Source organism: Leptodactylus fuscus, chromosome 2 (genome assembly GCF_031893055.1).
Source record: "Leptodactylus fuscus isolate aLepFus1 chromosome 2, aLepFus1.hap2, whole genome shotgun sequence".
Classification (NCBI taxonomy): Eukaryota; Metazoa; Chordata; class Amphibia; order Anura; family Leptodactylidae; genus Leptodactylus; species Leptodactylus fuscus.
Window position 1 is genome coordinate 115,420,297 of NC_134266.1, and position 144,179 is coordinate 115,564,475.

Genomic DNA, 144,179 nt, shown 5'->3' on the forward strand with positions numbered 1-144,179 from the left:
GGCAGTCCACTATGGTACATAATACTGTGTGGAGGGGACTTCATGGGACAATATACTGTGTGAAGGAGCCACTATAGAACATTATACTGTGTGGAGGGGAAGCTATGGGACATCACACTATCTGGAGGCCACTTTGGGGTATTACATAGTGTGGGGTTCAGGAAAGGGGTAGCTATACCGTGGAGGGGCCAATACAAAAGTTTGTTATGGGGCCTAGTCTTTTCTAGTTTCACTTCTGGCTTCAATGATCACTTCTCCCTCAGGTGTTGCTAAGGACATACACAGAGGTCTAGTCTCAATTCCAGCACACACCCAAATTACTCGGAATAATGGTGCTCTGGAGAATTAGCCTCCACCCCCAGCCCACTGGTCTTTGATGATAGGCCAGGGCTATACAAAGCTCTCTAACACGGAGGGATAGCATAGTCTACCAATAGGATAAAGCAAAGGATTCATAACACATAAGATACAAGCTGTGGTAAAACATAAAATAACATATTTATAGCCGATAGCACAGGAAGACAATACAATAAAGACAGTATAAGCAGTGTCTACTGGAATACTGCATCAGTTATACTCACATTCCGTTACCTCTTCTGAAGAGAACCCAGAGTATAAACCGGCGACCATTTTAATTAGTCTAAGACAAATTACAAATTGTTTGGTTTCGCTAAAAACGGAACAATTTCTTATATTCAGGTCAAACCCAAGTTAGTATGGATTGATTTGCCCTCCTATATAAATTATATATTATATATATTCATACTTTCTATCATCAACTGGATAGTAGAAAGTCTTCTGCCTAATACAAATTCATAAAAGGAACAGTCACCAAAGGGGAAAGACACCACTCGGTGATCTTAGCCAGTTATTATCTTTTTGGGGACTTGTATATTGACTGTGCTATGCATAAGTATATCTTTAGTCCTGCCTCTTCAATATGTGATACTAGGTGGTAAATTTTGAAGCTCATTTAGGATCGGGTCAGAAGCAGGTGCAATGACATGCCATAATCCTATAGATGTGTTGGTGGCAGACATCATCATCAAGTTGTCTCCAACATAGACAAAAAAATATCCCCAAAATCCAGCAAGCCAGGAAAGACTTTAAGCCATAAAACTGGAGGTATAATAATACAAAATTAGTGGAAAAGGACCTAAAAACGCTCATGTGTTTCGGGATCTAAGATCCCTTAGTGATAGCAAGTGAGTTGGACTGTACTTTGCTATGTTTGTTTTTCCTTCATCATCAAGTGTTAATGCACCAAATTTTCTCCTTGTCTGCAAATGCTGGTATATTGGGATGCTTTTTTTGAGAGGAACTGGGGGTCAACTGCACCAATGAATAAAATTATTAGTCGCAGAACTCTTACAGAACACCTCTGTCCGGATATTACCACAGACAAGAACCAGCAAGATAAATTGCTGAAAACAAGCCATTATTTTTATGTTACTTTTTATATGGTGTTATTTTTGTATGCCAAGGCCAACAGTCCCTGAACCCCATGATTTAGACCAACAGATCAAACAAGTGGCAAGAAAAGACCCAGCCTCAAATTTTTCTTCAAATATTGTAGTTATTAGTCACTCCTTCAAGGCCATCTTGGGGTATCTGCTCCAATAAAGGAACAATATATTAAAATATTGTACTTGTGCTGCAAAAACACTACAAAACTGCAGTATACAAAGCGCTCCACATACACAGATGTATGCAGGAGCCTGCTGTCTGCAAAACTCCTTTTCCTGTTTGTCTTGTGGAATTTTGCAGAACTCATGTGATAACATGAACAAAAAGGCTCAAACCCACAGATCACTTTTTAGTGATCTATATCATTTGGCTCAGCTTTCTGACAAGAGTAGAGATGAGCAAACACCGTTCGATCGAGTAGATATTCTATCGAATATCAGGCCATTCGAGGTATTCGATTGTAATAGAATACCACGAGGCAAACGTACTAAAAATTTGTATCCCCTCCCACCTTCCCTGGCGCTTTTTTTGCACCAATAACTGCGCAGGGGAGGTGGGACAGGAACTACGGCAACGGAGGCAGTTAAAAAAATTGAAAAAACCCATTGGCTGCCGAAAACATGCGACCTCCCATTTATAAGAACGGCCGCCGCCGTATTTTCCATTTTTGTGGTCAGAGATAGGGAAAGAGACATAGCTGCTGAGGGCTAGATAGGCATTAGCTTCAGATAGGCAGGGAAAAACCAAAGGAAAACAACAGCTCTTTTCAGAGCTATATACTATAGCTATATACTATATACAGTATAAGGGAGAGGAGTATAGAGTTCTTGTGCTATATACGTTCCAACCAGCTTTTATTAGGGGTGTCCGCACACAAAATAGAAGGCATCCACAGCAGTTACTTCTTGCTTATACACCTGTCAAACAGCTTTTATTAGGGGTGTCCGTACACAAAATAGCAGGCATCCACAGCAGCTACTTCTTGCTATATACATTCCAACCAGCTTTTATTAGGGGTGTCCGCACACAAAATAGCAGGCATCCACAGCAGTTACTTCTTGCTTATACACCTGTCAAACAGCTTTTATTAGGGGTGTCCGTACACAAAATAGCAGGCATCCACAGCAGCTACTTCTTGCTATATACATTCCAACCAGCTTTTATTAGGGGTGTCCGCACACAAAATAACAGGCATCCACAGCAGCTACTTCTTGTTATATACATTCCAACCAGCTTTTATTAGGGGTGTCCGCACACAAAATAGCAGGCATCCACAGCAGTTACTTCTTGCTTATACACCTGTCAAACAGCTTTTATTAGGGGTGTCCGTACACAAAATAGCAGGCATCCACAGCAGCTACTTCTTGCTATATACATTCCAACCAGCTTTTAGGGGTGTCCGCACACAAAATAGCCTGATTCCACAGCAGTTACTTCTTGCTTATACACCTGTCAAACAGCTTTTATTAGGGGTGTCCACACACAAAATAGCCCGAATCCACAGCAGTTACTTCTTGCTATATACCAGACAAACAGCTTTTATTTGGGGTCCCCCCCACAACATAGCAGCAATGTACAGCAGTTACTTCTTGCTATATACGTGACAAACAGCTTTTATTTTGGAGGGCCACAACAAAATGGCAGCAATCCACAGCAGTTACTTCTTGCTATATACGTGACAAACAGTTTTTATTTTGGGTTCCCCCCCCCCCCACAAATTAGCAGGAATACAGAGCAGTTACTTCTTGCTATATACGTGACAAACAACTTTTATTTTGGGGGTCACAACAAAATACCAGCAATCCACAGCAGTTACTTCTTGCTATATACATGACAAACAGTTTTTTATTTTGGGGTTTCCCCCCCACAAATTAGCAGGAATACAGAGCAGTTACTTCTTGCTATATACCAGACAAACAGCTTTTATTTTGGGGGGCCACAACAAAATAGCAGCAATCCACAGCAGTTACTTCTTGCTATATACGTGACAAACAGCTTTTATTTTGGGGGGCCACAACAAAATAGCAGCAATCCACAGCAGTTACTTCTTGTTATATACGTGACAAACAGTTTTTTGGGGGGTTCCCCCCGTTCCCCCCCCCCAAATTAGCAGGAATACAGAGCAGTTACTTCTTGCTATATACGTGCAAACCAGCTTTTCAGGCTGTGTAACCCCGAAACAGGGATACAGAGCAATTAGGTCAGGCTATGTATGTTCAATTCAGATATCCAGGGTGTGTACCCCCAAAACCTAGGTGGGAGCCACCGAAATTCAGTCTGGCTATGTCCGCTCTTTTCAGTTGTTCACGGTGTGTAACCCCAAAACCTAGGTGGAAGAGACAGAAATTCAGTCAGGCTATGTCCGCTCAATCCAGTTTTTCACGGTGTATAACTCCAAAACCTAGGTGGGAGAGACAGAAATTCAGTCAGGCTATGTCCGCTCTTTTCAGTTTTTCTCGGTGTGTAACCCCAAAACCTAGGTGGGAGACCCAGAAATTCATTCAGGCTATATCAGCTCAATCCAATTTTTAAGGGTCTACCCTCTAAAGCTAAGTGGGAGACCCAGAAATTCAGTCAGGCTATATCAGCTCAATCCAATTTTTAAGGTTCTACCCTCTAAAGCTAAGTGGGAGACCCAGAAATTCATTCAGGCTATATCAGCTCAATCCAATTTTTGGTCAATCCAGATCTGCTAACAGGTTCCGGCCATTATCACATAGGCAAACATGCCTGGGGCCTGGTGCAGCGGGGAAAACCATATTACCATATCATCCAGGATGGCATCCCTGACCTCGGAGGCAGTGTACTGTCTGTCCCCCAAGCTGATGAGCTTCAGCACGGCCTGCTGACATCTCCCCACGCCAGTGTTACAGCCTTTCCAGCTTGTAGCTGGGGTGGAGGTTGCAGCGCAGTAGGCTTTCAGATAACTCCTGCCATAAATTTTGGGCTGGGAGAGGAGATAGGCCACCCCAGTTTGCACTCCGGGCCCGGACTCCACTACATTCACCCGGCCTGTTATTAAAGATAAGCAGCATCCCTGACCGCAGGTGCTTGTCGATGCGTCGGTGATCAAGTGGACCTTGCAGCAAAGCATGGAAATCTGACCCGACTGATGTTATGGGACACGTGTAGGCGCAAGGTGGGGACAGCACACCAAGAGAAGTAGTAACGGCTAGGCCCAGCATAGGGAGGTGCCCCAGCTGCCATCTGGTGATGGAAGGCTTGAGTATCCAGAAGCATAAACCCCAACATCTCCAGGGCCAGCAGTTTTTAGATGAGGCTGTTAAAGGCTTGGGCATGTGGGTGGCTTGCACTGTACTTCTGCCTGCAATGAAACGCCTGGGAGATGGGGAGTGGCTGGGAAGAGGCGCATGATGATGCAGGCCAAAAGGGCAGATGAGGGTGAACTCCCCAATGTGTCAGAGACAGATGTGTAGGTGTCCAGGCTGGTGAAGCAGTGTCGGCAACACTGGGCGACGTTTGTCCTGCGTTTGCTCTCTCCCACTGAGCCCAGGGCTTGTCTTCCAAATGACAGCACACGCAAAAGGTGGTAAGGTTGCTCTTTTCAGAGTCCCTACTCAGTTTAGACTTGCAAAGTGTGCAAACCTCACTAAATTTGTCATGTAACTGGTGAAACTAGGCACCTCAGTGGTGGTAGTTTGGCCACGGGGTGCCGCTAGCCTCCTGTGTGACAATGAAATCATCTGCCACTTCGTCATCCTCCTCTTCTTCCATCAATATATGCTGTGAAGCGGACAGAAGTGTGTACTTACTATCCTGCTGGAATGGTTCTGCTCCTATGCCCGACTCCTCAGCGTACAATGCGTTATCCCTGATGGTGATGAGGGATTCTTGCATCACACACAGGAGCGGGATTGTTAAAATCAGTAGTGCGTCGTCAAAGCTGACCCTCTTGGTGGACTCCTGAAAGACACGGAGAGATCTCACATAAGTCTGACAACATGGGCGAGTTTTGTATGAGTGGCTAGTACACGGAAAATCTTTGGCCTTGCTGCCTCTGGACATGCCTTTGTCTCTAGCCAATTTTTTAGCTTGCCTCCACATCTACACTGCTTTTGCCTCTAGACATCACCCCAGTCCATGCCTCTAGCTACCTTTTTTCCTGCTTAGCTTGCCTCCACATCTACACTGCTTTCACCCCTAGACATCATCCCAGTCCATGCCTCTGCCTCTAGCCATCTTTTTTCCTTCTTAGCTTGCCTGCACATCTACACTGCACTCCCCGCTATACATCACCCCTGTACAATTAGGGTCGGTGGGCTTGTCATCCACCAACTCCTCTTCCAATTGCTCACTCTCCTCTTACTGCAAACTGCACATGACAACAGCATGCCCTGATGGCAACTGTGTATCATCATCATCATCACTGAGGACAGAAAGTGCTGGTTGCCGGTCCACAACCACAAAATTGCCAGGTGATGGGGCTAAGAATTTTAAAGGGGCTAACAATCTGCTGGTGCTAGGCTCAAATCACCAAAAGGGCCTAAAACTCTGCAGATAGAAGTCTGAAGTCACCTGAAGGGCCTCAATCTCTGCTGGTAGCTCAGCTTAAGGGCCTGTAACTTAATTTGGAAGGGCTCACGTTAAGGGCCATAAAAGTGAATTTTGAAGGTCTTACCACATCACACACACACACATCCACCATGACAGTTCAGGGTGGGTACTGTTGGATTTCCCATTGCCTATTCCATCTGTGGTTGTCATGGGCAACGTGATTTAAAGGGGTGCTTGTTAATGTTTATTTAGCGTCAAATTTGGGTTTCTGTCCATCCAATGGGGAAGAAAGAAGGTTTCCAGGTATTTTCCCACTTTGATAGAGGTTTTTTTGAGTGTGGAAAGTGTTTAGTTGATAGGCTGTGATGGCGGGGTAAAACTGTGACTTGGGCTTGTTAGATGCCCCCAGGCATGCTTCCCCTGCTGTCCCAGTTGCATTGCAGAGGTGTTGGCATCATTTGCTGAGGTGTGATAGTGGACTTGGTGACCCTCCTGAGTCGAATGGTGGGTTCCCCTGAAACGAAGCATTTTCTCCTATAGACTATAATGGGGTTTGATATTCGATCGAATAGTTGAATATTGAGCGGCTATTCGAAACGAATAACGAATATCGAATATTTTACTGTTCGCTCATCTCTAATAATAAGTTAAAAGAATCCTACCAACCAAATGGCACAACAGTAAAAACCAGTAACCAATGAAGAGACTGCACCTGTTGTAAGGTCATTTTTCATGACCGAACAAAGACACCAATCTCCCCAGGAAGCCCCTGCAGAAGACCCTGGAGACCCAATCAATCTTTACACCAAGGAATGACAGTGTCTGAACTGAGAATACTTTAAGCAACAGGGACCAGTATTGGAGACAGCCACCCAGGCCACCAAACAAATTGTTGAGGTAATGGTTGAGGCTCAAACCTCCAGATTATTATGCAAATTATATATTTTCTCTTATTTTCCTAATTGGCCAATATAAATGACAGTATAATGTTCAAATCTTCAGAGTATAAATGACATTTTTTAGGGCAAACCTCAGTGATAATAATAACAACAATACATTTTATTTATATAGAGCCAACATATTCCATAGCCCTGTACAATTTGTAGGCTATTTTTTTTTTTCATAAATTCAAAAAATCTGAATCAATTGTTCGAAATTATTATGCACAACAGAGTATCTAAACATTTTATAAGTTATAAATAACTAAAATGGTCAATTGTTGAATATGCAGCATTATTAAAATTAAAATCTATCCCAAACAAAAACATCTTAACAAGCCAAGTTACATATTAACAAAGGACCCCTTCTTTTATACCGGTATCATCTTCACAGTTCTTGCTTCCATTGAACTTGTGAGTTTTTGGATAGTTTCTGTTTGAATTTCTTCACAGGATGTCTGAATAGCCTCCCAGAAATGCTGTTTTGATGAACTGTCCCACCTTCATAGATCTTTTGCTTGAGGATACTTCACAAGTTCTCAATAAGATTGAGGTCAGAGGAGGATGGTGGCCACACCACGAGTCTCTCTCCTTTTATGCCCAGAGCAGCCAATGACAATGGTTTTCTTTGCTACATGACTGGCCATTTATCAACCATCTACTACGCAATCCATCTGGACTATCCAGGGTTGCATGACAATTGCAGATTTCAAAGGAACCTCAACTTTGACAATGGCAATGTCTTCCAAGGGACATGCCAGTGTAGCATCACAGAGTGCTCCTGCTTTTATTGCCTTTGTTCCTCTGAATTATGTTTGTACATCTTATGTATACTGTATGTTCTGTGTCACTGTAATGCAGCTCTCCCTTCTGCATTTCCTTGTTCTGGTCCATTCACATTAAGTTTTTTGGCGCTGATTTTGACGCTCAATCCACGTCAGAATCCACGAGGAAAAAAAGCCTCCCGCTTTTTTCCACGTGGAGTCAGCATCAAAATCAGCACCAAAAAACTCAGTGTGAATGGACCCTTAGTTTCCCCATTGTTCACCCCCTACACTTAGTACAGCCCTAACCTGTTACAGGCCACTGGGAGGGGGACGTCTGAGGAGACTTTGGTCATTAGAGCTCAGTCGAGTGTGGAGTTTGAGTTCTGGCAGTCAGTAGCAGAGGAGACAGTGCAAGTATTGGGAGTAGGACCAGAGCCTCCACAACACTGTGCGGAGGCTATGGCCCTTTCCTTGCTGTGCTCCCGAGTCTCGCAGTGATGTGCGGGGGTTGCTGGTCTCCTCCTGAGCTGGATGAGGGACTTCCGATTTTGGTCTAGTGGCGGGCCGGAGCCTATATAGGATGGCTCTGGCTCTGGACCGCTGCTGGCTATTCAGTGTTTCCTCTAGTGTTCCTGATAGTAAACTTTCTCCTGTTACTGACTGCCTGTGCTTTGACTCCTTGCCTTGATCTCTGACCTTGCCTTTGCCTCCTGATTTTTGTACTGTGCCTGCCCCTGTTTATGACCCCAGCTTGCCTTTATACCTCTGCTTCCTGAACACCGATCTTGAACCCGGACTGTACAACTACGCTTTACTCTCTGCAGCATTCTGGTTCCTTAGACCTGCTACCCAAGACATCTGCTGGTAACAGATCTCAGTGTCTGGTTCTACTGTGATTTGTGTTGCGCTGTGTGTTTGGCGTTTCCTGACCTATAACGCTCTGCCCAGCAGTGCCATCAAGTCTATCCCCACCATCTAGGGCTCTGATGAACACCACTGTGGGGTTGGTGCAGTGGGGGGTGTTGGACACACAGCACCGTATTAACCATTTTGATCAGTGTATCTAGTACTGGTTTTCACTGTTGGCACAGAACTGCATCTGTTATTCTAACAGCATGCCAGCACTGTGGACTGAGGCCTAATCTTTGATGTGGATGCATACCTCCCAAGTGTCCCACATTTGGTGGGAGAGTCCCACTTTCATACCCCTGTCCCGCGGTCCCGCACAGCTCCCTGCATGTCCCACTATGTCCCTTTAATGTTTTACTGAACAATCATTCCAGATAAAAGGCTCTGGTGATCGGAGGAACGCTTCACTATGGTTCAAGGACCTTGTGTGACATCAAGAGAGCCGCGTGTAAGGCAGCGTTTCCCAAACTTTATGAGTGGAGGAGCACTATTCAGGACAGAAATTCTTTAGGGAGCACATAACATATCTTACCTAAAACCTACGTAGGTGTCAAAGATAACAAGCGATATTAACAACGGGGGGGAATTTCTAACGAATTGACATTAGATTTTACATTTTCTATTAACTTTATTAAAGTTTGTTTTCTTTTTCAGTCACAATTAAAAAAATAAGGAACTTAACTGCGTATAACAAAAAACAAAAATCCTGAAAACACAGATCCTATTTCTTGATTATTAAAAATCATAGTGTCTTCATTTTAATGTGAAGAATGAGGCTGCTTTGATTTGCACAGTTTGAACACTTCTAGCGCATTTGGCGTCACTAACTCTTTCACAAACTCTTCAGCCTGACGAATTACTTCAATATCAGTAATCTCTTCAACACTGCAATTGAATAATTGTATCACCCAAATCTGGTTCTGGATAATCACAACTTCCATATTTTAACCTTTTAACATAATATTTGAACATACCTGTTGGATGTTGAAGCCGCTAGTCCTACTGGAGGGTCTGTGTCAGTGGTATTATCTGCTTTTCTGATGGATCCAGTCTTCAACCAGCGATCCATTGCTGAACAACCAAATTAGGAATATTTTTCAAATAACACATGGCGAATAACTGCAAATACTGCGCAAACTAAATTGACATGGCAAGGATTGAGTGACTGCACAATACGAGCGTGAGAGTTTGCTTAAACACTTCCGTCCGTATGTAAAGTTTGCTCAGTGACTATACAAGACTGGCGTATTAAGCCAAAAAGGGTGGACTGAGACTAGTTTGGAAGTGCCACCTGACCGTGAATTGTTAATCCATCGGCCTCGTATATTCGCCGAACAGACCGTAGTGTTACAACGGTAGAATATTAGGAGTGCATGTGAACCAGTATTTTAATTTTGAAACCCTTCACATTTATTATTGCCATATTGTGGAGCACCTGTAGATGGTTCGTGGAGCACTTGGTGCTCCATGGAGCACAGTTTAGAAAATGCTGGTGTAAGGTACTGAGAAGGGAGGGGTGTGTGTGAGATGCAGGATGGAGAGAGAAAGAGTGTGTGTGTGTGTGTGTGTGTGTGTGCCTGTCTGTCTGTGTGTGTCTGTTTGTGTCTGTGTGTTTGTCATTATACTGGGGGGCAGAGATGAAGGGGGGGCATGAAACTGGGGGCTGAGATGGAGGGGGACATGAAACTGGGGGCAGATGAAAGGGAATATGATACTGGGGGCAGATGAAAGGGGATATGAAACTGAGGGAGAAATGGAGGGGGAGGAGATGAAACGAGGCAGAGATGGAGGAGGGGACATGAAATGGGGCAGATGAAGGGGGCACTTAAACTGGGGGACATTAAACTGGGGACAACTGGAGGGGGCATTAAACCGTGGGAGTAGCTGGAGGGGGATCTGTCTGCCTCTAGTTACCCCCAGTGTAATGTCCCCCTCCAGCTACACCTACGGTTTAATGTTTGCTGCTAGCTGCCCGAGTTTAATGTCCCCCTCTAGTTGCCCCCCATTTAATGTCCCACTTCATCTTCCATTAATTTATTGTCTCCCTCCAACTACCCCCATTGCTAATGTCCCCCTCCAGCTGCTCCAGTTTCATGTTTAAACTGGGGCACCAGGAGAGGGAATTAATACTGTGGGGCAGTTGGAAGGGAACATTACAACGTGGGGGCATATAATGTACAGGTGACTGTAAGAGGATTATACTTTGTGGGGGAACATGAAAAATGAATGAGAATGGGCAGAGTCAACATAAAAGTGGGCTGAGATTAATTTGCCGGGCATGCTATGCGCGCCGCACATTTTATCTCTCTTTCTGTTGTTCAAAAGTTGGGAGGTATGTGGATGCACCTGTGAATGAAGTAGAGTCAGAGCAGGCAGGGATGTGGTGCCAGCCACAATGTCTACAGTGCTCTCCTGCCATCCATGGCTTGTAGTATGGTGCTCACATGAATGTAAGCATGGGTGGAAGGGGCCACACGGTGGCTCAGTGGTTAGCACTGCAGCCTTGCAGCGCTGGAGTCCTGGTGTTCAAATCCCACCAAGGGCAAAAAACCATCTGCAAGGAGTTTGTATGTTCTCCCCGTGTTTGCATGGATTTCCATCCCATATTCCAAAAAAGACATACGGATAGGGATAAAAATGTACATTGTGAGCTCTATGTGGGGCTCACAATCTACATAAAAAAAAAAAAAAAAAAAAGCATGGGCGGAAAAGGACCAGACATATTTGGAGTTTTCCCAAGATGTATGGGCCCCTTCTGCAAGGACCAGATGGCTCTCTAGTAGGAGGCTTGAGGACAAGCCCTCAGAAGATGGGCTATGAGAGAAGCTGAATATGCTGTAGCAGCAAGGGAATAGCTGGATGGAGTGGGGGAAGGGGTGCAAAAGGAAGGGGCAAGATAGGGAGAGAGGTGAAGCTATCCACTCCATGGCATCATAAAAATGGAAGCTCATCCTCACCATTAGGATCTGCTGCAGGTGACGTATTGCCACTGGTAGTAGAGGGCACAGCAGCAACAGAGAAGAGGTCAGAGGGAGGGGTCGGGAGTGCCAGTGTTGCAACTAAAACTTTAGCTACCAATGCTGGGGAAAACAGGTATCTGTTCTCACCAGAGCTTGGGCTGTTGGATGAAAAAGGCTGATGGCAGTCTGAAGCATGTCTACCTCAGCTCCAACGGGAGTAAATGTGGCCTGCAGATCTTTCAGTTTCCACACTGTGGTAAGGATGGGAGCTGATGATTGTCAGGATGCTATCCCTATAAGGCATGTGTCTAAATCTAGGAGGTAGAGGTGGAGCTGTATTCTACTGCCTGGAGAGGTCACATGCCTTCCCCAGCATCATAGTGCTTTTATAACCCCCAGCCCCTTATTCTCTTTCGGCACCAATAGGAGCCCCCTTGTTACTTTGTCCACCTCATTAGTATATGCTACCTCATATTTATATTACCGTTATAAAATTTGTACAATTGAGTATATTTTATATTTTGGAATAGTGTGGTGTTTTGATACAGATGTCACAGCTGGAGTGGATGGATTTTGTCCCCCTATGATTACAACAACATGATTCGGATGACCTGAAAGACCATCTATGACATGCCCACTGTGTCCTCCACTTTCGATCATAAATTACTGTCTGGTCTTTTATTGAGTGCAAGTTGTAGCAAATAAGATTGAGCCCACAAAAGGGGTGATGTGTGTTTTGGACTGTCAAAGAGATAGGTCGGAGGCATTGGTGTCTCTGCCGTCTAACTACTGAATAGATGGATGGAAGGGGCCAAGACTGGGGAAAATAAAGCTGGATACAGATCAGAGAGCAAGGACGTTAGCCAACCAGGCAGTGGCGTAACTACCGCCATAGCAGCAGAGGCAGCTGCTACAGGGCCCGGGACATTAGGGGCCGCTGCTATTATTATACTTGGGGGTCTTTTTGGACCCCCGAGCAGGGGCGTAACTACCGTGGTAGCATTGGTAGCGGCTGCCACAGGGCCCGGGACATTAGGGGGCCCGGCGACAGCTGCTACCCCTGCTGCCCCTGCTCTTATAACAGATAAACTGTTGTAACTGCGATAAGAGTGGGGAAAGCTTGTGCTGAAGGACCTTGTGTGACGTCAGCCGTCACATGACTAGATGTGATGCTAAGTCCTGAAGAGGAGGGGGGATGTGAGATGCAGGATGGAGAGTGTGAGTCTGTGTGTGACTGTGTATGTATGTGTGGTGTGGAGGAGGGGAGAGGACAGTGTCCTGATATCTGTGTATTAGGAGGAGAGGACAGTGTCCTGATATCTGTGTATTAGGAGGAGGGGGAGGTGAGTGTCAGTAGATGGATCAGTACTCTACACATTGTTTGTATTCAGACTTGCCTGCAATTGCTGTTACTAATGACTGTCTAATAGTAGTCAGGAGGCGCTATGTGTATTGTATTGTATTGTATTGTACTGAAGGGGAGGGGGTATGTGAGATGCAGGATGGAGAGTGTGTGTCTGTGTGTGAGTGTGTATGTATGTGTGGTGTTGAGCAATTGAGGAGCAACAGTAACCTAGGGGCAGAGATGGAGGCGAGGACATGAAAATGGGGGTAGAGATGAGGGGTGCATAAAACTGGGGGCAGATGGAGGGAGGACATGAAACTGGGGGCAGATGGAGGGATGGCATGAAATGTCATGTGACATCCGTGCGTTATTAAAGATGGCCAACACCACCAAAGACTGCTGTGGAGCCGGAGACAGGTAACATAAGCCCAGGGAAAGATATGTGGGGAGATGTGCATTAAGGCAAAAGTGACCAGATAATGCCATGAATTTATTTATCAAGACAATTAGAATGCCATCCTTTGTTTAGGCAAATCCCATTGAATGAAATCTCATGTGCTCTGCTTTTCTGCATCTGCAAAGCATGCACAGTACAACAGGATCTACTTACTCCAGCATGTGCTGGAGGCTGAGAAGTGGCTGAGTCTCCACTAGTTTGGCTCCAGGCACCTAATTTGCATAAGGATTCAATGGAATTTTTATTATATAGAATGAAACATTACTGGTCCATAAGAAGGGCACAATTACAAACCATGTCTACAGCAATATCAATGTACTAGGGGTGATTTGGGGAGTTATTTTATTTTACTTATTTTAACAGTATAATATTTAACAGCGCTTTACAGATATTATTAACACTGTCCCAAGTTGGGCTCACACTGCAACTCCAGTGCTGCAAGGCAACCGTGCTAAACACTTAACCTAGCAGCTGAAAGGTTTCCTATACGCACTGGGTGAATCAAACCTGTTGCTTGTTGGGTGTGAATGTATATGGTGGTCAAGTAGGTGTGCAAGTGTATCAACCTCTCGTCGAGATCCGTCATATTATTAACTTTTAAGGCAGATTTCGTCATGCCATGACACTCATATATTGAGACTCGTGGTAATATTGGTGCCCACACATCAGGGTGTTTGGGAACTGCAGTTTTAACTCCATATTTTGAACTAACTACAGTAATGTATCGCCACTCTAATCTGCTAATATGCCTCACTAGTGATCTATGAAAGTGAAATACACAGAGAGAAGGATATGTTAATAGATAGCAATTATTCAGATCTGTGGACTGGATTTTATGATTGAGAGATAACTCTATTAGATACAGTTAGGTTCAAGGGATATCGACATTGGTAAATCCCTGGATATACCCATTCATATGGACTTGGACGTGTGTTTTAATGTAATTTATATATTCCAAACTTTGCAGGGAATAGACAATCTGGTCTACTGAAGGAATTGCACAGAAGTAAGTATATATATATATATATATATATGAAGAGCTCAACGGAAAAATGGCCTAAGTCCAAAAATCAATATTGTGAGAAAAACGAAGTTTAAAGTTTTAGCCTAAAGCAAACGGGCATTATTGTGGAATATATCTATCCAATGTAATCAGCTAATGAACACCGTTAATCCTAATCATAAATTGTATTATTTATTAAAAAAATTGCAGCTTCATGTATAAATATTATTTATTTAATATTGTTAATTAATTACTACTATTATTAAACGATGAACAATAATAATTACCTGCCTCCCTTTTCGGTGCTAAATATGTGCAAAAGTCGATTTAGAGCCTTTTAAACAATAAGACAAAGTTTTTACACTAATATAAACAACAGACCGGAAGTCACGATTTCAATGAAAAAAATGACCAACAAGAGTGAAGTAAGTAAGTTTGTATTGGACTTAGGCCATTATTCCATTGAATGTAAATTCTTCTGCATTGAAATATATGGACTTAGGTCATTAATCCTAGGTACCTTGTAAACCCAATGCATAGAACGAGGTACAAAGAAGCTTTCTAGGTAATCATTTGAAATATGACAAAATGTGGACTTAGGCCATTTTTCCGTTGAGCTCTTCATATATATATATATATATATATATATATATATATATTAGCAACACGGTGGCTCAGCGATTACCATTGCAGCCTTGCATTGCTGGAGTTCCGGTTACTGGGTTGGATTTTTAGGAATGGCAGGTAGGTTGGTAGTGGGACCTGTCATTCCACCCCCCCTCCAGTCCACACTTTGGGGATGTTCCAGCAGCGACTCAGCTGCAGAGATTCTGTTCATCAAGGGAGGCTTAAGAAGTCAGCTCCAGCAGCAGACTGTGGGCAGAGCTTGGCTGGAGAGTCAAAGAAAGAGGTCATATTTTTGAAGCTGTGTCATGAGTGATTCAACTGGATTTTTGATCTCTCTTTTTCTAGATGAGGAAACCTATTCTAAGTTTAGTTAGAGCCTAGCCGGGCAGGTATTTATTTTTGTATTGTTTCCTTTTGTTGCTGCACTACCTTTTTGAGTGAAAATAAAACTCTACCTTTTTTTTTTTTGACTAAAGAATCTGGACTTGTGTGTCTATGCCACTCCACCTAGCAACCCCAGACTCTGACAATACACACACGTGGACAAAATTGTTGGTAGCCCTCATTTAATGAAAGAAAAGCTCACAATGGTCACAAAAATAACTTGAATCTGACAAAAGTAATAATAAATAAATATTCTATGAGAATGAATAAATGAAAGTCAGACATTGCTTTTCGCTTCAACAGAATTAAAAAAAAAAATAAAACTCATGAAACAGGCCTGGACAGAAATGATGGTTCCCGTAACTTAATACTTTGTTGCACAACCTTTTGAGGCAGTCACTGCAATCGAACGATTCCTGTAAATGTCAATGAGGCTTCTGCACCTCTCAACAGGTATTTTAGCCCCCTCCTCATGAGCAAACTTCTCCAGTCGTCTCAGGATTGAAGGGTGCCTTTTCCAGACATCATGTTTCAGCTCTTTCCAAAGTGCTCAATAGGATTTAGGTCAAGGCTCATAGAAGGCCACTTCAGAATAGTCCAGTATTTTCCTCTTAGCCATTTTTGGGTGTTTTTGCTGTGTATTTTTAGTCATTTTCCTGTTGCAAGACCCATGACCTGCAACTGAGACCAAGCTTTCTGACACTAGGCAGCACATTTCTCTCTAGAATCCCTTGATAGTCTTGAGATTTCATTGTACCCTGTACAGATTCAACACACCCTATGGCAGATGCAGCAAAGCAGCCTCAGAACATAACAGAGACTCCACCATGTTTCAAAGTAGGGACAGGACAGTGTTCTTTTCAAGATACAGAGCTGATGTACCTTTCCAAAAATGTACCATTCAGGTGAACATACCTTATATATCTGTGGGGTTGGGTTAATATGCTGGGTCCTGGTACAGACTTCCGTTAAGGAACAAAGCACTCCACCCTAGATGTTCGAGAAATCCTGAGCATATCCACTCAGCCTGTACACCCAGCTTTTATAGGTGTGCAGTTAGTACAGCTGGCACGTCCAACAGTGGTTTTTGCCCCTCTCTTTATATATGGTCACAACCCAATACACAGATTGAACAGTGAAGCTTATAGAAATATTAAAGGGGCTCTATCAGCAAAATCATGGTGATAGAGCCCCACATATGCATGAATAGCCTTTAAAAAGGCTATTCAGGCACCGTACATGTTATATTAAACTGCCCCCCAGTTTTAAAATAATATACCCTAAAAAAGAATGTGATCTACTTACGCATCGTGCACGCTGGGCGGGCATTCAGGGTGCGCCATCTTCTTCATCCACGCCTCCTCTTCCTCCGATGTCCTCGGGTCCCGTCCTCCTTCGGTGCTCGCGAACTGACATTGATAAAAAAAAAAATGGCCTGGGCGCATGCGCAGTAGCCGCAGTAGAAGCCGCATTCTACTGCGCATGCGCCCAGGCCATTTTTTTTTTATCAATGTCAGTTCGCGAGCGCCGGAGAAGGACGGGACCCGAGGACATCGGAGGAAGAGGAGGCGTGGATGAAGAAGACGGTGCACCCTGAATGCCCGCCCAGCGTGCACGATGGGTAAGTAGAGCACATTCTTTTTTAGGGTATTATTTTAAAACTGGGGGGTAGTTTAATATAACATTTACGGTACCTGAATAGCCTTTTTAAAGGCTATTCACGCATATATGGGGATCTATCAGCATGATTTTGCTGATAGAGCCCCTTTAAGTACCTCCATTATGACACAGAATGCAGGGCTGCAATATATGCCCCCCATTGAAAACAATGGGAGGCACAATTTGAGCAAAATCTACTGCTAATTCAGGAGCACAATCTTCCTCGAAATCCGCAGAAAACTGCTCTGATCTTACTCTTATCGTGCAAACAAGATGTGTGGCCATAAACAAAATCCCATGTTTGTAAAGATTAAAGATCAACCTAATAGCTGCACAATATAAATATGTGGAAAATGGAAAAGATGAATATACTTTAGCTATAGATCGACAATTATAAATTTGTTCATAGAAGCCCAGAAAATGATAAGCCTGCCCCCTGTCTTGCCTCTTTCTCATATCTATGGACGTGCTTTCTCTGCTTACGAAATTCAACTGCAAATTAGCTAGAAGGGAGGCACCTAGTGGCAGGAACTTTGCCAGGCAGAAAGCTGCCACATTTTTAAAATGCATACATTTTGGTTTGGAGTCACATGCTCTATAAAATGAGACTAATTAGACTGAAGACTTAGTGACTATTTAAATGTAGACCACCAGGAGACCTAGTTCCTATGTAAGGATCCAGATCGCTTCTTGGGTAAGTAGGAGGCACCTCTGGAGTGGTATTTGAACTTGTTTCATATCTGTGTCCCCCTTGGAGGGTAATAAGTCCCTTGATATACAGGGCTGCACCATTTATGAAGTGAGGTGAGCCTTTGGTCTCAGATGGGGTTTCCCTGGGATTGCAGGGGGTGTCAAATGAGCCTTCTGCGTTCTGATAGAGCCCTGCACACATCTATGTATGTGGTGGAGATTGGACATACTGTGACCTATTGCAATCCTCACATATACACTGATGGATGTAAGAGCCTCTTGTCTACAGTCTTTCTTTTCTTTTGACTGCGGGACTTTTGAAGAGCACATCATGTGATCACATCACATCACCAAAAGCTCTTTGAGTCAATGGAAGAAGATGACTCTGTATAGGAGAGAAGAAGGTTGAGCCTAGAATAAAGTGGTTTAAATCAGTGTGTGGAGGATCTAGTAGGTTCCTTGGCTCTAACAGTGTTATCTGTGTGGACTGGTAGGCCTCAGCATTTGTGGGTGTTGCATTGTGGAAGTAGAGGCTAACTATGTCTCTCCTATATGCAACCCTAAACATGCCTGGTGTGACATGGATGCATCAGGTGATGCCTCATACTAACACAGTAATAGCGACTACTGGATCCACAGCATAATAGGCAGCACCTGATTTTTCCCACTCTATTCTACCAAGAAAAGAAGGGTCTGTATAAGTGTTTGTGTGCTGTGGGATGTATTTAAGTGTGTGTGAGGTATATGCAGATGCATCAGAGATAAGCTTATTTTCTTCAATTGGTTAAACTGCTGCCGCATAACATCTTATCACAGGAGACAACAAAAAACAATGAAAGGTAATAGGGAAAATGTCAATGCCATCTGTACTAAGAAATCATGCTGCAGCAGTGTAACCAATAGCAGAAGTTCGGGTTACCTCTGCTACATCTGTATATGTGTACTGTGCGTGTGTGTATATATATATATATATATATATATATATATATATATATATATATATATATATATATATAGCATTTAGTTTGATCTAAAAAAATTTCCAACCTGCTAGACTTGTGGCTTCACAGAAAAGGGGGGAGCTTAAAATGCAAGTGAATATGCCAATAATGCACCAAAATTGTGTTGTAAAATTCTGACTCAAAGTAAGCCATCAAAAACCTGGTATAAACTTAACCTTGACAGTCTAGAGATATGTAAGATTTAGCATCTATCATCAGTCACAGTGACATGGCTGGTGCATTTTCAGACGGTCTGTCTAACTATTGGTACATCTGCGCCATTGTTATCAGTCACTGTCCTAAGGATGGCTCAATGTCTATATTCCCTAATATTTTAGCTTTGGAGGAAATCCATTCAAACACTGACCTTGGTCAGAATTAAGCCTAGAATTTATATAAAAAATTATATATTAATATAATAAACCAGACAGATAAATAATGTAATAATCTATCAGTGTGATTTTCAATATGGACAGATTATACGCAATGCATGAATTGTGATTTCTATATAAACAGTCTATATACAATGTATCAGTTGTGATTTCTATATAGACAGTATATGCAATGTATCAGTAGTGATTTACATATAGACAGTATATACAATGTATCAGTAGTGATTTCTATATAGACAGTATATACAATGTATCAGTAGTGATTTCTATATAGACAGTATATACAATGTATCAGTAGTGATTTCTATATAGACAGTATATACAATGTATCAGTAGTGATTTCTATATACACAGTATATGCAATGTATCAGTAGTGATTTATATATAGACAGTATATACAATGTATCAGTAGTGATTTCTATATACACAGTATATACAATGTATCAGTAGTGATTTATATATAGACAGTATATACAATGTATCAGTAGTGATTTCTATATAGACAGTATATACAATGTATCAGTAGTGATTTCTATATACACAGTATATGCAATGTATCAGTAGTGATTTATATATAGACAGTATATACAATGTATCAGTAGTGATTTCTATATACACAGTATATACAATGTATCAGTAGTGATTTATATATAGACAGTATATACAATGTATCAGTAGTGATTTCTATATACACAGTATATACAATGTATCAGTAGTGATTTACATATAGACAGTATATACAATGTATCAGTAGTGATTTCTATATACACAGTATATGCAATGTATCAGTAGTGATTTCTATATACACAGTATATACAATGTATCAGTAGTGATTTATATATATATATATAGACAGTATATACAATGTATCAGTAGTGATTTCTATATACACAGTATATGCAATGTATCAGTAGTGATTTATATATAGACAGTATATACAATGTATCAGTAGTGATTTCTATATACACAGTATATGCAATGTATCAGTAGTGATTTCTATATAGACACTATATAAAATGTATCAGTGATTTCTATATAGACAGTATATACAATGTATCAGTAGTGATTTCTATATAGACAGTATATACAATGTATCAGTAGTGATTTCTATATAGACAGTATATACAATGTATCAGTGATTTCTATATAGACAGTATATACAATGTATCAGTGATTTCTATATAGACAGCATATACAATGTATCAGTAGTGATTTCTATATAGACAGTATATATACACTGTATCAGTAGTGCTTTCTATATAGACAGTATATACACTGTATCAGTAGTGCTTTCTATATAGACAGTATATACAATGTATCAGTAGTGATTTCTATATAGACAGTATATACAATGTATCAGTAGTGATTTCTATATACACCGTATATACAATGTATCAGTAGTGATCTCTATATAGACAGTATATACAATGTATCAGTAGTGATCTCTATATGGACAGTATATACAATGTATCAGTAGTGATCTCTATATAGACAGTATATACAATGTATCAGTAGTGATTTCTATATGGACAGTATATACAATGTATCAGTAGTGATCTCTATATACACAGTATATACAATGTATCAGTAGTGATTTATATATAGACAGTATATACAATGTATCAGTAGTGATTTCTATATACACAGTATATGCAATGTATCAGTAGTGATTTCTATATGGACAGTATATACAATGTATCAGTAGTGATCTCTATATACACAGTATATACAATGTATCAGTAGTGATTTATATATAGACAGTATATACAATGTATCAATAGTGATTTCTATATACACAGTATATGCAATGTATCAGTAGTGATTTCTATATAGACAGTATATACAATGTATCAGTAGTGATCTCTATATGGACAGTATATACAATGTATCAGTAGTGATCTCTATATAGACAGTATATACAATGTATCAGTAGTGATTTATATATAGACAGTATATACAATGTATCAGTAGTGATTTCTATATAGACAGTATATACAATGTATCAGTAGTGATTTCTATATACACAGTATATACAATGTATCAGTAGTGATCTCTATATAGACAGTATATACAATGTATCAGTAGTGATCTCTATATGGACAGTATATACAATGTATCAGTAGTGATCTCTATATAGACAGTATATACAATGTATCAGTAGTGATTTCTATATAGACAGTATATACAATGTATCAGTAGTGATTTCTATATACACAGTATATACAATGTATCAGTAGTGATTTCTATATACACAGTATATACAATGTATCAGTAGTGATCTCTATATAGACAGTATATACAATGTATCAGTGGTGATTTCTATATAGACAGTATATACAATGTATCAGTAGTGATCTCTATATACACAGTATATACATTGTATCAGTAGGCATTTCTATATAGACAGTATATACAATGTATCAGTAGTGATTTCTATATACACAGCGTATACAATGTATCAGTAGTGATTTCTATGTAGACAGTATATTTTTTTATTCTGTTTCTGCATACTCTCCATGTATGCACAGGAGTGTCCCATATAATCTGTAATGGCTACAAAGTTTTTGCGTGAAATGTATATGTGCCTTTTTCTGTGCACCTATAGATGACACATTTCTCAGCCTTGTACAAATCCTAGCCAGTCTCTCATGTAAAATCAGCAAGAGGAGGAGGAGGAGGAGACAGGATAGGAGGAGCAAAGGCTGCATCTTATTTATTTATTTCTCTCTGTCTCGCTCCCTCTCTCTAAATGCTTAAGGTGAAGAGTGCAGAGCAAGCCGATCCCAACACATGGTTTAATCCTTCTCTGTCCCAGGAGGAGAAAGACCCGGAGAGCGAGGGAGCAAGAGAGAGACTCCCAAAGAGAGAGAAGAGAGGAACGTCTTCCTTTACCAGCACAGGCAAGCAGGTGTGAACCCCCCCTCCTCTCACACCCAGCCTGCTACTATTCCTCCTTTACCAGTGAGGGATTCCCTGCAGATCCCCCTGCATTTTCTCTGGACTCCTATCTCAAGAATTGGGGGGACGTATCCCATTAATTCCTCACTGGCTATTTCTACAATGACAATGTGTCTTTCAGCGCCTTTTTCCGAAACCGCAGCATGTCCCCACGTGTGGCTCCGGATTGTAGTAGGGGGGCACAAGTGAGCATTTGGAGAAGGGGACTGTGCATTACTAGCTGACTAGGGCAAGTAATACCCAATATCACAAAGGTATCATCTGGAACCACCCCGGAATCAAGAATTGTGGAGAGGAGGGGAGAGGAGAGGAGAAATGATATTTTTATTAAAGGGTGAATTGTAAATTAAAAAGGGGAGACTTTGTGCTCCCCTCTCTTCCCAGCCTCCACCCATCAAATTTTGGGGTTGGAGGAATTGTTCGCTTTGAATTTTAATAGGATTTTCTTTTTTTCCCTTCATCTATAGAACATCTGTTGCTGCAAAAGACACCTCTTTGGACAGATTTCAAACACACCTCCCTTCCTTTTAAATGCACAGAAATCTCGTTATAGATCATATCTGGAATTTACATTTTTGGCAAAATCACTGCTGTATTTAACCCCAAATCTCCACACTAGGGAATGAATTGCTCCTGGTATCTCTAGAAGAAATCACATCATTAATGCACAATAGAGCATAATGTTGTAACCTGCTGACAGCTAAAATATGTATTTTTCTCAAGTTCACCTTAATTTGTGTGCAGCTGTTTATCAGAGGATTACTATTAGCCTCTTGCTACCTGCTTATGTAGTCTGCCATCCTATTGAAATTAGTTTTCTGTAATTATTACAATTGGCTAAGCATTTGGCAGACAATATAGGTTCTGACTTTCAAGTTCTTATTGATATGTCAGCCCTTTTTGCAAACACTTGACTGAATTTCTGTGCAGCTATTCTTTGTCAGATCATTCTCGAGACTTAAATACTACAATATCATTTTTATTGCAGATTATAAGCCTGTTGTTCCGTCTCATTAGAATTTTTGCCAATAATCGGAAACGAGAGAACGGCCCCTTTTATATGAGCACTGCTTTTGATTTTTGCCAGATTCAGACCGATTTTCAAATCTACATGCAAATTTATTTTTTAATAATTCAGTGGCTTGTCTGCAGGTGATCTTAGAGACCGTTTCCCATAGTCCTATAGTTCTCCCTAAACTTACATATTTTTTGCTTAATAATTAACACTCCTTTGTCCTCAAGACTTTTTGCTGGATGACGGTTTTCAAATGCGGATTTAAGGACTATTTTTGTTGAAGACAGAAGGATTTTTTTGAGAGCCAGTGATGGAGAAGTTGGAAGCGGAATCAGATGTGGAGCCTCAGGGTCGCCCTCGTTCTTGCACCTGGCCACCCCTTCCTGAATCCTCCTCGGATTTGCCCTTGCCTCCCCCTGGCCTGGACCCAGGGCATATGCGAAAAGCCAAGAGTTCACGCAGGAATGCCTGGGGTAACTTGTCTTATGCTGATCTTATCACCAAGGCCATAGAGAGCTCACCAGAGAGACGTCTAACCCTTTCTCAAATCTACGACTGGATGGTGCGATTTGTACCTTACTTCAAAGATAAGGGCGATAGCAACAGCTCTGCAGGTTGGAAGGTGAGAATTTTTGCATTGGGTTTATAATGGTGGTTGGCAGGGCTTGGAAATAGTAGTAACTATAGATGTCAAATAATAGTATGACCTGATATGAAGTTGGTGAGGTAAGTGGATAAAGAATGGGAATTTTTATATGGTAACATACATGTACCTGATGTTTGACTGAATTCCATGAGGTCTTTTTGAGTGGACAATGGGAAAAGAGTAACCAGTATTGGGCAAGAGTGTCAAAGAAGAGTATAGAGTTGAGTCATCCTTATTTGCAGTTACTATTGAACCTGTGAATACAATAAGTTATATATTTTGCTTCTGCAAAGCAATACATTTAGAAGCATTGTATGATAGCAATCAGCAATAAAGATATGATGGATGAGATCTTGTCAAAAATATACCTAAATATACCTAAATAACATAAAATAGTGCTTTTTATACGTTATGATTGGTCTTTATGATATGTTAATTTATTAATTCATAGATTGACATGTATGTATAAATACAGTATTTCAAGGTCAGCTTCTATTCCAGTAAGTGAGTAGCATTGAATCATATATAGGAAGCATAATCGAATCACATAATACCCCAAGGGGCAAGTGATTGCTCAATATTAGGACTATTTCATTTTTGGAAGTCATATGATGATGCTATATAACTTCAGAAAAAGCAATAAAGTGAAGTAGTGGCTGGCACATTGATAGAGAGTGGTGTCTTTGTATTCTACTATCTTTTCCCAGTATACTGTATGCAACTTAAGGTAAAAAGGATTGTTTCCGCTGAGTAGATCTTTTGGAATGTCATGTTTAACTGATATCTCAACAATACTGTCGCTTTTTTATTGAGTAGAAGGAAAGAGGATGTGCAATGAGTTTGGACTAAATGCACTGTGACATACCTTAGACAGCTTTGGCCGCTCAATACCTCCTTCAGTGTAGGGTGACATGGACACATGGGTAGAAAACTTTTTGCGTTACTGTTATGGTAGGAAACAAAGAAGGATTTTATTCTAGAATTTTAAGCAATAAAGAAGCTTCATCTATAGGAAATCTTTGTCTATCGTGTGAATGAATGTCGGCACATTGCTATACTTGTAGTGTCATCCCAAGCTGGTTGTGGTGTCCTGTCCATACCACCAGTTGAGATGAAGAGCAGTGGATGAATGTCCTCAGAGATTGTTTAGGATTAAAATTTCTTAATTTCAATGTTTTTTCAACAAGTATCAAGGAACAGTTAAGGGTAATGCAAGGAAGAGTTAAGGATAATGCTTATGACCAATTATTTATATATTTGCCATAGAAAAGCATTTGTAGAATAAACTTCTTTTACTTAAATTGTAGCTAAATCAGTTTCAACCAACTAGTAGTATCCAGCCGTTGAAGGTCTCAATGGGCTACCAAGGACGGTTTTCATAAAAAAGGGCCAAAGAATTGGTTAAGATCACAGCAATAGTGCATAAGGCATGGAATCCTCATGTTAGTTGATTTTTTCTGAAACAACAGCCTTTTTTGTCTGATAACTTATTTTTAATAGAATTAGCGGAGGATATGGCTTCTAAATGTAATTCATATTAGAATATGGAAACTAGTGTTTTGTAGTAGAGCATTTCATAGATTCTAGTATCTAAGGCGAAAGATTAGGATGGAGAAATCATTGGGCAGAAATTGAATAATATATTTATGGATCGAAAATGGATACTGCAAAAATTTGGGCTTAAAGGTGAATGACGTTTAGTTACTACAAGTACAGTTAGCTATTTGCACCTTATGGGAAGCCGGGACATAAATTCTTGTTAAAAGTTTTATAAAGTTTTTTTAAAAAAATCTAAGCCTCTGAAATCCACATTGTTTTTCTTTACTAAACGTATTATTGGAGACTGGAGAGTGTAAATGACCATTGACATTTTGTTGCTCTTTATGAGAATATATAGGATTATACTGAATTTGATAGGACCATGACTTCCCAGTACCAATGTTACCTGGGCAATCCATATGTGGGTATATTACAACATACTCATATATACCTTATATATACCTTTATAAACTATATTACAATCTGGTGATGACTTGTCAGACCATAGACAGTTAGCATCATCTTTACTTGTATATTTCTGTATTTCACACTTTGTAGGGCTCTTGACTTTTTCACAGATCTTAGCTGTGTCCCTGGTGTTTTATCAGCATCATGCTCAGCAGCCCCTTGTGTATGGCAGGTTCTTGGATTTACTGTACATGCTGGACTATTCCTGGATTTGGTATTTATATCACAAGTCCGCAGTTGTTTTACTTATTTCTATGGGGAGTTTTACGTTTATGATTATTAACCCATTTCATTGATTTCATTTATTTTATGTTTATTGATCAGAATTTTTGCCATATATGCCAGGGAAACTGAGGTACCACAAGTACATAGTAGGTAGCCAATATGCTATGCAATCATCAAATATGCATATATTGTAGTTTTCTTCCAGTTTTGAATGCCAAAGTCATATTTCCCTTTAAAAGTTGGAGGCCATACCTTTAAGCAATAGTATATAACACTTTACTGAAGTGACAACTATGGTTTGAAAATGACTCTATATTCACAAGGTAACCACCTATACTATGTCTTTTGTGTCACAGAAGAATACCTATTCATTTGTAGAGATTGTCTTTTCTCCGTAGGGTGACAGAGTGCACAAGAGTTTGTCACTCCTAAGTAGATCAGTCTTGTAAGGATTTAGTGTTGCTTAATATTCCTTAACCAGCTTATTAAAGGCAGATCCTAGGCAGAGAGAATTAGTGACAGTCATTCCATTAAATGACAGATGGATGTATAGAAATACTGATCATCCCAAAGAGCCTACATAATAGACATACCCTAATTATAAAGAGCAGTAGGTACTGAAGTAAATGTTCAGTAGACCAACCATACTATCAAAAGCCTTGCAGCGCTGGAGTCCTGGTGTTCAAATCCCACCAAGGGCAAAAAACCATCTGCAAGGAGTTTGTATGTTCTCCCTGTGTTTGCATGGATTTCCATCCCATATTCCAAAGATGTACTGATAGGTAAAAATGTACATTGTGAGCTCTATGTGGGGCTCACAATCTACATTTAAGAAAAAAAAAACTTTAAGAACTGACCATTCACTTGCCGCCATATACAATATATCCCAGGCCTTGGTAGATGCCAATGTCACATGATTATGGTATTCATTCAATCATCCAGTGATTTTTTTTAAAGTTATGGCTGATCTGTGTATATGAAAGTCTATATATATTCAGTATATATATATATATATATATATATATATATATATATACAGTCCTATGAAAAAGTTTGGGCACCCCTATTAATCTTAATCATTTTTAGTTCTAAATATTTTGGTGTTTGCAACAGCCATTTCAGTTTGATATATCTAATAACTGATGGACACAGTAATATTTCAGGATTGAAATGAGGTTTATTGTACTAACAGAAAATGTGCAATATGCATTAAACCAAAATTTGACCGGTGCAAAAGTATGGGCACCTCAACAGAAAAGTGACATTAATATTTAGTAGATCCTCCTTTTGCAAAGATAACAGCCTCTAGTCGCTTCCTGTAGCTTTTAATCAGTTCCTGGATCCTGGATAAAGGTATTTTGGACAAACAATTCAAGTTCAGTTAAGTTAGATGGTCGCCGAGCATGGACAGCCCGCTTCAAATCATCCCACAGATGTTCAATGATATTCAGGTCTGGGGACTGGGATGGCCATTCCAGAACATTGTAATTGTTCCTCTGCATGAATGCCTGAGGATTTGGAGCGGTGTTTTGGATCATTGTCTTGCTGAAATATCCATCCCCGGCGTAACTTCAACTTCGTCACTGATTCTTGAACATTATTCTCAAGAATCTGCTGATACTGAGTGGAATCCATGCGACTCTCAACTTTAACAAGATTCCCGATGCCGGCATTGGCCACACAGCCCCAAAGCATGATGGAACCTCCACCAAATTTTACAGTGGGTAGCATGTGTTTTTCTTGGAATGCTGTTTCTTTTTGGACGCCATGCATAATGCCTTTTTTTATAACCAAACAACTCAATTTTTGTTTCCAAAATGAAGCTGCCTTGTCCAAATGTGCTTTTTCATACCTCAGGCAACTCTATTTGTGGCGTACGTGCAGAAACGGCTTCTTTCTCATCACTCTCCCATACAGCTTCTATTTGTGCAAAGTGCGCTGTATAGTTGACCGATGCACAGTGACACCATCTGCAGCAAGATGATGCTGCAGCTCTTTGGAGGTGGTCTGTGGATTGTCCTTGACTGTTCTCACCATTCTTCTTCTCTGTCTTTCTGATATTTTTCTTGGCCTGCCACTTCTGGGCTTAACAAGAACTGTCCCTGTGGTCTTCCATTTCCTTACTATGTTCCTCACAGTGGAAACTGACAGGTTAAATCTCTGAGACAACTTTTTGTATCCTTCCCCTGAACAACTATGTTGAACAATCTTTGTTTTCAGATCATTTGAGAGTTGTTTTGAGTAGCCCATGATGCCACTCTTCAGAGGAGATTCAAATAGGAGATCAACTTGCAATTGGCCACCTTAAATACCTTTTCTTATGATTGGATACATCTGGCTATGAAGTTCAAAGCTCACTGAGGTTACAAAACCAATTTTGTGCTTCAGTAAGTCAGTAAAAAGTAGTTAGGGGAATTCAAATCAATAAAATGATAAGGGTGCCCATACTTTGCACCGGTCAAATTTTGGTTTAATGCATATTGCACATTTTCTGTTAGTACAATAAACCTCATTTCAATCCTGAAATATTACTGTGTCCATCAGTTATTAGATATATCAAACTGAAATGGCTGTTGCAAACACCAAAATATTTAGAACAAAAAATGATTAAGATTAATAGGGGTGCCCAAACTTTTTCATAGGACTGTATGTGTGTGTGTGTGTGTGTGTGTGTGTGTGTATGTATGTGTGGTGAGAGAGAGAGCGCATATGTCCTTCCCAGGGCTCTAGAAGAAAAGAACAATGACAATGCCTATGACACTGTGGGACATGTGACAGTTGCTTATTGGTTATCATCACCCAGCTCTCCCAGGTTTGGATTGCCTGTGAACATACAAGTCAGATGCAAGGAAGCCTTTAGAGTTAATTCACTTAGCCTTCTAGAGAATAGACTTCCGCCTCTTACATTATAGTTATTTAGGCTTTAATAGAACAATAAGGGCACTTTCTGGAATATGCCATAATAAATGCCATAGGTTTACGTGTGACAATATTTCACTCATTTTGAAAGAAAAGAGGGTAGTGGTTTCCAAAATCCACAGAAACATCTTGGGATCACGCAACAGGGAAAATATTATGCATTTTGGGGTAACTTCTAAGTTTGTTTTTTTTCTGTATCCACAGTTAAAGCTGCTTTCCAGGATAAGTCCATGGTTAAATAATATTTGACAGATAAGAGAAATTCTTTAAATCCACCAATGTGCTAATTTTTGTTATCAAGAATGAGTATTTTCCATGTGGAACTGTGTATTGCAGGATGATGTGCACATATGTCACACTATATAAAGAAAATGCTGGGCCCTATAATGGAAACCTGATGGACTCCAATATAATCAATGGGGTTTGTCAGTCGGTATCAGTCATGTCAGGGATCCAACACTTCAATTATTTTCTTAGTTGTGCTCCTATGATGAAATGATTTTTTTATGGCATTACATATAGAGCATTGAGGCATACTGATCATTTTGTAAATTATTTCTTTATGTCAACAATTGTTTTTTTTCATTCCATCACTTCATGTTGGAATCTGGTTAGATCTACTAAACCATTAGACCCCATGCCCCCACAAGTCTAAGTGTGCATCCGATGTGGTCCCAAATATGCAGCAGAATCCTCACGGAAGACACTCAGTGATATCCAAGTGTCATCAAAGTGCATTTTGTTATGCACTTACATCAATTGGGGCTTCCACTCCATTCTGTTCTGAAGACACAGAGCAGGATAAGATCTTCCCTATTTTCATTAGAAAGGAGTGGACCAATGGACACCCCTTGGATGGCACACTCAGATGTGTGCATGGAGTCTAAGAATGGTTGTAAATTCTGTTTTTGTTACTTTCCTTGTATAAGTTCAGGTAACGGAAGCTGATAATAGATAATCAGTGTGGGGTTCATGTTTTGGACCCTCAAAATTTCATACCAATAGCATAGGTTATAAGTATAGAAAAATGGTCCACTGTTTGGAGAACCCCTTTAATAGCATCTCACAAGTAGAAGTTCTATTTAAAAGGTCTCAGTATTAATATACACACTTCACAATTTTTAATGTGACTTTTCATGGATTTGCAGGTAAGAAGAGGCTCTCGCATTGTTCATTGTCACATTTTGTATTTGCTGTATCGTTCTGGGCTAAGCCTTTAGAGCTTCTCATGTAGGACAGAATACAACGTCATAGGGAGCCCAAATACTGCAGAAACCACTTTATATAGTATATATTGTCTGTCCTTTGATTAGAGGTTACAGGTAGATGACTATGTTACCTTCATGGTTCCAATATGTTATAGCTCAAAGGACATCATCATCTGAACAAAAATGTAGGTGATTATAATAAAGCATTTAAGAGGTTAGCTTATATCTTGCTTTATGGTGGACGTCCAACAACTGGGGCCCCTACTGATAATGGCTTGCCAATCCAAAAAGAAAACCCTTTTCTTGGAACTGGTAGAGGTCAAACCACTGGGATAGTTATAATTTGCTATGAACCTTTGTAAAAGTGTTTCTACACCCAATTCCCTTCTTCTCCCGGGACAACGTCTTTATTGTATCCACTAATAGAGTGTTTCCAATAATAACATTATTATAAGGAATGTATAATCTGTAACATGGTCCCAAACCAGGCTTTCACTTTAACCAGAAAAAGATAAAAACATATACAAATTGTTTAATCCAACTATGAAAAAAAAATTATCTTTATATATTTATTCTGCACATCAAACATTATCTACTAATAACTTGTCTAAGGCTCAGTTCACATCATTTTTGATGATTTTTGGGCGTTACCCAGGTGTAATACACTATACCTACACAATCACATACTATATATCTACCATTGATTTCCTCTCTGATTTCCTCGCTGTACAAATACAACCCATAATAAAGTAGTACAAACACCATTCTCATCCCATTCTAATATTTTTACCAGTACATTGAGTAGTATGGATTATTAAATGATACCACTACGAACTACAATTTGTCCAACAAAAATGAAGGCCTCATATAGTTTTGTGGATAGAAAAGTAAAAAAAGTTATGAATTTTGAAAGGAGGGAGTAAAAAACAAAACAGAAAAATGGCTGCAACAAGAGCTTGATTGTGGCCCTATGATACTACGGTACACCACTGTCCTCACTGTAAAAATAATCTATGTAGTTGTATGGAGTAAAGTACTGTACCTCATTGTGTAAATGTCCAATGCACATTACAGATGTTAGGTGAACTAGCCTTTCTCCATAGAAGTCAGTCTAGAGTTTTTGATTTAGCTTATTCTATTTATTACCATATGCTATAATCGTAAATCCGCTTTTAGCATTCAGTTCAGCTTGCTAAAGGAAAGAAAGGATGCGATTACATACAAAAGGTACCAGCTCATTTTTTGTGTACACAAATTGTTACATTTCAAGTCCATTGGTTTCTTATTATATTTACAATTGAAGTATTTTACTGGTTTCACAGATATCAAACTATAACATATCAAAATATGTTAAAATAATGGCCGGGGGTTAGGAAAATGGTGCTGTAATGGCCCCATACTAGACTACCGGAATTAAATAGTGCTGTACACACGTCCTTTTTCTTACAAGTCATTGCCTTATTGATTCAGCATTTTGTAGCTGCTGCAAAGTCTGCATATGTCTAATAACTAGTTATACATACATGTTATATATAACCTACAAAAGAGCAAATCTCAACCAAGATGCATTTTATTGTCATGAACCGATGAAAAGTAATATAAATTCCTGGCCACAAACTAGATATTGTGACATTGTCACTACAGAAGATGTCTTGAGATTTTATTATGGAAATTAGAATGTTATTTTCTCATTTTAAAGTCAATAGATATTGTCAAGTAAGCTTTGCATCCCTGAGACCACAAAGACCTGTGCCATTTACAGCTTACAGGAGCTGCCTCACCATGCTCTCCTGCTATACTACTATGGCTGGCTAATGCCTCCCCAGAGGTATCAGCAGGGGTTGGGGTGAACCCACAATGGTCAGCTGATTACAAGAGCAGGCTTCAGTGGAAGAAGTGGTTGTCTTGATGCGACTGTCTCTTTATTAAAATATACAATATATTGTATATTTGGGGAAAAAACTGTTCCAAACACTTTCTAATAGTTTGTAGAGTTGATTTACATAAAGTTGAGTGACTGCAAATACTGATTGAGTTATGTGCATTATATGGCCATACAGGTTGTGTAACCTAGAGGCACATGGAGCAAGCAATAGCAGCATCAGACCCACTTACATAGTGGGGCCCACCCAAGGCCATAATTTTCCACCAGTTAATTTCCCATTTTATTTCCATCTGGCTACATTGGCCACAGGAACAGTAATAGCAAGACAGTGGTGACCAGGACCAGCAGAGTGGCCATCCCAAGTGCAAGTACCAAATCACTTACAGGTTACTGGGGTAAAGAGAGAAAGCAGTGGAGGTGAATTTTAAAGAAGTGAGCCCGGGGATCTGGGGGAGTGATTGAGGAATAGGAGAATGAATCAGCATCAAGGTAGGGACAGGTGAGGAGGACAGGACACCCCATAGTACACTATGCATACATAGAGCATCTTAATACACAGTCCAGTCACATTAATGTGACCACCTGTCAAAATCCAGAATAACCACCTTTCGCAGAGCGGACCGCTGTGAGACGTACAGGAAGAGAGGGGATATTGTGGTGATGTTCACTGGGATATTGAGCCATGCCGACTCCAGTGCCATGTCCAGCTGCGCTAGGTTACGCGGTTGAGCATCCATGGCGCGAATAACCCGATCGAGGTGGTCCCACAGATTCTCAATTGGGTTCAAGTCTGGGGAATTAGCTGGCCAAGGGAGTACGGTAAACTCATCCTGGTGCTCCTCAAACCATGCACGTACACTGCGAGCTTTATGACATGTCACATTGTCCTGCTGGTAGATGCCATCATCCTAAGGAAAAACAATTCGCATGTAGGAGTGAACATGGTCCGCAAGGATAGATGCATGCTTGTGTTGATCCATCGTGTCTTCCACAATGATGAGTGTACCCAGATGGCTGATGACACGTGCCTTCTGCGATTGGTTATTTAACGTTGACGTCAAAAGTAGGTGGTGATCACATTAATATGATTGGACTGTGTCTATAGGAGTGTTGGAAACTTCCCAGCTGAGCAGTCACTTTGTATCTTTACTATTGGTTTGCCAGGCTGGGGGTGCACGATGTATTGCATATGATGATCTCAAAGATATTTCTGATGGCTTATGAATGCAGAGAGAACGTGTATAAGAAGGCTACAGTGTTTTCATTTACATATCAGAACTGAGTGAGCTGTCTTCTAGGGTTGATACACTTCAATTTAAACATTTTACTTTCCTACATTTTATGGTTTTCAAGCTGTGTTATCACATGCAAAAGAAATGAGGAAATAACATGAATATGAAAAAACCTATACAGTGAAAATAATAACAGATTCTTCATGCTATAGGCATCTAGAGCGCATGGGCGATATTATACATTGTGGGATCCCACAAGATTATGCACATGCTTCTGACATAATTAGCAAGAATTTGCGTTATATGCACATCTGTCCAAATGTATTATTGCTGGGTTTTTCTCCGCGTGACTCTGACTAATTGAATTCTTCCTGTTTTTGGTGACTGTAAACCTTTCCTATGAGAAGACAAATTGGCTTCTCTCCCATTCTCCTCGGCTTACTTCTCTTCTTTCTCTTGCTTTTTTTTTTTTTTTCAATTCTCCGTTCTCAGCCTTGTCTGTAAGGGTAGTAACTGGGTTTGGTTTTTGGCTCTGGATGTGTAGCCCAGATCCGGCTTCTCTGGTTTCACCTGTTCAGTGGGTGGGTCAGACACCTTTCTTTATGATTTGAGAATGTTGTGGGGCCCTTAAGACACCACTTACTGTAAACTTCTTAGGAAGTGAAAGCCAAATCTGTCTTCTAAAATGATTAGGCTCTATTATCCTACTGACAGTCAGAATGGAGAATCCTACTATTTTATGGAAGTCCTTCATGGTGGTGAGCTTTATTTAGTATAGCTAAACAGTTCTTCCATAGTACAAGCTTTGCCTAGCATTGTAGGTAATAAAGTCATTTATATCAATATACAAATTACAATACGTATGGAATATTTAGACCGTGATTTCTTTCTTAGAAAGTCACATCTTCTATAACCAGTTGTAGACATATATCAGCTGGCAATATAGTCATCCCCTAGACACAAGTGCATCATCTACCTTGGTCTTGGAATAATAGGAACAAGTGTCAGAAATGGTGACATCAAAATCAACATCCTTGATCATGTGCTGACAACTCTGACAGACTAGTACTGTTTCCAATATATATGTCTTTGAAGGCATTGGATTTGATAAACCCCTGACCTGTACATCCCAGGTGTGAGTCCTCTTGCAACAGGAGACAACCCTTATATATGTGGAGGAATCATCTAATCTCCCATTTGGGGTCCATTATGTCCCCGCTACTGCAGGCTGATTTAGGCACTCGGGAATTTACATCTATTTAGTAACTGGGTTTAATAATACGATTTTTTATATGTTTGTTCAGACATTTTGTCTAATATATAGTTTTTATTAATATTTATTAAAGGTTAAGTTTTAATTACTATCAGACTTGTCTTCACATTCACTAAAACCCAATAGTTCCTCTATATTCTTTGATAATTAATTTGGGTTAAATATTGACTGACCATCTCGTTGATTTCATTTCTGGGTCAATATATATTTGACTATCCTTATCCAAACAATATTCTTTCAAGTGCTGCTACCATTTGAGGGGACTTTGAGCCTTCTCAGGCACCATTGTTCAAGTGTGGCTACAACTTGCTCTTAGTGTTTGGTGCAATAAAGATACAGGAGACCTGTGACATTGCTTGCAGTTCACTTTACTTCTAATGAACTTCCAGTTACATAACATGGGGACATAGACACTTGAAAATGCAACATCTACTGTTTACAACATGAACGGGGTAGCATCTGCTCATCATTCTCTCCTATAGTCCTCTGTCCATTTCCAGCATGACACATTTAGGGCAACCCCAGATACAAGTCCTCTTTACTGGACACTAACTTGATCCATGCTTTCAGTCACTATTGGGGAATGCCAGGATTGTTTGAACCCTGGTTACCAGATTCCTCCTTGAGTAGCAGTGGAGATCTAATAGCATCAAAGGTTAATTTCTTGAGTCTCCTTGAAGCCAGTGGTATGCGAAAGCCTTTGTCAGGGTTCCTCTCTCTGTTTTGCATGGAGTCTTTGGGTTTTGAAGGCCTTCAACCAGTCACCCGTTTTTTATTACATTTCTCACCTGGGATCTTGGAACGTTATAACTTAGATAAGAGTAGGGATAGTCCATAACACTCTGTATGTGTCTATAAAGAATACTCGCCAACATTTGCTGGCAGTTGTTTTGGATGGACAACGTGTTGGGGTGGCCAGTCCCCGTCCTGCGAGACCGTGCCCACTTTTAGGAGGGGGGGACACGTCATGCCACCCTTTGTGACGTGAGCGTGAAAATGTGCTTGCCACCTTTTTTGAGTTGTGCCCATTATATATCATGGCCTTATCACACACAGCATAATCGAGAGCTGTCCAGGTTTGTGAGGTTTGCCAGCTGTTCCTGGGGTCTGGGAGGTCTCATGTACAACAGTGACATGATTGTAAAGCAATCCTTGTCCTCCAATTCTGCAGGAGTTTCTTGGAGATGATCCGTTAAGAAATACATTATCTATATTTGAACTATGAGACTACAGTCACAGGAGAAGTGAGGACAAATGTAGTAACAGAAGACAGGAATTTTACATAGAAGTAGTTAAGGGGATATCATCCCTCCATAGGGAGAGACCACCATTTAGGTGTGTGGAGACTTATTAAGCCATTTGCACTCCACTTGTGCAAAGGAACATGGGAAGAATATGCAAATCTGTCTTCCATGATGTAGTTAGGAAGACAGTGCCTCAGTCAGGCAACCCAATAGAAGGCGCTCTCTGAGGATATGCAAATCTGTCTTCCATGATGTAATTAGGAAGACAGTGCCTCAGTCATGCAGCCCAATAGAGGGTGCTCCCTTTAACATATAATCAAAGCAGGCACTCATCCCAGAGCAGCTACTCAGTTCCTGAGTTTCCACCCCGTTTGAATATCCAACATACGTTGCACTATTACAATACATGTTGGTAAAGGGTTAAATACGCAAAAGAGTTTAATAGTCATCTGTGGCATTCAGGGGTTGATATAATGTATAGAAAGTGTGCTTTGCTATTATTTAAACCATTGGTGGGGGTTCAAGAGTTAATATAATACACAGAAATCTTATACTGAAGTTACCAGAACCAGGTGTAGCCATGTATAGAAGACAGATTTGAAAATTGGTGACACGGGGATTAATATAATGTATAGTGGGGCCACACGGTGGCTCAGTGGTTAGCACTGCAGCCTTGCAGCGCTGGAGTCCTGGTGTTCAAATCCCACCAAGGACATAAAACCATCTGCAAGGAGTTTGTATGTTCTCCCTGTGTTTGCATGGATTTCCATCCCGTATTCCAAAGACATACTGATAGGGAAAAATGTACATTGTGAACTCTATGTGGGGCTCACAATCTACATAAAAAAAAAATAATAATATAATGTATAGGTAGACACAGTGTTTACAACACACTATAGTGCAGAAGATTTTTTGTTCTGGTCTGAATTTATGTAGATGTATTATCTACACCAGGGGTCCTCAAACTACGGCCCGCGGGCCACATACGGCTCACCGAAGACATTTTTCCGCCCCGCCGGCAGGGACGCGTCTTCACTCGGATCGCTCGCTAACAGGGAATCTGGTACAGAATGCCCCATTAGTGAGTGATGCACATACAACGGAAAGCTGTCAGTGTAGGCTGTGGCCCACGTGACCATGGCCTACACTGACTGCAGAGTGTGACCTCTGCCCCGACACAGGCGCGATGACGTAAGTCATCAGCTCCTGCTGTCAGAAGGAGGACGGCTGGCGGCTTTTCATGGTTAAGTATAATACTGTGGGGGGGAGGGGAGGGGAGATGTGTACTGAAGAGCATATAATACTGTGTGTGTGGAGGGGGGGCGCACTGAGGAGATATAATACAGTGTGGGGGGGATGTACTGAGTACCAAATAATACTGTGTGGAGGGGTAATGAGGAGCATATAACACAGTGTGTGGGGGGGCGTACTGTGGAGCATATAATACTGTGTCTGGGGCGTACTAAGGAGCATATAAGACAGTGTGGGGGTGTACTGAGGAGCATATAATACTGTGTGTGGTGGCGTACAATGGAGCATATAATCCTGTTGGGGGAGGATCTACTGTGCAGCATATAATCTTAATTTATTTTTTTTTAAACTATATTTCGACCCTCCAATGGTCTGAGGGACAGTGAAATGGCCACCTGTTTAAAAAGTTTGCGGACCCCTGATCTACACCATACCCTTTTATATTAACCACATCCATTATAAAGGCCAATCCCCATTTTCCCATCACCTGCTGCTAAGGTATCACCCTGTAAGGCCGGGGACCCACGGGACGTAAACGCTGCGATTTGCCCGCAGCTGAGAAGCTGCGGGAAAAATCGCGACGTTGTACAGTGCAGGCAAAGTGGATGGGATTCATGCGAATCCCATCCCCACTTTGCGAAAAAGATCGCAGCGCGGACACGCTGCAATTTGCAAAGCCGTGTCAATTATATCTACAGGAAATGCCAGAGGTTTTCCCATAGATATAATGTTAAGAGAAAGTCTGCAGAGGAAAACTCCGTGAACTTTCTCTTAAAAGCGCTGCGGAAAAAAACGCAATGCGGTTCTTCCTGCAGCGCTTTAGTGCTGCGGATATGGCACTAAAAAGGGTTTTCCAGGCTGATCATTGTCTCTGGATCATGGTCTTAAAGGGGTTTTGTCATGTACATATTTAACTTTGTAAAAAACAATTAATAGTAAACATTTTGGTAAATATAATAAAGTTTGCATAATTTTAATGTATGTAGTATCTCTGCTTGAATGGGAAGCATAGGAAGTTCTTATAATTCTCCCTTCTGCTCAACCCACTCCTGGCTTTGTTTAAGAAAAAACGCAACAAAAAAAGCTGTGTTTCCACAATGTGGGGCTTTAACCTCAGGTTAAGGCCCACTTTGAAAATCGCTGCAAAAAACGCTGCAGTGCTTTTTACACAAAGTCCATAGAGTTTTCCTCTTTTGTTCTTGAAAATCGCAGCATATCAATTATACCTGTGGAAACACTGGTGTTTTCTGTATAGGTACACGGTACAGTCATATTAATGTGACTACCGCCTACTTTTGACGTCAACGTTAAATAACCAACCGCAGAAGGCACATGTCATCAGCCATCTGGATACAGTCATCATTGTGGAAGACACGATGGATCAACGCAAGCATGCATCTATCTATGTTCACCCCTACATGCAAATAGTTTTTCCTCAGGATAATGGCATCTACCAGCAGGACAATGCGACGTGTCATAAAGCTCGCAGTGTATGTGCGTGGTTCAAGGAGCACCAGGATGAGTTTACTGTACTCCCTTGGCCAGCAAATTTCCTGGACTTGAACCCAATCGAAAATCTGTGGGCCCACCTCGATCGGGTTTTTTGCGCCATGGATTCTCAACCGTGTAACCTAGTACAGCTAACCACGGCACTGGAGTCGGCATGGCTCAACATCCCAGTGAACATGATCACAACATCCCCTCTCTTCCTGCACGTCTCACAGCGGTCTGCTCTGCCAAAGGTGGTTATTCTGGATTTTGACAGGTGGTCACATTAATGTCACTAGACTGTGTATAATAAGGACAGAAAGTCCGCAGAGTAAAAATGCAATAAATAATGCTGTGGAAAAAACCACAATGCGTTTCCTCTGGTTTTTTCCAGCAGCGCTTTTTTGCTGGGTTTCTCTATGTAGAGCCTTAGCTGAAGGAAGGATAGAATAACTTCTGCAGAGATTCCAATAAATGGACCATACTCTAAGAAGATCATATGATTATGTACAAGACTGTTCATAACGTGAACCATTTCCAGACTGGCAATTTCAAAGGAGTGGATATGGCTTTTTGGTTGTCTTTTCATTATTTGTTGTATCTGTATGCTAAAGTGCAGAGTTATTGAACAAAAAGAAAATTCAAAAGAGCAATTTATAATAAAATTAAAAACCGAAAAAAATAAATAAAAAAATAGAGCGCGGAAATGTAATTGGTCTGTTGGCTGTGAATGACATCCATGTAATGATCTGACAAACTTACCTTTCACATACACATTGCATTGAAGTATATTATTTTGACCTTCAAATGTGAATTGGTTGTAATGTCAGACTGTGATGGAATCTGTGGGCCGGGGAGTTAATTCTAGACGCTTATGTACATCTTTCAGTGTCTCAATGTTTGATTCTGTGTATATTGTTAGGTATTCTACAACTACCAGGTTGGGGACAAGTATATTTTTGCTACATTAGGTGTATTGTATGACATATTTGCTAAAAGTTATTCCTTCAACTTTTGGGTAGTTGTCTGCTCCTCACCCATACACACATAGTCAGTCAGTGGTGTAACTAGGAATGGCGGGGCACCGTGGTGAACTTTTTACATGGCCCCCCTCCCCTTCCCCCAAAGATCCCGAGTATAATGATACTGTCTGAAAAGACACCCGAAATATAATGATAGTGTTTGTGGGGTTTGCAGGCCTGTGGCCTCAATTACCGGTCTCGGCTTCTGCTCAGAACCTCCGCAAAAGAAGCAGCGCCGGTGGCCGTGAGTAGGAGCCAGGATCGTTAAGTAAATAGGGCCCGTTACTGGCTGGAGTAACTCCAGCAGGTAACAGTCTATTAAAAAAAAATCTGCAGCGGTAGTGACTGCCACAGGGCCCCCTAATGTCTCGGGCCCTGTGGCAGCCGCTACTGCTACTAACCTGGTAGTTATGCCCCTGCTCATAGTATACATGTTCCTATTTATTATTATTATTATTAATGTTAGAATATGTCAAGAGAAAATGTCCTACTGCTTAAAGGGATTCTACCACTAAAACACATTTTTTTCTAGTTAATACGTCGGAATAGCCTTTAAAAAGGCTATTCGTCTCCTTCCTGTGGAAGTGCTCTCCGCCGCGCCGTTCGTACCGGTATGCTAATTAGTTCTCTCGCAGCGATGGGGGCGTCCCCATCGCAAGAGCAGCGATGGGGGCGTCCCCATTGCAGCTCGAAAACCAACCGCAGCACCGCCTCTCTGGTCTTCGGTGTCCTCCCCTTGCTTCTTCAGCGTCTGTCGGACGCCTGCGCAGTACGCTCCTGTTCGGCGAAGATTGCCGAACGTACTGCACATGCGCGAAATTGCGGTCCCAGCCATAGTTCGGGCACCGCAATTTCACGCATGCGCAGTACGTTCGGCAATCTTCGCCAAACAGAGCGTACTGCGCAAGCGTCCGACAGACGCTGAAGAAGCAAGGGGAGGACACCGAAGACCAGAGAGGCGGCGCTGTGGTCGGTTTTCGAGCTGCAATGGGGACGCCCTCATCGCTGCTCCTGCGATGGGGACGCCCCCATCGCTGCGAGAGAACTAATTAGCATACCGGTACAAACCGGTATTTTGAACGAACGGCGCGGCGGAGAGCACTTCCACGGGTAGGAGACAAAAAGCCTTTTTAAAGGCTATTCCGACGTGTTAACTAGAAAAAAATGTGTTTTAGTGGTAGAATCCCTTTGAATTAAGTTTTTATGATATTTTTAAGGATTTTTGGTGATTTGTTTTAATCTTCCATTATATTTATGTCTAAAAGCAGTCTGTCACAAGGGTGAATCATATTAACCAAGCGACAAAGATAAATAGGTCAGTCTCACCTGAATGTAATGCCCTTTATCCCATGAAGATTCATGTCTCCTCTGCTTTATTGCATTTATTTCACAATATGCAAATGAGGAGTCTAGAGCACCAAGCGTGGATCCGCTCCAAACTGCTGCACTCCGCATTACTCTAATAAGGGCCCATTCACACGGAGTAAACGCGCGTGTGTTTTGTATAAATTCACGTGTAAAAAATACACATGTAAAAATAAGACTCCCATTGACTTCAATGATATTTTACATGTGTGAATTGACGTGTAATTTGATGTGTATTTTGACGTGTTTTTTTTACACGTGTAAAAAATGTCATTGAAGTCAATGGGAGTCTTATTTTTTACACGTGTATTTTTTACATGTATATTTTTTCAAAATACACGCGCTTACTCCGTGTGAACGGGCCCTAATACGTCTACATTCCCTCCTCCCTTCTTTTGAGTGACAGGGCCGGGTTATTCTGAAATCCCACCTGGCCCTGCATTCTTGCATTCACCCTATCATATTACAGCAATGTGGAGCATTGCAGTTTGGAGTGACAGAGCCACACCTCAGTGCATCAGACTCAGACTGCTCCTTGCATGTTGTGAAATAAATCAATATCTCGGCATCTGAGGCACGGATTTTAATGGGGAAGAAGGTGTATTCAGACATATCTGAACTATCTTGCTGTTGCTGGTTAATATGCTTTACTCTGGTGGATGACTCCCTTTAAACATAAATATAATAATAGCAAGTTACAACCACCAAAAATGCTTAAAACTATAATAAAAACTTAATTTACGTAGCTGGTGATTTTATTTTGTCACATTCTCTTTAATGGTAATGTGAGCTGAACTACTGTACTCAAGCATTACCACTACAAAGTGGTTGAAGCCTTCTGCTTGGGGTTCCTTCCACTGTATAGTAGTGGCACCGCACAGCAGCAGCTGATCAGTAGAGTTGCTGAGTGTTGAATCTCCACCCATCAAATATTGATAGTCCTCAATATAAAATACCCAATACTGATATTGGTCATTTACAGTAAGGTCCCATGCAATTTCATTGGTAATGGTGAAGTGTGATCTTATCACTCAAAATAAAAGATTTTACTGCCCTTAATTGCTGTAAGAGTGCACTTTAACACCCAGGGCCTCTGCTGATCAACTCTTTAAAGGGGCCATAGTGCTTTTGTGAGCACTGTGACCCCTTCACTATTTACAATCTGTTTAATAGTAACCATACAATGTAATTATAGCCTGTAATAATATCACACAGCTGCTATAAAAGAGATGGCATGTGATATGAATACAGAGAACACATACAGTGTAAACTGCTCCCCAGAGACCCCTACAGTATAATATGCTCCACAGTAGCCCCCCACAGAGTAAAATATGTTAAACAGTGGCCTCAACACAGTATAATATGGTCCTTAGTGGCCCCCACACTGTATAATATGCTACACAGTGGCTCCCACACAATATAATATGTTTCACAGTGGCCCCACACACAATATAAAATACTCCACAGTGTCTCACACACAGTATAATGTGCTCCACAGTGGCCCCTACACAGTACAATATGCTCCATGATGGCCCCCACAGACCCCAGAGTATAATATTCAAAGGCCCTGGGGAAGTTATGGAAAATAACAAGCACTTATACCCACCTTACCTCACCTGTCCTGGGCATCCTTGCTCCTTTAGATTCTCTGCAGCATCATCCTCGGTCCTCTTCTACCTGCGACTGTGGTCACTCACCTCAGAGGTCACTGCTCGGGCCTATGGTTGGACTTCAGTGGTCTTGTGGGGTGCACTGGTACACCCCCCATGACTGCTGAGACCCAATCACAGGTCTCATCAGTGACCCCTGGGGCACGTGACCTCAGTCACAGACCTGAAGAGAATGCTGTAACTGTCAGAAGCCCAGAAGAGGTGAGTATAAGTATTTGCTATTTTTAATTACCTCCCCTATGTAGGCTACTATTGTAAAGGAGCTTGACGACATGCTGGCCCCCGTTCAATAAACAGTTGTATAGTGGTCACATAACTACGATTGTTATGCTCCTGCATGGTGTTAACATTTGAATATGAATGGGGGAGGTGGTACACTCCTTTAAATACTAACTGGCTCCATCACTACAAAGAACTGATTTATTCTGAAACACTGTTCTGAAAAATCATTGTTTTAAAATAAAGCCTGACCTGGTGGGAAGTGTCCACTGGGCGGGTCCTCCATTGCCTCTCCTGGACCGGCTAGGCTTGATTAAAAGTTATTTTGCTATAGACAAGTAGGGAGAGAAAAGAGGAAAAGCTGGACAGGAACCATCCAGTGGACACTTATCACTGAGTCTTGCTCATCTTACAACATAGGGAAATCTAGTAAGTAAATGTACCAGATTTCTTGTGTAATTTGCATAAAAAATGACATACATGCCTTGCATACATTTCATTTTGGATGTTTGGATTATGTTTTGGGACACTTGTGCTTCATTTGACAAGGATGTGGGGCTTCTATTGAACGGGATGTGACATTACTATCCTATATGATTGCACAATTTTGGTACAAAGGAAGCTTAACAATAAATGGTTTAAGTTAAGCAAAAATGCACCAAATGTATCATCCAGCACGAGACTCTGTAATAAACATTCTCAGACTGTCTAGTGTAAGTTTACGCTGTCGAGATATTAGACTAAGCTTTTAATATGGGATCTATGGAAGCTGGGCCGCAGAAAACTGCTACTAGGGTCCATTTATTAGATGATCTTCTGTTGGTGGTTCCAGAAGGAGTTTGGAATCATTTTATGTACTTTGTTGTTGCACACAGCAAACTTGTTGTGTGGGCTTTAGTGGCCTATGTGGCTGAGCTGTCGCTGCCATATCCTTTTCACAAGAATGACACTTCCAGTTGACCAGGGTTATACAGAAATGTGACAGATTAACATGTTGGAAAGGTGGCATGCCTGACAGTGCCAAGTCCCTGAGCTCTTTAGTGCGAGCAGTTCTATCGCTGTTTGCTTGCTTGGCTTTGTCTGACTTTGTGCATACATTAGGAAAGGTCTATCAGTATACATAAACAACAATTTTGGTCTGAAAAATAAATATTAATCCAGATCAGTGTAGCCCACTGCCCATATGCCTTTGTTACTACATCAGACTGAACTCTTTCTGTAGGGTAATGACATATGAAATCCCCGACAAATTTCCTGTGGGACCGTGAGTCCCTAAGGAGGGAGGCAGCATGAATGCTTGTCTTCCCAAGGGCATAGATGCTGTAACATTGCATCATTAACAACGGAGGGGTGTGCTCACGGAAACAGGTCTCTCGGTAGTATCTCGGATTAACCCTGTACATCAAGGAGAAATTGTCACCTGCCCTCTGTAACTCTTTCAGTGCTGAAGAAAATTCTTGATTCATTTGCTTATTGGGTATGTTCTGGAATATTAGGATTTTTTTTTTTTCAGCCAGCAACAGTACAAGTAACTGATGATACTGAATACTTATCCTTTGAATAGGTCATCAATGTCAGATTGGTGCGGTCCAAAACCTGACACCCCTATAAACTGCTAAAAAGACTGCAGAGCACAGAAGATTGCTTTAGGTTCTCCATTACTCCGTTACCAAGCATAGCGCCATACATTATATAGTGGCTGTGTTTAGTATTGCGGCTCAGCCTCATTCACTTGAGCTAAAAACAGGCCAAGTGACTAATGACTGTGACATAACATGGCCGTGAAGGTGAAATTGTGCTCACTGGAGTGCTGCTGTCTCTTTGGTCAGTTGACCTGGGGAGCGCTACTTCCTCTTTACAGGCCTTATGATGTCATGTTCATTGGCCAGATTGATCATTGTGATCAGCTGAACTTCTCTTCTCTGTTAAGGGCTTGTGATTTCATGTTCATTGGCCACATTGATCGTTTTGATCAGCTGACGCTAGGTTCACACTAGCGTTCGGGTCTCCGTTCTCAGCTTTCCGTCTTCTGCATGCAGAAGACGAAAAGCTGTCAGAACGGGTCCGGCCGTGAGCGGCGGTGAGCGTTTTATGCTCTCTGCCGCAAAACCATTTTTTTAAAATCAGACACAGAGTACTGCATGTCCGACTCTGTGTCCGATTTTAAAAAAAATTGTTTCGTGGCGGAGAGCATAAAACGCTCACCGGCGCTCACGGCCGGACATCTTTCAAACCCATTCAAATGAATGGGTATGAAAGAGTCCTGCAGGTTTCCGTCTCCTGCCTCTGTTTTGCGCATGAAACTGAAACCTGCAGAACGGAGACCGGGCGCAGATGTGAATGAGCCCTGACCTGATCTTCTCTGGGCTTCACAGGGCTAGTGATGTCATGCTCATCAGTCACATGGCTTGGAACTCAGTCCCATTCAAGTGAATGTAGCTGAGCTGCAATGTGAAGCACATCTGTTGTGCATTGTGAAGTGCTGTGTATGTTAAATAGTGAAGCGGCTGCTGCTGAAACAATGTAACGTGCAGGTGCTGGGTGTCAGACCAACTCTCATATAATACTGATAATCGAGCCTAAGAATAGGTTTTCAATATTTTAACCCTTGTAATCCTAAACTTCAAACTTCTGAGCAGATTCACAAAAAATAGAAACGGTGCACAAGCACCATTTTATCAGTTGTATGAGCACCATTTTATGAAATGTAATGCATTGATACATGTTCCCAAGTGTACAATTTGCCTATTTCTTTAGCAGTATCGCTGCAAGTCTGTAAAAGGTAATTATTGTGAATTTAGTCTTGTGGGACCTTATGGTATTAAGTATTCTGTTTCTGGTTTCAGTTAAAACCTGGAAATACAATCAGTAACTGAAAAAGTGAGGGTGGGGGAAAATGTGAGATGATAAAGACAAGGGTCACACATATGCAGGTAAGCCGGCATCGCTGTAATTGGTCCCTGTGTGTGAATGCTGTAATGTACAGCGGAGTTGCAAGCTGCATATGCAACACATGGGTGTATTACATTCAGTAGAACTCCCCCTTGAATTTCTTTGTGTTGCTTCTACCTTAGCTCACCTTTATACATGGTACAATATAAAAATATCAGCACATTATATGCAAGAATTTCAGGACAAGACTATGCAGAACACGTGTGAATTCCAGAGATGCAAGTGCTTAGTTTTGCATGTTGTTTCGTCACTCTTTCTTGTATTATTTCTCTGCTGTTTATATGTTTTATGTTACTCTTTTCATTCTTTTTTGCTGCTTTCTCATTACAATTTACTATTGTTTCTCCCTCCATTTTGCTCTCTAGCCTCTGTCACATTTGCTCTGCTTTTCTTTCCCTCTTCGTGTTCTCTCTGTGTTTCCTTCTTGGTGTCCCTATATGACCCTGTACTTCCTCTATATATGCAGTAAAACTACAGGGATTTCATCCCCTCCACATGCCTTGCATCAGGAAGTCAGGTCTTATCCTCAGATGAACCCCATAAAACCCCACTCCCACTCACTCCCAAGAAATAGCGTAACTGGCTGCCTGCTAGATAAAGTATAGGAGACTTTGTATGGAGGAATTTATTGGACAGCAGAGCTGAGAATGTCTGTGCAGAGTCGTGCAGAGTAGTGGGAAAATCTAGCAGTATAATTTACAAACTCTTGAGTTTATCCTAAAATATACTGCATGGAAAATGTCACTGGAGTAGATATATGGAGGGATTAATTATAAGAAGCCATTATATCCTGTAATAGGATTCGGGAATATGCCAGCTATAGTCTTAGGAACCAGTTACAATTGAATAGTGAGAAGGAGTAAAAGGCTATGGCCATCTTCACAACCATTTGTCCATTGGTATATTACAGCTAATAGGAAACTAAAGCAACTTTGCAGAAAGTCTTAATTAAAAATTGTGTTTTTTTTCTACAGCTCCGGTGCAGTCTATACATCTCCATGGTAACAGCAAGCATATTCCGTATCGTATCATTCTGCAGTCTTGCAGTCTCATACTTTCTAGCTTCGGTTCCCTACAGTGTGCTGACATATATTGGGTGGTGAGCCAGAAATAAAGGCTAAATAGACGGGAATATGACTGCAGGATTGGGCTTCACTGAGTTTGTTGTCTGTTACTGTGGGGATGCATAGTCTGCATAGGAGCTGTAGCCCCAATCTATATGAAATTGTAACTAAGACCTATTGCTAAATTTGGTAAGATTCCCAACCACCATAGCAAGCTCTCAACTGCTGCAATCTCGTGACGGGAGAGCCGTTCTGACACCGGAAGCAGCCCCCTCCAGTAAAATAACATCTGAGATGGCGTATTCACAATTAAAGCATCTGAAAGGTTAAATGCCTGTGGCCAGAGTTGCCTCCGATCACAGACACTGCCAACAGATGTATGATGTGTAAAACAGCAGGCATACACTTGCTATGTTGCTGGGTTAACTCCAGAGCTAGTGTCATGTTTAAAGACCCGAAATTCATGTGCGGCAGATGTTGGGAAGGGTTAAAGAAGCACTTCAGTAAATAGTTTTTAGGACATTTAATGCTATCTCACGCATAATATTCTAGCTGTTTGTTTCATACCAGTTCTGCTGGACCTATACTTTTGGGTACCTGGATCTTATAATCACCAATCTGACAATAAGACGCCATGCATCCAACCAAGTGTGCATCCTATGCAGGGTAAAGATTGCAGCAGAATGCAGACTGATGACATTGACATGTAATTGTCAACTGAGTACATTCCATGATACATTTACGCCTATTGGGGCTACCGGTCTGGTCCAATGACATAGAGCAGGATAAAGCAGGTGCTATTGGAATTGAACGGATCAGAAGCCCCCATAGACATGAAAGCATAACGTAGTCCACTCAGATGTCACTCCGAGTGCATTCTGCTGCAAACTCAGCCCTACATCGGATGCCCACTCGGTCATGTGCATGGGGTCTAAGTCCAGCGCTGGCTGTCGTGTAGGTTTAGGGATTTGTATGATTTGTACAGGGGCTTGGATGCAGAGAGCAACACAAGGTAGCAGGGGCACTGTAAGTATTAGAAGAAGGAAAGAAAGTAGTTAAAGCTCTGTAGAGGGAGACCCTATGTGGTAGGGATTTTGTGTGACAGCATTGAGTAAGTGTTAGGGGGTTCGTGGAGAACAATATGGCAATAACATTGAATGTACTTTAGTTGCTGCCTATGGGACATACAGCCAGGCAGCAGCTACACAAGCTTTCTGACCTCTTCTGCTCCTCCCTACTGAGAAGAAACCGTTCAGGCTCACTTGCAGTGTAACTTCATCACTTGATGCTTATGTGAAATTCTGCAGCTTGCTCCTTGGCAAACTTACTGTAGATTTCTGGGGCTGTATCTTCATGTCCTGTGTTGTTTGTGTTCGGGCACCCCTTAAGGCTTGTGATTAACTGCAGCAGTCCCCTCGCACAAATAAGACAACACTAGTGATGTTGGTCAGGGGTCCTGTATACAGAACAGAGCTCCCGCTGCTGGAAATGGAGGCTCGGGGAGTGAGGGCTGATTGATATACTTGTTGGCCTAACAGAAGTTTTAAATACTATAAAAAGGCTCGGAACACCCCTCATGGCAGTACTGGTTGTACTCATGATGCTTGGCCTTAGAATATTGGAAACTGGCACTGATGAATCAGTATAGGCATTTTATGCTGAACTATATCTCTCACTCACTTTTTTCAGAATAGAGTTAGAAAACTTACTATTTTCTGCAGCAGCATTTCTGTGACTCTCCTGCTTATTTATTCAGCTCCTCTCTTCCTTATAAACTTTTATAGGCAGCATCTGTTCATGGGCATATCTATAGGGGTCACAGAGCCCCACAAGTTACTCTCAACACACTTTATCTCCTTACTGGTTTTCTTTGATAGCTGAAAGTCTGTACATGTTAAATTTTTTTATCCCTTCCATTTGGTGCCCTGGAGTGAGACACATGAAGATTTATGATACACAGACTTGCACGGTCACAAAGAAGAAAATCAACTACAGTATGTCAGAGCAAAAATAGCAGTTGGTCAGCAACATATAGTAAGTGAATCTGTAGATATGGCTACGTGGAGTTTACTGATGGGATGGGAACAGTCTTGGACTGGCCCACAAGTGAACAAGTTAATTGCCTGGTGGGCCCCTGAGTCAGGTGGGCCCCCATCTCTTCCATTAGTCATTGTACTTCATTCATATACTCATACACTTTTCAGCCAGACTATGCAATAGTATAATATGCTGGATAGATTATTTTAGAAACTAGTCTGATTTTACATAGTGTAGACATACTGGGTTGCTGAGCTGACCCCTAGCTGCAGAGTCAGGCCATACAGTATCCTTCCTCCTTATGGCCATATTTTCTAAATCACCCTGCAGGGGCTACAATCATCTTGTCTGCTGCTGTGTGGACACACATCCCTGGCTCACAGAGCTAAGAGGGCTCTAGTTCAAGGCACCCAGGACAGAAACAATCATTGACAAGGGATAGGCAGCAAGTTACTCCTGAATAATAATTTATGTTGGTGACAATTTGTGAGAGTGTCATGTAATATTTGCATGTAGCTTAATGTGGGCCCCCAGAATTAATTTCACTGGTGGACCAGTTGTTGTGAATGTGTCTTCACAGTGGTCTGAGCCCAGATAGAGTAGGCAAGGGAAATCTAACTGTAAATGTACAGATTGATGATGCTTGTGAGAAGTTGCACAGAAAGGCCAAAGTTGAGCATTTGCACACTTAGAGGAATCCGATTCAAGGGTGAATCTAAGCTCATGCCTTTAGATGCGCCCTTGAATCTGATTCCTCTAACTGTTCACAAAAGTGAACAATTTAACAATGAATCAGGAAAAGATCCAGATAAGTGGGGAAAGGTGCATTTTTCTCTGATATAAAGATAAATGACATTGTATTATATAAAGTTGTAAAAAGGTTAGTAACCATTCAAGCTTTTATAAAGTATATGTGAAAGTTACCTTTACATATTGCAGATCATTGAGACACCGTAAGACTGAGAAAGTTCATGCATTAAAGTAAGGCTTGGTTGACATCTGCGTTCGGGCCATTTCGTTCCCCTCTCCGCATGAAACAATTGGGAGAAAAAAGTCCTGCAAGCATCACTTTTCTCTCTGCATTTTTCATGCGGAAACCACACAGACTCCATTATAGTTTATGGGGTCCACAAGTTTCCTCAGGTAACCACTTTTTTTATGCGGATTAGGTTTCTGTTCGGGGGTCCCCAAGCGGACTCCCCAAATGGAAACCCATGGGCAGATGTGAACCAGGCCTAAGTCATTCTGCGTTCAGTAAAAAAAATATTGGATTTTTTGCACAAATTGTTATTGGTAGTACTAGGCTAGAAATGCATATGCTATTTATATATTATGTAATGGAAAATGTAAGTGTACGGGATTCTCATAGTAATTTCAGCATTCTGATGGCCATGGACTTACTTGTACTATCTCCAATATGCACAAATGACATTTTTTTACTGGATTTATTTTCTAATTTTTATACTATTTTCTGTAAATGATTATGAGGGCTGTGGGAGAGTTTTCTAGACCTGCTTTGTGCGGGGAGGAGAAGTAGATACAAAATTACATAATCTATTGTTAATAGGGGATGTAATGATGGGTGCTATATGGTGTTATCTATAGAGGTATTATCTTCTATTTTAATACTATCTATTGTAATGTAAAGAAACCCCCCTAAAGAACTGGCAAATGTCAGTCTATAGTTGCCAGAGTGCAAATTGCATATCGTACTTAAAAAAGAAAACAAAAAAATACTACAGGTTGTGACATAGAAAATTAGAAAAATATTAAAAAAAAATTCTATTAAAAAATATATTTAACATACAATCCTAAAGGGAATTTGTCACCATGGAGTGTAATCTGGAGGAAGTATCTTATAAAGCAGGAGAAGCTGACCAGATTGATGTAGTTTTGTGTGAAAAGATTCAGTATAACTTGTTATTTATACTCTTATTTCCCTGTTATTTCTATGCTTAGAAGGAGTGATTGGGGGTTATTTATCATCGGCCCCTTTTTTGGCCATACTTTTTGCAGGTGTGCCTTTTTTTAGACTAGTTTTGACTGTGGTGCTTATTTATGATGTTGGCGTACCTCCTTGTTAAATGTTGTGCACGTTAGTTGGTGTAGATGCAACTTTAGGTCATGTTGCAATAAGAGGCCATGAATCAAACTTGTTGTTCCAGTACATCCTACAATTGCAAGATCAGACTGAGATCCGGGAAAATTTATGACAAAATCAATACTTCGGACTCTTCATCATCTTCATCCATCAAACCGATGCTGAACACTTTTTGTATATAAACAGGGGTCTATAACCGTCTTATCAAAAGGGCTCTGCAGATTACGGTATTTGTAGTATTACAGGGTGCCTTATCCTGTTGAAATAGGCCACGGCCATCAGGGACTTGGTTTGCGCAACGCTTTAGTAGTTGGTATGTGTCAAACTAGTATGTACATATAAGTGAGCAGCCGGAAATTCCAGAAAGACATTGCCTAGCCAGATGTGTAGATATAGGAGGTGCAGAGAAAGCAGTTCCTACAACGCCCTGGACCTTAGGGGCCCAGATTACATATTTTACACTGGTAGCTCGTACTATATGCCTAGTTTAGCCATTGGATGTATAAGAAAATGTGATTCATCAGACCGGGCCACCTTCTTCCCTTAATTCATAGTCAAGTCTGATGCTCATGTGCCCATTTTAGACAATTTCAGCGCTGGACAGGGGTAAGCACTTTTTATAATAGCCAGTGTGAACTTTTTTTTAGCAACTACAGCTGCCATAGTTCTGGAATGGGTTCAGGCTGGACAGGCCAGTCTTCACTTCCATTGGGTATAAATAAGCTTCAGGCACCCAGGACCCTTTTTCACGTTGTTTGTCCATTCTTGTACCATGTTTGGTAGGTACTAACCACTTCATAACTGTCAGTCTTCATGAGACCTGTTGTGTTAGACATGCTTTGACCCAGTTGCCTAGCCTAGCTAATATATATATGGGCACCCTTATCATTTTATTGATTTGAATACTCCTAACTACTTTTTACTGACTTACTGAAGCACAAAATTGGTTTTGTAACCTCAGTGAGCTTTGAACTTCATAGCCAGGTGTATCCAATCATGAGAAAAGGTATTTAAGGTGGCCAATTGCAAGTTGTTCTACTATTTGAATCTCCTCTGAAGAGTGGCATCATGGGCTACTCAAAACAACTCTCAAATGATCTGAAAACAAAGATTGTTCAACATAGTTGTTCAGCGGAAGGATACAAAAAGCTGTCTCAGAGATTTAACCTGTCAGTTTCCACTGTGAGGAACATAGTAAGGAAATGGAAGACCACAGGGACAGTTCTTGTTAAGCCCAGAAGTGGCAGGCCAAGAAAAATATCAGAAAGGCAGAGAAGAAGAATGGTGAGAACAGTCAAGGACAATCCACAGACCACCTCCAAAGAGCTGCAGCATCATCTTGCTGCAGATGGTGTCACTGTGCATCGGTCAACTATACAGCGCACTTTGCACAAATAGAAGCTGTATGGGAGAGTGATGAGAAAGAAGCCGTTTCTGCACGTACGCCACAAATAGAGTTGCCTGAGGTATGAAAAAGCACATTTGGACAAGGCAGCTTCATTTTGGAAACAAAAATTGAGTTGTTTGGTTATAAAAAAAAGGCGTTATGCATGGCGTCCAAAAAGAAACAGCATTCCAAGAAAAACACATGCTACCCACTGTAAAATTTGGTGGAGGTTCCATCATGCTTTGGGGCTGTGTGGCCAATGCCGGCATCGGGAATCTTGTTAAAGTTGAGGGTCGCATGGATTCCACTCAGTATCAGCAGATTCTTGAGAATAATGTTCAAGAATCAGTGACGAAGTTGAAGTTACGCCGGGGATGGATATTTCAGCAAGACAATGATCCAAAACACCGCTCCAAATCCTCAGGCATTCATGCAGAGGAACAATTACAATGTTCTGGAATGGCCATCCCAGTCCCCAGACCTGAATATCATTAAACATCTGTGGGATGATTTGAAGCAGGCTGTCCATGCTCGGCGACCATCTAACTTAACTGAACTTGAATTGTTTGTCCAAAATACCTTTATCCAGGATCCAGGAACTGATTAAAAGCTACAGGAAGCGACTAGAGGCTGTTATCTTTGCAAAAGGAGGATGTACTAAATATTAATGTCACTTTTCTGTTGAGGTGCCCATACTTTTGCACCGGTCAAATTTTGGTTTAATGCATATTGCGCATTTTCTGTTAGTACAATAAACCTCATTTCAATCCTGAAATATTACTGTGTCCATCAGTTATTAGATATATCAAACTGAAATGGCTGTTATAAACACCAAAATATTTAGAACTAAAAATGATTAAGATTAATAGGGGTGCCCAAACTTTTTCATAGGACTGTAAGTAAAAGAAGTAATTGATTATGGGATTTCCCTTATTATGGGCTGTGCAGTAACCTGCTGTAAACGAATGGCTAGTGATAAGAAAAAAGTCGCTAATTAATTAGTACTTTCACTTACTTAAAGGGGTTTCCCATAACCAATTAAAAGCTTAACATTTTTCCAAATATAAATAATTGAAAATGTTGCACAGTTTTAGGCTAAGGCCTCACATAGGAAGCCACAGACAAAAAAAAAGCATTGTGGGGTAAAAAAAACCCCACAGCTTTGTTTTCTTTCTGCAATATGTGGATGGGATTAATATGAATCCCATCCACTTTGCAGCGACTGTATAATACTGCGGTTTTTGCCGCTGCACTTCCACCACAACAAAATTTACAATACATGGAGTTTGTTACATGGTACCACGGCCTTAGAGAGTTTTCTTGAAATATACCTTTAAATCTGATTATGTCTATGCGTATACCCCCTTAAGTGAAAGCAGTGGCAGCCCTGTCCTGGAGTGCCGCTACAGCGCACATTGAATGGCAGCACACTTACACAATCAGTTTCTGCATGAGGTTTTCTGATGCCATTTTAAACCCATCACTAGTGTGGGTCATAAATGGAGAGACAGTACTGAGGACAGGTGATCCTCCTAAACGTTTTGAATCCACTCCTGGTTTTTGGTTCAAAACTATATCAGAAACTGATTGTGTAAGGGCAGCCTAAAGATATATTCACACGACAGCGAATAAAGGCTGTGTGATATCCGTTTTTTGTTTTTAAAATGGACGTTACACGGTAGTATTAAATTCAGTGCAAGTGAATCGGGGGGGGGGGGGGGTAGTGTTATTTTAGATCCATGTTAGCCTACATTCCCACATCTGTGTTGCAATTTCACTGTCATTTTGCACGGCCTTATAATAGCCTACAGCCGTCTCATTCCATGACCATTAACATAGGCACCCCTGAAGGTGTTGAGTACCCGGGTAATAAATAAAGCAAACACGCAACAATTTTTTTTCTTATTCTTAATAAAAAAGAAACGCCCTGTTATCCACCCTCTTTGACTAATTTATTGCTATTTTTGTTTTTATTAATGTTTTTTTTTTTATATGATTTAGCTACTACTGTTCAATTGGTATACAAGATAGGCCAATGAACTGTAGTGAAATCACTGCTTGTTGCAAGTAACCCAGGGATGCACAAAACATACAGTACATCTCTGATAGAATGCACCAAACATTATAAATTATACAAATATTTCATTAAAAAATGGCCTTTTAACAAAGTGAGGTTCTCTGTCTGTTTTTGGGAAAGCTGGGTCAAATAAATCAGCCTTTAATTCTGCTATTTAGTGAAATGTGGCACCCAGCTTTCTCAGAAACAGATAAAATATATAGATAAATACTAGTAGAGATGAGTGAGTACTATTCGAAATGGCCGTTTCGAATAGCACGCACCCATAGGAATGAATGGAAGCGGCCGGCTCACAGACTTTGCCGGCAGCCGGCCGCATAACCCCCTGCGTACCGGCTGCGTCCATTCATTCCTATGGGTGCGTGCTATTCGAAACGGGAGTTTCGAATAGTACTCGCTCATCTATATCTAAGTACCTAGCCCACCCCTATTGTTAATATAATTAATCTAAATCCCTACAAACTCCTTTGAGGCTAAGTCCCCATGTAGCAAAACTCAGGTAAAAAATGCTGCAAAATAAAAGCACTGCAAATACATAACATTATTTTCCCCAGCATTTTTTCTATGTGTTTTTGCTGAGTTTTTCTCTGTGAATTTTCTTCCTTTATTAAAAGTATAAGTAAAACGCAAGCGTTTCTACATGCTGCGATATCCAAAAACATGGTCGTTGTTGAAAACGCAGCTTTTATGCAGAGTTTTACTTCTGCAATGGTTGATGTGATTAGCCAGAATCTTATTTACTTTACTGTAAACACTATGCATTTTGTTCCGCAGCGGCAAAGATGCTGCACTTCCACAACGTGGGGCTTTAGCCTAAATCTTATCGATCCCCTCCCCAAATACTATAAATATACACACTATGCCGTACATATATAAAACTAAAGATAACCCACCCCTAAATACATTTACAAATCACCCCATAGCTACAACTATATAAATCCCACCCTTAAAATACTAAAAAAAACTGACCACAAACACCCCCCCAAAAGAAAAAAAACACACCAGGGGTTACATGTCCAGCTTCTGGTGCTCTTCCCAGCAAAATGGCACTTTTCTCCTTCCTCTTCCTGTCCAAAGAGGGAGCACCTCAGGATGGGTTCAAACCTGCGCCCCGGTCTCCACTTTTAGGTTTCCGTCTTCTGCCCAAGAAACTGGACAGGAGACGGAAACCAGCCGTTAATTTTTTGGAGACCACAAAACACAGGCGCTCACGGGTGGACACTGTCTGCTGGGTTTCCATCTCTTGTTAGCAGAAGACAGAAACCTAAAAGTGGAGACCAGGGCGCAGATGTGAACCTGCCCTCATCTGTACTCTTCAGAAGAATTTAAAAAAAGGAAAGAAAAATTTGCAAAACCGACACAAACTACAGTCCATTTGTGTCTGCCTTCCATAGACCTCAATGTTAAAAAAGACGGATACCTATGTGTTTGCCGTGTATCATTATTTTTTGGACTGGGTGCTGCAAGTCTGACTTGGAGCAGAAGCACGGTGGAAATGTTTCAAATGCAAACCTTAAGACCCCGTTGAAATCAATGGGTTTTATAAAATACCAGGTTGTGTGCATAATGTCTTAGTCATTTTCATTGGTGTAGAAATCCTTACACAAACTTCTACGCACAGAGCAGCCATGGGGTACAGACATAAGAGGTATAAAGGGGGTCCTCTGGGGCAGTTAACAGTAGAGGTGGGAGGAGTATTGCAGTAGTTATGAAGTAAAATGGGATTATAGAGAGAACATTAGAAAGGTAAGGTGCATTAACAAGGGAACCTTGAGTCAAAGGAAAGTCCCTTCTCCTTATCTCTGTCTCTCCCTCCTGTCTGCTCAGTATTGATTCTTTCTCCCTCCAGTGGCTCCAGGAACTTGAGGTCACCCGAGGAGAGCAGACGTTCCCTGCACATATTTCTCTTTACTGCCGACATTATTTTTATGGGCACACCATAAAAGGACTGAGTAGTTAAGCGTAAAGGGGATCATACAGATGAACACACTGTTCTGTATAGTGATGGTGTACATTGATGAACAGATAAAACAGTACATTTCAGAATGATGGTATCTAGAATAAATGATAAATATGCATCCAACATCCACAGGGATGCAAACTCAAAATAAACACTCCAAAATGATAAGTAGAATTTTGCCTAACAGGATCCTTCCAAATATAGCCTGTCTTGTCAGATCACTAATCACTGCGAGAAAACAATATGTTGTCATAATGATAAGCCTTGTACCTTCCAGAAGAAGGAAGGATTCTGTGGCAGAATTCAAGGAATATTTCAAGAACCAGCCCTTCTAAAATAAAAAGGTTTCTTGGCCACTGAGTTATACTAACCTAGAGTCCTTTCTGACTGAGACCCATAGTGGTTTTCCATAGAGGGCTACTGCTTCTACACTCCATGTCCCTCAAATAGGGACTAAACATATCTTTAGTATATCTTTATCAAGCAGTGGTTGCAGGGAGTCACTTATCAGCACTACCTGTCACCACCTCCTAAGGGGACAAAATGGTGACAAAGATTGTGTACAGGGGTGACGTATGTTGTAATGATGCACCGCAGCAGCATCCCTCCTCATACTAACAAAGCAGGTGGTGTAGATCAGGCCTCAACTACCCTAAGTCCTTCCAAGTGAGACGTATCTGACTAAGCACTCAGACACTTTCAGAATTTTAGGGTCACCAGGTACTGCGCTTGTTAACACCAATTCTAGTGGACTGCCTCAATGGCAGAGTCAAAATCACAAAGCCCACAACGATGCCAGCCACATTGCTTTTTGCATCACATGGACTCTGCTATTCAGAGCTATCACCAGGTGTCGCACCGCTGGCTTTTGGAATGAGGTTCTGAAGCTCTGAACTGAACCTAAAAAAATGAAACAGTCAGCCCCTTTATGATGCCCCTTCCATTCACTTGAATAGGAGCTGGCTACTACACAGTTTATGGAGCCATGTTTTTCGTTTTGGTGTTGGCATCTGGGGATATCAGCTGATCCATGGGGGGTGTTGGAACCCCTCTAATCATCAATATCCCATTATCCCATGATACAGCTTCTGAAACCCTATGACCAGGAACAATAAAGTAGTACCACATGCTATGCTTGTCCTTTCTGGTGTTACAATGTTAATGTTGAGGAGTGCGTGTGTCTGAAATCTCCTTTGTTAAAGTCTAGAAGACATACTGTAAGATTGATATCAATCATATCCATCCATTGGGGAGCATGCACAAGGCAATATTCTGATACTGTTGACCACTTACACTAACTACTGTTATTTATGAAAGGGTATCTTTGTAGTGTGAATATCCGATGTCCTGGAACCAGGATATAGCCTACAACAGAAGGCCATTGACTAGCACAATGGCTCAGTGGTTAGCACTATGGCTTTGTAGTACTTGGTTTGGATCTGACCATGGACATCAGTGTAGATTTTTTATGTTTTTCCCATGTTTGGGTTTTCTCCATGCTCCAAAGACACACTGATAGGAAATTTAGCCAGTGAACCATACTTCAGACAGTGAGTAATAACAATGTTTGTAAAGCACTATGTAATAGGTTGGTGCTATATAAGCAAGAGGAATAAATAAATAACAGACATACTATTAATAGCCAAAAATGATATCTAGTAAAAGGTCTTTGGCTCTTGGTCTGGCTACAAGTGTCCTAATCCTCCAGGTTTTTAATCCTAACTATGTATGTGGAGGAATTAATTATTCCTATGTTATTCTTGGTTACCAAGTTCACACATGGATGAGCATTGTCGATTTAATGCCAGGTGAATACTCCCTGTGTACACACTGCCAACACTGAGCCAAATGAATCAGCACAACAGAATCCTCCAATTATTACAATGTACATCTTAGACTGGATTCACACACAGCAGGAAAAATTCCAAAACAGAAATAACTTGTAAATCTGCAATCCCTTACAAAGGGACGATATGTGTGAACTTAGCCTAAAAGTAGTCATACTTGCAGGTTTTTTTCATCCGTGAAGAAAGAAGTAGGTTGTGTATGGAAAATTGTAAGACCAGGTAGGATTGTGGTCATAATAGGGTTATGAGAACTGAAGATTTTGCCTGACCATAGGTGTCTTCACCCAATGTATAGCTGGATTCAAAGTCTCCCGCTGTTGTATGTTTGGTGTAGTGGTCCGCCTGCCCAAAATATTCATTTTGCATTGTGATCTGAGTGTTATGAGCTGTTCTCCAGTTAAGGATGGTGGACAGAAGCCGGCAGAGACGTTGCAAGAGTTCAAGCACCCTTTACTTAGAAAAGGCACACATCTTCTGTCTGTGAGGGAAAAGGTCTTGATAGTTAAAGTAATCGCACTAGGAGACATGTTCTTTGCCAGGAACAATTGTCATCAGCTGAACAAAGCAGACAGTGAGACACATTGCTGTTTAATGTCTCAGCACAAACTAGAGTTCTGTGGTCTAATGTCCAAAGTAGAGTATATTCAGTCCATCGGCTTATGGTTTAACAAATACATATATTATATATTCTGTATATAAGTACACAGTACTAGAATGTGATAGAGGAACTTAGAGCTTATGTAAGAGAAAAGATAAGTAAAAATCGTGAAAAAATAAATGTGGATTTAATGTGAAAGTGCATTATTCAGAGAGACCATTCTAACTGTAAACTGTTTCTGATATCACCCTTCTAATATGAATGGGGCATAAATACAATAGTAGACATAGCACGCTGAAAGAGAGAGGCTGTTTCTGTGAAAAGAAAAACCTATTCCTTTCTAATGTTAAACTTCTCCTTGAAGACAGAAAGAACACGTCTAATTGGAAACAGAAGAGGAAGATGAATTAAAATATTAGCATTTTCAATAAATATATTCATTTCGTAAAGGGGTTTCCCACAAAAGACAATTATGGCATATCTATAGGATATGCCATAAATGTCTGATAGGTGCAGGGTGCACCTCTGGGACTTTGACTTATCTTCAAAATGAGCCCTTCAGCCTCTGCGCCCCTCTACTTACCCAGCTGCAACCTCCATGAGAAGACTTTTAGCTATAGTCAGGCTTTGCGGAAACGGAATATCTCTGAGTGAATGGTTTATAAAAATAATGTAGAACCGTGAGCTACGTTATTTCTGTATTTCACATACAAGTGAATAGTAGTTACAACCAAGCTCACTGTTCTACACTGCTCAGAGCTACGCTGTTTCCATTAAGCCCAACCATAGCTGGAAAGTCTTAACACATGGTCGCGTCCTGTTAAGCAGTAGGGCAAATGTGGATATGCCATAAATGTCTTTAGTTGGAAAACGCCTTTAATATGATAAGAGGATCATCTATGGAGTAGAACTTACTGTGTATATACTATTATATGCTATACTGTCTCCTGCTATCTATCATCATACAGACATTTTATGTGTAGTACATATTTACAGAGAGTGTTTCGAGTTCCTTATGAAATAAGTCATGTACTAATAAAGTTGTATGCTTGACGTGCTTTGTTAAAAGTTTAACTTTTATTGGCTTCTATGAAAAGACTGTCCTAAGGACAGGTCATAAGATTAGTGACACCCGGCAACCCCACCATTCAGTTGGCAGTAGCTGATATTGATAACTTTTCCCTAGGATAGGTCCTTAAAGGGAGTCTGTCACCAGAAACTGATGAATCAACCTAAGAATGCAGACGCTCTTTGGCGCAATGAGGGCATTGCCATTGTTCCAAAGAGATAAGCAGCAAGCCCCATTGTTCCAAAGAGCTCGTAAAGGCTATATCTCAGGAACAACAGCCCTAACTTAACCTAGAGCCCAACCTAGAACCTATCTATCTGGAATGATATTCTGGGTTCTGTTGACAGACTGTCTTTAGAAGAGTAAAAATGCGCTGTAAAAATGCGCTGCAGGATAAACCACAGCAGAAATATATTGTGTTTTTTCACAGAAAGTCAGAAGAGGTTTCCTCTGCAGACTTTCTGCTTCCATTATACCTATAGGGAACCCTCCAGTGTTTCAATAGTTATAATTGACATGCAATGGTTTTGGAAATCACAGCATTTTTGCATGCACATATTTTTCTGCAATGTGTGGGTGGATTTGCTCGCAACTTTCCAGTGACTGTAAATTTTTTGCAGTGGCGTTTCCACCAGGTGGGGCCCCGGCCTAAGGCCTCATTCACACGGGCACAGAGGGGGTGGATTATGGCGCAGAATCCACGTCATAATCTGCCCCCTCACAATGGTGGTTTATGGAGACTGCTAGCGTTCGTTTTACCACTAGCAATTTTTTCCGCAAGCGGAAAAAAGAAGCGACTTGACCTTTGTTGAGGTGGACTCCGCCTCAGGAAGTCAATACAAGTGAATGGGAGGCGGAAACCGCAACATGGTTTTTTAAGGTCCATTAACTGTCCGGGAGGGAAAAACAAAAAAAATACGCTCCAAAAAACGGTACAAAAAACGCCGCAGTGTCCAAAAACAGCTTCCTAATTCCTGAAGCTTTTTTTCGGGACCAAATTATGCCACACGGTATTCACATGTGAACTAACCCTAAGTCAAGATTTTTATGTTTATAGTCTATCCTTACAAATAACTTGATGCCCTGTAAATTGGCTTCTCACAGTTACAGCAGCTCAGCTCCCATTGACTTAAAAATTAGTCAATAAATAAATAAAAATATCCTAGAAGCCTTTTTAATAGTTTTGAATACGAAACTCCTTAAACTATGTGCATAATATCCTCCCCTTAAGTTAATATCCAAAATGTAACGAATAGATATGGTCTTTGGGTCAGTGACAATCCCAAAAGCAGTTTTTAGGTCTCAAAGCTTTAACTTGATGGAGCATTTTTGCTTTCTGCTATTGTATACTTGCCAAATTTTGATTAGGGACAGACAGATTCCACAGATAGGAATAAAAAGCAAGTGCAGCGTGACACAACAAATATGTTACTTATGCTCTACTTTTTTATATAGGACTCACCTTCATTGTACGGCATTTGATCTGTAACAGTACATACTTTATGACCCCTGAAATACAGACATCAGGCCCCTTACAAAGCCCTGTATGCAGACCCAATAAAGAGATTGCTTATATGGTAATTTCCCAGACTTTTAGACTACCTTAGTCTTTTTCTAGTGGTGCGTCACCACCAGTAATACCTAACCTCCATCATTGCCCATAGTCCATGCCAAATCTTTTAAACATCTCAGTTGATCTGAAGTCACTAGAACATTACAATAGGCACAAATGGTGTCAATAGTGTTGTGTTGGTGCCACCATTGTAAATCCTGTACAGCATATGATCTCTTCTTGTCACAACTTGGGAGATCCTCACCAATGAGGCCTCACTCTTTGAGAAGCAGACTCCGCTTTGCAGTTGCTATCATCTACCTGCTGGGAGCTGGGCTGCCTATACAAACCTATACACACCCAGTCTCAGTGGCCTTCCCTGCATGAACCCCTGGGCTTGAGTGCTCCGCATCTATTTGATCTGTTTCCATAGCTTCCTGGTCATGGCTGATAGGAAGGACTTATCAGATCTAATATTTGGATCCGATAAGTCCTCCGACGAATCTACCTTCCAGGATTTCCGAATTTTGTCGAAAAACTACGCCAACTCATAAATGGCGTAAACTTAGATCAGACAGTCTAACATTATTATCCAGCATCGACCAGTGTTATAAATCTGGACCATCCATTTCACATTTTTACAGCCATTTAGAATATCTCTGTAACGGATGCAAAAAAACAGATGCAAACCCATGGCCATCCAATTACATAGGGAAGTTAGAATGCAGCCTTAAAGGGACCATTTAAATATTCTGACTTTTTTAGTAATCATTTTATTTTTCATGCAATATTTATACTAATATATTTGCTGTAATTAATCATATTGAACTTTAGCATGAAAAAAGATGTATTGCAATACTAGAAGATCTTTAGATTTGATGCCGTTATTCAGCACTTTGGCATCCTATGTTGTATCTTATATATAGTAAATCAATGTATTAGGCTGTGCATTGTTTCTTTAATTTCCTGAATTTATAATGCCTAAATGAAGGACAAACAAGCCGTACTTGGGGATCCTCAAATTAATGAGAGTGAAATCCCTACATGATTATAGTCAGTGCTTTGATCTTAATGGTTTGATTCACTTGTGCAATTTATTCAACCTTGACTATCACCAGTACCGGATTTACATCTTAAGAGCCTCAAGGCAAAAATGTCTAGTGCTTTAGCACCCTCTTGTTAGTAAATTCCCCCTGAAAACCACATCTCCTATTGAAAGAAATATGTATATTTCATCTAAAGTATATTTAGAATCATAACCAATAATCTATAAAAGAACTCTAAGAGCTAAATCACATGTATAAAAGTCAAAAGAAATCTTCTTCTGAATCATCTATAATATGGCATTGCGCCACGAGATTCTCAGCAGGTCTTTTAGTCACGATGTACGTAAAATAAGAATCCCGCTAGATAACTAACCCGTTTACCTAAAATTGCCCACTACACACTATATGAATAGTAAATGGGGAAAATCTTAATACTATAGCACTTTTTCTATTAATTCGCCCCTGTTAACTATTCCAGTGATATTCTATTCTTTTGTCCGAACAGATTGATATATCTATGTATAGATAGAAAATGTCACAAATGCATGACGGTTCGAAATAATGCAAAGGGTTAATATCGGATTTAATTTTTTCGCTCATTAAATTAAAATTGATAGTAAATAATGTATTTCAGAATGAGATAAATGGATTAAGTTATTATTTCCCTCTATCACTAACTAGCTTTTCATTAAAGTCATTAGTATACGGTTTATTCATTCCGAGTGTTACTTATACATCCTTTTTTAGAAGCAATATGAGGTGATACACAGTATCAGTATATATCACAGAAGCACTCGCTCTCTCTCTCTCTCTCTCTCTCTCTCTCTCTCTCGCTCTCTCGCTCTCTCTCTCTCTCTTTCTCTCTCTCTCTCTCTGTCCCCACAAACACCCAGTCACGTTTCTATGGTAACACTCCTGTCGCCGGCCGTCATGGCAACCGTCTGGGGCTCCCGTAACCACGGCGACGAGTGTGCTCCCCCTCCCACCCCCACCCGCACTCTTAGAGGGAATTCCCTGCCTTTCCACTTGATTTAAAGGAACAGTAGATTGATTTCATAGCAAAAAGTATGGGATTAATATTTGGTGCTTTCTTCATTCTAAACCACGAGAGCGCTCTCTTCCTATACAGTCTGTTCACAAACCCTTCATTATTGTCTCTAGCTTCTTTTATCATTTCTCTTTTTCCTTTATTTCACATCATTCATGTCTTTACAACCTTTTCCCTTTCCACCTTTTTCTTACGTCTTCTTTACTCTTTTGAACATTTCTTATATACTTAGCTTATTGTATTCTCTATATGGCTGCAGAATTTTTGATATTTGTAATATGTATTATTTACCATTATTATGCTTTATTGCTTTATTCTTCAACCTATCCAGAAGTCTCCAGAGAGAAAAGTCTGCACTATAGTCTATGGGGTCTGCAGGTAACCACCATTTTAGTGGACAAGTTCAATGTTGTTCGGGCCCCTGGAGGGCCTAAATGATGAAGAGGCCACAGCTATTGTGAACCTCGCCTGATATTTTACACATTTTAAGGAAGTCTATCAATTCCCCCAAGCACTTCTCCTAGGAACGTTGCGCTTGTAGTAGAAATCGGATGGGTGATATCATGGATGTGGGAAAGTCATCTCTCACTACACAGGGTGGTGTAGGAAGTAGATGGTAGGTGTCTGAGCTCCAGGTAACTGCAGGCCCTCCTCTAGTGCAAAAACTGCCTATTTATAGAAGGATTCAGTTATTTTTCTTTAAATCTACAAAACTAAGATACTTAATAAAGGTATGGGGTTTATGACTGTAATACGCTTGGTAATGCGGTGTTAGTGGTCGAATCATCTTAGTAAAGGTGATAGATTCTCTTTAATAGTTCACATTCTTCTTTGCTTTGCATACTGTAAAAGGTTTGCCTATGTCCCCACATGGAGAAACTCCTTTCCATGTACCATGTATTTAATCTGCTCTAATACACAGTGAACTCTGGTGCTGATCGATCTGGCAGAGCCAGGGAGCATAGGGATCTATCTATCTATCTATCTATCTATCTATCTATCTATCTATCTCCAAAAAAGCTGGCGGCACAACAAAAAGTATGTGGTTAAAAAAAAGTGAAGGAGGTTTATTGATTCATGCTGTGACGTTTCGGCTCCAAGAGCATGCTCTTGGAACCGAAACGTCGCAGCATGAGGCAATAAACCTCCTTCACTTTTTTTTAACCACATACTTTTTGTTGTGCCGCCAGCTTTTTTGGAGATAGATAGATAGATAGATAGATAGATAGATAGATTGAACAGAATAGATCCTTTTCCCATTATTGAGCACTCTATGCTTTTACTGGTGCGGTCATATATATATATATATATATATATATATATATATATATATATATATATTTTGTCTAGTCTATCTATCTATCTATCTATCTATCTATCTATCTATCTATCTATTTGTCTATTCATCCATCCATCCATGTACCTATATCTATAGTATCTCTTTGTTGATCTATATATATCTATGCATCTCTGTCTCTATATCTGTTGTTCCCTATCTATCTATCTATCTATCTATCTATCTATCTATCTATCTATCTATCTCCTATCTATCTATCTATCTATCTCCTATCTATCTATCTATCTATCTATCTATCTATCTATCTATCTATCTATCTCTCTCTCTCTCTCTCCTATCTCTCTCTCTCTCTCATCTATCTATCTATCTATCTATCTATCTATCTATCTATCTATCTTTTAATTAAACATAAATATAATATAAATATGTCTATCTATCTATCTATCTATCTATCTATCTATCTATCTATCTATCTATCTATGTACCTATAGCTATAGTATCTTTCTGTTGATCTACATTTCTCTATATATCATGTAAAAAAAGGTTGGGTGCACAATCCAGAGCCAATGACTGTATAGTAAAATCCAAAAAATAAGCAGCACTCTACAGAGTGATAGACAAATAAAGATATGTAGACAGCTATAGAATGACAAATAGAAAAATAGACAGATAGATAAAGGTATGTAGATGCATAGATAAATTCACAAAGTAGGCAGCACTCCATATCAAAAGTAAGAGTACTTCTGATTAGTCTATTACTCTATGAGGCAAATTTATTAAGGCTGGCACATCGTACAAAATTCTTAATGAATGACCAGACTGGCGCAGAGATTGAAAAATTTATGAAGAGGTTGTGGCCTTTGTGATATACCAACTTTGATCGAATAAATAAAAAGCTATTTGATCACCCAAAGCAAGCCTCTGTGGTGCTGTAACCTCCTGAATAACATTTGGATTTTGGATTGGCATCCTGTGTGGCCTTTGACACAATCTTGGTGCTGGTCCTCTCCACATACATTCCTCAACATCGAGATTGCAACACCAAGATGGACAAGCTGTAAGGTTATGCAAATGGAAGAGGTAGCAGGTGTCACTATGATTCTCAAGCACCTGGCTCCAATCTGTTGCATGTGGGAGGGCAACGTTTGAAACCAAAGTTTTTTAGGCAATTCTCAAAAATTGGATCAAGTGATGTGGGATGATCGTGTGATACCTCCTGTTTGTCGGTGTACCAGTTATTGCCACTTTGTTGCAGACTGAGAGAGACAGAATACTTGAACTGAGAGACCTTGGTTTTCCACTCTGGCAGATCACTATGCGCTTGGGCTGTCAGTTGAGATGTCAGCACTGTTCAACATTGCGTGTCCAGGTGACTGGGAGAGCAACAACAAACTGGAATGACAGAAAGAGGTGCGAGGAGGCAAACCTCTGCATAGACTGAACATCTAATTGGAAGCATGGCGCATAATGATCCATCATATACTAGAATTGAAATTGCATATCTCATTCTAAGCCTAGGGCATCAAATAATGTTGCCAAAAACCATCAGAAGGCATCTGCACGACTTTGGGCTACAAGCCCAATGTCCAGTTATAGATGTTCCATTGAGCTCACACCACTGCTCTCAAAAGCTATCATGATGCACAGCAACATGGCAATAAAGTCTGTTCCCAGAGGCAAAGATACCTGGAAGTTTGTCTGGAGACCAAGTCATGGGCTCTGCTATGAAGAGGCCTTCACAAGGGAGTATCAGTTTGGTACTATTCCAGGGATTATGGTGTGGGGTGGCATAATGTATTGTTGCAAGGCTCTTCTAGTCTTCATTCCAGGTGCACTCAGCTCGGCTTTTCATTAATTTGGTTTTCTCCAAAGTCTCCCATGAGCTACTTTTCAACAGGACAACGCCAAGCTGCATGTTACTCGTGCTACTGTAAGTAGCTTGTATGGCCTATATGTGCTGCTATGGCCTTCAGCACATTCAGACTTGTCTCTGAATGTTGGGACATATTCGGGGACATCATTGGTTGGCAATTGCAGAAGGAGCTGCCAGCGGCCAATCATGATGATTTGAGTGTCCAAGTGCATTCAGCAAGGCGATACATTTTTCAGACAACCATTAATATCCTCATTAATAACATGTCAAGGTGTGTAAGTGCACAGTACGGAAAAATCTAGATGCTTTTAATCTTTTTTCATTATTTTATCATTTGCACATTAATAGAGATGCGTGAATATCTCAAGATTTGTTTAGTTTCAGGTGATTCGGGGCCAATATTAGCTTTAGGTTGAGTAAGTTTAGTACAAACCACTTAAATTGGCTTCAAACATAATGTATAGCACTGTTGGGGCTCATAAGAACCTCTCTTAGGCTAAGTTCACACAGCGCATTTTGGTCCGGAATTTGAGGCAGGATGCCGCCTCAGATTCTGGACCAAAAAATGGCTATCCTAGACTGGATGCATCGGCATCCATTTGCGGAATTTAGCTCCGGATTAGTTCAAAATGAATGGGCCTAGTCTGGAGAGAGTGACACGCCATGAAAGCCGCGGAAGATAGGGCACGTTGCTTCTTCTTTGCGCGAGCGGAACAAACCCACTGGTGGAAAAAACGAAATGGCCGGCTCCCATTGAGTTCAATGAGAGGCGGTATTGTAATCCGAAACACACGAGGAAAATAGAATGGCGAAGTACTCAAAGTACAAGGAAATAGGTAAAATCCCAAAACTTTATTAATAAATAAAAATACGAGAGGACACATACAAGTTTACAAAAGAAGGCCATAAACAGAGATGGAGACACAGAACAGAGTACAAAATAGTACAAAGTATTATAACAACTTGAAAGGGGTAGTTGTAACATCTCTGCCTGTTCGGGCCTCTGCGCCACCCTCTGCTTGCGTGCTGTGGTGCAGGAGGCGTGTGCAGTTTGATAATCTGCTTAAGGTTTTTGGTTGCACTGTGTGAACGCGGCTCTAGTGTTGTAATTGGATTTGCACCACACCCGTCTTCTGCTCTTGTTCCCTCTGTCCATTCAGTGATTGACAGCTTTCCTTCCTATCAGGTTCAGGGCGGGTTCTTCCTCCCCTATTTAGTCTTGGCTCACAGTCACACTGGTGCCGGTTATTGCCTCTAGCTTTCTGGTTTTTCTTGCTGTTATATTACTTGTACTCTAATCCTTGACCTCTGGCTTCCCTACTGACAATTCTTTTGGACTCCGTTTTGGCACTGCATCGCTCTCCTGTTACCGAACCCTGGCTAGCTGACCTCCCTTTGTTGTTGTTCGTCTTGTCTGCGTTTTGTGTTTCACGTATTCAGGAAGGAATTGTCTTCGTGGTTGTCGCCTATTACCTAGAATAGGATCTGGCAATAGGAAGGGAAAGCGGGGGGCTTCAGTTTAGGGCTCACTGTCCCTTGTGCCCCTCCCTCCAGGGTTCACCAGCAGCTTCTGGGGAATTATCGTCTGCCATTCCCTAACAGTAGTATATAGAGATGAGCGAGTATATTCAATCGAATACCTCCCCTCCATAGACACTGGTGTTAAAAAAAAAAGGCGCCAGGGGAGGTTGGAGGGGAAACTAATATTTCCCGCCTTTCTGCGTGGTATTCGACTGAGTACACCAATAACTATGCAAATGGAGGTTTTTGATCGAATACTACTATTCGATCGAATAGTAGTATTCGATCGAATGCTATTTGCTCATCTCTAGTTACAATAACACAAAGAGGTGTAATATAAATAGGTAAGTATATGTACCGATACTATAGCCTAACAACCCCAGATAAACATACCCATATACAAAGTCATAGGTGATCACTTGCAACTGCAAGAGATGAACTAAGGAGACCTAAGTCCATAAAGTAAGTCTAGGATATGTAACATAGAAATAGGATGTATAACCAAGAAATTGGTAGTTTAATGCAGAAAGACTTGCCTATAATGTACACAGTGTCCACCTCCGTCAGATGGCCCACCCCATCCGCGCCAAATTCCGGACCAAAATCTGCCGTGTGAAATTAGCCTAAAGCAAACAGAGCCGAAGTTCTGTCAAAATTAAGTGATATATATATGTCTATGCAAAAATGGATGGGAAGCAGTGGATATGAACTCCAAGTTTAACCATACACTGCGCCGATACTCACTTTTATGGATTTTAACATTTAAAATGCCCCCAAATTACCCTTTTTTAGGGAAAGGTGCTTGCACATGGTTTTTATACACATGGCAGTTATATTGCAAAAACCAATGGTTTTATTGAAAAATTAGCCTGTTTTCATGACTTGTGGCCGTGTTTTCATGGCTGTGTGATAAGAATGAAGAATTGGCATTTCAAAAAAAAAAAAAAAGGCATTAAAAATTATCCCTTTATGGGAGCAGATGTAAAATCTAAATGGTTTAGGGTTTTTTGATGCCAACATAGAGGCATCAGAAGTGTGGTATCTGTCATGTCTGGCTGAATGGTGGCAGTGGTGGTAGCTGTGGCAACATGAATGTCAGTATAGCATGAAATAATACAGTGGATCAGGCAGATTGCAGGATACGTCTGGCTAAGTGGTGGTAGCTGTGGCAGCATGAATAGCAGTATAGCATGGAATAATATGGTGGATCAAGCAGGTCGCAGGATATGTCTGGCTAAGTGGTGGTAGCTGTAGCAGCATGAATAGCAGTATAGCATGGAATAATATGATGAACTAGGCCACATGATATGTTTGGTTGAATGGTGGCAGTGGCGGTAGCTGTGGCAGCATGAATAACAGTATGACCCTTCCTTAAATAATGGGATTTTTTCAGATTACCTTTGACTCCAAGACTATGTATTGGGTGAGCAGCATATAACACATTAAGAACTTTAGATTTTTTCAGTTTAGCAGGCTCTGTGACACTGTATAGAGCCATCTCTAATCATTAGCATGTGTTACAATTTCTGTATTGAGGAGTATATATCTGTTTATCTCTCACTATCTGTATTAACTAGAGAACTATCTTTATTTTGACATTAAAGTCTTTTGTTGTTGATCAGTGTTATAAATCCTTCAGCATTCGATCATTCTGTGAGCTTGTGTGGAGTACTGCTTCATGGCAAAGCCATTGTTGATCCTAGACTATAGCAATTTACAATAATAGCACTTACATTTGACCAAGACAGCTTTAGCAGGGCAGAAATTTGACAAACTGATTTCTTGGAAAGGTGCCATTGTATGACAGTGCCAAGTTGAAAGTCACTGAGCTCTTCACTACGACCCATTGCACGAATAACATTTGCCTCTGTGTAGCTGTATGCTCTATTTTATGCATCCACTAGCAATGAGTATTGCTGAAATTACCAATGTCTACCTAATTTTGTGTATATATTGTATATATAACTTTGTTTCTGTGCAGAAAAAACTGAATTTTCTGTTGGCGACACCTTAAGATTTATAATTATCAAATCTTAACTCTTCACATGAGATCTTGGAATAACTTATCATTTCAAGTCATGTATTTTCCATTGTAAAAATTTCAGTAGAATATTTACCTGAAAGGCACTTTTACAAAAAATAGCCAAAATAGGATTACTTTTACATATGTGCTGAAATCCCTCTGCATTCATCCTCTGAATTGCAAAGCCACTGGGAAAACCGTCAGCATAGATTGATATCCTATGACAGTGATGGTGAACCTTTTGGAGACCAAGTGCCCAAACTGCAACCCAAAACTCTTTATATAAACAACCTTGTACTGCATTCGGCATAATTTTGAACAATTAATGTGCACTATTTACATTGCACAAATCTGTTTTATCGTGACTGCACAGTGTTATTATGATCTGTCCTAATATCATATATCTGCAATAAAACAGATACTGTGTGATATAAATAGTGAAGGGCCCACACGCAGTCTAATCTGCTCCACAGTGGCCCCCACACAGTATAATCTGTTCCACAGTGGCTCCCACACAGTACAATTTTGCTCCACAGTGGCCCCCACACAGTATAATCTGTTCCACAGATGGGTGCCCACAGAGAGGGCTCTGAGTGCCACTTCCGGCACCCGTTCCATAGGTTCGCCATCATTGTCCTATGAGATAACTCTGCACTATAGGCGTTGTGTCATTGGCTTACTCAATGCATGTACAGCCTAAAAGGGTATTTTGGAATATAGCACTGATTGTCTATTTTTAGAATAGGCTATTGATATATGCTGGACTGACCCTAGTATCCCCATGGGGCTTGCTGAAGTACCTGACAAACTTAGGGCTTTTGTACATGCAATTGCACTTAGAACTTCAGCTTAGCCCTGTATTTGCACATTGTAATACATGGTATCTATTCTGGCTCCAAGGCTGGCAATACACTGGATAGTATGCTTGGATGTATCTGAAGTTCATGCACCCCTTCTTTGTATACAGATTTAACCATATCATTCAATACCTGATTCTAAACACCGCACAGATACAGTATGTTTCAGAAATGACCGTACCAGACAATAGCCAAAACACTTCCAAGCAATTTATAAAGTATCGGCATCACTATAGACTGCAAACGGTATTCTTTACGGTGTAATACCATACAGTGTTCAGATACTACCGCCATACTGTGCATTGACCAAATAACAGTGCTATATGATATCAGAATAATACTGCTATGCAGTTATTGTAGGGATGACAAACTTTAGATACCAGTCATTTGTGGTGCCCCTTCAGCACATAGATAAGGCCAGCCTTGTTTGGCATACAAGGTACCTATGTGCTTTCATATATAGCATGTAGTTATCATTTTCTTGAATTTTACATTTTCAGTATTTCAAGACATGATATGAACAAAGTAACAATGAAATCCGAAGGTTTCTGCTCATAAGAGCTTCTTTTGTCAGGAAAGAATATTCTTAAAGATACACTGCGTTGTGTTCTCGATATCTTATTCATAGCAGGTTACAACTGGTCTTCAATTTATGAAGTCTATGTAGAAATGCAAAGAGGGTTTTTCTTTGTGGTTGTATACTATATAGTGTTATTATTTTCCTTTGTAAGGCGGATTGTCGCTTTGCACTTACTTTAGTAGAAGATATTCCATATTGTAGCTTTAATGTAGCCGCCACCGCAGTCAGCACTCATTGTTTCTCCCAATGGCAGATGCCCAGAAACAGTCGGGGTTTTCCTCTAGACATGAAACTTTGCCCTTGACTTCAGGATGCAGTTTTCCATAGAAGCAATTTAAGGACACTTAAAGGGAATAGGTCACCAGAAAAAAAATGTTTGTAAAAAGTTTATATGTGAGTTTTTAAAGAATTTTTGATAATTTTTTTAAATTCTCCATGTCACTATCTATACTTATCCTGTTTACCATTATGTAGCAACCCCTCCCCCACTTTTTTTTTTTTTAACTAAACGTCTAAACACCAGGTAGAAGTGAGGATACCAAATGCTACATTTTTGGGAGAGGCATGTCTAATGTAGGATTCTAGCTGCTAGTGCAAGGTCTTCTTTGCCAGATTTTTAATGTAGTGGATATGGTACATTTCAATCAGTTTGGTTTTAAATTATCTCCCTTCCCCCAATCAAAATAACATGCCTTTTTGGCTATGTTCATACATCATAGCAGCAGAAGGTTCATTGAGATATAACAATTGCTGTATCTTATATCTATGAACAGTTTTACTCTTTATTCATCCTTTATTCTAAGTGTAAGTTCACACATGGTTTTTTGGTCCGGAACGGTTCCAGACCAAAATATGGGTAGCCATGACTGAATGCCGGTGCACTGCACCGGCATCCAGTCACCCACTACACTCCGGATTAGGCCCAGTGAATGAGCCTAGTCAGGAGGAGGGAGTGTCTGCAGGCTAAATCGCGAGACAAAATGGCCTGAAGTATGAGCATCTCGCTTCTTTTTCCGGGAGCTGGAACAAAACAGCTCCCGGAAATAAGAACTGACCAGCTCCTATTGAAATCAATAGGAGTCGTCTTTTTGGTCAGGATTTTGAGGCGGATATGGCAAAATACAGCTTTAACTTGCATTTGTAGATTGCATAGCAAACCATGTTCATAGACAATGACTTCTGGAAGCATTCCTGAGCCAATGCAGTGAATTGCATTACTGAACCATATCTTTTTTTAATGTGGTACCATCTGAAGGCCTATAGAACATGAGTAACCAATGCTGACATGGATTTCTCCACATTCTCTGAATCTTTTGATGCTATTATATGCTGTAGATGATGGGATATCCAAAGGAATATGTTTCTGAAGTTGCCACACAATTTTTGGATACAGTTTTTCACAACCTGATAAACCTGACCGTCTTTGGTTCTGAGAGACTTTGCCTCTCTTACATCCTCTTCACACAGCCATGTGACTTAGTTGAAAACTGGCTCTCCCATTGTTTTTCTTTAGTATCACTTACTTTTACAGCCTTTTGTTAATTCTGCCGCAACTTTTTTCAAATTTCTAAATTTAAGTTTCTAAATGAATTCATTTTCTTAAATGAAACGAACAATGTCTAACCTTCAACTTCTGATGTGTTGTAGGTTCTCTTGTGAGTAAAATATGGTTTGAGAGAGATTTCCAAGTTTTCTTTACGTTACACAGCATCCCAACTTTTTTGGAATTAAGATTGTATCATGGATAACACAATTGTTGTGCAGAGTGAAATATTTTACATACTACATTAGAATATGACTTTAAAATGTTGCATTATTCATTGTTTATTTCAGAACAATGATTTTGTAGGGTAAAGGTAATTTATGACTATATTAAAAAATACCTGGAATACATTCATTATTTATAGATTGCACATTTAACACAACCCACTATAGGTACATCGGGTAATCTGTTTATCTTCCAATATGTCTACTTAAAAAAGAACACCAATCTCAGGAGATTGGTTGGTGGGAGGTTTTTCTATCACGCCCTTGGCCCTGCAAGATACAGCTTGCTTTTGTAGGTCCAGTTTTTTTCCCTTCTGTCACCACCACTCTCCAGGGACATTGGTATACTATGTATACTATGTATCTACTGTATATTTAGACTAGTTTCTTAATATTTTCTATACTTTTCCAAGTTGACTAAGTTTCTGAATTCTACTGAACATTTCCAGTATAAATAGTAACTGGATTACAAAACCGATTTCATGATCACTATATTCCAAAGTACCAGTAGGTACCATAAGATAACATTTTGTTACCTCTATGTAACAATGTAGCAATGATTAGATCCCCCCTTTTTTAGCAAAAATATAGCAAATAAAAAATTAATAAGTAAATTAGTAAAATAATATGTAATCCTTTGATACAAATTGCATGGTGTATGGTGTACATGGGTCATTGGGTTCCTCAAATTGTTAATTTCCAGAATGTACTATATACTACTTGCCTATCTACGGTAGTCCCCATTCAAATGAATGGAGTGGCATGGAGTTCAACAGTCATTCTGCTAAAGACTGGAGTGTGAATCACACCAATTCTCAAGGTCCATGGGGGTCCTAGTTGTGGGATGCCCGACAATCAGCAGGTTACCCAATCCTGTGGATAGGGGGTAGCTTGTAATTTACTGTGGCTGGACAACCCCTCCGTTATTGGTTCCTCAAATTGCTAATTTCCAGGATGTACTATATACTACTTGCCTATCTACGGTAGTCCCCATTCAAATGAATGGAGCGGCATGCAGTTCAACAGTCAATCTGTTAAAACTGGAGTGTGAATCACACCAATTCTCGAGGTCCATGGGGGTCCTAGACGTGGGACACCCGACAATCAGCAAGTTACCCATTCCTGTGCATAGGGAGTAACTTGTAATTTACTGTGCCTGGACAACCCCTTTAAAGTCTTGACTTGCTGTTCACAGAAATCCACTTTGTTAAGGGTCAGGCAGGTTGGTGGTGTTCTGAGGAGAGACGAAAAACACAAAGTGATTTGTTTTCTAAGCACATCATACACATACAAATGCTCAGAAATAGCAAAAAATCCATGTCCCATTTTTCATGGGAATTAGTATCAGAGACACACACTTTGACACACATACTGTCACTAGTCAGACAGTGTTATGTACAGTGTTTCGGGACACTGCCCCCCATCTGGTAACACAGTTGTCAGTGTATTTATACATTTCTGGCAGGAATAACAGAGGAATGGTACAATGCAGAGAAAGAAGAAATATATTACAGAATTATTATATTAGGAATACATATAAATCTAATTAAGCTACCAATAAAATATAATACAGTAATGCAGAATACACCCATAATCCTTAGATCATCTAAGTAGGACAAATTACAGTTATTGCTAGATTTTTACTGATGTGAAAGCTATACAATTCTCTTTTTATTCTAGATACGTTTCTATGGTTACATTGATTCATGGAGTTAAAATTTTGGCTATTTTGCACCTCATTTCTGCCACAATTTGTGATAGTAAATTAATGGAAAAAAAAAAATAGCAATCTTATATGGTAGCCACTAGATACAGGTAAATTTCTGCCCTAAAATACACGGTTCTGCAAACCACTATCTTCTAATTCTAGAGACAATATACAAGTTAAGTAGTATTATTGTTGTAAACCCACGCATAAACTAGAGGAAAGAGAGTGATGTGTCAGTTTTAAAATATACATTTTGAGAAATCTATAGTTATCCTGACAATGGGAACATATTTCCAACATAAGACAATAAAGTGAAGTCCATGTACAACTGGATTTTATGACTAAGGATACCTTTGGGCAAAGATAATGGCGTGCTCAGCTAGTGTATATACAGACAGCGTGGGGTGAGGCTGTGACATTCAGTGACCCAAACAGACCAAACACGCAACACTGTGCTTTAGAAGGGAGGAGGAGACCGAGTGGGAGAGAGCAAATTCTCATCTTCGCTGTGTAGGAATACTCCACATTAAATGTTCATTATTAGCTGCTTCATCAATAGACAAGACTGTTTCTGGTATATAACAATTAATCTGAGTCCTACAAATCTGTATCTGTCCATGCTTGTGAGTGAGAAGACCTCAAGTCACTCCTTATTTGTACCTTAGCTACTACTCTTTCCTATAAGGGAAGGTCTTTCATGAATCTTTTGTGTAAAATAGCAGTGGGAGATATTTAAGAGCATGCAAGGGTTATATTGTTAAAATACATAACATATACTCATTGCACCCCCCCCCCCAAAAAAAAAAAAAAAAAAAAAACACACCCACATGGAAATTTTGGATTTCTGAAAAACTCTGTATGCTGCTATGGCTCAGACATATATGTAAATGATTACCGGTGTGTTCTGATTGGATACTGGGTCTTGCCACAAGAGGGCGTAAAATTATCTTTCCATTTGAGATTGCTGAATAGTGATGGGGAAGCCGATGCAAACTGAGCCGAGTGCAACTCGAATATTCCAAATTGTTTGGTTTTTGCCGTGTCACTGCTGAGGTCTGTGATTGACCCCGGGTGCATGAAATCACAGGGGAGCGGCAGACGCCACCAAGGAGGTGGAAACAGAGAACCACACACCGCAAGGAGACCCAAAAAAGAATGTGTTTTTTTGTTTTTTTTTTACACCCACATCCCCCACATATAATAATAATAATTAATAAATAATAATTAATAATGTCTCTTTCACACAACTTTGGCTGTGTTTGCCATAGAGAGCTACAAATTGGATATATAGATTTCTAGTAGCCCAGAGAGTGTTGTACACTAGGCTATAAGCCATTTTAAGGAGTGGTTCATAATGAACTTGTTCAACCCAAAACAAATCTTGGACCTAAGCCACCCAAACCAAAAACAAACCCTGAGAGGTTCGCCCATCTCTATTGCTGACTGCGCGAAATACTTCACTGAAGCATTCAAAGATATTTCGGCCAAATGACAGACTTTGAGAGGGGATACATCATTAGAGTGAGAGAAGCAGGAGGGTTGTTTCGCTAAATTGCCCACCATCTAGTGCTCACTGTTAGGAGGTTTGGGAGCAGTGGTATCATCATGGCACGCACCCAGACAGGTCACCAGTCACATTACCGGATCCAGTCTTTGACAGACTCTTAGGTGACGGATTCTAAGTGGGTCTCCTGTCAGCCATGGAAGGGGACACAATCCAATAAATCCAGTGAGTACTGGGATTCATACAGACCATCTTATATGTTCTTTTTGTGTGGACTTTACCTTCCATTTAAAGTAAACAAAACAGAAGAAAGCTTCTGTCATGGTGGTGGATGCAAACAGAGGGTCCGCCATATGTATCTTTTATTCTGTCAACTAACTGAAAAGTGTGAACCTAGCCTTACTCATTCAATATCGTAAGCACTGGTTGGATAGGTACATCAATATAATTGCCATACATATAAAAACATTCGTTGCAGTCTCAATATACTTTTTAATGAACTTTTAATGCAGACAACACAATGTAAGGCCCCGTTCACACCTGCATTGTGGATTCTGTTATAATTGTAAACCATGTCATATTGTTGGCTTCATCTCATGGCACCACCTTCACCCAGCAGATCCCATTATCTTATAATGGGATTTGTTGAGTTTTATCATGTTATGCTTTTCCGCAGGACATTTGTTGCAATGGTTCCACCATATACACACCTACTAACATTGAAGGGCTGTATGACCTCTCTCTGCCCCAATCACTTCCAGGCACCAACCAGAAGGAAATTTGGTTTCATGACACCCATTATGTGTCCTGTATTTGACAACTAGCCATACGCTAGGTTCACACCTGCGTTCTGTGCTTTCCGTCTTCTGCATGCAAGAAGACGGAAAGCACAGAGCGGGTCTGGCCGTGAGCCAGACAGAGTACTGCATGTCCGACTCTGTGTCCAGATTAAAAAACCCGGTTTCGCAGCGGAGAGCATAAAACACTCACCGCCAGACATCTTTCTCACCCATTCAAATGAACTCCTGCAGGTTTCCGTCTCCTGCTCTGTTTTATGCAGGAAGCGGAAACCTGCATAACGGAGTCCCGGGCGCAGATGTGAACGAGCCCATAGTCATCTTTGTTTGCAGTTGTGAATGAGAAACCTGGACTGCTGCAGACTAGAATCATATCATCTTCCGCTTTAATATTGTAATCACTTGCATACATTATCATTACATTCACATATTAAGTGTCATTTCATTCTATCAACGTCTTCTTATCCCATTTTATTTTCAATAAGTGAATGTTGAAAAATAATGTTTAATAAATCAAGGCTGTCTGTACATTCAAAGTCTCCAATATAGAGTATCTAAAGATCTGTGAAATATAAAAAACAAAAAACTTGCAAGTCTTCAGTAGGTGATACCTTTTTTAATGGCTAATTCATAATGATGACAGAATATGACGTTTCGAAGCTTCCTCTGAGCTTCTTCTTCAGATATATAAGAATATATATAAGAAGCTCAGAGGAAGCTTCGAAACGTCATATTCTGTCATCATTATGAGTTAGCCATTAAAAAAGGTATCACCTACTGAAGACTTGCAAGTTTTTTGTTTTTTTATATTTCATAACCACTGGCTAACACGGTACAAAAACAAACATTTTCCTTATACCAAATAAAGATCTGTGGACCTGTTCACCAGCAAAAAGCAAGAACTATGGGTTAAAGTTTTTGTTTAACCTCCTTATGAATGAAAACCACCCAACTATCGGTGGTTAATCCACAAACTATGTCACTTAGGGCTCGTTCACATCTGCGCCCAGGTGTCCGTACTTGAGGTTTCCGTTTCCTGCCTAAAACAGAGGCAGGAGACGGAAACCTGCAGGAGTCTCTCTCACCCATTCAAGTATGCGAAACCGGGTTTTATAATCCGGACACAGAGTCGGACATGCAGTACTCTGTGTCCGGAAAAAAAAATCCGGTTTCGCGGCGGAGAGCCTAAAACGCTCACCGCCGCGCACGGCCGGACCCGGTCTGTGGTTTCCGTCTTCTGGCATGCAGAAGACGGAAACCATAGAACGGAGACCGTGAACGCAGGTGTGAACCTAGCGTTATTCATGTTTGTTAGAGGAACTATCCTTGTGATCATTATATTCCTGAACATTAGCCTTGGTTACAAGTGTCCTTCAAATTGGAGGCCTGTGAAAGTTACGACATACATTTAGAAGAGACATGATCACAGAGGTTTAGATGTCTTGCAGTGAAAAGAATATAAGCCACACATAAATGCCTTTAGAAATCTGTCTTTTCCTTCAGTAATATCCATTTTTAGCTTTGCTTTTGCCTTTGTTGCAGTAGTCCTTTCATTGGGAGGTTGGTAGCCGTAAATGTGTGGTATGAAAGTATGGAGGTCATTTGCTCATTGTGTGCCTAAAGAGGCCTTCATATTTCACGAAATGCTTAAACTCTCCTGTTTTCACGCTGGCTCATTTTAGGTATTGTTCTTAAATGTTCTTGCTGACAACCCTTTCTGAATTCTTTGAATGAAAGTCTAATTTGGGCCTAAATGTCTTCAAATAGTTTCAATAGGCAAGTAGGCAACACCTTCAAAAAGAGCACGCATCAAATTATTCACATAAGATTTTATTTTTGTCAAATTAATTTTCAGAAGATTTTAAAACAATTTTTAAAGGGGTATTCCAGGAAATACATCAAAACAGTTTAGGGCAGTGGTGCCCAATACGTCGATCGCGATCTACCGGTCGATCGCAAAGGAAGTATGGGTCGATTGCGTGACATTTTTTTTTTTTTTTTTTTTACTTTTTTTTGTTTGAACCAGCGCAGGAGAGCTGCCGCTCTCCTTGCGCTGGTTCAGACGTCTGTTTCAGCGTAGGCGGCGTCATCACGCCACCTATGCTGATACGCAGACGTCTGCCAGGAGAAAAGGATGCGGCAGCGGGAGCAGCAGCAGCATCAAGGTCGATAAGTATGAGAACTTTATGTTTGTTTTATAATAGGCCGCTACCTGCTGGAGTATTCCCCGGACCTTTTCACTGCCGCCCCCGCTTCCCCTTGTACTATAGGCCGGGCGGTAGTGAATAGGCCCGGGCCAGGCTGCTATCCCACTACCGCTATTATTATATTCGGTGGTCTTTTCAGACCCCCGAGTATAATAATCGGAGCCCATGGGGAGGTGAGAGAACATAATAAACAATATTACTTACCTCTCCGGGATCCGACGTCAATCTGACAATGCTGCGGCACAGGCCCCGCCCACAACAAGTGGGTAGTAGATCTTTTGACTTGGTCATTTTATAAGTAGCTCGCATACTGAAAAAGTGTGAGCACCCCTGGTTTAGGGTGATTAAAAATAATAAGAGGCGTCACAGTTACCTAACCTTTCTACCTGCTGTTCCTGTTTAGCTGCAGCCTTTTCCCCTGCTGGTCTCTAGTTCCCTCTTGTTCCTGCTGCAGTAATGATGTATGAGCACAGGTACATATGACCATTGCAGCCAATCACTGGCTACAGTAGTGACCCAATACAGTGTCTGGCTGCAGCAATTACATATACTTGTGCCCACACCTTACTGCTGCAGCAGGAAACAGAGACCAAAGGAGATTGGTTAGCAATAGAACAGGAGCGATGGTGGGGAGGTGATGTAGGTATGTCCTATTTTAGAAGAGTTGTCTGGCAAAAAACCTAAAAAAAAATGTATATTTATCTGTATGCCTGGGGCAGTCATGTGACTGCCCCAGGATCATTTTCTGATTTCCTGGTGACGTTTCTTTTTACTGTTTCCAGAAACAAGAGGTCACCAGTACTCCTCTCTCTTCCCCACCCTGTCCCCCTCATACTCACCAAAGCTCATGTCCTCATCTTCTGTGCGGCGTCACTTTCTTCACAAGGGAGCTGGAGCCGGCACCTGCGCAATAGAACGCCGGCAGAAGCAAAGAGAAACAGCGTTGCTCATGCGTGGTAGGCCCACGGCTTCTCTTTTCTTCTGCATTCTATTGCACAGGCGCCAGTTCCAGTTCCCAGGTGTGGGCAGAAGAGGGGACAGAGGCACAAAAGTCATCTCCAGGACAAGAAGACAGTTAAGTATGATAGGGTGTGGAGAGGGTTGGGGGTCTGACTTAGTTAGCGAGGTAGGTAAGGCTAATAGTCCGCACCATAGCTAGGGAAACAGGTGAGTGAACTGCAATTCATCATGGCAGTTGTAGACTAAGACAGCAGGAAGCTACCCATGTAAGCAAATACAGAGGACACCAGGAGCTCCCAGAGAAAGCCAGAAATCACTCAAATCACTGCTAAAGGTATTTGGATGCACTTATTAACCCATTGATAGAACTAACAGGCCTTTTTTAAAAATATTTTTTTTGCCCAGAAGACCCCCTTAAGACTAAGGCCCCACGGGCCGTAATCGAAAAGAATTGCGGCGTGAACGCACTGCAGTTCTTTCTGCTGCACTTTCAACAGAAAGTTCGTGGAGTTTACCTCTGCGGACTTTCTATTACAATTATATCTATGGCAAAGTCGCCGGCGTTTCCGTAGATATAATTGACATGCTGCGATTTGTAAAGCCGCAACGGCTTTGCAAATCGCAGCGTGTCCTTACTGCGTTTTTTCCGCAAAGTGGGCATGGGATTGCAATGAATCCCATCCCCTTTGCTTGCACTGTAAAACACCGCAAATTTTCCTGCAGCATCTCCGCTGCGGGCAAATCGCAGCGTTTACGTCCCGGGGGTCCCCAGCCTAAAAAAGTAATTTTATTGTGCCTTTTTCAATCAGTGGACTGTCTATGTACTACTTGGAAATGATGGGCCCCCCTAAGTTATTGAGACTCTTTGTAGTTGGGGGTCTATTCACTTGTAAGGTATTTGAAAGTCTGTCTCTGACTTAAAGGCAACTTGTGCCTGCATTGAATTAATTAGCGCATGCGCAGTACTGTGAGACAAGAAGAGAGTACTGGGATGCTGGAGGGAGTTGTTTCAGCTCTTCATGTCAATCATTGTGTTAGAGGGCATAAAAGGATAGTATATAGAGAATAAAACAATGTTCCAGAAGGTTCAGCCATGCCCTGGGTGCACCTGGAATCTAATTTGGCTAAAAAGTTTATTTTTTTCCTGCAAATTACACTGCATTTGGAAACTTGTAAGTAATGCTGAGAAAGTAAGTAGAATTCTCACAACACTGCTATTAGTTGTAGTTTGATTTGGGAGCTGATAGACTTCCTTTATTTTCTAAAAGCTTACACTCTACATGGATACATGCTAGAAATGGACAGAATATTCCAAGCAGATATGGATGGTGGGATGGATCATCCACTCACCCAGAATTTTTAACGAACTCAAAGTGAACTGCATGTAACTATTTGCCATGTCAGATTCTCTCTTATCTGTATAGTTTTATAAAATGTAAACAATAGAACATGGCAGAAACTCCTTGTGCCATTGGGAAGTGCACAGTTGTGCAGTACAGGCTTATAGAAATATATGGTATGCATGTGTGGGACATGGATTTGTCATATAGTTGTGTGCATGGTCCCAAACTATAAGATCATGGGCAGTAAGCTTAAAGATAAAATGCATCAAAATACCCTTTGACTTTAGGTAGTTTTTGGTTAGTTTCCTCATTGCTGACTTCAAGAAATATTTAAAAGTTTAAGAAAGTCGGGTTTGTTCCGACTCTTTTTTTACAGGTGGCGACTGCTCCCTTTATTGTAAAAAATGCTAAGATTTTAACATCAGTTGTGTGTGTGTTACTAGTATAAATTAATAGTAATATTCATTTTAACCCCTCCTTGACACATGATATAATAATATGTTATAATGTTGGGGCAACACAGTGGCTCAGCGGTTAGCCTTGCAGCGCTGGAGTCCTGGGTTCGAATTCTACCAAGGAAATCTGCAATTTAATATGTTACCCCCATATTTGCGTGGGTTTATTCTGGTTTCCCCCCACACTCCAAAGGCATACTGATAGGGAATATAGATTGTGAGCCCTATATGGGACAGTGACTGTCGTTGTCTGTAAAGTGCTGTGAAATATGATGGCGCTGTACAAGTAAGCATAAAATAAAAAAAATAAAAAATGTTTGGTGGGGTGTATGGAGAGCAACTGTTACAGCAATGAATGATTTCTGATACTAGCTGTTAAACCTTTAAATGACTTGGGACTGGATCATTGCCGCCCACCTGAACATCACTGTGGCAGTGATCTGTTGTTATGATTGTCGGGCTATTAAGGCTTCCCGAGCTTGTCATCAGTGAACTTCTATTGCACACTGCCAGAGGAAGCAGGAACACACCATAGTATTGAAATGTATGTATGGGCGATCAGATCCCATATGGTTTCTAAGGTTACAACACCCAAGGGCTCTAAGAATAAAAGTAAAAAAAATAAAAATATAAAACTTCAAATAACCCCTGCTTCCTAGATCACATAAATGGCTGAATTGCTATTTTTTTTTTTATTACTTAGCCTTCCACAGAAAACTGAAGGTATACAACATTCTCTACAATAGCATCCATACAAACTGCATCTGTTAGCACAAAAAAGACCCCTTATACAGCTCTGAATATAACAGTTAAGGGTATCAAAATATGGTAATAAAAAGAAAATTTTACTTTTTTTTTTTAAGATATTAAATTTGCCTTCATCAATCCAAAACACTTCATGGTGTTCCCAGTTTTGGTCTGTTTCCAACCTCCAGATCAGAGCAACCTTGGGTCCAGGACTGGTTTCAATCGCACGAACCAGAGGTCAGGACTATACCAAAACCCTTAGGTCCATCATGATGAATACGATGGAAGATTTAAAATTAAGTCCCTGGACAACCAATCAAAAACATGAAAAATAACTATGTAAATTTGGTATCAAAATGAATCACTAATAGAGATGGGATTCTTTTTATTTTGGGTTCAGGTGGTTTGGACCAATGATTTGTTTCAGGTCAAATAAGTTTGGTAGGAACTAGTATTTAAATTAGCTGAAAACCTAATCTATGAAACTGTTATGGTTGTACCCTATCTATCCAATTTCTATCCAAACTGACAAGTATGTCTATGGTGAAACGGATGGTAAGCCATGGATACCAACGCCAAGTTTAACCGTACTCTGAGCTTACACTACCTTTTACACTTTTTAACATTTAAAATGCTCTGGTAAATGACACCTTTTTTGTGAAAGGGTTCTTGCCCATGGTTTTTTAGACACACATGGTGATTACATAGCAAAAAGCACTTGTAAGTGCTACAGGCTTGTTATTTGGGAGACAAATTTGAGGCTATGTGCCTAGTTGAAAAATAATGAAAAAGAATTGACTTTTCAAAACAAAAAGCCATGAAAAATGATCCCTTCATGGCAACAGATGTGAAATCAAAATGGTGTTGGTGCAGCATCCCAGTCTGCTCCTGCTTCTATTGTCTTTATCTTTGTGCCTCTGGGTATGTGTGTACGTCCTGTCTATATGTTTCATGTTTAATATATTGTGTTTGCAACTCTCTCTATTGTAAATTCACTGTTTCTTTCCCCACTGTTTAGTTGCCCATACTTGGTACAGCTCTGGACTATTACCTTTAGGTCTCCAAGAGAACCTTGGGGTCTCAGTCTAGCAGTTTGTGGTGACAGGATACGCTAGGTCTGCATACTGAGCCCTGCAGTTCCCAACTCAGTCTCTGAGGAGGAAGATTCAACCCAAGGCTCAAATTGAGACAGGGAGATTAACCCTGTAGCCTCTTACAACAGGAGTGGAGAATTCCTGTGATGTTATCCTAGCACTTTCTAAAAGGTTACCAATCCTGTGCCAGGACTTCCTAGAAAGACATTGGATAGGCCAAGTATCTGATGCTGGAGGAGGCTGAATAGTGGAGTTAGTCTTGTAGCTAAGGCTCAAGAGACCTGAACATCACTGAACATCACTGAACATGCTCACAAGACCAAAGCTGGGGAAGTTGAATTCTTGGAGACTACAACCCCCATTTGGAAGCGGCTTGTTTTCATTGTTCAGTTGCTGAGTAAAGTTCAAACCTGTTTCAACTTCACAACTGCACTTCTGAACACCATCATACTGGCTTAGATTAGAGAGGTCCCTCTCTAACTGGAAGCTTCCTGGGTGAACAACTACCACCACCATCAAGTAGCACAGCAGACCCCCTTTATCAGTCTCTGGCCTAGGAACTCAGCTGGGGAGAGTAGTTGAGGGTACTTGGCCTATCCAATGGCACAGCATCCGTCACTACTACTGTTATCCTCCTGTTCTCTCCATCTGGGCTTCGGCATTGGTATTGAAAGATATAACTGGGTTTTTTCATAGCAACACTGTGAAGTTAATAGTGTTGTATAGTAGAATGTGATGGACCAGACTGTATGGCTGAGTGGTGGCAATGGTGATAACTGTGGCACATGACTGGCAGTACATAAAGGAATAATATGATGGACCAGGGTGCAGGACATGTCTGACTGAGTGATAGTATTGGTGGTAGCACAGGCTGCATCAGTGTTGTGCTGTTACAAGTTTACATATATTGGTTAACAAAAAACCCTTGATATTTGTAATTTTCTGTAATTGAATAACCTTAACAAACTTTTTTGACTAGAACAGGCTGCGCCAATGTTTTTATCATCAGAACAGCACTTTTTATATATTTAATATAAAAAAATATTAATAAAAATATAAATGTAATAAAAAAAAACCTCATGCCCCAAAAAATCATTAATAAAATATTTTTTCAGTAGCAGGACTGATGTTGTCAGTAAAACCATATACTAAGACACTGTATAAAAAAAAAAAAAAAAAAACTGCTCTAAGTCTATTTAAAAAAAAAAGACTTAAGAAAATTAGATTATTGACAATGAAAGGGTTAATTATCCAGTGTCTGTAGAAACTGCAAACTGCAGCAGTCAGGCTCACAGCATAGTGCAGAAATTCTCCCTCCCTTTATTCCTATGATTTCCCTTCATGACTCTCTAGTTGATTAATTCTGACTAAATGTCTATCCACTTCTTCTCCTCCTGTTATTCTATTATAGTAGTAGTTCTATTGTACTGCTATTGCTGCTTTCCAGTAGAACATGGAACTATTGCTTTGGATCAAGCAGTGATGATGCTAGCACATGTCTCTCAGTCTGAACATATCGTCTGCTGTCTTCCAGTGATATAATCCACCTACCGCTCATTAATGGCTCCGACGCTGTCAAGTGATGTCAGGCGATGGCAGAGCCACAGCCAACATCAAAGATATGTCTCCTCTGTATTTCCACTGTGCAATGTGTGTCACAGCGACCACTGTAATGTGCCTGATATAAATTACAAAGGATTGAGTTTAAGTAAAAACCAAACAATTTGAAATATTTGGGTCGTAACTAAATGGTTTGACAATCACTAGCCACTAACATAAGAGGTACGGTAAATAAAAAAAAAATGAAATATGTATAAATGATATTTAATGTGAATCATTAGAGAAGTAGAATGATCCTGATGAAAAAGCTGGCAACTAATAACAGAAGGCAAGCATAGTCATTATAAGGACATGTGTAATAATTGGGTGCAATTACTATACCTGTTACTAGAAAACTTTATTTAAAATTATTTACGAGGTCTCAATTAAAGGAATTTCCTTTAATTGAAATGTGGAACTTACCTCTTGAATGAGCACCTATTTCTAAAATGAGCTCCCCCCTTCCCCCACGCCTGACTCTTTACCAGACCATGACCTTGTTGAGAAGACCTTCAGCTATGATTAGTCCTTATGGAAACAGCGTAGATCTCCAGCATAGTTTCCATATCTTGCATAGATGCGAATGGAAGTTATGGAAACGGTGTAGAACTGTAAGCCATGCTGTTTCTGTAACTTGTATTCACATCTATGGGAGTAGGGCACAGAAGCTGGCCAGGCTTATTTTAGAGATCGGGATTTGCATCTATCAGAGATTCATGGCATGTCCTGTGCTTGTTATCTTTAAAGGGGTTGCCCACAAAAGACATAAATACATACAGCAGTCATGGAAAGTATTTTCATTCGCCTTACTGAAAATTTTAAGTGAAAAACAACAAAATCTTGACATATGAATAAGTTCTAATGTAGCTTTTTATCAGTGAATTAACTCATTAAAAGTACTTGCAATGAAAAAGTATAATTATGTAGCACAGTAACGCATTTTCTTTCCATCTTTCTAATAGTCTGCAGGGATTAATGCAGAACATTTAGCATTCAGATCTGCTCACTACTAAATGCACTGATGTTAGGAGCCTTTAGCGTGTCTTAGCTACAGTATGTGATGAGAAAGACACGTCGGGCATGTGGACATGGGGGATGGGAAGTGCATGAAAATGAGGATGAGAGGCAATAATAGTACTGGAAAAGAAGGGACATAAGAAAGATATTGCTTTATTTTACTAGGTCTGTGGATATAAGGTTCTAGATTTTAGATATATTAATTTAACCACTTCCCATCCATCATATGTGAAAGGTGATTGCTGTATTTGGACGTGCTCAATGTCTATGCAATCACCTATGGAATGGTGGCTATGATTGAAGGTTTCACAATTGCACTAATATCTGGTACTCAGTGATTGACAACCTTCTTTGTAACAGTATACACACAAAAATAACTGTCAATGACTTATAAGACCACCTCTCTCTCTCTCTCTCTCTCTCTCTCTCTCTCTCTCTCTCTCTCTCTCTCTCTATATATATATATATATATATATATATATATACAGTATATATATATATATATATATATATATATATATATATATATGTGTGTGTGTGTGTGTACTGTGAATATGTGCCCATTAAATTGCTTAATTGATCAATAGGCTAGAGAATAATATTATTGCTATATCGCTACAATAGACAGATACCAAACCGTTTTTATCAGGCTCCATACATATCTGTTCATCTATGACTTTTGTTCCCTATTAAAGATAAGTAATACTGCTCTTGCTAACATTTTACTGCGCCAAAGTAAACTACACTTTCTGGTATACAATTTGAACAATGGTCAGCAGACATTAGATGCTATTTTGGCACAGTGTTCATACACACAAGTATCACTTCGATTTTTTTGTAAATTATAAAAGCTTTTCTTAAAAGCATTTTGCAACTACCGTGTATCTGAACACACTGAAACAGCAGCGAAATAATACTAATAATGGGGTGCAGTAAGGTGTATGGGCAGAATAAGGTTAGCTTTAGGGCAAAAGTACTTGAAACCGAGAAACTGGTATGGGATATACAAACTTACTGTCAGAGAAACTGTAATATTTTATAATCTCGCAGGAGATGAAAAAAACAGCATATGGAGGCATTCACACTACCGTTGGTGACCGTCAGCAGTGTCCGTTACAAGATTTTAGCATCGGACACTAGCTGAATCATCAGTAGTCCATTGAAATTTCCATTAATTTCAATGGGATTTTATCTTGTGTCTGTTTGTGTCCATTTACACCCAAGCCCGTTTTTTTCCAGTGGACAAAAAAATCCAACTTGCAGGACTTTTCTGTCCATTAGAAAAATATGGATGGCAATTGTCCATTATATTTTTAACACTGAAGTCTACGGGAAATGGACTTATAACGGACCGTAACTGATAGCCATCAGTTACTGTCCATTTGTTTCTGGGTTTTGTTTTTTTTTTTAAACGGACACCTTCATAACGGAATCCAATGGTTGTGTGAACCCTACCAATGAATGTATGTAAGTCCCTGCTCTGTGATATGGGGCTTCATATTTCCAGCATAGCCTCATAGTTAGACTGAACCAATCACCTCGAAGATTCAGTTTAATCTGCAGGCACCATGTTACAGAATAGGAGGAACTGAGCAGTATGTATAGCTATTAGAGATGAGCGAACACTAAAATGTTTGGGGTTCGAAATCCGATTCGAACAGCCGCACACTGTTCGACTGTTTGAATGGGTTTCGAACCCCATTATAGTCTATGGGGGAAATGCTCGTTTCAGAGGTACGCAACATTCAATCAAATTCTACTTACCAAGTCCATGAGTGAGGGTCGGGCTGGATTCTTCTCCCTTCACAGCGTCCCCACGTCCTCTTCCGGCCTTGAATTCACTCTACTAGGCATCGGGCCTGGACAGAGCCGACTGCGCATGCCCGCACTACAAGCGGACATGCGCAGTCGACTCTGCCCAGGCCCGATGCCTGACAGAGTGAATTCAGAGCCGGAAGACACCGCGGGGAAGCTGCACGGAGAAGACTTCTAAAGGTAAGAGAAGAACCAGCATTGATTGGCAATGTATAGCATTCTGCCAATCAACGCTGGTTCTGCATCGAATCTTAACTTCGAACAGCGAGTGGTACTCGATTGAGTACGAGTATTTCGAATACCATAGTATTCGATCGAATACCTACTCGATCGAGTACTACTCGCTCATCTCTAATAGCTATGCTGGCGATCCTGCTGAATGATTGATAGCCTACTCTATATGAGTGTACATACACTAATAGGTGTCATTCAATAGAATGCTATCCCACTAGACTCTTAATCCCAGACTGAACAGAGATGTATATGAATAAATTACAAGTTATATTATCATTTTTATAACAAACTATAAAAGGACCGGTTCACATCGGTGGCTCTTATTTTGGATTTCTGTTTCAAGAAACATTCTAAGGTCATAAGAACAGAAAACTGGAATACAAGCTTGGGAGAAATCTGTTACATGACAGACAGAAACAGAGCCCTACAAATCCTATAAACTATCATGGAGTTTGCCAGGTTTTAATAAGGTATCTGTCATTTGCCTGAGTGAAGAGCAGAGCACATTTTGTCAGAAAATACAGAACCTTTGACACAGATATGAACAGAGACTTAGAATTTGCTCATTTCCTCCTGCTCTATAACATGGTACCTGTACATTGGACTACATATTCAATGTAACAGGTTCACTTTAAGTGATATAGACTGCAGATAACAGTAAAAGGAGATGAACAGTTGATGGCAAAAGCGTTTATTTTTGGGTTCACTTGGTGTCCTGAGGTAGCCATATATTCATAAACTCATAAAATGTATGGTTAGATATATATTACCAGTAGACCATGGGAATGATCAGTGAGACCATTGCAAGCTCCACTGCACCTTGTTACTTTGCATGACAGATAATATATACATTACCTATTATGACATGTTTGCTTATGCTTGAGAGGTACGATTTAACATGTTATGGGCTAATATTATAATATAGATCACATCATCTAATTTTCTTAATTGTTTAAACATTTTTTTTTTGGTGAAACCTTCTTAGAATATTTTTTAAATAATATTGTTAGTTTCCAAATTATGAAATTCAAATTTCTAAATGTGAAATATCATTTAGTCATAAGACACATGCTATGCTTATGCACAATGTAAGACATAGATCATGATAATGTAACCATTAGCAAGCTATTATCTCTGGATCACCACCTCCTGTTTCTGCACCAGTGTGCTCCAGAGAGGATAAAGACATGCCCTAGAAAAATATACTATACTTCCCCTCCTAGAGATCATTTACAGGTTAAATAAACCTATAGTTTACATAGGTTACAAAACCACATCTCAGATCAAGCTGTATGAGCACTAGTTCACATTAGGATGTCCCTATAGAGACAGGTCTAAGAAAGGCCATTTTCATACCAAATATGGTGTGAATGTTTGGCATTTAGACTGGCAAAAATCTCCTGATATTATAAACTCATGAGAAAAAGTGTACCGTCTTTGAATACTATGGTTTTAGTATTTGGTCCAGAGCGTCAAAATATGGGTCACGTTCTGTTTTCTGCAGTTTTCACGGATCCCTCCTCATATTAAATTGTATGGGGGATCTGTGAAAATGGCCACCCCTTGAGTTCAAGATGGGCATGAAAGATGGATGTTTTTCATGGCCATTTTGCGCCATAGTTGTGTGCATGTAGCCTAAAGGTGTACTTTTCTCACACAGCCTCAGTATTTTGGTCTAGTTTACGACACAGTGTAATTTTTAATGCGGTGTTGTTTATCTGAGGTTGTTTTAACCTAATTTTATCTCAGACCTTCTAAGACCAGATTGATTTTAATTATGTTCTGAAATGTAAAACCATAGAATAGGCAGCAATATTAATAATATTTTTCTAAAGGTACCAAACAGATGCCAAACTTCTTTAATGTAACATGAAATGGTCAAGAGAAGGGTAGCCATATTGATCAAATAATGGTTTACTGCCTATTGATAAACTAAGTTAGCGTACTTGCATTTTGTTCTAAACCTTATTTTCTTTTTACTTTTAGAACTCCATCAGACATAATCTTTCCCTACATACACGCTTTATTCGTGTTCAAAATGAAGGAACAGGAAAGAGTTCTTGGTGGATGCTAAACCCAGAAGGTGGAAAGACTGGAAAGACTCCGCGGAGGAGAGCAGCCTCTATGGACAGCACAAGTGGGAAATTTATAAGGATAAAGGGCAAAGCAGGCAAAAAGAAGCAGCAGCAAGTTCAGGCTGCACCAGAGCCAACAATAGAAGGCAGTCCTTCTTCTCAACAAGCTAAATGGTCTGAAAGTCCCTCTTCACACACCAGTGATGACTTTGATGTTTGGGCTGAATTTCACAACAGAGCCAACACTGTGACAGGTAGTATGAGTGGGAGGCTCTCACCAATTTTGGGAAATGATGAGCCAGATGACCTAGATGATGATGAAGTGACACCCTCTTCTCCGCTTATGTACCCCAGTCCATCTAGTGCCCTGTCTCCTAATGCCCGATGTTCAGTTGAAATGCCACGGCTTGCAGAATTAAGTGGTACTATAGGTATGGGTGAAGGGCTGTCAGATCATTTACTAGATGAGCTCCAGGATGGTTATACTGTCAACTCTGCCGCTGCTCTGCGACAACGCAGTCCAGGCTTTTCATTTACATCCAAGTGCCCGACTTTAAGCAACAGCTCTAATGCTTTTTGTGGCACTGTTTATAGTCAGCCAGCTATGGGAATGATGAGACGGTTACCCATGCAGACAATCCAAGAGAACAAACAAGCTGCTTTCTCTCCAGGCAGTACATACAGAAATTCATCCCTCCAGGATCTCCTCACTGCCATGTCCTATGGACATAAAGAAGGAATTGTGCAAAATGATCCAGGTCTATCCAGTATGCTGGGGCCACAGCGCAACCATAGGCAGAACGCAGGCATGTTAAACAATTGTGACTCAGGACAAGTGCCCTACTCTGCCAGTCTAGTAAAAAGCCACAACCTGTACCACCCACCCACTCTCAATCATCACTGCTCTGTTAACAACAGTGCCTTAGCTAGCTCAAGTGGACTGATAAATTCTGAATCCTGTGGTTTATCATCTATTCCACATCATTCTTACTTCAGCAGTCAAGGTGGACATGGAAGCCTGCTGGAAGGGCCATACCAAGGCGCATATCATCACCATCACCACCACCATCATCATCCCCAAATGTACAATCAGGACAGGTTTCCAACAGACTTAGACTTAGATATGTTCAATGGTACTTTAGAATGTGATGTGGAATCCATCATTCTCAACGATTTTATGGACAATGACGAGATGGACTTTAACTTTGACTCAGCTCTGCCACCACAAGGAGGCTTCAATATGGCTGCCACAGCACAGTCTGCAAATCAAAGCTGGGTACAAGGTTAAATGATAGCCTGTTTGCAATGTTAGGTTAGAGGCATTTCCTTCAAGGCAGTCAGACATAAGTAAATGTTTGGTTGATATATTATATTGGTTTACTTGGGCCTTTCTTCTATGGTATGGTGAATTAATACATTGTTAGATTTTAGAACTAATTTGTGGGATAAAATTATGGTTCAATTCATACTGTCATAATAAAAAGGTCTAAATTCAAATTACATTTTGGTCCAAAGTTTAGACTCCCACAAAGCAAAAAAAGAGTGTGGAAAAGTTGCCTTTGTTTTGACCTTTTTGAGAAGTTTATTCGCACTGCGAGGTCCATTCTAACGGGTGATAATTTGTGAAGTGTTTCTTTTCATGAACAAAGGAATCTCAGTTCCTCTGCACTATGTTAAGCGTATTCATTACAGTGTATTTATTTTGTAATGTCAGAATAGCAGAATTTAGATTCCAATATATCACTTTGTATAAGACATGTCATTAAATAACACTGGGCTGTATATCTCATTACATATCAGTTGAGAGAACATTACCTGGATTCCTTTAAGGTGTGTAAGCCATTCTTAGGACCAGTATACATCTTCTGTATGGTACTACGCGCATGTCCTGTCTGATATTCTTTATTCTTAAGTCCGAACAAGGAGGTAACAAAATATTATCTGCCAGCATATGAACTACTACAGTTCTCATGAAATATGCGTTATCTTTGTGTATAGATTGTGTCTGGTGCTGCAATGAAATCAAATGATGACATACAAAGTTGGTACATGAATGGGAAAATGGTACAGATGGGCATTTGCCAAAGAAAAAGCTTTGGATTACTTTATTATTTGACTGCCACAACACCAATATCTACAAATTTTTCTTACATTAATTTTTGCCGTGTCCATAATTTTTGGCTGAAAATCTTTACATGTATGACCAGGCTTAGGTCTGGACAGTGCCAGACTGGGATATCTAGGGCTAAACCTTAAAGTTGATTATCGGGGCCCACTATACAACTACATTTAAATATTACCTGACACTCATTTACAAATTCTAAAACATCAGCAACATAAATTTATATTTCAGTAGTTTGCTGCTTATCCCTTGACTCTGGCTAATTCTGTCTTGGGGTCTTTTGTGAGCCAGAAGTACTTGATCACACGTACTGCAAAATGATTGGTTAATGGGGACCCTACAATGTGATTGAGAAGATGGGGTCTAGGGGGAAAGTATGCTGGTTGGCCTTACTCTGCACCTAGATGGCATTGCAAATGCCCAGCTTGTCTACAGTATATGAAATCAAACTCTGTAATCCCTTTAATAATCTACCAATGATACTATACTGATGCATAGTCTAGTTGACATGCTTCATTGTATTTAGTGCAATAAGGGTAATGTGCCATGCAAGGGTAAACTGAGGGCCTACCTGCCTCTGAGGCCCACAGTGGGACACCGTCTGAATGATGCAGTGCCATTTGGTAGCACACTAGTTCCAAACATTTTATAAATTACCTGAGGCACTGGTTTTCAGTTTTAGTCTTCGACGTTTTTCAAGAGGTTAGGTTTTGAGCAGAGATGTAACTTGAATCTCCGGGGCCTTAATGCAATATCTGTAATGATGACCCATATAAAAAGTCCTATCTATAATACTCTTATGTTGTAGTGAGGCCTTTTGGCTCACTTAAGCTATTTGCAATTGCTACTCCTGCACCCCCTAGAGCCATGCCCCTGGTTTTGAGGATTTCCTTAATATTGCACACAAAGGGTCAACAGATCAGTAATTTCCATAGGTGTTCCCTTCTTGGGAATTCTTCAAAACATGAAGTGATTGGGGTTCTTGAAAACTGACACCTAGGTTAGAGGATTAACCCGTGTGTAACAAGGATTGTATAAGACTTAAACCTTTAAAGCAAGCCTTCAATGTACTTCTTGTTTTCTGGTCTGCAATCTACTATATAGGTTTATCTCTTCTCGTCTTTTAGAACTAATGAAAATATTTTTAGTAAAGCTGAGTTTATCTTTTGGGGATGTTTATGAGTGACATTTTTTTTAAATAACAGAAATATATTTTTGGGTAATTTATTAAAAAAAAACAAGCAAAAAAAATGGTAGTAAAAATACTGCATCAAAAATATCTTTAAAAGATAAACTCAGGTCAATAACAAAACCATACAGAACAGTCATACATTACATACATACTTTATTTGGTTGGTCGTTTCAATATTATATTTATTACATGTATTACATATAAATTACCATAATAATGCAAGTATCAGATGGTTAGAATGAGGACACATTTTAGTTTCTCTGTATTAAGCACCATGTCTAGACCTACCATGCTTTTACCCATAGAACTAGGTGTAATATGGACACCAATATGTGGCTGAATAATAGTCATCTGAGACCGGTATAATACAATAGCCCTTCTTCTTACATGAACATAATGACAGCTGTTGGCTGAGGAAAATGATGGCCTGATGGACTTAGGACATTAAAGGGTTCTTCCCACCATACAAAAGCTTTAGCAACCATGCAGATTAACCATCTGCACAGTAACTGTGCGCCCTCTCTTCCGAGATCTGCAACCCTATAGCTTCATGAAATGTTCAGCCTTACTTTAGAGCATGTGACTGTCTGTTTCACTACCAGTGCACCTTGCTCGGTGAGCTTCCTAACTCTCCATTCTTCCTAATGGAAATTATTCATGCACTGTACATGCTCGAGGCATTAGGATGGTCCATGTCTTCTTATATCGCCCTGATCTAATAAACAGCTTTGGGGAAGAAAAAGAGAAACTGAGCAAGCTCGTCCTAGATAAAAATGGATATGATGTATCCAGGGGCAACAGTGCTCAAATATAGGAAAGGGGGATTTCAAAACTCTGAGGCTAAGGCCCCATGTAGCGGAACACAGCCAAAAAGCGCTACGGGAAAAACATTGGGTGGAAACACATCACGGTTTTTCCCAAAGTACTTTTGACTGAAAGTCTGCAGTATTTTCCTCAGCATGCTTTATGCTTCAATATTACCTATAGGGAAATCACCAGCGTTTCCATGGGTATAATTGACTTGCTCCGATTTCCAAAAACACGATTTTGGAAATCGTAGCATTTCCGCTGCAGTTATTTTTCTGCAATTTGTGAATGGGATTCTTGCAAATACCATCCACTTTGTGGGTACTGGTTTTTGCCACGTTGTTTCCGCCATGGTCAAACCATTTACACTACGTGGGGCCCTGGCCTCAAAGAGTTTTTTTCTAGTGACATATACAATTTGGCTAAATACATTGAACAGCGATATTTTACAAAGTATTGTTATATAAAATCTGATTGTTCCTTTGGTAATACCCCTTTAAGTATCACTGCTCTCAATAGCACTAAATGATGTGTTTTATATGATTTGATATTTATTAAAAGCTTCCTCTTCCCTAATATTAAACCAAGGAATTGACTGAAAATGGCCAGCGTGCTAACCTTTGGGATAACAATTAAAATACATTTTGCATTGCATAAAGTTGCTCATTATGGTGCTACAGTTTATATAATGGTTAATGATATTTATTATACTCTCTAGTTGACAAGTATACAGTCTAAGGGTATTTCAGAAATTTCAGTAAAAACAGCCATACTTTGCATAGTCACTAATTTTCATTGATATATTGGAAAATTAAACCAGTGATTGATATTGGCACCTTCTCCATTGTTTGCTGTAATTACATAAAACTCCTCCATGATAATTGTAGATTGTTGGTGAATTGTACCAAAAGTGGACCCCAACTAAGTGTAATATGCTTTATATATTCTTAACAACACTAGATATGAAGTATCATGGTATACATACTCTATGTAAATTGCTGAAGATATTGATGATAATACGAACAATAAAATGGCATGGAAATGCGCAGAAAATTGATGGAGTCATGGTTAATGGCCCATACCTGGTGAACCATCAGTATCAGTGACGTGTACATTTTGGTGCCATTTTTCTGTTGAAGCACTTCTCTTTATATGTGTCCCTAGCCATTGACGCTATTACCAATTTAACAGCTTTTATTTGAAACCAACAATTATCTATGATAAAATACATATACCTTAACATATGCTTTTTGTGGCGGATGGAAACCTGGCAGATGTTTGCTAAAAAGACACACTTACCATATGTCTGTCCATTTGAAGTCTATGGACACTGTATACTACGTGATATGTTTTTTCTGTTCTAGATATATACTGTCAATTGTATAGAAAAACACGGTGTATAATTATCCTTTTCGGCAGAGGTCACACATCGGCTGCAGCACTACCATTATTTGGCTGTGCGTTCGCATCTGTTAGACCCTCCATGAACCAAAATTACCCGTGAGTACTCTCTGCCTTCTGTCCATAAGTCTCTAGAAAGGACCAATGAAATATTTGGGCAAAAGAAAATAAATGGTTTTGCTTATGGCAACCTTTCCATTTCCTGTTCATACATAAGTACTCCTTGGGAAATACCACTATTTTCAATAACTAAATTTTATAAATGAGGCAAAATGTTTCTATGTAAATGAAATGCCATATATGATATGCCATTGCCATGCACTTTAATGCTCTGTGTGTGTATATATACATATATATATATATATATATATATATATATATATATATATATATATATATATATATATATATATACACATCTACACACTGATATAAGCTAGTAACAATTTTCTACAGGATCACAACTGACAATCTAAAAACCCTCATCTCTGGAAATTCTTTGTTACTAGCAAAGAAATGAAGGGTTGGCCATTGTACCTTATTCCAGACTTCCCCAACAAATACAGAGTGAATCCATTTAAAAGCAAAACTTTATTTATTAAAATATAGTTAATGATATACATTATTGATATACATATGTTACTGATATTATTCTCTTGGACACTTATATAGGAACTCAACACTAGTATAATGCTGTTTTATTTTCCCCCTTCTGTAGTTTTGCTCCTGACTGATCAGATACAGTTCACACACACGTGCAACTTAGAAAACAAGACTCAAATTTAATCTCTGAACTTGTAGTAATGAGAAAAATTGATCTCGTATAAAAAAAAGTCCATGGAAACTTAAAGATAACTTGTATTTATCCCACAAATAGCTGATTGGAAGAGCCTATAATATTAATATGATATATGCTGGATAGATGAACGTACAGTACGCACACATCAGCGAACCGCTTAAAGGGAAGCAAAGAGCGCTGAACTTGAAATGAGGGGGTTAATAATTGTAATTGTGATTGATTTGCCCCGTTCTGGTCAATTAGGTGTTCTTTTTTACTTGGATGAATATAGTCAATCTGCTCCTGCTACATGTACTGTTCTCAAGCTTTCTATGTGTATACTCAATGAGACTGCATCGCCATGGCCTTTTCCCCTCTCTTTTAATGTATACTATGACACAGGTATAGAAGATCCTCAAACCTCGAAAGTCAGTCCGCCCAGTTTAGCCATCTATAGTGGTAGGATAAATATATCTACATCAATGGTTAAACTACTCCCAATAGTCCTGCCCAATGGAAACAACAATAGTCCTGTCCAATGGAAACAAATGTATCTAAATCTGGGTAAAAACAAATGTGATCCTTCTTTTGGATATTGTGGTTGTTTACATGTTACTTTTTTATCTTTTTGTTTTCTTATGATTTCATATACAAAGTTTAATATATACAAAATCATGTACATACAGAAAATATATTAGGAATTATTTTATTTCATTTCTATGTTGCTCTTTTTTTGTATGAACACAGAACATTTTGAGTTCAGATTTTAAGGACTGTTAATTTTTATGGCCTCTGTAATAATAATTGAGGTTTTGTCATTATGATAATGGTACATGTACAGATGTAGCAGAGTTAATCCAAATTTTTGCAATTGGTTAAACTGCTGCATTGTGATATCTTATCAGCAAACATCAATGAAAAGTCATGGGAAAAACATTTTTCTATGACTTTTTACAGTTTTTGTATTGTATGATAAGATATCACGCTGCAGCGTAATGGTTTGACTAATGGCAGAAGTTCCGGTTAATATTTGTATACATTGGTTACATCTGTAGTTACCATGCAGCATAGTTTAGGATAAAAATACAGTAAGAAGGGTGTAAGCTTGAAAGGACATGTTTACCTTGTTAACCCACCTTCCAATGCGGTAGAATATGGGTTATGAGATTTGTGTTTATTAGGGAAGGGGGGAACCTACAAGGCTTACTCCGAAAAGTGCCTTACTGCACCTGGAAATGCCATGTAGTATCTCACAGTTACAATAATGTCTTTTGTAAATGGATACACCTCCTTATAAGATTATACTGAATATCTAGACTCTGATCATGAACAACGGCAGCACTGTATAATGGTTACGAGTATCCAGTCTACTGTTGCTAGTGTCCAGTTTACCATGCAATGTACTGAAGCTCAGTATCACTATACATTGCTTCACCTTGCCCATCTGGATCCCCCCTTGTCCACACTGCAGTGTAAAGCGATTGTAATGTTTTTGGGTGTGTTGTTGTAGTGTGTGAATCTTCAGATGTAACATAAACCTGTGTATACTGACTGTACAGAATATTTTCAGGAATAAAATTGTTTTAAATATTATATGTCTTAATTGGGGTGAATTTGCATGTTTAACTATATGTAAAGTATATCTTACATTATGAAGGTTCTCAGGATACACTACTGACATCTTACAGTAACATGGACATGAGCGAGGTAATATTCAGCATTAATAATACCTAGAAGACATGGAGTGAAGGAGTATTCCCATCTCCAGGATCATATTTAACATGTAGATTCCACAAACTGAGGTGTTTTGCCAATACATTGCTTTATCTGTCCTGCGCCATTTGTCAAATACAGCTGAACATGTCTCCTCAGAGATATTAGCTCATTGCCTGACTTACCTCTGACATTTTAGCAGCAGCCAGGCTGGAGATGACGGTCCCTATTCCATCTCTATTCACTTCACTTACTGTGATTAAAGAGGACCTTTCACCGATTTGGGCACAGGCAGTTCTATATACTGCTGGAAAGCTGACAGTCGGCTTTCCCGATCTGTGCCCGGTGTAAAGCGCTATCGGTCCCGGTACCGTAGCGCTTTACAGTCAGAAGGGCATTTCTGACACTTAGCCAGGGACGCCCTTCTGCCCAGCAGCGCCTATCGCACTGTACTGTGGAGCGGGGGTAATAGTAAGGTATTAGCAACAACCACTTCCATTTTATCAGGGTGTATCCATACTTATAGCCCACCCTTTATAACATTGTTGTAAGGGTTGTGACAGTTTTTTTTTTTTTTAATTTTTCTAGTTTACAATGGGAACATATTTACTTAAAAATTTAAAGAGAAAATATGTCATTTCTACAACCACTACTAGAGATGAGCGAACACTAAAATGTTCGAGGTTCGAAATTCGATTCGAACAGCCGCTCAATGTTCGTGTGTTCGAACGGGTTTCGAACCCCATTATAGTCTATGGGGAACAGATACTCGTTAAGGGGGAAACCCAAATCCGTGTCTGGAGGGTCACCAAGTCCACTATGACACCCCAGGAAATGATGCCAACACCTCTGGAATGACACTGGGACAGCAGGGGAAGCATGTCTGGGGGCATCTAACACACCAAAGACCCTCTATTACCCCAACATCACAGCCTAACAACTACACACTTTACACACTCAATACCACCTCTCTGACAGTAGGAAAACACCTTGAAACATGTGTATTTGGCACTTGCAGTGAGGAGAGCTTGTCACCAGCAGTGAATTTGGCCCTTGTAGTAAGTTGAGGTTGGCACCAACATTTGTTTTGAAAATCAGGGTGGATTGAGCCTCTAACCAGCAGAGTTTGGGCAAATTCATGGTGGAGGGAGCCTCTAAAAACCCCAGTTTGGACCAATTCATGGTGGAGGGAGCCTCTAACCAGCCCAGTTTGGGCAAATTCATGGTGGAGGGAGCCTCTAAAAAACCCAGTTTGGACCAATTCATGGTGGAGGGAGCCTCTAACCAGCCCAGTTTGGGCAAATTCATGGTGGAGGGAGCCTCTAACCAGCCCAGTTTGGACCAATTAATGGTGGAGGGAGCCTCTAACCAGCCCAGTTTGGACCAATTAATGGTGGAGGGAGCCTCTAACCACCCCAGTTTGGACCAATTCATGGTGGAGGGAGCCTCTAAACAGCCCAGTTTGGGCAAATTCATGGTGGAGGGAGCCTCTAAAAAACCCAGTTTGGACCAATTCATGGTGGAGGGAGCCTCTAACCAGCCCAGTTTGGACCAATTAATGGTGGAGGGAGCCTCTAAACAGCCAAGTTTGGACCAATTCATGGTGGAGGGAGCCTCTAAAAACCCCAGTTTGGACCAATTCATGGTGGAGGGAGCCTCTAACCAGCCCAGTTTGGGCAAATTCATGGTGGAGGGAGCCTCTAAACAGCCCAGTTTGGGCAAATTCATGGTGGAGGGAGCCTCTAACCAGCCCAGTTTGGACCAATTAATGGTGGAGGGAGCCTCTAACCAGCCCAGTTTGGACCAATTAATGGTGGAGGGAGCCTCTAACCACCCCAGTTTGGACCAATTCATGGTGGAGGGAGCCTCTAACCAGCCCAGTTTGGACCAATTCATGGTGGAGGGAGCCTCTAAAAAACCCAGTTTGGACCAATTCATGGTGGAGGGAGCCTCTAAACAGCCCAGTTTGGGCAAATTCATGGTGGAGGGAGCCTCTAAAAACCCCAGTTTGGACCAATTCATGGTGGAGGGAGCCTCTAACCAGCCCAGTTTGGGCAAATTCATGGTGGAGGGAGCCTCTAAAAAACCCAGTTTGGACCAATTCATGGTGGAGGGAGCCTCTAACCAGCCCAGTTTGGGCAAATTCATGGTGGAGGGAGCCTCTAACCAGCCCAGTTTGGACCAATTAATGGTGGAGGGAGCCTCTAACCAGCCCAGTTTGGACCAATTAATGGTGGAGGGAGCCTCTAACCACCCCAGTTTGGACCAATTCATGGTGGAGGGAGCCTCTAAACAGCCCAGTTTGGGCAAATTCATGGTGGAGGGAGCCTCTAAAAAACCCAGTTTGGACCAATTCATGGTGGAGGGAGCCTCTAACCAGCCCAGTTTGGACCAATTCATGGTGGAGGGAGCCTCTAAACAGCCAAGTTTGGACCAATTCATGGTGGAGGGAGCCTCTAAAAACCCCAGTTTGGACCAATTCATGGTGGAGGGAGCCTCTAACCAGCCCAGTTTGGGCAAATTCATGGTGGAGGGAGCCTCTAAACAGCCCAGTTTGGGCAAATTCATGGTGGAGGGAGCCTCTAACCAGCCCAGTTTGGACCAATTAATGGTGGAGGGAGCCTCTAACCAGCCCAGTTTGGACCAATTAATGGTGGAGGGAGCCTCTAACCAGCCCAGTTTGGACCAATTAATGGTGGAGGGAGCCTCTAACCACCCCAGTTTGGACCAATTCATGGTGGAGGGAGCCTCTAACCAGCCCAGTTTGGACCAATTCATGGTGGAGGGAGCCTCTAAAAAACCCAGTTTGGACCAATTCATGGTGGAGGGAGCCTCTAAACAGCCCAGTTTGGGCAAATTCATGGTGGAGGGAGCCTCTAAAAAACCCAGTTTGGACCAATTCATGGTGGAGGGAGCCTCTAACCAGCCCAGTTTGGGCAAATTCATGGTGGAGGGAGCCTCTAAAAAACCCAGTTTGGACCAATTCATGGTGGAGGGAGCCTCTAACCAGCCCAGTTTGGGCAAATTCATGGTGGAGGGAGCCTCTAACCAGCCCAGTTTGGACCAATTAATGGTGGAGGGAGCCTCTAACCAGCCCAGTTTGGACCAATTAATGGTGGAGGGAGCCTCTAACCACCCCAGTTTGGACCAATTCATGGTGGAGGGAGCCTCTAAACAGCCCAGTTTGGGCAAATTCATGGTGGAGGGAGCCTCTAAAAAACCCAGTTTGGACCAATTCATGGTGGAGGGAGCCTCTAACCAGCCCAGTTTGGACCAATTAATGGTGGAGGGAGCCTCTAAACAGCCAAGTTTGGACCAATTCATGGTGGAGGGAGCCTCTAAAAACCCCAGTTTGGACCAATTCATGGTGGAGGGAGCCTCTAACCAGCCCAGTTTGGGCAAATTCATGGTGGAGGGAGCCTCTAAACAGCCCAGTTTGGGCAAATTCATGGTGGAGGGAGCCTCTAACCAGCCCAGTTTGGACCAATTAATGGTGGAGGGAGCCTCTAACCAGCCCAGTTTGGACCAATTAATGGTGGAGGGAGCCTCTAACCAGCCCAGTTTGGACCAATTAATGGTGGAGGGAGCCTCTAACCACCCCAGTTTGGACCAATTCATGGTGGAGGGAGCCTCTAACCAGCCCAGTTTGGACCAATTCATGGTGGAGGGAGCCTCTAAAAAACCCAGTTTGGACCAATTCATGGTGGAGGGAGCCTCTAAACAGCCCAGTTTGGGCAAATTCATGGTGGAGGGAGCCTCTAAAAACCCCAGTTTGGACCAATTCATGGTGGAGGGAGCCTCTAACCAGCCCAGTTTGGACCAATTAATGGTGGAGGGAGCCTCTAACCAGCCCAGTTTGGACCAATTAATGGTGGAGGGAGCCTCTAACCACCCCAGTTTGGACCAATTCATGGTGGAGGGAGCCTCTAAACAGCCCAGTTTGGGCAAATTCATGGTGGAGGGAGCCTCTAAAAAACCCAGTTTGGACCAATTCATGGTGGAGGGAGCCTCTAACCAGCCCAGTTTGGACCAATTAATGGTGGAGGGAGCCTCTAAACAGCCAAGTTTGGACCAATTCATGGTGGAGGGAGCCTCTAAAAACCCCAGTTTGGACCAATTCATGGTGGAGGGAGCCTCTAACCAGCCCAGTTTGGGCAAATTCATGGTGGAGGGAGCCTCTAAACAGCCCAGTTTGGGCAAATTCATGGTGGAGGGAGCCTCTAAACAGCCCAGTTTGGGCAAATTCATGGTGGAGGGAGCCTCTAAACAGCCCAGTTTGGGCAAATTCATGGTGGAGGGAGCCTCTAAAAAACCCAGTTTGGACCAATTCATGGTGGAGGGAGCCTCTAACCAGCCCAGTTTGGGCAAATTCATGGTGGAGGGAGCCTCTAACCAGCCCAGTTTGGACCAATTAATGGTGGAGGGAGCCTCTAACCAGCCCAGTTTGGACCAATTAATGGTGGAGGGAGCCTCTAACCACCCCAGTTTGGACCAATTCATGGTGGAGGGAGCCTCTAAACAGCCCAGTTTGGGCAAATTCATGGTGGAGGGAGCCTCTAAAAAACCCAGTTTGGACCAATTCATGGTGGAGGGAGCCTCTAACCAGCCCAGTTTGGACCAATTAATGGTGGAGGGAGCCTCTAAACAGCCAAGTTTGGACCAATTCATGGTGGAGGGAGCCTCTAAAAACCCCAGTTTGGACCAATTCATGGTGGAGGGAGCCTCTAACCAGCCCAGTTTGGGCAAATTCATGGTGGAGGGAGCCTCTAAACAGCCCAGTTTGGGCAAATTCATGGTGGAGGGAGCCTCTAACCAGCCCAGTTTGGACCAATTAATGGTGGAGGGAGCCTCTAACCAGCCCAGTTTGGACCAATTAATGGTGGAGGGAGCCTCTAACCAGCCCAGTTTGGACCAATTAATGGTGGAGGGAGCCTCTAACCACCCCAGTTTGGACCAATTAATGGTGGAGGGAGCCTCTAACCAGCCCAGTTTGGACCAATTCATGGTGGAGGGAGCCTCTAAAAAACCCAGTTTGGACCAATTCATGGTGGAGGGAGCCTCTAAACAGCCCAGTTTGGGCAAATTCATGGTGGAGGGAGCCTCTAAAAACCCCAGTTTGGACCAATTCATGGTGGAGGGAGCCTCTAACCAGCCCAGTTTGGACCAATTAATGGTGGAGGGAGCCTCTAACCAGCCCAGTTTGGACCAATTAATGGTGGAGGGAGCCTCTAACCACCCCAGTTTGGACCAATTCATGGTGGAGGGAGCCTCTAAACAGCCCAGTTTGGGCAAATTCATGGTGGAGGGAGCCTCTAAAAAACCCAGTTTGGACCAATTCATGGTGGAGGGAGCCTCTAACCAGCCCAGTTTGGACCAATTAATGGTGGAGGGAGCCTCTAAACAGCCAAGTTTGGACCAATTCATGGTGGAGGGAGCCTCTAAAAACCCCAGTTTGGACCAATTCATGGTGGAGGGAGCCTCTAACCAGCCCAGTTTGGGCAAATTCATGGTGGAGGGAGCCTCTAAACAGCCCAGTTTGGGCAAATTCATGGTGGAGGGAGCCTCTAAAAAACCCAGTTTGGACCAATTCATGGTGGAGGGAGCCTCTAACCAGCCCAGTTTGGACCAATTAATGGTGGAGGGAGCCTCTAAACAGCCAAGTTTGGACCAATTCATGGTGGAGGGAGCCTCTAAAAACCCCAGTTTGGACCAATTCATGGTGGAGGGAGCCTCTAACCAGCCCAGTTTGGGCAAATTCATGGTGGAGGGAGCCTCTAAACAGCCCAGTTTGGGCAAATTCATGGTGGAGGGAGCCTCTAACCAGCCCAGTTTGGACCAATTAATGGTGGAGGGAGCCTCTAACCAGCCCAGTTTGGACCAATTAATGGTGGAGGGAGCCTCTAACCAGCCCAGTTTGGACCAATTAATGGTGGAGGGAGCCTCTAACCACCCCAGTTTGGATCAATTCATGGTGGAGGGAGCCTCTAACCAGCCCAGTTTGGACCAATTCATGGTGGAGGGAGCCTCTAAAAAACCCAGTTTGGACCAATTCATGGTGGAGGGAGCCTCTAAACAGCCCAGTTTGGGCAAATTCATGGTGGAGGGAGCCTCTAAACAGCCCAGTTTGGGCAAATTCATGGTGGAGGGAGCCTCTAACCAGCCCAGTTTGGACCAATTAATGGTGGAGGGAGCCTCTAACCAGCCCAGTTTGGACCAATTCATGGTGGAGGGAGCCTCTAAACAGCCCAGTTTTGGCAAATTCATGGTGGAAGGAGCCTCTAACCAGCAGAGTTGTGGGAAAGCAGGGTGGAGGGAGCCTCTAACCAGCAGAGTTGGTGGAAATCAGGGTGGAGGGAGCCTCTAACCAGCAGAGTTGGGGGAAATCATGTTGGAGGGAGCCTAGTATTAGCAGAATTGTGCAACGCTTATGGTGGATGAGTATGAGGATGCGGAGGAATTGGAGAGGTTGAGTACAGACATGGAGTTTCATGTTGGGGTGCTTTACACAGGTGGGCACAAAAATGAAGGCTCTATCCAGTGGTGGTTCATTTTTATCAAAGTGAGCCGGTCGGCACTCTCAGCTGACAGACGGGTGCGCTTGTCAGTGATGATGCCACCGGCTGCACTGAACACCCTCTCAGATAGGACGCTGGCGGCAGGACAGGACAGCACCTCCAAGGCATATAGGGCAAGTTCAAGCCACAGGTCCAACTTCGACACCCAATACGTGTAGGGCGCAGAGGGGTCGGAGAGGACAGGGCTGTGGTCGGAAAGGTATTCCCGCAACATGCGCCTATACTTCTCACGCCTGGTGACACTAGGACCCTCCGTGGCGGCACTTTGGCGAGGGGGTGCCATCAAGGTGTCCCAGACCTTAGACAGTGTGCCCCTCGTTTGTGTGGACCGGTGAGAACTTGGTTGCCTACTGGAGGAACTGCCCTCCCTGCCGCCAACGTCACATGCTGGAAACATCTCCATCATATTCTGCACCAATTGCCTGTGGCAAGCATTGATGCGATTGGCCCTCCCCTCTACCGGAATAAAAGACGAGATGTTGTTTTTATACCGGGGGTCAAGGATAGCAAAGATCCAGTACTGGTTGTCCTCCATGATTTTGACAATACGCTTGTCGGTTGTAAAGCACCCCAACATGAACTCAGCCATGTCTGCCACAGTGTTAGTTGGCATGACTCCTCTGGCCCCACCGGAAAGTTCAATCTCCATTTCCTCCTCATCCTCCATGTCTACCCATCCGCGCTGCAACAATGGGACGATTCGAAGTTGCCCGGAAGCCTCCTGTATCACCATCACATCATCGGACAACTCTTCTTCCTCCTCCTCCTCCTCCTCCTCCTCCTCCATTAAACGCAGTGAAGCGGACAGATGTGTGGACCTACTCTCCAGCTGTGACGGATCGGATGCTATCCCTAACTCCTCTGTGTGATCTGAGTTATCCCTGATGTCAATCAGGGATTCTCTCAGAACACACAAGAGCGGGATTGTAAGGCTCACCATCGCATCCTCAGAGCTCACCCTCCTTGTGGACTCCTCAAAGACCCGTAGGATGTCACAAAGGTCTCTCATCCATGGCCACTCATGGATGTGAAACTGAGGCAGCTGACTTTGTGGCACCCTAGGGTTTTGTAGCTGGTATTCCATCAAAGGTCTCTGCTGCTCAACCACTCTATTCAACATCTGAAACGTTGAGTTCCAGCGTGTGGGGACGTCGCACAAAAGCCGGTGTTGTGGCACATGCAGGCGTTGCTGGAGAGATTTTAAGCTAGCAGCGGCTACTGTCGACTTGCGAAAGTGGGCGCACATGCGCCGCACTTTCACCAGTAGCTCTGGAACATTGGGGTAGCTCTTTAGGAAACGTTGCACCACTAGGTTGAAGACGTGGGCCAGGCATGGAACATGTTGGAGTCCGGCAAGCTCCAGAGCTGCTACCAGGTTCCGGCCGTTATCACAAACGACCATGCCTGGGCCCAGGTGCAGCGGCTCAAACCATATTGCCGTCTCATCGAGGAGGGCATCCCTCACCTCGGAGGCAGTGTGCTGTCTGTCCCCCAAGCTGATCAGCTTCAGCACAGCCTGCTGACGTCTACCAACGCCAGTGCTGCAACGTTTCCAACTCGTAGCTGGGGTCAATCTAACAGCGGAGGAGGAGGCGGTGGCGGAGGAGGAGGCGGTGGCGGAGGAGGAGGCGGTAGAGGAGGAGGAGGAGGGGGGTGTTCTTCTCGTGTCCCTGCCAGGAATGTTAGGCGGGGAGACGAGGTACACCGGGCCAGTTTGGGAAGCAGTCCCAGCCTCAACTACATTCACCCAGTGTGCCGTCAGTGAAATGTAGCGTCCCTGTCCGCATGCACTTGTCCACGCGTCGGTGGTCAAGTGGACCTTTGTGCAAAGCGCGGAACTAAGGGCCCGCCTGATGTTGAGTGACACGTGCTGGTGCAAGGCGGGGACGGCACACCGGGAGAAGTAGTGACGGCTAGGGACGGCATAGCGAGGTGCCGCAGTTGCCATCAGGTCCAGGAAGGCGGGAGTTTCAACAAGCCGGAACGCCAACATCTCCTGGGCCAGCAGTTTAGCGATGTTGGCGTTCAAGGCTTGCGCGTGTGGGTGGTTAGCAGTGTATTTCTGCCGCCGCTCCAATGTCTGAGAGATGGTGGGTTGTTGTAAAGAAACGCCTGATGGTGCCTTTGATGGTGCAGGAGAAGGAGATAAGACAGGACCAGGGGAGGATGAGGTAGAAGTCAACAAAGTGGCGGAGGCAGATGAAGTGGTGTCCTGGCTCGTCCTCTGGAGTGCATCGCCAGCACAGTCAGCAGTGGCAGTGGCAGAGGCAGAGGCAGTGGCAGAGGCAGAGGCAGTGGCAGTGGCGTGAACGGCAGGCGGCCTTTGTCCTGCCGTTGCTGCCTGCCACTGATTCCAGTGCTTGGATTCCAAATGACGGCGCATTGAAGTGGTGGACAGGTTGCTCTTCTCAGAGCCCCTAATCAATTTCGAGAGGCAAATTGTGCAGACAACACTATATCTGTCCTCGGCGCATTCCTTGAAAAAACTCCACACCTTCGAGAAACGTGCCCTCGAGGTGGGAGTTTTTCGGGGCTGGGTACGAACTGGAACATCTTGGGAGATTCCGGGTGTGGCCTGGCTTCGCCTAAGCTGCTGACCTCTGCCTCTGCCTCTAGCTACCCTTTTTGGTGCTGCACCTGCCTCAACATCCACACTACTTTCCCCGCTTGACATCCCCCCTGTCCAGGTCGGGTCAGTGTCCTCATCATCCACCACTTCCTCTTCCAACTCCTGTCTCATCTCCTCCTCCCGCACAATGCGCCGGTCAACTGGATGCCCTGACGGCAACTGCGTCACATCATCGTCGATGAGGGTGCGTTGCTGGTCATCCACCACCAAATCGAACGGAGATGGAGGAGACTCTAGTGTTTGAGCATCTGGACACAGATGCTCCTCTGTTAGGTTCGTGGAATCGTGACGTGGAGAGGCAGGTTGAGGGACAATGAAAGGAGCGGAGAACAGCTCTGGGGAGCAGGGACAGTTTGGGTTATTGTTCTGTAAAGCTTCGGAATTTTGGGAGGAAGGAAGACAAGACTGTTGGGTAATAGGAGGAGAGGAGGCAGAGTCTGACTGGCTGCTGGACAATGTGCTGTAAGCGTTCTCTGACAGCCATTGCAAGACCTGTTCCTGGTTCTCGGGCCTACTAAGGTTTGTACCCTGCAGTTTAGTTAATGTGGCAAGCAACCCTGGCACTGTGGAGTGGCGCAATGCTTGCTGCCCCACAGGAGTAGGCACGGGACGCATTGTGGCTTCACTGCTACCTTGCTCCCCAGAACCATTCCCCCGACCTCGCCCACGGCCTCGTCCACGTCCCTTTCCGGGAGCCTTGCGCATTTTGAATTCCTAGTTAGAAATTGGCACTGTATACCAGTAGTAAAAATTGTGGGTGCACGTAACCCCAATATATTCTTTGAATTCCCAGTCAGACACTGGCACTATATGGCAGTAGCAAGAAATGAGGGTATTTGTATTCCCAATATACTCTTTAAATTCCCAGTCAGACAATGGCACTGTATACCAGTAGTAAAAATTGTGGGTGCACGTAACCCCAATATATTCTTTGAATTCCCAGTCAGAAACTGGCACTATATGGCAGTAGCAAGAAATGAGGGTATTTGTATTCCCAATATACTCTTTGAATTCCCAGTCAGACAATGGCACTGTATACCAGTAGTAAAAATTGTGGGTGCACGTAACCCCAATATATTCTTTGAATTACCAGTCAGAAACTGGCACTATATGGCAGTAGCAAGAAATGAGGGTATTTATAACCCCAATATATTCTTTGAATTCCCAGTCAGACAATGGCACTGTATACCAGTAGTAAAAATTGTGGGTGCACGTAACCCCAATATATTCTTTGAATTCCCAGTCAGAAACTGGCACTATATGGCAGTAGCAAGAAATGAGGGTATTTATAACCCCAATATATTCTTTGAATTCCCAGTCAGACAATGGCACTGTATACCAGTAGTAAAAATTGTGGGTGCACGTAACCCCAATATATTCTTTGAATTCCCAGTCAGAAACTGGCACTATATGGCAGTAGCAAGAAATGAGGGTATTTGTATTCCCAATATACTCTTTGAATTCCCAGTCAGACAATGGCACTGTATACCAGTAGTAAAAATTGTGGGTGCACGTAACCCCAATATATTCTTTGAATTACCAGTCAGAAACTGGCACTATATGGCAGTAGCAAGAAATGAGGGTATTTGTATTCCCAATATACTCTTTGAATTCCCAGTCAAACAATGGCACTGTATACCAGTAGTAAAAATTGTGGGTGCACGTAACCCCAATATATTCTTTGAATTACCAGTCAGAAACTGGCACTATATGGCAGTAGCAAGAAATGAGGGTATTTATAACCCCAATATATTCTTTGAATTCCCAGTCAGACAATGGCACTGTATACCAGTAGTAAAAATTGTGGGTGCACGTAACCCCAATATATTCTTTGAATTACCAGTCAGAAACTGGCACTATATGGCAGTAGCAAGAAATGAGGGTATTTGTATTCCCAATATACTCTTTGAATTCCCAGTCAGACAATGGCACTGTATACCAGTAGTAAAAATTGTGGGTGCACGTAACCCCAATATATTCTTTGAATTACCAGTCAGAAACTGGCACTATATGGCAGTAGCAAGAAATGAGGGTATTTATAACCCCAATATATTCTTTGAATTCCCAGTCAGACAATGGCACTGTATACCAGTAGTAAAAATTGTGGGTGCACGTAACCCCAATATATTCTTTGAATTCCCAGTCAGACACTGGCACTATATGGCAGTAGCAAGAAATGAGGGTATTTGTATTCCCAATATATTCTTTGAATTCCCAGTCAGACAATGGCACTGTATACCAGTAGTAAAAATTGTGGGTGCACGTAACCCCAATATATTCTTTGAATTACCAGTCAGAAACTGGCACTATATGGCAGTAGCAAGAAATGAGGGTATTTGTATTCCCAATATATTCTTTGAATTCCCAGTCAGACAATGGCACTGTATACCAGTAGTAAAAATTGTGGGTGCACGTAACCCCAATATATTCTTTGAATTCCCAGTCAGACACTGGCACTATATGGCAGTAGCAAGAAATGAGGGTATTTGTATTCCCAATATATTCTTTGAATTCCCAGTCAGACAATGGCACTGTATACCAGTAGTAAAAATTGTGGGTGTATATAGCCCCAATTCTATTGCTAGGGGACTTGCAGGGTATTTCTGGGGTGAAGGTGGGGGGGCACACCGTTGGAACGGGTATCGGGGTATATATCGGGTATACGGGAATACACTGACAGTGTATTCCATTCAGGATCCTAGGAAAGCTGGGTTGCGGCGATTGAGCCCGTCAGTGCCACGTTACACTGACAAGCTTCTCCCTGGAATTTAGCTTTTACAAGAGCTGTTGGTTGGCTTCTCCTTCCTATCCTAGCCTGTCCCTGCCTACCCAGAATCTAAGCCCTAGCTAGCTGGACGGAAACCTCCGTCCTCGGTGAATTGCAAGCTCAGAATGACGCGAACCTGGGCGGCGCTGTTCTTTTAAATTAGAGGTCACATGTATTCGGCAGCCAATGGGTTTTGCCTACTTTTTTCAACGTCACCGGTGTCGTAGTTCCTGTCCCACCTACCCTGCGCTGTTATTGGAGCAAAAAAGGCGCCAGGGAAGGTGGGAGGGGAATCGAGTAATGGCGCACTTTACCACGCGGTGTTCGATTCGATTCGAACATGCCGAACAGCCTAATATCCGATCGAACATGAGTTCGATAGAACACTGTTCGCTCATCTCTAACCACTACCCTTCTTTACTAAATTCAGATATTTTTTCTATGGGTCTCATGATTTCTATATAGGTCGCTGGCCTTCTCTCAGGTATGCACTAACAGTAATTGATCAGCGCCACTGTTATCTCTGTATGTAAATCCAGAGATGACAGTTTAGTGTTGGGAGCCTGCTACTGGCCTGAACTGTTCATCAAACAGGCTAAGCCAACCTGTCAACTTGTCACTGAAATCAAGATGTTGAGGGTAAAAGAAGCAAGATAGCAGGTGAAAAAGCCTTGGAAAGGCGCAGCTATGGACACGTTTGGAGACATCTTTTTTTTAATTATTGCATTGTACCTGTAATGAGCTAAAAACTATTTCCTAATAGATATTATTAAAAATCCTGAACCATTTGTTACTCTGCCTTCTCCATTTCGTTCATACAGTGTAGACTGCTCTGTTCCGTTCAGTCAGAAATCTATCAGAGAAGCTTGTTCTGTAGCCCTTGTCTTTGCACCCCCTGAGAGCTCATAAGAGACCATTTGAATTGAACTCTTATCAAATTGATCAGAATTCATCTTAAATGAGAGTTTATGAGCCCCCAGGAGAATAGAGATAAAGGTTACATCCTGGGCCATCAGAGAACTGCTGTAACAGACTTCACTCTGAGCATGTATAATAAAAAGTGTATTTTGCATGGTAAAAACAATTTTTATTAAAATATTAGGAAAATATTTTTCAGTCCATAATAGGTAGAATGTGATATTAACAAAGCTCTGACGGTAGCTTTGAAGCAACAATCCTATTGTTTTTTTAGGTATACAACGTAGTCATCAAAGTAGATTCAGAATCGGCTATTGCTGAGAAAGTCAAACATGTTTAGCACCAGTACTCATGTCTACTACCTATACCCATGCCTATTTTTCATTTCTGCAAAACACTGCAGACCTCATAATACTACATACCAGGACAAGGACCTTCCACTGCGAAAATGATGTCACTGTACAGGTCCTGAAAGCTGCATAAACTGCAGCCATTAAGACTTGGGAGAGGAAATGGTGACCTGACTGTGGGAACTGTGCACAGTATATGAGGAAAAAGTGGGTTATAGGGAGAAGCTTATGTCAGTGGCAGATGTAGGGCAGAAGAACAGGGAAGACCGGAGGTCACATGGTAACTCTCAATAGTATTTACAGGCACCAGAGAGAGACTTCCTGTTTGCACAGCAATCCATGCTAGAAAAAAGAGGTCAGAATGTGACTGTGACTTATTGAAGAAGGTGAAAGTAGGACAAGAAAAGACATTGTGAGTAGACATCTAGAACAATTGAGCAGATGGTCGTTCAAGCTGATGAAGCCTGTGATAGGACTAGAGCGGTCACATGGGCATTTCAAGTATCATGACATCATCACAGGCCTCAGCAGAGACTACGGGTGCCCGATGTCACTGAGGAGACCAAGAGAGAGTCCTGGACACTGTGAAGAGATACAAAAGAGGTGAGGGAATGTGAGTACAATTTTTTTTAAAGATTTTTTACACCTCCCCTAGGCCTCTACCTATTAGACCCATGAGTATAATACTTTCACTTCCTGTTCTATCCGAACTCATTAGACTCATATGCATTTTTTAAAGGGAATAAAGCATATTCAACTGTCAAGGCTATGTTATAGAACATATTACAGTGATCAACAACAACACTTTTTATGGATGTCTCTGTAGATTAGGAGAAATGAATCCCATTATGGGGGAGGTGAATTTTAAGATCCCTGGAGCACTGCTCTTGCTGCTCAGACTTCCACCATCTCCTGCCTGCACCAGTGAGCGTTGATCCTCCTGTTGCTAAGACATTGCCCATCCTACCTGCACAGAAAGAGCTCTGGTCCAGGGAGCTGAGGGCCCACCCACCAGTGCACCAACTGTATGTCCTGACTTCAACTCTAACTGCATCCTCAGAATACAAACAGAGTTGGATACATTGGTGAAGCAGAGAGCTGTTCTACTCCCTGCTCCACCATTGACCTACTGTCACTACTGCCAGCATGGTCGTAGGTAGGAATGATGTAGTGACATTGCTAAATTGTAACTTTTGCTCTAAGCTGCAAGGAGTTTAGGAGACCCAAAAACCACTCTGGTGGAATGGGGAGAGGTAACACTTTTTTGCTTTGTATTTTACTGTGGGGCCACTCGAGAGCTTTAAACTTTTTATACTTTGTGAGGGCCACAAGGAGACATAATACTGTGTGAGAGCTACAAGTAGACATTATACTACAGTACAGACTAAGAGTTTTCTGTATTTTCATGACTATGAAAATTGTAGATTCACACTGAAGGCATCAAAACTATCAATTAACACACGTGGAATTATATACTTAACAAAAAAGTGTGAAACAACTGAAAATATGTCTTATATTCTAGGTTCTTCAAAGTAGCCACCTTTTGTTTTGATTCCTGCTTTGCACACTCTTGGCATTCTCTTGATGAGCTTCAAGAGGTAGTCACCGGAAATGATTTTCACTTCACAGGTGTGCCCTGTCAGGTTTAATAAGTGGGATTTCATGCCTTATAAATGGGGTTGGGACCATCAGTTGTATTGTGCAGAAGTCAGGTGTTTACACAGCTGATAGTCCTACTGAATAGACTGTTAGAATTTGTATTGTGGCAAGAAAAAAGCAGCTAAGTAAAGAAAAATGAGTGGCCATTACTTTAACCCCTTCCCGCTGATGGCACTTTTTGACTTCCTGACCAAGCTCGATTTTTCAAAACTGACATGTGTCACTTTATGTGGTAATAACTTTGGAACGCTTTAACTTACCAAAGTGATTTTAAGATTGTTTTTTCGTAACACATTGTACTTCATGTTAGTGGTAAATTTTGGTTGATATGTTTTGTGTTTAATTATGAAAAAATTGGAAATTTGGTGGAAATTTTGAAAAATATGCATTTTATAAAGTTTGAAATGATGTGCATTACATACAGATAGTCAGACTGCCAAAATTATATCATAAATCTCATGTCCCAGATCTCTGCTTTATGTCGGCATCAAACTTTAGTCACCCTTTTAATTTTTACAGACATTATAAAATTTACAAGTGAAACAACAATATTCAAAATTTTCAAGAAATTTCCAAAACCCATTTTTTAAGGGACTAATCCAGTTATGAAGGCGTTTTGAAAGACCCTTGTATTAAAGCCCCCCATAAATCACCCCATTTTCAAAACTGCACCCCTTAAATAAGCCAAAACAACATATACCTAGTAATTTAACCCTATAAGTGCTTAACAGGAATTAATACAAAATGGAGGTGAAATTTTCAAATTTGAATTTATTTTACTAATATTTTCGTTTAGCCCTAGAATTTGCACATTCACAAGGGGTTAAAGGAGAAAACGCATCCCACAATTTGTTAGGCAAGTTCTCCCGACTACCATAGTACCCCACTTGTGGGTGTAAACTAATATATGGACGCACAGCGAGACGCAGGAGGGAAGGCGCGCCAAAGAGCTTTTAGAGGGAAGATCTGGCTGCGATCAGTTTCAGGAGCCATGTCGCATTTACAAAGCCCTTGAGGAGTCAAAACAGTGGAAACCTCTAGAAAGTGACCCCATTTTGAAAACCGCACCCCTCAAAGAATTTATCAAGTGATGTAGTGAGCATTAGTAACCCCGAAGTGAATGTGTAAGCTGTGCGGAGTAAATTGGGTACACCAAATCCCATTCTATTTTCCCACCAGCTCCTATGACGCGGACGGGGAAGAGGGGCATTCTGGGGGGTCAGCGCTGGTGTCTTCTCTCTCATAAGCTCTAAATATGGGGTGTCCCCTGAAAATGCTCACACCGCTTACACATTTCCTTCTAGTCGCAGCCACTTATGTCCTAATGATTTGGCGACTTTTGGGGGTTTTGTCTTCACATTGTACAAGGTAGATTTTTATTTTTATTTTCTGGCAATGTGGCCATATGAGGGCTTGGTGTTTGCGGTATTAGATGTGCTTCTCAATGCCACCATTTTGGGGTGTCTGTAACTTATTGACTACATTTTATTAACTCTTTCTGGGTGGGATGTAAAAGGAAACATCAATTCTGCCATTGCTTTTTAGCATTTTTTTTTTTTCCCGTGCAGCATAAGTAACATGTTACCTTTATTCTGCGGGTCGGTACGGTTACGGCGATACCTCATTTATATTATTTTTTAATGCGTTGCTATTTATGCAGAATAAAATTCAATTCAGGGAAAAAAATCAATTATTTTTGCATTGCCATCTTCTGAAAGGCATAACATTTTTATTTTTCAATAGACAGAGCTGGTTGAGGGCTTATTTTTTGCGGGAAGACCTCTTCTTTTTATTGGTACCATTTTGGTTTTCATCTGACCATTTGATTACTTTTTATTGAACATTTTGTAAGGCAAAGGTGGTGAATAATCATTATTTTGTGCGGTTTTCTACGTTTTTTTTTTTACGACATTCGCCGTTCGGGTTAAATAATGTTTAATTTTATTGTTCAGGTTATTACGGACGCGGCGATACCAAATATGTAATGTTTTTTTCTATTTTTCTTTATTTTACATAATAAAACATTTTATATGGGGAAAATGGGATTTTTGGGGCTTTATTTATTTCTATTTTATTTTAAACTTATTTAAACTTTTTTATTTTTACTTTTGTCCAACTTTTTTTTTCTGTCCCCATGGGGGATTGAAGAAGTGATCGGCTGATCACTGCTTCAATAGAGATACGCTGCAATACACGTGTTACACGTGTATTGTAGTGTATAGGAAGCTGTCAGCCTGTGTGGACGCACAGGCTGACAGCTTCATTTACGGCAGGATCAGCCAGGTGCGAGGACGGGGTAAGTGATGGGGCAGACCCGGGGTCACTGATCAGACCCCGGGCTGCCCCCTACGAACACCGGAACCCCCCGAAACCGGCGCGGGGGGTGCCGATCGGCACCATTTGTTAACCAAACCCCAGAGGTGCCGGCGGTCATGTTGATCGCCGGCATATCAGGGGTTAACACCCGCGATCGGACTCGGTTCCGACCGCGGGTGTTACGGGGCATTGTCAGCCATGTATTACGGCTGACACCCGCTGTGCATGGTGCGCACACAGGTTCTGTGTGCGCACCATGCATCTGCAGTAATAGTACGGCGGTTTGCGGGAAGCCCTTCCCAGCAGTGCCGTACTATTACGGCGAATGTTGGGAAGGGGTTAATAAATGAAGATCAGTCAGTTTGAAAAATTGGGAAAACTTTGAAAGTGTCCCCAAGTGCAGTTGCAAAAAGCATCAAGCGCTACAAAAAAACTGGCTCACATGAGGACCGCCCCAGGAAAGGAAGACCAAGAGTCACCTCTGCTGCGGAGGATAAGTTCATCCGAGTCACCAGCTTCAGAAATCGCAGGCTAACAGCAGCTCAGATTAGAGACCAGGTCAATGCCACACAGAGTTCTAGCAGCAGACACATCTCTACAACAACTAAGAGGAGACTTTGTGCAGTAGGCCTTCATGGTAAAATAGCTGCTAGAAAACCACTGCTAAGGACAGGCAACAAGCAGAAGAGACTTGTTTGTGCTAAAGAATACAAGGAATGGACATTAGACCAGTGGAAATCTGTGCTTTGTTCTGATGAGTCCAAATTTGAAAGATTTGGTTCCAACCACCGTCTTTGTGCAAAAGCAGAAAAGGTGAACGGATGGACTCTACATGCCTGGTTCTCACCGTGAAGCATGGAGGAGGAGGTGTGATGGTGTGGGGGTGCTTTGCTGGTGACACTGTTGGGTATTTATTCAAAATTGAAGGCATATTGTACTAGCATGGCTACCACAGCATCTTGCAGCGGCATGCTATTCCATCCGGTTTACGTTTAGTTGGACCATCATTTATTTTTCAACAGGACAATGACCCCAAACACACCTCCAGGCTGTGTAAGGGCTATTTGACCAAGAAGGAGAGTGATGGGGTGCTACGCCAGATGATCTGGCCTCCACAGTCACCAGACCTAAACCCAATCGAGATGGTTTGGGGTGAGCTCGACCGCAGAGAGAAGGCAAAAGGGCCAACAAGTGCTAAGGATCTCTGGGAACTCCTTCAAGACTGTTGGAAGACCATTTCAGGTGACTCCCTCTTTTGAAGCTCATCAAGAGAATGCCAAGAGTGTGCAAAGCAGGAATCAAAGCAAAAGGTGGCTACTTTGAAGAACCTAGAATATAAGACATAGTTTCACACTTTTTTAAGTATATAATTCCATATGTGTTAATTCGTAGTTTTGATGCCTTCAGTGTGAATCTACAATTTTCATAGTCATGAAAATACAGAAAACTCTTTGAATGAGAAGGTGTGTCCAAACTTTTGGTCTGTACTGTATGTTTGGGTCAAAGGGGACATTATACTGTGTGGGTGTTACAAGGGGATATCATACTGTGTGGAGGCTACAAGGGGGAATTATTCTGTGTAGGGGCCATAAGGGGGCTTTATACTGTGTAGGTACCGCAAAGGAGCATTATAACATGTGGGAGCCACAAGAGAATATTATGCTGTGTAAGGGCTACAAGGGGGTCACTTTTTACTGTAGGGTCACTGTGTGGGAGCCTTTAAGGTACTTTATACTGTGTGGTGGCACTGAGGGAGTATTATATTATGTGGAGGACAATAAAGGAGCATTATGCAGCAAAAGGGCTTTATACTCTGTGGGGATCATTTAGGAGGTTTCATCACTGTGTACTCAACAAAGAAGGTGTGGGGAAGTTAGCTCGGTAGAAGCAGTGGTGCAGACCAAAACAGTCAAGACAGGGCACAAAATATGCAGCAAACTGGTTTATTTAGAAAAAAACAGGAAAATAAATAAACCTTGACTTCAGGCACAAAATGAGCAAAACAAAATATAGCCTTAACATCAGGCAAAAACAAAATAAAATCCTGCTTGTCTGAGCAACTAAATAAACAGAACTGATAACTAGAGATGAGCGAACACTAAAATGTTCGAGGTTCGAAATTCGATTCGAACAGCCGCTCAATGTTCGTGTGTTCGAACGGGTTTCGAACCCCATTATAGTCTATGGGGAACAGATACTCGTTAAGGGGGAAACCCAAATCCGTGTCTGGAGGGTCACCAAGTCCACTATGACACCCCAGGAAATGATGCCAACACCTCTGGAATGACACTGGGACAGCAGGGGAAGCATGTCTGGGGGCATCTAACACACCAAAGACCCTCTATTACCCCAACATCACAGCCTAACAACTACACACTTTACACACTCAATACCACCTCTCTGACAGTAGGAAAACACCTTGAAACATGTGTATTTGGCACTTGCAGTGAGGAGAGCTTGTCACCAGCAGTGAATTTGGCCCTTGTAGTAAGTTGAGGTTGGCACCAACATTTGTTTTGAAAATCAGGGTGGATTGAGCCTCTAACCAGCAGAGTTTGGGCAAATTCATGGTGGAGGGAGCCTCTAAAAACCCCAGTTTGGACCAATTCATGGTGGAGGGAGCCTCTAACCAGCCCAGTTTGGGCAAATTCATGGTGGAGGGAGCCTCTAAAAAACCCAGTTTGGACCAATTCATGGTGGAGGGAGCCTCTAACCAGCCCAGTTTGGGCAAATTCATGGTGGAGGGAGCCTCTAACCAGCCCAGTTTGGACCAATTAATGGTGGAGGGAGCCTCTAACCAGCCCAGTTTGGACCAATTAATGGTGGAGGGAGCCTCTAACCACCCCAGTTTGGACCAATTCATGGTGGAGGGAGCCTCTAAACAGCCCAGTTTGGGCAAATTCATGGTGGAGGGAGCCTCTAAAAAACCCAGTTTGGACCAATTCATGGTGGAGGGAGCCTCTAACCAGCCCAGTTTGGACCAATTAATGGTGGAGGGAGCCTCTAAACAGCCAAGTTTGGACCAATTCATGGTGGAGGGAGCCTCTAACCAGCCCAGTTTGGGCAAATTCATGGTGGAGGGAGCCTCTAAACAGCCCAGTTTGGGCAAATTCATGGTGGAGGGAGCCTCTAACCAGCCCAGTTTGGACCAATTAATGGTGGAGGGAGCCTCTAACCAGCCCAGTTTGGACCAATTAATGGTGGAGGGAGCCTCTAACCACCCCAGTTTGGACCAATTCATGGTGGAGGGAGCCTCTAACCAGCCCAGTTTGGACCAATTCATGGTGGAGGGAGCCTCTAAAAAACCCAGTTTGGACCAATTCATGGTGGAGGGAACCTGTAAACAGCCCAGTTTGGGCAAATTCATGGTGGAGGGAGCCTCTAAAAACCCCAGTTTGGACCAATTCATGGTGGAGGGAGCCTCTAACCAGCCCAGTTTGGGCAAATTCATGGTGGAGGGAGCCTCTAAAAAACCCAGTTTGGACCAATTCATGGTGGAGGGAGCCTCTAACCAGCCCAGTTTGGGCAAATTCATGGTGGAGGGAGCCTCTAACCAGCCCAGTTTGGACCAATTAATGGTGGAGGGAGCCTCTAACCAGCCCAGTTTGGACCAATTAATGGTGGAGGGAGCCTCTAACCACCCCAGTTTGGACCAATTCATGGTGGAGGGAGCCTCTAAACAGCCCAGTTTGGGCAAATTCATGGTGGAGGGAGCCTCTAAAAAACCCAGTTTGGACCAATTCATGGTGGAGGGAGCCTCTAACCAGCCCAGTTTGGACCAATTAATGGTGGAGGGAGCCTCTAAACAGCCAAGTTTGGACCAATTCATGGTGGAGGGAGCCTCTAAAAACCCCAGTTTGGACCAATTCATGGTGGAGGGAGCCTCTAACCAGCCCAGTTTGGGCAAATTCATGGTGGAGGGAGCCTCTAAACAGCCCAGTTTGGGCAAATTCATGGTGGAGGGAGCCTCTAACCAGCCCAGTTTGGACCAATTAATGGTGGAGGGAGCCTCTAACCAGCCCAGTTTGGACCAATTAATGGTGGAGGGAGCCTCTAACCAGCCCAGTTTGGACCAATTAATGGTGGAGGGAGCCTCTAACCACCCCAGTTTGGACCAATTCATGGTGGAGGGAGCCTCTAACCAGCCCAGTTTGGACCAATTCATGGTGGAGGGAGCCTCTAAAAAACCCAGTTTGGACCAATTCATGGTGGAGGGAGCCTCTAACCAGCCCAGTTTGGACCAATTAATGGTGGAGGGAGCCTCTAACCACCCCAGTTTGGACCAATTCATGGTGGAGGGAGCCTCTAACCAGCCCAGTTTGGGCAAATTCATGGTGGAGGGAGCCTCTAAAAAACCCAGTTTGGACCAATTCATGGTGGAGGGAGCCTCTAACCAGCCCAGTTTGGGCAAATTCATGGTGGAGGGAGCCTCTAACCAGCCCAGTTTGGACCAATTAATGGTGGAGGGAGCCTCTAACCAGCCCAGTTTGGACCAATTAATGGTGGAGGGAGCCTCTAACCACCCCAGTTTGGACCAATTCATGGTGGAGGGAGCCTCTAAACAGCCCAGTTTGGGCAAATTCATGGTGGAGGGAGCCTCTAAAAAACCCAGTTTGGACCAATTCATGGTGGAGGGAGCCTCTAACCAGCCCAGTTTGGACCAATTAATGGTGGAGGGAGCCTCTAAACAGCCAAGTTTGGACCAATTCATGGTGGAGGGAGCCTCTAAAAACCCCAGTTTGGACCAATTCATGGTGGAGGGAGCCTCTAACCAGCCCAGTTTGGGCAAATTCATGGTGGAGGGAGCCTCTAAACAGCCCAGTTTGGGCAAATTCATGGTGGAGGGAGCCTCTAACCAGCCCAGTTTGGACCAATTAATGGTGGAGGGAGCCTCTAACCAGCCCAGTTTGGACCAATTAATGGTGGAGGGAGCCTCTAACCAGCCCAGTTTGGACCAATTAATGGTGGAGGGAGCCTCTAACCACCCCAGTTTGGACCAATTCATGGTGGAGGGAGCCTCTAACCAGCCCAGTTTGGACCAATTCATGGTGGAGGGAGCCTCTAAAAAACCCAGTTTGGACCAATTCATGGTGGAGGGAGCCTCTAAACAGCCCAGTTTGGGCAAATTCATGGTGGAGGGAGCCTCTAAAAAACCCAGTTTGGACCAATTCATGGTGGAGGGAGCCTCTAACCAGCCCAGTTTGGACCAATTAATGGTGGAGGGAGCCTCTAAACAGCCAAGTTTGGACCAATTCATGGTGGAGGGAGCCTCTAAAAACCCCAGTTTGGACCAATTCATGGTGGAGGGAGCCTCTAACCAGCCCAGTTTGGACCAATTAATGGTGGAGGGAGCCTCTAACCAGCCCAGTTTGGACCAATTAATGGTGGAGGGAGCCTCTAACCACCCCAGTTTGGACCAATTCATGGTGGAGGGAGCCTCTAAACAGCCCAGTTTGGGCAAATTCATGGTGGAGGGAGCCTCTAAAAAACCCAGTTTGGACCAATTCATGGTGGAGGGAGCCTCTAACCAGCCCAGTTTGGACCAATTAATGGTGGAGGGAGCCTCTAAACAGCCAAATTTGGACCAATTCATGGTGGAGGGAGCCTCTAAAAACCCCAGTTTGGACCAATTCATGGTGGAGGGAGCCTCTAACCAGCCCAGTTTGGGCAAATTCATGGTGGAGGGAGCCTCTAAACAGCCCAGTTTGGGCAAATTCATGGTGGAGGGAGCCTCTAAAAAACCCAGTTTGGACCAATTCATGGTGGAGGGAGCCTCTAACCAGCCCAGTTTGGACCAATTAATGGTGGAGGGAGCCTCTAAACAGCCAAGTTTGGACCAATTCATGGTGGAGGGAGCCTCTAAAAACCCCAGTTTGGACCAATTCATGGTGGAGGGAGCCTCTAACCAGCCCAGTTTGGGCAAATTCATGGTGGAGGGAGCCTCTAAACAGCCCAGTTTGGGCAAATTCATGGTGGAGGGAGCCTCTAACCAGCCCAGTTTGGACCAATTAATGGTGGAGGGAGCCTCTAACCAGCCCAGTTTGGACCAATTAATGGTGGAGGGAGCCTCTAACCACCCCAGTTTGGATCAATTCATGGTGGAGGGAGCCTCTAACCAGCCCAGTTTGGACCAATTCATGGTGGAGGGAGCCTCTAAAAAACCCAGTTTGGACCAATTCATGGTGGAGGGAGCCTCTAAACAGCCCAGTTTGGGCAAATTCATGGTGGAGGGAGCCTCTAAACAGCCCAGTTTGGGCAAATTCATGGTGGAGGGAGCCTCTAACCAGCCCAGTTTGGACCAATTAATGGTGGAGGGAGCCTCTAACCAGCCCAGTTTGGACCAATTCATGGTGGAGGGAGCCTCTAAACAGCCCAGTTTTGGCAAATTCATGGTGGAAGGAGCCTCTAACCAGCAGAGTTGTGGGAAAGCAGGGTGGAGGGAGCCTCTAACCAGCAGAGTTGGTGGAAATCAGGGTGGAGGGAGCCTCTAACCAGCAGAGTTGGGGGAAATCATGTTGGAGGGAGCCTAGTATTAGCAGAATTGTGCAACGCTTATGGTGGATGAGTATGAGGATGCGGAGGAATTGGAGAGGTTGAGTACAGACATGGAGTTTCATGTTGGGGTGCTTTACACAGGTGGGCACAAAAATGAAGGCTCTATCCAGTGGTGGTTCATTTTTATCAAAGTGAGCCGGTCGGCACTCTCAGCTGACAGACGGGTGCGCTTGTCAGTGATGATGCCACCGGCTGCACTGAACACCCTCTCAGATAGGACGCTGGCGGCAGGACAGGACAGCACCTCCAAGGCATATAGGGCAAGTTCAAGCCACAGGTCCAACTTCGACACCCAATACGTGTAGGGCGCAGAGGGGTCGGAGAGGACAGGGCTGTGGTCGGAAAGGTATTCCCGCAACATGCGCCTATACTTCTCACGCCTGGTGACACTAGGACCCTCCGTGGCGGCACTTTGGCGAGGGGGTGCCATCAAGGTGTCCCAGACCTTAGACAGTGTGCCCCTCGTTTGTGTGGACCGGTGAGAACTTGGTTGCCTACTGGAGGAACTGCCCTCCCTGCCGCCAACGTCACATGCTGGAAACATCTCCATCATATTCTGCACCAATTGCCTGTGGCAAGCATTGATGCGATTGGCCCTCCCCTCTACCGGAATAAAAGACGAGATGTTGTTTTTATACCGGGGGTCAAGGATAGCAAAGATCCAGTACTGGTTGTCCTCCATGATTTTGACAATACGCTTGTCGGTTGTAAAGCACCCCAACATGAACTCAGCCATGTCTGCCACAGTGTTAGTTGGCATGACTCCTCTGGCCCCACCGGAAAGTTCAATCTCCATTTCCTCCTCATCCTCCATGTCTACCCATCCGCGCTGCAACAATGGGACGATTCGAAGTTGCCCGGAAGCCTCCTGTATCACCATCACATCATCGGACAACTCTTCTTCCTCCTCCTCCTCCTCCTCCTCCTCCTCCATTAAACGCAGTGAAGCGGACAGATGTGTGGACCTACTCTCCAGCTGTGACGGATCGGATGCTATCCCTAACTCCTCTGTGTGATCTGAGTTATCCCTGATGTCAATCAGGGATTCTCTCAGAACACACAAGAGCGGGATTGTAAGGCTCACCATCGCATCCTCAGAGCTCACCCTCCTTGTGGACTCCTCAAAGACCCGTAGGATGTCACAAAGGTCTCTCATCCATGGCCACTCATGGATGTGAAACTGAGGCAGCTGACTTTGTGGCACCCTAGGGTTTTGTAGCTGGTATTCCATCAAAGGTCTCTGCTGCTCAACCACTCTATTCAACATCTGAAACGTTGAGTTCCAGCGTGTGGGGACGTCGCACAAAAGCCGGTGTTGTGGCACATGCAGGCGTTGCTGGAGAGATTTTAAGCTAGCAGCGGCTACTGTCGACTTGCGAAAGTGGGCGCACATGCGCCGCACTTTCACCAGTAGCTCTGGAACATTGGGGTAGCTCTTTAGGAAACGTTGCACCACTAGGTTGAAGACGTGGGCCAGGCATGGAACATGTTGGAGTCCGGCAAGCTCCAGAGCTGCTACCAGGTTCCGGCCGTTATCACAAACGACCATGCCTGGGCCCAGGTGCAGCGGCTCAAACCATATTGCCGTCTCATCGAGGAGGGCATCCCTCACCTCGGAGGCAGTGTGCTGTCTGTCCCCCAAGCTGATCAGCTTCAGCACAGCCTGCTGACGTCTACCAACGCCAGTGCTGCAACGTTTCCAACTCGTAGCTGGGGTCAATCTAACAGCGGAGGAGGAGGCGGTGGCGGAGGAGGAGGCGGTGGCGGAGGAGGAGGCGGTAGAGGAGGAGGAGGAGGGGGGTGTTCTTCTCGTGTCCCTGCCAGGAATGTTAGGCGGGGAGACGAGGTACACCGGGCCAGTTTGGGAAGCAGTCCCAGCCTCAACTACATTCACCCAGTGTGCCGTCAGTGAAATGTAGCGTCCCTGTCCGCATGCACTTGTCCACGCGTCGGTGGTCAAGTGGACCTTTGTGCAAAGCGCGGAACTAAGGGCCCGCCTGATGTTGAGTGACACGTGCTGGTGCAAGGCGGGGACGGCACACCGGGAGAAGTAGTGACGGCTAGGGACGGCATAGCGAGGTGCCGCAGTTGCCATCAGGTCCAGGAAGGCGGGAGTTTCAACAAGCCGGAACGCCAACATCTCCTGGGCCAGCAGTTTAGCGATGTTGGCGTTCAAGGCTTGCGCGTGTGGGTGGTTAGCAGTGTATTTCTGCCGCCGCTCCAATGTCTGAGAGATGGTGGGTTGTTGTAAAGAAACGCCTGATGGTGCCTTTGATGGTGCAGGAGAAGGAGATAAGACAGGACCAGGGGAGGATGAGGTAGAAGTCAACAAAGTGGCGGAGGCAGATGAAGTGGTGTCCTGGCTCGTCCTCTGGAGTGCATCGCCAGCACAGTCAGCAGTGGCAGTGGCAGAGGCAGAGGCAGTGGCAGAGGCAGTGGCAGTGGCGTGAACGGCAGGCGGCCTTTGTCCTGCCGTTGCTGCCTGCCACTGATTCCAGTGCTTGGATTCCAAATGACGGCGCATTGAAGTGGTGGACAGGTTGCTCTTCTCAGAGCCCCTAATCAATTTCGAGAGGCAAATTGTGCAGACAACACTATATCTGTCCTCGGCGCATTCCTTGAAAAAACTCCACACCTTCGAGAAACGTGCCCTCGAGGTGGGAGTTTTTCGGGGCTGGGTACGAACTGGAACATCTTGGGAGATTCCGGGTGTGGCCTGGCTTCGCCTAAGCTGCTGACCTCTGCCTCTGCCTCTAGCTACCCTTTTTGGTGCTGCACCTGCCTCAACATCCACACTACTTTCCCCGCTTGACATCCCCCCTGTCCAGGTCGGGTCAGTGTCCTCATCATCCACCACTTCCTCTTCCAACTCCTGTCTCATCTCCTCCTCCCGCACAATGCGCCGGTCAACTGGATGCCCTGACGGCAACTGCGTCACATCATCGTCGATGAGGGTGGGTTGCTGGTCATCCACCACCAAATCGAACGGAGATGGAGGAGACTCTAGTGTTTGAGCATCTGGACACAGATGCTCCTCTGTTAGGTTCGTGGAATCGTGACGTGGAGAGGCAGGTTGAGGGACAATGAAAGGAGCGGAGAACAGCTCTGGGGAGCAGGGACAGTTTGGGTTATTGTTCTGTAAAGCTTCGGAATTTTGGGAGGAAGGAAGACAAGACTGTTGGGTAATAGGAGGAGAGGAGGCAGAGTCTGACTGGCTGCTGGACAATGTGCTGTAAGCGTTCTCTGACAGCCATTGCAAGACCTGTTCCTGGTTCTCGGGCCTACTAAGGTTTGTACCCTGCAGTTTAGTTAATGTGGCAAGCAACCCTGGCACTGTGGAGTGGCGCAATGCTTGCTGCCCCACAGGAGTAGGCACGGGACGCCCTGTGGCTTCACTGCTACCTTGCTCCCCAGAACCATTCCCCCGACCTCGCCCACGGCCTCGTCCACGTCCCTTTCCGGGAGCCTTGCGCATTTTGAATTCCTAGTTAGAAATTGGCACTGTATACCAGTAGTAAAAATTGTGGGTGCACGTAACCCCAATATATTCTTTGAATTCCCAGTCAGACACTGGCACTATATGGCAGTAGCAAGAAATGAGGGTATTTGTATTCCCAATATACTCTTTAAATTCCCAGTCAGACAATGGCACTGTATACCAGTAGTAAAAATTGTGGGTGCACGTAACCCCAATATATTCTTTGAATTCCCAGTCAGAAACTGGCACTATATGGCAGTAGCAAGAAATGAGGGTATTTATAACCCCAATATATTCTTTGAATTCCCAGTCAGACAATGGCACTGTATACCAGTAGTAAAAATTGTGGGTGCACGTAACCCCAATATATTCTTTGAATTCCCAGTCAGAAACTGGCACTATATGGCAGTAGCAAGAAATGAGGGTATTTATAACCCCAATATATTCTTTGAATTCCCAGTCAGACAATGGCACTGTATACCAGTAGTAAAAATTGTGGGTGCACGTAACCCCAATATATTCTTTGAATTCCCAGTCAGAAACTGGCACTATATGGCAGTAGCAAGAAATGAGGGTATTTGTATTCCCAATATACTCTTTGAATTCCCAGTCAGACAATGGCACTGTATACCAGTAGTAAAAATTGTGGGTGCACGTAACCCCAATATATTCTTTGAATTACCAGTCAGAAACTGGCACTATATGGCAGTAGCAAGAAATGAGGGTATTTGTATTCCCAATATACTCTTTGAATTCCCAGTCAAACAATGGCACTGTATACCAGTAGTAAAAATTGTGGGTGCACGTAACCCCAATATATTCTTTGAATTACCAGTCAGAAACTGGCACTATATGGCAGTTACAAGAAATGAGGGTATTTATAACCCCAATATATTCTTTGAATTCCCAGTCAGACAATGGCGCTGTATACCAGTAGTAAAAATTGTGGGTGCACGTAACCCCAATATATTCTTTGAATTACCAGTCAGAAACTGGCACTATATGGCAGTAGCAAGAAATGAGGGTATTTGTATTCCCAATATACTCTTTGAATTCCCAGTCAGACAATGGCACTGTATACCAGTAGTAAAAATTGTGGGTGCACGTAACCCCAATATATTCTTTGAATTACCAGTCAGAAACTGGCACTATATGGCAGTAGCAAGAAATGAGGGTATTTATAACCCCAATATATTCTTTGAATTCCCAGTCAGACAATGGCACTGTATACCAGTAGTAAAAATTGTGGGTGCACGTAACCCCAATATATTCTTTGAATTCCCAGTCAGACACTGGCACTATATGGCAGTAGCAAGAAATGAGGGTATTTGTATTCCCAATATATTCTTTGAATTCCCAGTCAGACAATGGCACTGTATACCAGTAGTAAAAATTGTGGGTGCACGTAACCCCAATATATTCTTTGAATTCCCAGTCAGACACTGGCACTATATGGCAGTAGCAAGAAATGAGGGTATTTGTATTCCCAATATATTCTTTGAATTCCCAGTCAGACAATGGCACTGTATACCAGTAGTAAAAATTGTGGGTGCACGTAACCCCAATATATTCTTTGAATTACCAGTCAGAAACTGGCACTATATGGCAGTAGCAAGAAATGAGGGTATTTGTATTCCCAATATATTCTTTGAATTCCCAGTCAGACAATGGCACTGTATACCAGTAGTAAAAATTGTGGGTGCACGTAACCCCAATATATTCTTTGAATTCCCAGTCAGACACTGGCACTATATGGCAGTAGCAAGAAATGAGGGTATTTGTATTCCCAATATATTCTTTGAATTCCCAGTCAGACAATGGCACTGTATACCAGTAGTAAAAATTGTCGGTGTATATAGCCCCAATTCTATTGCTAGGGGACTTGCAGGGTATTTCTGGGGTGAAGGTGGGGGGGCACACCGTTGGAACGGGTATCGGGGTATATATCGGGTATACGGGAATACACTGACAGTGTATTCCATTCAGGATCCTGGGAAAGCTGGGTTGCGGCGATTGAGCCCGTCAGTGCCACGTTACACTGACAAGCTTCTCCCTGGAATTTAGCTCTTACAAGAGCTGTTGGTTGTCTTCTCCTTCCTATCCTAGCCTGTCCCTGCCTACCCAGAATCTAAGCCCTAGCTAGCTGGACGGAAACCTCCGTCCTCGGTGAATTGCAAGCTCAGAATGACGCGAACCTGGGCGGCGCTGTTCTTTTAAATTAGAGGTCACATGTATTCGGCAGCCAATGGGTTTTGCCTACTTTTTTCAACGTCACCGGTGTCGTAGTTCCTGTCCCACCTACCCTGCGCTGTTATTGGAGCAAAAAAGGCGCCAGGGAAGGTGGGAGGGGAATCGAGTAATGGCGCACTTTACCACGCGGTGTTCGATTCGATTCGAACATGCCGAACAGCCTAATATCCGATCGAACATGAGTTCGATAGAACACTGTTCGCTCATCTCTACTGATAACCTAACTATACACGTGGCTTATTTCCAGCCACACAAACTAAACAAGCGCAATATTGTCTCACTAGATTCAGGGTTACAGGACAGAACCATACACCCTTTTTCACTCCATGGAACTGCACTGGAATGCAGGATCTGCAGCCTTTATCTGGCCCAGTAATGAGCCCCGGATCTACACCTGGGCTGAAGCCTACTCCAGATCCGCCCTGGACCACACACATGTCAGAAACCTGGTGCTGATATACCTGGACTCCAGCACTCTGCCTGTCACCTTCTCACAAAGGATATTATTACTATATGGGATACAAAGATACTGCGTGGTTCAAGGCATATGGGCATGGTTAGAAACTTTAATTATCATAAGTAAATTTGGTGCAGCTCACTGAAAATTGGGAAATATGCATAGATTAAAAAGTCTCAAGGGCTAAGGGTGAATTCACACTGAGTAAACGCTAGCTTATTCTGAACGTAAAACACGTTCAGAATAAGCGGCGTCTAAAGCAGCTCCATTCATTTCTATGGGAGCGGGGATACGAGCGCTCCCCATAGAAATGAATGGGCTGCTTCTTTCACTCCGTGCAGTCCCATTGAAGTGAATGGGGAGTGCCGGCGTGTACGCTCCGGCATGAGCAGAGCTTGCCGTATACTGCCGTATACTGCCGGCTTGCCGGCACTCCCCATTCACTTCAATGGGACTGCACGGAGTGAAAGAAGCAGCCCATTCATTTCTATGGGGAGCGCTCGTATCCCCGCTCCCATAGAAATGAATGGAGCTGCTTTAGACGCCGCTTATACTGAACGTGTTTTACGTTCAGAATAAGCTAGCGTTTACTCAGTGTGAATGCACCCTTAAGAGTCTTTAACACAATTTTCTCAATAATGTATTTTTAAAACCATCTTATTGAAACATGTTACAAACAAACAAACAAAAAAAGTGTTGTGAACATTGTTTAAAAGGGAGCTACTATTTCTGACAAGCTTATTCAATGGCCACTATGATTTTGTAGAGCACATTACAGTGATAAACAATGTATGTATGTAATTTTTTTGTTTATATTTGGAGAAAAACGTTTGTCTTTTGCAAATGAGGTAGTTGCTTCACTAGTGGTGTGGCTTAAGCTCTCTGGAGCACTGCTTTTGCTGCTTAGACCCCTACCATCCCCGATCTGAACCACCCTGTGCAATCAGAGTTTATCATCCCCACCACCCATCCTACTTGAGCAGCAAAGGCAGTGCTCCTAGAGCTGAAGGTCCACTCCAGTGCACTAACTCCCTTATTTGAAGACTTAAAACTTCAAAGTTGTTTTTCTCCAAATCTACAAAAGTTACATATATACATTATTTGTCACCCGATGGAATAAGCAAAAAAGTCCTTAAAACATGCGGTGACCAGCTGCGTGGTGTTGAACCTGAAGCTGGGAGCAATACCATAACTGTGGAAACAGCTTATGTGGTACACATTCCAAAGACACCATATCTGATGGACCTCAACAGCTACAGACCTGTAGCACTGACATCCCACTTGATGAAGGTCCTAGAGAGACTGGTTCTGGCACATCTCCAACCTCTGGTGAGCTCTGCCATGGACTCCCTCCAGTTTGCCTATTGACCGGGCATTCAACCAGGGCTTCTGAGAGACAAGCTGGACCTTGCTGGAGTTGACCATCACCTGTCCAACTGGATCCTAGACTACCTCACAAACCGACCTCAGCGTGAGCCCAGGGTTGTGTGTCTGACACTGTGATCTGTAGTAGAGCGGCACCACAAGGTACAGTTCTTGCCCCTTTCCTCTTCACACTGTACACTGCTTACTTTAGGTGCAACTCATCTAGCTGTTACTTGCAAAAGTACTCCGATGAGTGCAATAGTAGGCCTCATCACAGACGGAGATGACAGGGAATACAGGGATTTAAAAGAGGACTTTGTTGAATGGTGCCAGTGGAACCACCTCAGGATTAATGCTGGGAACACCAAGGAGATGGTGGTGGACTTTAGTAAGCGGAGACATGCTCAAAATCTGGTGGACATCCAGGGGACAGACATTGAGATAGTCAAGACCTATAAATACCTGGGTGTGCTCCTCAATTATAAACTGGACTAGACAGATCAGCTGGATGCGCTGCACAGAAAGGGCCACAGTAGGCTCTACCTGCTCAGGAGGCTGAGGGCCTTTGGAGTCCAGGGGCACTTCTTAGGGCCTTTTTCAACTCTGCCGTAGAATCAGCCATATTCTTGGCCTGCTGAGGGAGTAGCATACCAGCCAGTGATAGAAATAGACTTGACAGGCTAATTAGAAGGACCAGCTCTGTCCTGGGGAGTCCCCTGGATCCAGTGCAGGTGGTGGGTAACAGAAGGATACTGTCTGTAGTGAGCTCCATGCTGAAGAACAACTCCCATCCCATGTATGAGACAGTGACAGCACTGGGCAGTACTGTCAGTGACTGAGTGCTTCACCCCAACTGTGAAAAGGAGTGCTACCGGAGATCCTTCCTCCCTGCCGCGGTCAGGCTGTATAATCAACATCAGGCTAAGTCGAGATCACTCCGCACAGAGAACTAAATGATCCTGAGTCTTTTTTTTTCTTCTTAGTTGCTATGACTCCTAGTATCTTTTCTATCTATGAGCTATGAGCTTATATGTGTTCTTTTTTGGAATATATTACTGTATTATCCATGCTGCTGTAACACACTGAATTGCTCCATGGTGGAACTATTAAAAGATTATCTTATCTTATTTATCATTGTAATGTGCTCTATTATGTGGTAGAAGTAGTTGAATAGTGCAGATGTAGATTCCCTTTAAGGTCTTGATAATCCCGGCACTGGCAGGGAAGTCGCCTATTTTATGACAAGGCTTGTGGTGGATGGGGTACCCATGGTGCCCTTGTGCAAGAGGAAATAGGAGAATGTGGCAACCTGTAAATAACAAATAACATTAGTGGTTGTAAGTGTTAAATAGACAATGGGGTGCCAGTAGTAGGTTTGCTAGTCTACATCAAATAGTAGAGAAACTGCTGCAAACTCCCGAGGTGTAGTGAATATAACTAGTGTTTATTGCACAAGCTTCCAAAGTTCATCGAATAGCTAACACATATTATTACAATAATACCGTATTCTGAAGCACGTAATGTATCGTTGATATCCAGGGGATACTATGAAAATACCAAACAATGATAGAGGAAAATGCGACAATATTGTTTACGTTTCGGCCTATCTATTCTTTTTCCAAAGTCACACAAAGACCCTAGATGCAGGACAGGAGTTAGGTGTTGTGGAAAGTCACTGTGGTCAGGGGGCAACTTCAGTCTAGTCACACAGTCTGCTTGCTTGTCACACCTCCTGGGCGTTATTGACATTATACTCACAATCCCTCAGGCTACCAGACCCCCTCACTAACCACTGACGTGCCTGCACTGCTGCTGGTTTTAGGAGGTTGATGCACATGTGTCTCTGTCTATAAACCAGTAGTATAAGAGTATTGGGTACAAGAACACCAAATCCTACTCACTGCTTACTGCACACTGTGGGGAACAAAGTAGTGAGTGAGAGTGGGTTCCAGTAGGCATATGTCCCAATCGTCCTGGATTCTGCGGGACATTCCCAGATTCAGGGTCATGTCCTGCAGTTCCGGTCGGCGGGATGTATGTCCTGGTTTCAACTCATCTGCCCCTTCCAACTCTACCCACTGTTTAATGTCCCCTTCTAGCTGCTCCAGTTTCATGTCCTCTCTAGTTTCCCCCAGTTTAAACTGGGGCACCAGGAGAGGGACTTAATACTGTGGGGAAGCTGGAAGGAGCCATTATAATGTGGGGCATATAATTTACGAGTGACTGTAGGAGGATTATACTGTGTGGGGGCACATGAAAAATTAATGAGAATGGGCGGAATTAATATAAAAGTGGGCAGAGCTAGGTTAATGACCTTGGTTAATTTGCATAAGATTTTGTATGCTTTTAAAGATTTATAACTTTACTTTGCAGCAAAAGAAAGTTTACAGACAGGTGAGCAATGGAAAGGGGTGACCTCATCCTATACATAATGGGGTAAGTTTATAGTACAAAAAAAATAACTGACAGGTTCTCTTTAAGTCAAATTACCAGTTGCCTAGCATGTGGCCAAAAATGCTAATGTAACTCTCATCCCTATCCTGTGACCTAAACCCAGTGGCCAGTAATAAGAAATAGCTAACAATTAATAAGTGTTTGAGATACTTAGAAGTAAAAGCCTTGGCGGCCCCAACACTGAGTCCAGCTATGGCTGGGTTTATATCACTGTGTGGCCAGTTTCCCTACTGTATCCATCTGACATGACTATCTTAAAGCACCCTTAGGGGGAATTCACACGGCGTAAAGTGGAGCGCGATCTGGCACGCGTGTCAGAGTTTGCGCACTCAAAAAGATCCCATTGATTTCAATGGGACTTACAAGCGTATACACCGTGTAATTTTGCGCCCTTAATGTAAGGCATATGGGATTACTTAGTTATGAATAAAAATGCTACAAAGAAAAAATGCTTTTAAAAAATAGGAAAGTTTCATAATTTATTTTTCTCATCTAACAAAATGCAAAGTGAATGAACAAAAGAGAACTCCTATCTACACTTACACAATGTTTTTGAAAGAACTTGGCAAGAAGGTCTCAAACATGTTGGAGTACTAACTACAGATATTCCTTGGATGTAGGTTTGCCTAAATCCTTCTGACTGTTCATGTAATCCCAGACAAACTTGTTAATGTTGAAACCAGGGCTTTGTATCATCACTTCCAGGACTCCTTGTTCTTCTATATGCTGAAGTTAGTTCTTAAAGGGATATTTCCATCTCAAGTATCCTACCTATATTGCTAGCTTATGTAAAGTAAAGAGTTTTCCTAAACACATTGCTTTAGTAATACTGGTTCATGTGCCTGGTACATTAGATTATTCCTTCCATTGTTTACACATTGTTTCCATGGTGCCTGGCTTGTATCTGATAAGACAGGATGAAGGATGAGTCTCTGCTCTCTGGGGGGGGGGGCTGAATTCTCTTCATATAAATTTGTTTTTATTGCCGACCCTGTGTAATGTAATATACATTTACTGTGCATATTATTTGATCTGCATTTATATTAGAATACTATTAATGATAATTAATAATTTCTTGTGGGTAAGACAATGTTTATAACTAGTGAGGCACTTCATAGTGCCCTCTTCAACAAACAATCAAAACCCTCCCATCAGCTTGTGGAAAAATACTGGAAGTGAGAAGAAGAGACAGCAGGCAAAGACACTGAGACAGGAAGATGAGTATGTTTGGGGTTATTGTCCTGTTGTGGAATAAATTTGGAACCAGTCAGCCAATACTTGTCGGTAACAGCTTCATATTTCTTTAAGCAGGTTTAGTATTAGGAGATTAGGACAAGAAGGTGGATATGTCACCAGAGTATCACACCTGGCATTGCGATATGCCACAATCTGAATTTAATGAATAGAAGAGTCAAGTAACTATTCCTATAGATTCCTGTATTTATGTCATTATTAGCACATACAATGATGAAACAGTCTGTTAATAACTATGGTTACAGAGTCATACTATGTAGATATCCTGTCTAATAGGTATTCATTTCCATATGTGTATGGTACAACTTCAGCAGACCAGCAACAACTGGCAGGGTGATGGATGGCGGACTACAGGTTATAATTGTATTGCCATTTACCTGTCAGAGGTTTTGTTTTTCTTTCATCTGAATAAACAGTCTAAAGAGACCAACTGCATCTGAAGAATGTTGTACCGCTGCTAAATACTCTGTATTTAGGTGCCTACATCATGTTTAAGTGCAAAACACAATGGCAGTTTGCAATATATACCAGTATCAATTTGCAAAATGCCTTTATTTTACTTCTGCCAGCTCCTTTGATCGTGACGGACAAGTTGGCTGATGGCAGAAAACTCCTGGAATCCAATAGAGCTCTTGTCAATGCAAGTGAGAAGGAAAAAGAGGCAATCATTGGCTGATCTTTCCTTTTCCATGGTCATGCCATACTACGGCTGATAAAGACTAATTAAAGGGGTATTCTCAACTCAATCTTTATAACATGGCCACAGGCTATGCCATAAATGTCTAACAGCTGCTGGTCCCATCTCTAGGACCTGCACCTGGGTTGGGAACAGATATTCCCTGACTTTAGTTCAACCACACATGTGCAAGAATGCTCATCTCTTTCTATTAGAAGAAAACAGAGAGAGAGCCACCATTTACTTTCTGGTGGAACTCTATGTGTGAATTACAGACAGGGTTGTGGAGTTGGAGTTGGGACTAATATTGGGTGGAATCGAAAAAATAGTTTCTGAATACAGTTTCAAAAAAAACTTTTTTCATAATTGTTCATTGTATTATACAATTATTAATATTGTATAATTAATTAGATGCATAGTTTGTTACATATTTACTTGAAAGGGAACTTAATAACAATTTTTTTGTTTTTAATGAATTAGAGGATATTTACTCATGTAACATTCAGAGAGTGTATCTGCTGCAGTGTGAAAGAAGCATATATATTATCATCACCAATGTCAGACTCAAGGGTTTAGGGCTCACCAGTGGAACTTGTTTTGGGGACCCACCCAACAGCTTCCTGTTAATAGGCTACGCCATGGCTCCTTCACTGAAATCTTACATACAGTATGATGTGCTGACCATCTGGCGTTACTGAGCATGTTCCCAGTGTATTCATCCTCTATAATACTGTGCAGACCCCAATAGCTCCAATGCCGGTTCTTGCTCAGGACTGTATAGGGAATTAAACTGCCACTACACTTGAATACTACATGTATGTGCAGGATTATAGTAAGGAAGTGCAGGCATAGCACACAGGGCTACCAGCCAGAATTTTGAGCCTCCCACAGTACAATACTCCACAACATAAAATGCTCTCCTGAGCCCCCGCTACAGTGCATCAGACAGTATAATATGCTCCCCACAGTGGCCTCACATAGTATAATATGCTCCCCAGAGCCCCATTCTCACCACAGTATAATGCTTGACAGTGGCCCACACAAAGTATAATATGCTCCCCACAGTGTCCCCCATTATAAAGTCCACAGTGGCCCTACACAATATAATATGCCACTCAGAGGCCCCCAGGATAATATTCTCCCCACACTGGCCCCACACAGTATAGCATGCTCCTCAGAGGTACCACACAGTATAATATGCTCCCCAGAGGGCCCCCAGTATAATGCTCCATAGTGCCCCCTGTAAACAAAATCTCACAATAAAATAGGCTTCCCATATTTCCCCCCTAGTATAACTCTCCACAGTGGCCCCACACATTATAATATTCTCCTAAAAGACCTCCAGTATGATTCTTCACAGTGGCCCCACACGATATAATATACTACCCAGAGGCCCTTCCAGTATAATATGCTTCCCACAGTGACCCCACACAGTATAATATGCTCCACAGAGAGCCCCCTAGTATAATGCTTCACAGGGCCTCCCAGTATAACACTCCATAGTGGCCTCATACAATATAATATGCTCCACAGAGACCCTCAGTATAATACTCCACAGTGGTCCCACAAAATATAATATGCTCTCCAGAAGCACCCCCAGTATAATGCTCTACAGTGGCTCCCCTGTAGGCTAAATCTCACAATATAATAGGCTCCCCATACTGCTCCCCTAGTATAAAGCTCCACAGTGGCCCCACACAGTATAACGCTCCACAGTGACACATACAATATAAATTTCTCCCAAAAGACCTCCAGTATAATTCTCCAGAGTGCCCCCACACAATTTAATATGCTACCCAGAGGCGCCACACCGTACAATATGCTCCTCAGATGGCCCCCTTGTATAATGCTCCAGAGTGCCACCAAGTATAACATTTCACAGTGGCCCCACACAATATAATAAGCTCCCCAGAGACCCCCCAGTATATGATTCTCACCTTAACCCAAACAGTATAATATTATCCACAGTGGCCCACACAGTATAATATGCTCCCCAGAGGGCCTCCCAAGTATAATTCCTCAAGCTACTTCAGACGACCCCATTAGAATTTGTTTTGATGAATATTTGTTAGGTTTGCCCATCTGTGTCAGTGCTATTAATATGCTCTGGGGTCTCTTCAGACCCTAGAGTATAATATTTGGAGTCTCAGAGTGAGGGAAAATAAGAAACAGTTATACTCACCTCGCTTTGCCTCTCATGGGCATCCTAGCATTGCTCCACTGTTTCCACCAGCTTCTTCTTCATGTCTGCAGCTGGCATCACATGCTCTGGACATCAGTTACAGGCCAGAAATGGCCAGAAGATGGCGCGGTATAGCTGGACATTCAGGAGAGGTGAGTAAAAATGTTTATAAGGGTGCATTCACACTGAGTATACGCTCAGCTCACATTGAAAGCAATAGGGAAAAAAGCAGCCCATTCATTTCAATGGGGAGCGCATGTATGCCGGCTCCCATAGAAATGAATGGGATCTGCTTTGTATGCGCTCATTCTGAACGTGTTTTACGTTCAGAATGAGCTGAGCGTATACTCAGTGTGAATGCACCCTTACTTTTACAGATTTTCCCCAGGCAGGCTTCTTTTGGAAAGAGGCATATCGGCATGTGACTCGGGACCCCTTTCCATTTCTGATGTGGCTGGGACTGAGTCTGGCATCTGCACCCCCACTAGTGCCAGCCCTTCCTAAAGTCACATAGCCCACCAGGGTATTTACTGGTACCTCTGTGGGCTAGTTTGAGCCTGATTGTCAGTATGCACACCATGCATGCAATATACACTCTTGGTCTTTATAGTGGCACTACAGTAAGTAGATGCCTATCTAACCTGATATGTATGTGGCAAATTAAAGGACAACTAGCATGTTTTCTAAAGCCATTATAGCAAGTCTTTGTAAGGTTCAATGTCTGAAGTGATTATTGTTACCTTTACACAAGAACAGATTTATAATTAATTCATATCAAGTGCCTTGTGCACAGCAATGATTGTTTTAGTGATTGACATCCATATGATCACATACAGTTGTTCAAGGCTTATGGAAATTTACCAACACATGGTAGACATTTTTTTAAACATATTCTAGATTTAAACCCTAATTTCAAAATACATAATTTCCATAACACTTTGTTCTGTTTTTCTTACAGTAAAGCCTTTTACACAAGGATGTACAGTAGCTATAACATGAGGGCATTTGCAGCATAATAAGACACCGTAAACAAGACGCCATGTGCTATAAATGGCGCATGGCACTGTAGGCGAAAAACCCTGTTATAGATTTTGCATTGGAGCCCTGGAGTTTCCTTAAATGTCCCTCATTCTAGCCAGATTGGTACATTTCTTTTAATAAATGTGCTTGAATTATAAGTATATACTTTGAGGTATAGGGAAAAATAGTGTAGTACCTTGTTATCCAGAAAAAAAATCATGCAATATTTGATATTTTTGTGTTAAAAAGACAAGAGCATTGTAGGTGCAATTTGCAATCTTTCAAAGCACAAAGGCTCCTTCTTACGGCATTTCCAAATTAATGACTGAAAACACAGCACAACTCTGGCAAGATTCCACACAAAGGCAATTAGTTCACGAGATGCTATTGAGGTTATAGGGGTGATGGGTTGGAAGGTCGTAGTCATTTGGAGTTAGTTTGATGGAGAGGGGTGAATTGTGTCCACATAAGGGCTCATAAATACAAACTGAAAATCCCAGATTTTTGTCTCTGTAGCATTCAAGAGACTTGACTGTTAAATCTGGCATTCTGTGGTCTTGCCCAGTGGTGCAACTAAAATCTTGTGGCCTCCGGTGCAAACTTTGTCCAAGGCCCACTGCCCGCTCTCTACAGAGTGTTTTGGTAGTGACAGTTATGGGTACTGCAGTGGTATCTCAGATACTTAAAAGGAATACAGATTTAGTACTCACAACTGCAGTTATCAAGAATATGGTGACTAAGCAGCGCCCATCATGTAAACAATACTCAGTGCTATATGCTGTGGGAAACGGATGAGGTTGCTCTGCAGGCTCCTAACACCCTAAGAGATCTATGAGATCAGTGTCTGTTCAACACTCAGAGCCCCTGGTGATCAACTGTTTGAAGTTACTATACTGCTTTTGAGAATGTTGTGACTCCTTTGCTATTTACATTGCACAATATCTGTTTTATAATCCCCATGGTATGTTATTACAGCCTGTAATAACAGTGCATAGCTTCTATAAAAGAGATGGCGTGTGATGTGAATAGAGGGCCCACATAGTATACTATGCTCCGCAGTGGCCTTCACATAGTATAATATGCTCCACGATACCCACGCACAGTATAAAATGCTCCACTGTGGCCCACACACAGTATAATATGCTTCACGGTGACCTCCCACACAGTATAATATACTCACCAATGATCCCCAATTAGTAGTGGTCATGGTACTAATCTTAAAAAACACATTTAGGAATAGGAATTTCATGTTGTTGTTTTTTTACGCTCTGGTCTTGTGCCTGATTCATACACAGTGTGAAGAGTTGGAGCATTGTTTTAAATATGGACAAAATATTTTAAAGGGAGTCTATCCTCAGAGCTATGCAATAAGCACATGTTGGAATAGCTTTTAGAAAGGGCTATTCTAGTTCTACCACCAGTCTTCTGTTCCTGTCCACCATGTCCACATTTGAATAAAATGCTTTTTACTTATATGCAAATTCAGCTCCCAGAGCACAGTGGGCGTTACCCCTATGCTCCGAGCACTACATCATTATGGTCTGCATTCCTCCTTCTTCGTCTCAGGTAAACCCCCTTCTTTGAAAATGAATCCTCTTCACTATGCTTTTATTCACGAGCAAGCAAACTGCGCAGGTGCAGTATGCTTGTTTAGTTGTAAGGAGCATGTATGCTCAATGCTCCTTAGAACTATACGTGCCGTACTGCGCCTGCACAGTACGCTCGTTCATGAAGAAAGCACAAAGATGCAATAAATCTATGTTTGGCATAATTAGTATTTGTCTACTTGCCTTATGTGATTTGCCTTATATGCATTGTCTGTGATACTTTACCTATGCAGCCACTAGTTGCATGTTACCTAGTGACCTATACATATGCCTACTTCCTAGTTATACTATATTTAGACTTAGTCATTGTCTTATATTGTTAATTTACTTGTATCACCAATCAAATTATTGCATCTTTGTGGTTTGTATATGCTACCAGTAGTTTCCTACAGGGCTTATTTACTACCTATCCTTAGTGCTGCTTATTTAGTTACTGTCTTCCATTTTATTGGATATTTACATAAATTACATTCTACATATTGGACCATTATCTGTATAGGATCCCCTTCTTGTCTGTTGGTAGATACCGTCCCATATATATAATTATACACTGTTTCTCAATAAAGATATTGTATTTTATTGTTACCTATGTTGAGCATTCCTTTCAGCTTTGATTGTTGTTTAGTTCTATGTCTAGGATTCCACCACAGTATCTTCTACCGTTCCACTCCTCTTCCTGGGATGTCCACCATCTTATTTGACTCTCTGATCACTACTAGGCCATACAATTAGGTCTGAGCAGTGACCTCGGGACCAGATAAGTGGACAGCCAAGGAAAAGGACAAGAGTATAATACTCAGTCCAGTCACATTAATGTGAGCACCTGTCAAAATCCAGAATAACCACCTTTTCCAGAGCGGACCGCTGCGAAATGTACAGGAAGAGAGGGGATGTTGTGATGATGTTCACAGGGATGTTGAGCCATGCCGACTCCAGTGTCATGGCCAGCTGCGCTAGGTTACGCGGTTGAGCATCCATGGTTCGAACAACCTGATCGAGATGATCCCACAGATTCTCGACTGTGTTCAAGTCTGGGGAATTTGCTGGCCAAGGGAGCATGGTAAACTCATCCTGGTGCTCCTCGAAACACGCACGTACACTTCGAGCTTTATGACACGTCGCATTGTCCTGCTGGTAGATGCCATCATCCTGAGGAAAAACAATTTGCATGTAGGGGTGAACATAGTCCGCAAGGATAGATGCATACTTGTGTTGATCCATCGTGCCTTCCACAATGATGAGTGCACCCAGATGGCTGATGACACGTGCCTTCTGTGATTGGTTATTTAACGTTGACATCAAAAGTAGGTGGTGATCACATTAATATGACTGGACTGTGTAAGTAACTTTTCCACTTTGGCACATCAGGTTCAGACCAAACTTAGTGAATATTTTTAACAGAATTGCAAAAGGTTAGCGCATCACTTTCTCCTATCTATGCTTACAGTCCCCCCAGCTTATCTTATGGAAAGAGCAGACCACTCTGACATTTATAGCTATGAATGCCATAAATAAACCCTATATGACAGTTGTGTGTCTGCTTGAGGCTCTGTTGAGTTTAAAAATATTGTCCGAGTCTCTGGGCCTAGAGTTTTGTTGTAGGAAAAATAGTAAAAACTGTAGTATCTTTTACTATAGATTTTCTTGCACCTGGTTTAAAGTCTTGCATTATTTTGGTTGAAACGTAAAGAGGACCTTTCATGTCCTCTGACATCAGCGGTATTATATACCGCTAGAAAGCTGACCGTGCAGTAAATTATTCACCCTGTCAGCTTTGCCAGTATGTGTTCCGGTGCCAGAGATATTGATGCCATTAATTTTGACACCAATATCCCTGTACAGCTCAACATCATCATTGCTGGGCTGTGAGGAATGCCCACTGACAGTACAAGGCTATGGGTGAGTATTTTTGGGGAGTGTCATTCCTCACAGCCCAGCAAAGACATTGAGCTGTAAGGCCCACCCTTCTGACAGTGGAAGGAAAGTGGGGCCAAAACTAACGGCACTTATTTCTGGTACCCAGGTGCAGATCTATACATATCCGTACCCAGGTGTCAGATCCGTACATATCTAATACCTCCGAGACACGTTATAAGGCTGCGGCCCCATATAACGTAAACGCTGCAGAAAAGAAGCCGCATTTTACATGTCAATTATAAACCTCTGCAGATTTTCAGTAAAAAGCAATGCAGGGAAAACCATAATGCGTTGCGGCAATGGTTTTTCTTGCGGGCCATTACATGGGGCTTTAGCCTAAAAGTGGAAATATAGGTGGTTTTCTAAATATTGAATGGCTAGTGTTCAACTATAATAGAAAAATAGTTAATTTCTATGCACACAAATAAATAAGTTCAGATGAAAGCATGCTAAGCATTTTACTTTCACACATACCTACACAAAATGTGTGGCGTAAGACAGACATAATGTGCTTTCGGATCCCAAGCTTTTAAGAATTTTTTTTCTTTGTTTTATTAATTAAGTGAAAATAGCCCCCATCTGTGATTGGCTCGCAGGGTCTGATTCCCATTTAATCACACGGCACCATCTGGTAAAACGAAGATACATCTTCCACAGAAGACCATATGTTCTGTGGAATCATGCTCCAGGAATGGAGGCAACGCGTTATCAGGGTTCATATGAGTGTGACAGTAATGATAGAGAAAGAGAGAGGAAGCTTTACACCAAACATGACTTCATCTATTATGCTAATAAATTAGTCCCATCGTTCGTATCAATTATGTATATGTCATAAATGTATATGTGTGTGTCGTGTATATATATATATACCTATACCTATATATTCCTATATATATGTTATATGTGGATTTATTTCAATGATCATTGATTAGTATTATTACGTTTCAGTGATATAACAGTTTTGATTACATCTCTTTAGCTTAGTTTACTTGGTTTTAGTTCTAACTCTTATGTTATTTTAATGGGAACCTGTCTCCACCATAAACTGCCCCCCTCACGTGCAGGATGAAGTCAATCTCTTTCCATTGCCGCCCCTCTATAATCTTTCTACTGCAGCAAAGTGAAATTCTATGTTTGAGAGCATAAAAAGTCCTATGCAAATTAGCCTAAGTAGTCACAGTGATGGGAGGAGCTTCAGCCTAGTCACACTGTCTGCCTGATAGTCACACCTCCTGATGACATCTCTCTTGTGACATCATGGAATGAAGAGACTGTGAGGGAGATGTCAGTTATGTCCAGGAGGTGTCATTAAAAAGGGAATAACATGACTTGACTGAAGCATGATTGACATCTCCCTCATATTCTCCGCACTACCTGACATTACCATACCCCCTCCCCACCCACTTGTCTAATCTTGTGCAGGCGTCATTGTGCCTGCTTCTCACTGGACTGCTGCTGCTTCAGGAGGTTGATGTGTCTGGGAGCTGAGAGTACAAGGGTACTTGGTATAAGGGCATCAAGCCCTGCTTACTAGAGATGAGCGAACAGTAAAATATTCAATATTCGTTATTCGATTCAAATAGCCGCTCAATATTCGCCTATTCGATCGAATATCGAACCCCATTATAGTCTATGGGAGTAAAAGCTTTGTTTCAGGGGATCCCACCATTCAACTCAGGAGGGTCACCAAGTCCACTATCACACCTCAGCAAATGATGCCAACACCCTGGAATACAACTGGGACAGCAGGGGAAGCATGTCTGGGGGCATCTAACACACCAAAGTCCCTGTATTACCCCACTATCACAGCCTACCAACTACACACTTTACACACTCAAAAAAACCTCTATCAAAGTGGGAAAATACCTGGAAACCTTCTTTCTTCCCCAAATGGATGGACACAAACCCAAATTTAAGCTCAACAAACATTAACAAGCACCCCTTTAAATCAGTACCCACCCTGAACTATCATTGTGGATGTGTGTGTGCGTGTGTGTGTGATCTGGTAAGACCTTCCAAAATTCACTTTTCTAGCCCTTAACATGAGCCCTTCCAAATTAAGTTACAGGACCTTAAGCTGAGCTACCAGCAGAGATTGAAGCCCTTTAGGTGACTTCAGCCTTTTACCAGCAGAGATTTGTTGGCCCTTGGGGTGAGTTGAGCCTTTAAACAGCAGTTTTTTTTACCTTCAGGTGAGTTGAGCTATGCACCAGCAGTGTTTTATTTTTTGGCCCTTGGGGGGAGCCCTAAAAAATTATATTTCAGGCCCTTGAGGGGTATCCATGAAAAATTAATTTCAATTGTTTTTCACAATTACATAACGGTGAAGGGGCTGGGGTTAGAGGAGGAGGAGGATGAGTGAATTGGGTGCTGGCAGCCCCTCTCCAGTACCTGTACTGTGGACTGGATACCCAGCTGGATATCAACGTCCTCGCCCACGTCCCCTGCTGCTACTGTCGAGGAGCACTACTGGCAGCCCCTCTCCAGTACCTGAACTGTGGACTGGATACCCAGCTGGATATCCACGTCCTCGCCCACATCCCCTGCTGCTACTGTCGAGGGGCACTGCTGGCAGTCCCTCTCCAGTACCTGGACTGTGGACTGGATACCCAGCTGGATATCCATGTCCACGTCCTGCCCACGTCCCCTGCTTCTACCCTGCTGCATGACAGTGACAGTGTTCCTGCAGTGTAGCTCTGAAAAGAGCTGTTTTTTCCTGCCTATAAAACACTCTACAATCTGTTTCTCACACTGAGAACAAGCTCTCCCTATCACTCCAAAACGA

General features: G+C 42.1%; 1 protein-coding gene across 1 annotated transcript; it reads left to right on the forward strand.

The window, feature by feature from the left end:
- The first annotated feature begins 21,858 nt into the window (after positions 1-21,858).
- FOXO6 (forkhead box O6) lies at positions 21,859-93,217 on the forward strand. The gene is made up of 2 exons (XM_075264545.1): positions 21,859-23,709; positions 90,864-93,217. Exons 1-2 carry the CDS (start codon positions 23,398-23,400, stop codon positions 92,238-92,240), a joined length of 1,689 nt encoding a protein of 562 aa, XP_075120646.1. The 5' UTR covers positions 21,859-23,397; the 3' UTR covers positions 92,241-93,217.
- The last annotated feature ends 50,962 nt before the right edge of the window (positions 93,218-144,179 follow it).

Excerpts from the sequence above, each read along its gene's own strand:
- FOXO6 (XM_075264545.1), top strand. The coding sequence starts at position 23,398 with ATGGAGAAGTTGGAAGCGGAATCAGATGTGGAGCCTCAGGGTCGCCCT. Across the intron at positions 23,710-90,863 it reads ACAGCTCTGCAGGTTGGAAG|AACTCCATCAGACATAATCT; the intron begins GTGAGAATTTTT and ends TTTTACTTTTAG.